Source organism: Ursus arctos, chromosome X (genome assembly GCF_023065955.2).
Source record: "Ursus arctos isolate Adak ecotype North America chromosome X, UrsArc2.0, whole genome shotgun sequence".
NCBI classification, from domain to species: Eukaryota; Metazoa; Chordata; class Mammalia; order Carnivora; family Ursidae; genus Ursus; species Ursus arctos.
The window spans coordinates 88,034,914-88,179,092 of record NC_079873.1 but is presented as its reverse complement, the minus strand read 5'-3'; the positions used below and the strand labels follow the sequence as shown (position 1 = coordinate 88,179,092).

General features: G+C 42.9%; 1 protein-coding gene across 7 annotated transcripts; it reads left to right on the top strand.

The window, feature by feature from the left end:
• The first annotated feature begins 45,669 nt into the window (after nucleotides 1–45,669).
• AMOT (angiomotin) lies at nucleotides 45,670–107,501 on the top strand. Of its 7 annotated transcripts, XM_026478851.4 has the most exons (14): nucleotides 45,670–46,101; nucleotides 54,010–54,087; nucleotides 60,456–60,604; nucleotides 62,584–63,517; nucleotides 69,810–70,290; nucleotides 74,048–74,192; nucleotides 75,058–75,150; nucleotides 77,657–77,802; nucleotides 92,073–92,222; nucleotides 93,170–93,360; nucleotides 100,564–100,686; nucleotides 101,433–101,665; nucleotides 102,716–103,429; nucleotides 103,788–107,501. In XM_026478851.4, exons 4-14 carry the CDS (start codon nucleotides 62,646–62,648, stop codon nucleotides 103,883–103,885), a joined length of 3,246 nt encoding a protein of 1,081 aa, XP_026334636.1. In that variant the 5' UTR covers nucleotides 45,670–46,101; nucleotides 54,010–54,087; nucleotides 60,456–60,604; nucleotides 62,584–62,645; the 3' UTR covers nucleotides 103,886–107,501. The 7 variants fall into 7 exon arrangements, with proteins under 7 accessions (XP_026334636.1, XP_044248027.1, XP_044248026.1 ...); XM_044392092.3 differs by lacking the exon at nucleotides 54,010–54,087; XM_044392091.3 differs by lacking the exon at nucleotides 60,456–60,604.
• The last annotated feature ends 36,678 nt before the right edge of the window (nucleotides 107,502–144,179 follow it).

Genomic DNA, 144,179 nt, shown 5'->3' with positions numbered 1-144,179 from the left:
TTTTTCATCTTGCAAAGCTAACACTCTACACCCACTGAGCAATAAGTCCCCTTCCCCTCCTCCCTTCTGTCCCTGGCAACTATCATCCTTTTTTCTATTTGTAAGGAATTGACTACTTTAGGGCTCCTGGCTGGCTCAGGCAGTAGAGCATGCAACTCTTGATCTCGGGGTTGTGAGTTTGAGCCCCACTCTGGGTGTGGATATTACTTAAAAACAAAATCTTTTTTAAAAAGGGAATTGACTACTTTAGATACCTCATGGAAGTAGAGTCATGCAGTCTTTGTCTTTTCATGACTGGCTCATTTCACTTAGCATAATGCCTTCAAGTTTCATCCATGTTGTAGCATATGACAAGATTCCCTTCTTTTTGAAATGCTGAATAATATTTTATTTTATGTATATACCACATTTTCATCCATTCATCCATTGGTGGACATTTAGATTGTTTCTGTATCTTGACTACTGTGAATCATCCTGCTATGAACATAGGAGTGCAGGTACCTCTTTGAGATCCTGATTTTGAATAAATATCCAATAGTGGGATTGCTGGATCATATGGAAGTTCCATTTTTTAACTTTTTGAGGAATCTCCATACTGTTTTCCATAGCATCTACACATTTTTACATTTCTTTCCCAAATTAATTTTAAACATGGCAATGTTTTCTCTTGGAAACTTCTCATATTTTCTCATAGAAAAGAATACCAAAGGTCATAGTTTGGGAGACACTGTTATAAGGCACCCTGGATTTTAACAAGAAAAAGAACAACTTCTAGGTTGAGTGCTACCTCAAAAAGTTTTCTTCCATCACGTTAGATATATTCTATGTTATGCTACCAGATGTCCTGCCCTTGCAAAGTTCACAATCATTTAAAGGAGACAGAATCCAATCACATTTAACATTTAGAACAATAAAAGTATATGCTCAAGGCTTCAATTTAAAAGATAAGTACATTCTTTCTGATAATGAAATAGTATAGAAAAGTTTTGCGTTAAATAATTTCATTTAAAAGTTCTGAATTTGGGGCACCTGGGTGGCTCAGTCGGTTAGGCATCTGCCTTTGGCTTGGGTCATGATCCTGGGGTCCTGGGATTGAACCCCACATCGGTCTCTCTTCTCAGTAGGGAGTCTGCTTCTCCCTCTGCCTCTCCCTCTGTGATCTCTCTCACTTTCACTCTCTCTCAAATAAAAAAATAATAATAAAAATAAAAGCTCTGAATTTGCTTTGGCTTGTAGGAAACACAAGGACAGGTGGTCTTCATTATCTGAGTATCCATTATCCAGGTCCCCAGAATTGATATGAGAAGGGGGCGCCTGGTTGGCTCAGTCAGTTAAGCACCTACCTTCGGCTCAGGTCATGATCTCAGGGTCCTGGGATCGTGGATCCTTGCACTGGGCTCTCTGCTCAGTGGGGAGTCTGCTTCTCCCTCTCACTCTCCCTTTGTGCTCTCCCTTGTGCTCTCACTCTCTCTGGTAAATAAAGTCTTTTAAAAAGAGAGGATATGAGGAGAAGCAAGAGTCATCATAATACAAATTATTCATGAATGAACTGACCACCTATAAAATTAGTCTCCACTCAAACACCTCTTCCTGCCTAGTATGAACCTATGTTGATCATTGTCTGGCAGATTTTCTGATATTGTCAGACGATACGAAGCAAACCAATTTCTAAAGTGAAATTGCAAATCCTCAAAAACATAGGATTTCACGCAGTTGATAAACATGATGCTGAAGAACTATTCTGATCATATGTAACACCACTGACAACTGAAGATCTGGTAGAGTAAGTCCAGTTAACAAAAGAAGAATGAAAAAGGGAAACTAATAAGGATGATACCAAGAAAGACACAAGGAATGATTTGAATATCAAAAGTTGAAGAGAAGTCCAGGGAAAATTAAAGTCCTTGACTATTTCAGCCTTTTAAGCATTTTGTTCCAAAAATTGTACAGAACCACAAGTTTTGCCCCAGTTTGGGTACATTTTGGTGAGAATAAACTTTATTTTCATTTTTTTGTTTCCATTTTATGAAAATTGGAATACTTTGTCACTATCAAGTTTTGACTCCTATAGCCGTCATCACTAGCCAAACAGAACAGTCCTTTATTCTGCTTGGAAGATTAGCCAAACACATTGCATCTTCTCAGCAATTTTGAACAAGAATGGTTGCGCTTGGAGGCTTCTTTATTTATTTCAGTTTGCAAATATTCTAGACATTTGCAGGTGCCAGATATCTGAGCTCTAAATAAAAAGGGTAGCATTCTACTTCATTTATCTCCCTTTCCAGATGCAGTACCTGGCAGAGTACTGACAATTTAGTCGGTGCTTTAAAAATGATTAAATTAATTTGAACCCCTTCCCTGAAGATTCACAATCAAGAAAGTTTAGCCACTTTGATTTCTGAAGCTTGAAAAATAAGTCCCAAAACACTTAACAACTGTATACTTGCTTAACAAAGTACAACTACGCTCTCTCTCAAGATGCAGTCATTATAAGATCTTTGTGGATGCAGGGTGCCTGGGTGGCTCAGTCAGTTAAGCGACTGCCTTTGGCTCTGGTCATGATCCCATGGTCCTGGGATCAAGCCCCACATTGGGCTCCCTGCTCAGCAAGGAGCCTGCATCTCCCTCTCCCTCTGCTGCTCCCCCTGTTTCTGCTCTCTCTGTCTCTTGCTCTCAAATAAAATCTTTTTAAAAAATAACTTTTTGGATGCTACAACCTGTAAGGATGGAATCAGTGACTCCTGGGCAATATGACAATTTGAGTATGTGGATGAGGATACTCTTTGTTTCCTCAGATAGTTTCATCAGGACCAAAGCATCTAATCTGTTAATTAAGATTAACATTATGTAGACATGATCTGAATTAGAAAGAACCAAAGCGTTATAATCCTTTTTTTAAACAAATATGTGGTATTTAGATGTACTATCACTAAAGTAAATTATTTAGTATCATTCATAAAGTACAACAAATGTATTAATGTGTTTTTATTTAAAAATGAAATATGTTTATTTGATGAGCAGTGAGAAATGTATAGAATTGTTGAATTCTTATGCAGTACACCTGAAACTGATATAACACTGTATGTTATCTGTACTTCAATTTTAAAAAGGAACAGCAAAAAAAAAAAAAAAAAGAAATATGGGGGCGCCTGGGTGGCTCAGTCATTACGCGTCTGCCTTCGGCTCAGATCATGATCCTAGGGTCCTGGAATCGAGCCCCATCTTGGGCTCCCTGCTCAGCGGGAAGCCTGCTTCTCCCTTGCCCACTCCCCCTGCTGGTGTTCCCTCTCTCACTGTGTCTCTCTCTGTCCAATAAATAAATAAAATCTTTTAAAAAAATGAAATATGTTTAAATTTATTTTACTATTTTTGGTGAAATGTCTGAAAGGACATTGTTATTGGCAAACTTGGCACAGAGATTCATGATTACCATATTTACTTAAAAATTTCCCCCTTTGGGGCACCTAGGTGGCTCAGTCAGTTGAGTGTCTGATACTTGGTTTTGGCTCAGGTCATAGTCTCAGGATCATGAAATTGAGCCTGAATCTGAGTCAGGGCTCTTCTGCTTGAGATTCTCTCTCTCTCTCTCTCTTTCCCTCTGCCCCTCCACCCACTCATGCACTCGCTCGCTCTCTCGCTCTCTCTCTCTCTCTCTCAAATAAATAAATAAAATCTTTTTTAAAAAGTCCCCCTTTGAGGAGGTATTTTACCCATGATGAAGGACACTATGAGGATGAATCCCGAAATCACTGCTATTCCTAAAAGTGTCATTTCCTCCATGGATAAGTTTTTAAAGGCATAAACAAGGCAACTAAAGAGGCCTAAACAGTTATTAGGTTATCTTCCTTTTACATTCAGCAGACTTGTTTACCTTCTTAACTGCACTGACCAAGCCTTCAGTGGGGTTACTCCTAGTAAACACAGTGTCTGCCCAGGAGGGAAATCAGACAAAATAATTCATTTATTTTTCCTCATCACTGGGGAAGCGAAATTATGAGGGAAGAGAATTTTATGAGAAAACGAAGTAAGGATCAAAATTGCTTCTGCCTTCAATCAACAATTGATGATTCCCTTCACTAAATGTATGGAGCCTTCAGGGATGTTGTTGGCTATGCCAGAAAGTTTTGTTAAAAGGAGCCATTCTCAAATTTCCTCATTCTTCAAGAAAAAATAAGCAAGACAAAGCAAAATGATTCTTCAAGCATAAACAATGTTGCACTGTCCCTACCCACGCCCACTTATTTCTGCATTCCTTTCGATCCATTTACATAACCACTCATGCAGCCAGCTTCATTTATTGAGCATCTTACTATTTACCTGCCATTTTAAACTTGGATTTTGAGATCGTTTAAAGATAAATCAGGGTCTAGACAACTTCAGGCTCTCTACGATATCCAAAACTCTTATGGAACCCAGAAAGTTCTTAGAGGTAGTTCTTCCACAGGAGTTTCCTAACGCCTGATATTTTAGCTCCTGTTTCACTTACTCAGAAGACATCCAAAGTAAATGCTAATTTGAAAAAAAGAAGCACTGGACTCCTACCTCTTTTTGGTTTTGCTATAAAAATATAATTCTGAGAGGAATATATGTGCTCAGTGTGCCACATGTTGAAGTAAAGGAACATTCATCAAGCTCATTTCCTGCAGAGCAAACCCTTCCACATCATTCAGTCCAGCCACAACATCTGGATAATTGGCCCCAGCCTGGTGGGAGACGCCCCCCCCCAACACACACACACAGGATTTCTGGATAATTCTTGATCATTAGGCATACAAGCTCTCCTCACTGCTCACCTTGAACGTCTTTTCTCCCTTCTGTCCTGTCTACAGTCTGTAGTTGCAGCTGCTCACCAACTATCAAAGCATCTGAAGAAATTAAAAATAATGCTGTTTGAAATAAGCTCTTCTTAATTTAAGAAAAATGTGAATCCAGAAGTGATATGAAAGTTTCTTTTCCTTGTGGTGATGCAGATGATATTCTCTCTCCTTCCTAGGCATTACTCTTAAGGGTTTAGTTAACTCAACTCTTCCTGTACATCTCTTTGGAGTCCCAGAATGGAGAAAAGACATTCTAAATCCTTCTCTTACTGATCTTATAAAAAGGAAACCCAGTGTTATCACTGTTGGATTATCCAAGTCATTAGGATCAGGGTTTCCCATCAGTCCAGAGTATCTACTTTTCTAGATTTCAGAGGAAATTTAACATAGTTTCCAACCATCATATGATTGTAGGAATAGCTTATTAAATTCCTTTAGCTCCTAGGTCTTATTACAACCAGTATTTTATACAGTGTGTGGCACATAATAGGTTTACAATAAACATTTAATTAATTGATTAAAGTCTGGCTTTATGCTTGTAAAATGCTTTAGGATTCATCTGGTGGAAATGATATGGCCATGAGTGATATTCAACTGGTATGCACAATTACAGCCTTAAAAATTTTCAGGACTGGTAGAGTCACCTTGACTGTTGGTATTCATTGTGTTCTGATTGTTAAACATTTTTAATACATCTCTTAGCAACATGATGCCATAGCACAAGACAAATATATATATTTTTATTTATTTTTTACTTTAAACATGTTTTCATAAAGTGTTTACCACCCAGGCCCTTCCCTCTGAATAACAGTGACTGGCTTTATCTGAGTTTAGAAGTGGTCAAGGATCAAGTAGAGAAGTGAAACTATCAGGAAAAAGGTCAGGCATTGGGGCAGGGGTGAAATCATTGTATCATGGCTGGTTTTAAACATGGAGACTAGGATGTCAAGTTATGGTTTTCCAGAGGTGAAAGTGTCAGGGACACAGGAAGTCAGAGTTAGATTGCTATTTATAGGTTAAGAACAAAGGAGGGCAGATCTCTCTTCAAAATCCTGTTTTCATTTCCCTTGGGTATATACCAAGAAGTGAAATTTCTGGATTGTATGGCATTTCTATTTTAAATTTTTTGAGGAAACTTCATATTGTTTTCTATAGTAGTTGACCAATTTACATTCCCACCAACAGTGTATAAGGTTTCCCTTTTCACCACATCCTCTCTAGCACCTGTTGTCTCTTGTCTTCTTGATGATTTTAACAGATGTGAGGTGATATCTCACTGTGATTTTGATTTGCATTTCCCTGATGATTAGTTCTGTTGATCATCTTTTCATGTACCTGTTGGCCAGTTTGATGTCCTTTTTGGAAAACTGTCTATTTAGCTCTTCTGACCATTTTTTATCAGATTGTTGCATGCCCACCAATGGATGAATGGATTAAAAAGATGTAAATATACACAATGGAATATTATTCAGCCATCAGAAAGGAGGATACTGTGCCATTTATAACAACATGGATGGACCTTATGCACATTATGCTAAGTGATATAAGTAAGACAAAGAAAGACAAGTATTGTATAATATCACTTATATGTGGAATCTAAAAAAAAAATCAAACCTGTAAAAAAAAAAACAGAAAGTAAAATGGTGGGTATCAGGGCAGAGGGAGCACAGGAAGATAATACTGATGCTGTTTACAGGTACAAACTTGCAATGAGTCTTAAATAAGCCATAGACACTAATGTACAGTGTAATAGTTATAGACAACAAAATCGTACTATAATTATGTAATGTGATAAATATCACTATAATGGCAACATATTACAGTATATAAATTTATCAAAGTAACCGGTTGTACATCTTCAATTTACACATTGTTATATGCAAAATTTATTCAATTTTAAGAAAGAACGGAGAAGTTCAGAAGCACAGGCAAAAACAAGATAGACCACAAGAGGCTCACCCTATCTCCAGCAGAAAGTTCCATTATGCTGACACCCAGCACCCACTCTTTATCAGCCTTGGTCAAGTTAACCACTTGTTGCCCCATCAGTCTACTCCCCTACTTGGGCATAAACAACATCTTAAATCTCAACTGCCAGCTAAATAGAAACTTTCAGCTTGTTCCCTTCAGGAGCTACTAAATTTTCCTCTTCCGGGAAGCAAGGCAATGTTTTTGTATAATGTGTGTGTGTTGTGGGGAAGGAATGGTATTCTGGTTCTAGATTAGTGTTGTGAAGTCAAATGTGCCAAGATATTCCATTTTACCTTGAAATAGACTTTTTAAATGCTAGGCAGGCTCATAAGGTGTTCTTGGCCATTTGTAGGTCACAAACATGTGCCATATTAATATCTCTCATCTTACTAACTTCATCGGAGACCAACCTACCGTGTATGATTGTCAGAGTACTAAAGAAGCACATTTCCACCCTTAGTTCAGAAATGTAAATATCAAAATCCTCATCAACAGCTCTCAGGGCTTACAACCCTGAGTAGCACCATCAGACTCAATATTGCTTGATGATTTCTTCAATAATATTCTACAGAATCACCTTGTATATGGAGAACATGGTAAAACTCTTGACTGGATTTAATTCGACATTTTTAATGGCCCAGACAAAGCTTCTAGATGGTGAAACAGTATTGCTAAATGTCTCCTAAATCAAAAGGGCAGTTATCAATATTAATCCTGCTCAAAATATGTAGAGTTCTGACCAACTGAGTCAACAGAGCACAGATGGCACCTGGCCCCCGGATCTACAGGTCATTTCATATATACCAACCTCTGTTCTGGCTCTGGAGGATTCGATTAAAGTTGTGCTTGCTGACTCAAGGTTATAGAATGCAGATTCCCAAAAAGGAAGGACCATTCTTGGACTTTGCCTTTCAAAATCCATTTTTAAAAGATTTTATTTATTTATTTGACAGAGAGAGAGACAGGTAGCGAGCACAAGCAGGGGTAGCGGCAGAGGGAGAAATAGGCTCCCTGCTGAGCAAGAAGCCTGATGCAGGGCTTGAGTCCAGGACCCTGGGATCATGACCTGAGCCGAAAGCAGACGCTTCACTGACTGAGCCACCCAGGCGCCCTCAAAATCCATTTTTCAAATGTCCTAGCAGTACCACATAATCTTAGATTACCTTACTTCAGGTAAGCATTTATGCTTTAAGGTAACAAAAGACAGAAGTTGGAGCATATTCAGAGACTTGACAGCAAGACATTTCTGAATATTGTAATACTTGCAGCACTACTTAAGCAGTGGCCATAAGTATAGATGGCATGGCCCTAACTTGTTAAGGCAGTTGCCACAACTCTGTTCCAAAGGCCCATTCTCCAAAGTTATTGACCCTCCAGGAATAAAATAAAAACGGTCGATGTGGCTGAAAGCTTTCCCAGATATGTAGTGTGGCTCCTTCACAAAGATGCTTGCACTTGTTACAGTAAGAGAATGAACAGGAATCTCTTAGGAAGTGGCCAGATAAACACTTATATCTTTAGAAGTGCTGGTTTAGGAGGTGATACCAAATTTCCTAAAGTGTCTTCCAGAAAACTGGGAGGTTTTAGGAAGTCCATGCTATAGACACCATTTATATGTATCTACTTATCACCCACCTCCTTCTGCCAAGGACTTGGAGTCATAAGCATATATAAAAGAAGAAAAAGCAAATAATTTAAAGAAACAGGGCAAACGGAAAATAGTGAAAATCGGGGGGAAGATCAGCCACCAGAAATGTACACCTGTGGTCCTATGAAGTTACTGATAGTGAGCTTCAGATTTGGTTTTAAGCTATCTATTGGCCCAAGAGAAGAAGGAAACTCGATCAGTTTTAAAACTTACTGTGGGCAGCAAAATAACTATCTGAACGCAGCCTTTGCATCTATATGCTTGAAAGTTAAAATTGTATCTTTACAATTTAATACAATGTGGTAGTATCTGAGCCTCAGGAACTCATACCCAAAGTGTTATAATAATAGTGTCCATCCCAAATATACTAAACACAAAGGACAGAGATGTTAAACGGTCATGAATTTTTAAAGGTTTATTTATTTATTTATTTGACAGAGAAAGAGCGCGCACAAGCAGGCAGAGTGGCAGGCAAAGGGAGAGGGAGAAGCAGGTCCCCACTGAGCAGAGAGCCCGATGTAGGGCTCGATCCCAGGACCCTGGGATCATGACCCAAGCCAAAGGCAGATGCTGAACAGACTGAGCCACCCAGGCGCCCCTAAACAGTAATTTAAAATCCATGAAAAGTAAGCCTGATAGTTGTTGAATGAGTTCTCAAAAATCAAAACATCTTGCGTTACAAAAACAAAAAGTGAAAAAGCTTGAAACTCTCAGCAACCGAAATTCAGATTTTAAACCACACACTGAAGTTTCTAAAGAGTTCTTTTGCTGCCAAAGAGCAGAATGAAAGGGAAAAATCATGAAGAACTGCAAGGGAAAAAAGCATCAGCTTTTGTTATAAACTGGCCAATATAAAAGCTGCAGGCTATCCCAGAATTGAAGGAAGCACCAAGTATTAAATTTGATCCAGATTTAAAATGGTGGAACTCACAAAAATTGCTCCACTGAAGCAAACAGAAAGAGATTTTGAGGATGAAATCGAGATGTTAAAAGCTGTGGAAGAAAAAACACATAGAAATTCTAAGCAACCTCTTGTAACAGAAACATCCCCATGAGGGACTCGCCCTCCTATACACACACTCTTGCTCTCTTGCTGATTATAAAATGGTGCTTTCAGGCTGGGATGAGTGTTGTGTATTTTAGAAGCCCAGTGTCATTTATTTGTATGCTAGAGGAGATGGGGACTACATGCTTGTGCAGTTTTTAGCTGTAGCCAATTTTTATTGCTCAGCTTCTTCCTGTTACAAGAATCCCAAAACTCTAAGGAAAATGGACCAAATCAACTTGAAACTTTTGGCTCAGATTCAGTCCAGTTGCTCCCATGCAGACATAGAGTGAATCCCTCTCTTCTGAAAAAAAAAGATGAGGCAAAAAAAAAATAATAAAGCACAAAAACAAACAAACAAAAACCTACTAAAAAACTGTTTAACAGAGGCTGATTAAATTCAAACCCTGGAATCCACAGGGCTACAAATGTGATGGTGACATTTGCAAGGTGTGTGCCTACAAACCAGTAATTTATACATGTGAATTATTGTCATGAAAACACTAAAGCATTTCTTCTCCTAGATTTAGAAATGTTATTGCCTTAGCGTTGAGAGAGTAAAGGAAATAGAATTAATTATGCTCTCCCAAAGTGACTGTTGATAATAACGAACATTCTTAGAACCCGACATGATTTTACACTGTTTTATAAAAGTGTTGCTTGGTTCTCATAAGATTTATCTATATTTCCCCCAGCTTTAGTATTAATGACTTAAGTTAATTACAAATATACAAAATATTCTTCAGAAATAATTTCAGAACCCAAGGAATATGTGAAACCCTTGGCCGAAGGCTAAGACCAATGGGCGCACTCCTCCACTCCATAAATACAGATAAAGCATTCTGTAGAGGTGTTCCCAATCTTTCTGGTTCAAATCCCTAGCGCCACCTATCTTCTCCAACACCAAGGAAACTTAAACCACCTGACACAAGATCTTCCATGATCCCTCCCTTCTATCCCCAAACCTCACCTTGGTCACACCTTCCTTTCCTAAATCACAGAGGATGAGGTGTTCCACTTGTACTCTCTTCTCCTCATCGTATTTCTTATTCCGTCATTCACCCCTTCTTCTGGGGCCTCCTCAATCTCTTCCACTCTACTGCTCTCTTCTTTCTACATTAAAAACACACCCAGGTCTCCCACCCCCTCCACAATGTTTTTAAAAAGGCCATTTATTTACCCTGTGACTTCTTTCAGTTATGATCCTAATTCTCCCACCTGTGATATAACCATTTCCTCAACTGGCACCTCCCATCTTCTCATCATCCAATTACCCTTTACCTTTTGCAGTCTGATTTCTTCTCTTTTTTTTTTGTATTATGTTATGTTAGTCACCATACGGTACATCCCTAGTTTTTGATGTAAAGTTCCATGATTCATTACTTGCGTATAACACCCAGTGCACCATGCAATACGTGCCCTCCTTAATACCCATCACCAGCCTATGCCATTCCCCCGCCCCGAAGCCCTCAGTTTGTTTCCCAGAGTCCATAGTCTCTCGTGGCTCATTCCCTCTTCTGTTTACCCCCCTTTCTTCTTCCCTTTCTTCTCCTACCGATCTTCCTACTTCTTATGTTCCATAAATGAGTGAAACCATATGATAATTTCTGTCATGAAAACTCCATGAAAATTCCCCCTTCCGATGTCCTTTGCATTCACTCATTTAACAAATACACATTGACCACCTACCATAAGCAAGGCACCATGCTGGGAAAATGAATGTAAATATTGAAAAAACTCAATCCTTGCCATCAAGAAGCAATAGAACAAAAATGAATAGACTTCTCAACCTAATCATCCTTGTTTCCTCTCCAGATATATTTGAAACTGTTGACTATCCCTTGTAAAATATACCTCCTCCTTTGTGCTTTGTGTAGATATTCTAGCTCTACTCAAATCCTCCTCTATTGGCTTTGCTAGCTCCTTCTCTAACTCTAGTTGGTGGATTTGCTCCCAGGTTCAAGCATGAGTTCCTTTTCTCTTTCTACACTCCCTATCTGCTAATAAAAATCTTTTAAAATAAAAATAATGAAAAAATAATAATAACAGAAAACACTTATAGAGCACTTTCTATGTGTATATGATATACATTTAGCATCACACAAACCTCATCACAACCTTACAGAACAGACATTGTCATTATCATAATTTCATGGAAAAGGAAACTGAGGCACCAAAAATTAAATAACTTGCACAAATAGTGAGGAAGGCAGGCAGGCAGGCAGGCAAGCAAACTTCAAACCCAAACACACTACACTAAACTACTAAGGATCAGTAAGCAAAAATCCAAGCAGTGGGAATTTGGATTTTTTAAAAAGTTAATGCTCTGTAATGATTCATTTTCACACAGTCCATTTCGCTGAATGTCAAGGACATCATGACCCAGAAGCTTAGGTTATATGAAGTTGACTGGAGAAAAGAAGGTTCCCATACTATTTTCTTTCTTTAATGAGTACCAGTGAGACATTTGAATATCTCTCTTACTGTACAATATAAATAACGCCTCTGAGTTCACAGATTCATTCATTCGTTTACTACACATTTGTTACGTAACTCCTATGAGACTAAAATGAACTAGAATCTGAGGTGATTTGTTAAGTAACTCCTATGAGCCTAAAATGAACTAGAATCTGAGGTCGATCTGCAAGGTGCCATGAAAACACAGAGCAACAAACAATTGAGGCGGTGGAAGACTCTTATGAACATGATGCTTCTGAATTTTCATGACCAATAACACTTCAGCATGGTAACTCAGTGACTCTGCTTGTACCCTTTGATCAGAAGGGCATTAAAGACTCCATTTTAATGTCAGTACAAGTAGTGACATATGAGCCTAACAAGAAATGTCTTCACATTAGTCCTTTTCAAATGGGGAGAAGAAATACATAGAGATTTATCCAATCTATGTATATCCCAAACCCATTCTGTACTCTCAAAGGCCCCAAAGAAATAGACTAGGGCAAACAAACGTATCTTGACTCAGCTAAGGTGCACAATGATGATAATAATTCCTATTTACATGGACACTCCAAACTTCAAAGTATGCTCACAAAGAGACATTATCTCATTTTATATAAAAGGAAACAAAAACTTTGCTTTCAACAAAATAATAAACCATTCATAAGTCTATCTTTTAGGCATTTGTCCAGGCCCCCCCAAAATTATACCCTCAAATCTACCCCCACACATTTCTGCCATGTTCTTCTCATTCTACATATCCCCTGGACTTTTTTTCTGTCCCTATTACCAGTCACCCAACTCAGAAGAATGAGTCTTTCAGAGAAAATATACTTCACTAATTCCTTCATTCAAGAAACACTTATTGAACTTCTACTATGTGCCAGGCACTGTGCTAGATTGGGAATAAAACTGCAGAAACATAACGTGTCTTCCTTAATTGGGCCTTGCTCCACCACCAACAGAAAACACTGTAGTCGCACAGGAGAGAAGTGTCCTGGCTCCACTTTATTGGTTCTTACATCGGATTTGTCCCTTCCAACTCTGGTTTTTGTTTGCTGTTACTCAGACTTAGAGATACAGTTTCTTTTTTCTTTTTTTTTTTTTTAAGATTTTATTTATTTGACAGAGAGAGACACAGTGAGGGAGGGAACACAAGCAGGGGGAGTGGGAGAGGGAAAAGCAGGCTTCCCGCTGAGCAAGGAACCCAGATGCGAGGCTTGATCCCAGGACCCTGGGATCATGACCTGAGCTGAAGGTGGACGCTTAATGAGTGAGCCACTCAGGTGCCCCAAAGATACAGTTTCTAAACTCAAGTATCAGGGTTTGGTTCAGCAGCAGCTCTACTTTTAGACTTTATCCAGTGTTTGGTAGCCTATATCCCATCTATAATATTCACACAATCTGCCAATCTGGCTTTGCTATTTCTACTTCAATGGTAAGAGCTGAAGTGATTTGTAAGCCCATGATGGACACTAAGATTCCTTCTCCTTTCTTTGAATTCCTGGTCTTAGATCTTTTTTTTTGTTCAATTATCCTCTCATTTATATTGGTCTTTTTTTTTTAAGATTTTATTTATTTATTTGACAGAGACAGCCAGCGAGAGAGGGAACACAAGCAGGGGGGAGTGGGAGAGGAAGAAGCAAGCTCCCAGCAGAGGAGCCTGATTTGGGGTTCGATCCCAGGACTCTGGGATCACGCTCTGAGCCCAAGGCAGACGCTTAACAACTGAGCCACCCAGGCGCCCCTCATCTATATTGGTCTTATTTTCCCCTTCCATCCCTCTTGCTTCACCCTTTTTATATTCTGGCCTGTGCCGTTTAAAACCCTGGTAATCTACACTGGTAATCTCCCAAATCGCTCTTTGATAAAGCCTGAAAACCCATCACACATTTCTTAATGGACTGTGCATATTTTCCAGACTTCCTGGATACCAAGCCTGACATAGCTGACATGGAATTCAGCTTGCCCAATCAAAGAAATCTACTTCAGTGAAGTCCTCAGAGTCTCTCAAAGCCAACTGATTTTTTCTGGAACGTGGGAAGTTCTTCAGTAGTCAGCCTTCTTTTTTTTTTTTTTTTAGTAGTCAGCCTTCTTAAAAACATCATCCTCTGGGTCATTTGCGCTTCATGGGCATCATCGTTGCTGGGCAAAGATCCAAGCTCTCAGCTTTGGTAGAGATAAGGCTTTGGATTCTGGTCCTCTCCAGAGGTTTTGAAAACCTCCCAAATTCTGTGGCATAAGAAGATGCCTATATTGCCTCAGTGGAAGGCTGGACCCTAGTCCTCAAACACTCCCTGGGAACAATGTAATGCAGTAGAATAGATTGGATATCAGAAAGCCTGGGTTGTCCTCCTCGCTATGCCACTGATCTACTTCGAGACTGTGGACAAGTCCTTTGGGGAGGGCTTCTGGTAACTCACATGCAGAATGTAGACACCAATCTAAATCATACTCTGTTGCCAGCTCACGATGTCCACAGAACTATTTCTGCAGCCTCTATAACCAATAAGATAGATTTCTGTAGCCATTTTATTCTATTCGGAGAGCCACATGTTTATGCTTCCTAGACCACGTGGCTGCAGTGGGAGGGGCTACATAAAAACAAACAAACAAAACAAAACAAAAGAGTCAAGATAAAGCGTGGGCTACAGGTGCTTCTCTTTTACATTCGGACATAGCCAAATTCCAGACTCGCAGATTTCACAGCGGTCAGTGCCCTGGAAACTGCCGCCTGGGAGCGTTACAGGAACCACCAGTAAACTGAAAGCACTAGAGCTGGTGAAGGAGATAGAAGTGGGGAGGCCGGAGTTTCTTCCTTTAATTGAACCACTCTGGTAGCAACAACCAAACGGCAACCCCCTTAGACATTTAAACGATGTTCATATTTTAGCACTTGAGCATCAGCTCTGTGAATACCTAAAATGGGGCTAAGTGAAAATTGGATAACATTTGCCTGACATTGTCACTGGCCTTTCTCTAATGTCAAAGATGGATTTGCATAATTATGCTGCTAGCTAGGGAAACTGCGCACAGCAGGAGGTTTCCTGGCTGGTTTTAGGTTTTAGTCATACTCCAGCTGTGACTCTCAAGATGAAGAAAATCTCCTTTCAGAAATGAACAGACAGAGCACACACTTTTGAGACAGTAGAGTAACAGCTTAACGACAATTTAACTCGCATACTGATTTCCAAGGTATAATTAAGATGGGCCTGATAAGCAACTGATTGACCAAACAACCTTTTGCTTGCTATCAAAAGGGCTTCAGAAAAGAGAGAGACCAAGTGATGCTACCTCATAAACCTCTTCTTGATTAAAATTCTTTTTAAGCTGGCCAGATGCCTGATGGAAGCCGACTTCTAAAGACTGCCACTGTAACAGGTGTGTGAAATTATGCAATCCTCTCTTTCCAAGGTCACTGCAGTCATAAAATGTCTCTTTCGACTGTGTCTACAAGGGAAAAATGCTTAAGTAGGTGAGGCCTCTTTGGCCTCTAACTTTTCCCCCTTCCATGGGGACACCGAATAAGCTCAGGCTCTCTGTCCTGGCATGCTTTTTCGTGACCCACCCCTGCTCTCACAAAAGGATTTGAGGACCCTTCTCTTAGTCCCCCAGGATGAACCTAGAGGTTTACTTCTCTTCATCTGTCACGAGGTCGTCTAAATTTTGTTTGACTTTCAGTTGTAAACAACAGATCCCATTTTCTAAAAATTTTAAAGAATACACAAGCGCTTGCAATACATTGAGAAGAAAAATTAGGAGAAGAGTAAAATTCTGAAGGTACTGGAATGAAGCTCCAACTAAAAGGGAACATTCGAATGCAGTCAACTAGTGGACAGACACATTTCTGAAGGCAGCAGGCTCGCAGGGAACCTGGGAAATCACAGCACTTGCATCAGCAGTGAGATGGGCTGTCCAAAGGGATATTTTCATGCAGACCTAACAATACACTGCACGTTGAGATTTCACGGCTTACAAAAAGCCTTTTCATCTTTTCATATAACATATTATATAGCTTTCATTCTCCCATTGATTAAAAGAATTTCTACACAAAGTCTGGATTTCACTATGGAAATGATAAGGATCTAGGATTATTTCGTGGGGAAAAGCAAAAATGGCAAATAACCCTTTTTCATTCACTCACACTACTTATTAGATTCAAAACGTGATTGTTCCTTTGGCTGTCCTGCTTCTAAGGCACGATCAAGAAGAGTCTGCGTGCGTTGTTCTGCTCTGACCATTTTATCCTGTCCTGTGTAGAAATAACTTTTACCAGACTTCGAATGCCACGGAGCATACCTTCCGACTTATTTCTGATTTGAACCAGAGTTGCAGCTTGTACAATTTGCTAACCGGCAATTCGCCCTGGAACAACCTCATAAACAGAGTAGGCAGAGAGATGGATTCAGAATTTCTGATTTTTTTTAAAGGGCAAGAGGGCAAATGACTAGCTTCTCTTAGGCAAAAAGGCAACAGCAGAAACCAAAGCCACATCCATTTCTTACCACATTATTACTATTATTATTGAAATACTGCACTTGTAGAGCACTTTACAATTTACAAAGCCCTTTTACAACCATTTTCTCCTTCAATATTCACACCAGCCCCGTGGGACAGGTGCTCAGCAGGACAGGCACTTGACAGATGAAGAAATTCAGGCACAAAAAAGGTTAAGTGACTTACCCAAGGTTGCACTGGGAGTTGGTATGCATAAGAATCAGTTGCCTTTTGTGCGAGATAAATGAGGAATGGAAGTACCTGAAGAACTCACAATTTTGTCCCCTAAGAGTCCTGATTGAGAGGAAAATTGCACGGCGGTGTGTGGCACGCTCGTCTTTATTTCCACTAGTGTTTTCAGTATGTTAAACGTGCAGAAGCAGCAGACATGCAGGCTGCTCAGTGAAACTGGCATGATGCAGATGTGATCGCTAATGTTCAATAATGAGCGAATGCTCAACATTATGTGCCAAATAATCAATGTGCACTGTAACCTAAGCCCCACAAAACACCCTGATTAAGGTGTGGATTCGGTGGATTTCATGCTTGTTTATTTCCTGATAAACTTGGTAAATGGAAATCTACCCCTCTAGGAAGTCAGGGAGTAATTTCCTTATGGCTTGATTTTTACTAACCATCAGCCGGCCCACCTGACAAATGTCAAACATTAGCCTGCTGTTGAACATTTATGGTGACAGACACATCTCAAGACAGATATTCCATGAGATCTATTGGGATTAATTTCCAAGACCTAAAATAGCCATGTTTCCCCAATCTCTCTGGAGTTAAACAACAAATACCAATTAACGAGAACACAGCAAAACCTTCTGCTCCCCTTCCTGCTGAATTTTTTTCCAAAAGGGGAAAAAAATTAAATGGAGGTTCTAGCATACTCTATGAAGGCAGGCTTTCAAAAATAAGAAATGGGAAGTTTGCAACATTTGTAGCAAACTTTTCTTTCCTTAGTGATGTTAAGGGAACTGGATATTCTGTATTCTAAAGGCCACTTCTTTGGAGAAAATGCAGTTTATTCACCGAATTTTATTGTTGAAAAATAGCTACTAAGCCTGCTAGCGGAAATGTGTTTATGTGGAAAGCTGCACTTTGAAGAAGGTAATTGCTACTTTTATATGTTTCCATTGCCACTGCTCAATTCTCATTTTCATAGTTGAAAAAGAAAAACAGGTTTAAATAATGCAATGCTTATTAGTGTACAAATATGGACCTAATTGCCCCCTTTTGACTCTCAGAAGTAATTGGCAATGTCTTCTGTGTAAGTAGGTTAAGAAATGTGCCACGGATGCAATTATAACTAAAAACTTTCATTTGGAAAATTGCAACCTTATCTTCATTGTATTTTAGATGTGGCACAATAGCTCCCTGTCACTCTGCACTTTCCTTAGAGGATCTGTTCTAAGGATATGTGTAGAACAGTAAAAACAAGTATACCCAGTGTATTGAATTATAGCAGAGTGCCCGGTGCCTCTGGAATACCGCACATACTCAGGTTGCATCAAACAAAGCCAAAAGGAGAGTTGAAAAATAAAAGCAAAATGGTTATTTGGCATGAAGTAGACCTTGAAATAACCCCCAGTTTTTGTGGGGGTTTTTTTGTGTGGTTTTTTTTTTTTTTTATTGGATTCAGTTTCCTTTTCAACTGGACAAACCGATTCAGGAAGTAGCATGGCCTGACTGTTCTCGAATTTTCTCAGAAATCTTTTCAGTGACCTTTTCTAAGACTCGAAAAATGTTTCCGCCTAACACTGCAAGTTTCTTTTTCCTACCAGCTTAGAAAATTCCTGTTGCATTTCAAAGCATGTGCTAGAGATTGATGAGATTTTAGTTAAGTTTGCTTGATGATTATAAACACTCATTTAAAAAACACTAGGCTCATTTCTATATATGATTGCTCAACCTGGGAAAGTAAAAAACTCAAAAAACCAGATTTCTTTTTCATTGTGTATTGCCAAATACTAGTTTAGCTGATTGTGTTTGTTTGTTTGGTTGGATTTTTATCCAGAATGACTAATCAAATTGCCATTTCATAGACCCTCGGATATATGAATTTCAAAATATCCTTGCTATGTATATTCCATGAAGCCAGTTTTCAGTACATTTGTTTTATGTTATACTGACATCTATGGACTCCATAAGAGAAATTCAGCTTTTTAGAAAGATTCTGTTGGCTGCTTATAAGCAACTTAAAATATAACTCAACGGTGTAGACAAAGAATCTCTCATCTACTGTGAGTAAGCCGCTCATCTTTCAACCTTATCACTTAGATCAAACTCATTACAAAGCTGTTCTACCTACCTTCAATCGAAACTTAAGGAACAGGCACTGAGTCTCCACTAGTAAAGCATTAGCATCTCCTCTTTAATGAAGAGTGGTCCTTATTAGTGAGACAATAAGGGGGATCCTGTCAGTGCATACACATTTGTTTACTGTATTCTTACAATAATATCCATTATTGTAATTACTGTGTGCTGAACACTGCACTAAACACTAGGGATATAATGACGCGTAAATAGACCCTGGCCCTGCCCTTAAGGAACTCACAGTCTAATGGAGGAGACGAGAAATAAGACAGACAGTTTACAATAGAGTATGATAAATACTACAATAGGATATGTTTGTCAGGATAGGCTACACGCTATAACAAACCTCAAGATACCAGTGGCTGATAAACCTCTGTAAAGGTTTTTTGTTTTGTTTTTTGTTTTTGTTTTGTTTTGTTTTGTGTTTTGTTTTTTGTTTGTTTTTTTGCTCATTCAAGTCAAAGTCCAATGTAATCAGAAGGAGGCGGAGGGACCTCTACTCTGGCCAGTCATTTAGGGACCCAGGCACCTTCAATCTTATAATAATACCACCACCTTCAACACACGGTTTCTAAGATCATTATGGAGAGGAAGGAAAGAGAGTGTGGGAGAAAACACATCCATTCTTACCTGTCTCTGCCCAGAAGAGACACATTACTTCTGCTCACGTTGCACAGGGGACAACCAGTCAGATGGCCCCACTTACACAAAGGAGAACGGGGAAAGGCAGTTCAGCTGTGTCCCTAAGAGAAAGAAACAGCCTTGGTGAACAACTATTGATAAGTAGATGTAACTAGTGGCAACTAGAGGAAGCCAAGAAAGTAAAAAAAAAAAATCCTCTCAAATCTAACCTTGTATTTCTTGTTAGAATAAGTAAGAACTATAGAAAACTGGAAAAAATGGAGGAGAAAGTTAACTAGTAACTAGCTAACTAAGAACTAGATAATAAATAACTTGAGTAAGCCAAGAGGCTTAGAATGATACTTTCAACTCTAAATTCTCATTTCTTGCTTGAGTAACTATTGATAACCAGATGTAACTAGTGTTGACTACACAACCACTTACGTGAAAATAACCAGAATAAGCAGAATAAACCAAGAAGCTAAAAAACTCATTCTTTCCAAAACTAACTTCTTATTTTTTGTTAGAATAGCAAGTGAGAACCACAGAAAACTAGAGAAAAAAGAGAAAAATAGTATAATTAGTTAACTAGTAACAAGATAACTAACAGCTACATACTACAGACAACTAGAATAACTGGAATAAAGCCAAGAGAATCAGAAACATACATTCCTCTCAATACTAATGTTCCATTTCTTATTTGAATAAGAGTGGGTTACTAGATATTTCTGGCAATAACTACGTAAATAGTTGACTTGAGAGAACTAGGATAACTAGAGGACACTAAAAACCAAAAATCACATTCTTCTCAACCTTAACTTCTTATTTCATGCTCTGAGTATTGTCTTGCTCTGGATTTCCGCATTATTGTAATATGTTCCCTATTAGGATGCCTCACTGTTTAATTGTAAACCCTCTCTGCCCTTACTTCATACCACCCTGATGTTGAAGACCAATTTCTTGATTGGATGGCTACTTGCAAAATGTCTGCTCCATTTCAAGTTAGAGTCTAATATTGCTGGATTATGCTCAGTGGTAGTGGGCCACAAAGAGCCAGATATCGAGTGAGGTCCTGTTTACACAAAAAGAGAAGGAGTTGCTGGAACACGGAATGTATCTGAAATATGAAGAGAGCCAGGCAACCAGATTGACAATGGCAGTTATGGCAAAGTACATTTGCAAATGACATAATCCCAAATTGAAGTCACTTGAAAAGAAAATTATTGGCTCATATAACTGGGAAATCTAAGGTATATCTGAAATATCTGGACCAGACACTCAAGCAATACCATCAGGAATATCTCTGTCAATCGTTTGCCTTTGCTTTCCTTTGTTTTTTGGCCTCATTCTCTTCTAATAAGTTAGGTTTTTCCTTATGGCAGGGATGATGACTTCTTCTAGACTTATGTCATAGAGAGCAAGGCCATGTTTCTCTAGCTCAAAATTGAAAACCTCAAGGAAGGACTCAAATTGGCTAAGCTTGGTCACATGCTCAACCCAGAACAATCAGTGTGGTTAGAGGAATGAAGTTTTATGTTTGGAGGGGCCTGGGTCAGAAGCCCACCTCTGTGACCAGTGAGATAGGGCACTATGATTAGCAGCTGCCTAACCAGAATCACTTGATTGGGCAGAAGAAGCATTTCCCCAAAGGAAGTGGGATGCTAGACAGAAAACCCAAGATATAACCAGCACAGGGTCCAAGCACCTATAATCTAATTTTCTGAGAAAAGTCCAGACGTGGACTTCTATTCAGATATTATCCAAGGGTTTGACACAGATTGGAACTAAATTTGTTCTGGGATGTTGCTAGCTGAAGAATATTTGTGTTGCTAGAATCTTTATTAGGCAGTACTGTCTAATTAAGATAGCAGTGGGCATGGTTGGAATTGAAAGATACAAAGGTGAAGCCACATTTGGTATAGAATGGAGAATTCTCAATAGATATGTAATCTGTAAGAGATGTAATCTTGTAAGAAGTCTAGTGAGGACTGTAAGACAGCCTGCATATTTTGCTATAATGGGTATAGAAATGGAGTCATTGCTCAAAAATCTGGAGATGATGTATGGAAGAGAAGTGTAATGTCATAATGAGTAAGGTGCCAAAGATGAACCCTACAGATCAGGAAATGAATCTGGGCCATAATTGGAGATGTAATGGTCAAGGAAAGATAGGGAGCAGGATGTTTGCCCAAAGATGCATATATTTGGGTTTATTTTTGAGAGAATCCAGTTTCAAAACAATGGATGGCATCATAACTCCAAAGTTGTGACACACCCATGATCACATTATGAAAGTCCATGCACAAAATAGTGTTAGATATACTAAATTATATAATGCATATAAAATTTTTAGCACAATGAGCATGTATTAGGTATTCAGCCAATGGTCTTATTACTACTCTTACTATGGGCATGGCATTATGCCCATACAATATATACAATACGTGATGGTAACCCTATGTAATAGGTATTGCTACCCTAATTTAAACAATTAGCAAAGATAACAGAAATGTTCATTTGCAGAGTTGGAATTTAAATCCAGTAGATCTGACTCTAGGGTGTGTGTTCTTACCATTATGCTATATCCCACAGAATGCTGGTGATATCCCATGAAACCTAGAACGACCAGATAATTTATGGTCTATTTTTGATGTTTACAACATGGTGTAGACTTTGGTAGTTAGCATCTTTATCCCTTATAGGATGAGAAATCTGATGTTTAGAAAGTTGGCTTGACATTTCTGCAGTTTTTCATAGAATTAATGATGCCACTAGATCTGTCCAGAATGAGGTGTTCTATTCACTCAAGCAAGGACGTTAGAGTACATCATATTATCGCCGTACTTCACATTATTGCTAAAGTAGACTGAAATCCCACGCTGTTCTAGTGCATAATGAAATATCATGTTCATAAATCTCTGGGAGACTTCAGGGTTGTTACACAGAGGAAAGCTATCTGGTATTCACATTGTCTATATTCAGTTGGAAAGTAGATTTCTCCTTCTCCTCCTTCCAAATTCATATCAAGTTGTATGTCTTCCAGAAACCTAGGCAAAAGAAAATGTAGCCTAAGAAGTCACGGATAAGAGGTTTCAGTCCTTACCCCTGGACAGTGAAGGCACTGAAGCCTCAATGATAGTTATAAAACTGGAGTGGGGAATGGGATGTGGTTAGGCTAGCTCTTTGTAAGCAGTTTTTAAAACCTTTGAACTTATGGATTTATAACTTAGTTAAACCTCTTGGCAGAAATCACCACCCCAGGCATTTTGGTGATAGTCTAATCACATTTGAAGCTGAAGATACCGCTTTGGCGTCTTGCTTATTAAGCCCAGTTCTGATTCCTACATATCTGGGATGCTTCCTCGGGGCGGCCTTTGTCAATTCCCGGATGGTTGCTACATACTCACTGTGCTTCTGGGCTCTATAGAACACTAGGGTCCTACCACATACATATTGATGTTTCTAGGGAGAAAAGTAAAAATAAAGTAAAAGAAAAGAAAAGTATAGAGTCAAAATATTTGGAAAATAGTGTTTACATTTTCAACAGGTTTATTATTCACTAAGGGACATTTTAGAGGTTTTAATAAGCACATATATGCTATGAATGTTTAGGAGAGGCATCTAGTATGAACAGTGTTCCAAATGTATTTGACCAGGGGTTTGCTTGTTTGTTTCTTTTTGATGACTACATACCACCATCTTATAGAAAACTAGTATGTTTCCATGAAATACAGTTTAAGGAATACTAGTCTAGGCTAGTGTTGCAATAATATGTATGACATATATCCACTGTATCTACACTAGAGGATCAAGGTGGTGGCAGAAGTTTCTGGCAGCCAATCTAAAAGTTCTCTAGCCAACCCAAAGAAAGCGCAATAGGAACACCATCCCCACCAAGCAGTATGTCTGACAAGTCTTTCAAACTCAGAAGTCAGTGTGTCTGAGGAGGGTCTTATGAGCTCCAGGCCCCTCTGGGCTATATACCCTCCCCCTGCCTTGCTCTGCTCTGTTGAAGAAGCATTGAAGCCCCCTGGGCTTTCTTGGTTCCAGGAGTATATTGCAGTTTTCTCACTGGCATGGAAGCGTTTTTCCACATCTCAGCCATTATGACATTAACCCTGTTTGCCTAGTTCTTGTCATCCCCCTCTCCCTGGTGACTATAGATGATTAAATGATTGACTATGATGAGTAAATAAAATCACATGTCTTAAGAGCTAAATTAAATTACATATGTAAAGCATTCAACACAGTGTCCTATGGCATTCACTCAGCGAATGTTAGTTCCCAAATGGGTCTTGAAAATCTTTTTGACAAAATCTGTACCATCCATTCAATGCTTTTACTTTTCATTTGTGCACATTTTGGTATTATTTGGAATTTTTTAAAGCACAAACATGAATCACCCTTACTTTAAAAATTAAAATAACTACAGAAGCTAGTCACCAGAAGACAAGTACTGTACGATTGCACTGATATGAGGTACCTAGAGTAGTCAAATTCAGAGAGAGAGAAAGAATGGTGGTGGCCAGGGACTGTGGGGGAGGGGGGAATGGGGAGTCACTAATGGTAGGGAGTTTCAGTTTGGGAAGATGAAAAATTTCTGGAGATCGATGGTCTTGACAGTTGTATAACAATGTGAATGTACTTAATGTCACTGAACTGTATACTTAAAAAACGGTTAAGATAGTAAATTTTGTGTTAGGTGCATTTTACACAATTTAATTGTTTAAATTAAAATTAAAAGTAAAACTAAGCAACATGTTTCTCCCTCTCCCTCTTCTCCTTCTTAAAAGATCTCTGCCTCCCTTTAGTCTCCCATTCAACCAATTTTCCATACTGCCACTAGAATGGTGAGTCTGACCACAATCCTCCCTATTAACCAATATGAAATAAAATGCAGTCTTCATGCTGACATGCAAGGCTCTTACCGTAAAGCCTCTACCTAGCCTCATCTCCTAACACTGCCCTATTTTGTATCTCTGGTCAAACCATACCAAATTGCTCTTATTTTTCCAAATGCGGTATTTCACGACTTCTTGTCTTTGCCTAAAATGCCTTTTCAGGGGCACCTGGGTGGCTCAGTCAGTTGAGTGTCTGCCTTCCACTCAGGTCATGATCTCAGGGTCCTGGGATCGAGCCCCGCGTTGGGCTCCCTGCTCACCAGGGAGTCTGCTTCTCTCTCTCCCCCACCCCACTCATGCTCTCCCTCTCTCTCGCTCTATCTCAAATAAATAAAATCTTTAAAATAAAATAAAATAAAATAAAATAAAATAAAATAAAATGCCTTTTCAGACTCCCTTATCTGCCTGACAAGCACCTCATCCTTCAAGGCAAGGTTTGGTGCCTGCTCCGTGGAGCCTTCTTTGACACCCCCACGCCTTTAGGGCAAGCAGAACACTACCTTTTTTGTGCCCCCGCTCTACCTAATACAGCGCTCTATCACTGCAGGTAGTGGGCTGCATCGCAATGGTTTGTTTATATGTCTGTGCCTGTCACTAGATTGGGAGGACCTCAAGGGTTCATTCATGTTTGTATCCCCAGAGTTTAGAGCTCAGCGCTTGCTACATAGGAATTGATTAATGCATTGTCAGGTGAGGGAATAAATATAGAGAAGTGGAAGCACAGATCTGTTCATTTTTACCCGGTTTCCACCACTACTATCAATAAAAATCCAAAAACACAATCCTTAAAGAGACTCTATGTCGTCAGGGCAGCAGGTAGACCAATACCCAGTGATGGAAAAGAAAAAGAGTGGCCAACCTCAAACGCCTAAAAGTCTCTGCCTTCTTTCTTCTTTTCTGCCCCTAAAGAAATTGCATCAGGCTTGGAACACAAAAGGTTTCCCTTTCACACTGCCTGACTAATAAAGGATTCAGAGTTGGGGTAGGGAGCAGCACTGGAGGGGACTCCCCGAAGGAAAGGGAAATTTATTCTGGTTTTCCCACGTTGGAGCTGAACTCTGCGTTTCAGAGAAATGCTGTTATATATGATGTACACACTACTTTACTTCAAGCATATGATGGGTTAAGTAGCTTTGGGTGAACTGGTTTGGGAGTATGCCCATAATTTATAACATTGTTTATATGGGAAAATTGTTTCTGAGTTCAAAAAAACAAACCTTTGGAACTTAACTTGGTGACTTCCGGAATTCTTTTAGAAAGTACTGTGAGTATATCAATGGAAATCTAGAGATACATGAAAATGGAGGGTTTTAATCAGGAGAAAGTGATGATGGCTATATTTAACGGTCACATTACAGGTATTATGACTAGATTATATACCAATTCTATTCTGTAGTTCTTGAATTATACATTATTGCAACTCGTATAGTATTGCATAACAAGGTAATCGGAATAAAGTTGACAAATGCAAGTTTCCATTTTAACCCCATCTCACAAAAGTCTACCATCCAATATACCTTCTGAGTATCATACAAGATGCCTGCAACTTTGCTTCAGGACACAAGCAGTCTGCAGAAGTGACGCACCCTCTTTCAAGCACTTTTACAGCAAAATGTCAGGTCATGAAAATGACTCACTGACTTACAGTTTGTCATCAGGGTAAAATATTCCCTGAAATAAAACAGTCTTCTGTAGGGACCCTCTGTGCGTAAACAGATGCATTTGCAAGCCCACATGACCTAAATGGTTATTTCTGGCCATTCTCCTTCCCACATCCAAATGTTTGTGATATATTACTATGCAGTTGAAGGCTGCAAGGCAATATGCATGATTTGAGAGGAAACAGTTCATTTACTGACACTACACAGAAAAGTTGAAGAAAGAGGCTTTCTTCTTTAAAAAAAAAAAGAAGCAGGAATCTAAAACTGCTTTTAAGAATCACCATTTTCCTGTTAGAAAAAACAATCATGGATATCTGTCAAATACTAATGACAGTCTGTCAATCACACCCCAACCCCACCCCTCCCTGTTTTCAAGAGCTTGTCTTCTTATTGTAAAACTAGCTTTTAACTATTTCCAAAGCAACAGAATTATATTGCTGCTATGTGTGACTGAAATGTGTGACAGGTTGTTTGGATTGCAATCCCAAGGCCCCAGTTATGACCCTACCAGGGAACACACTCTCCTCATTCAATAGAGCCTTGTGTCTACATAACGTCAAACAAATGGTAGGGCACAAAACAAATAATGAGCTGATTCAGTAACCTGTGGAGTGTCTCAGGTTGTGCCTACACCAGAGGTTGGCAACTTGAAAATCTTCTGAGAGGCACAGTCAAGCATGTCCTGTGAAGTTGAGGAATTGTCTGGGCTACCCTCCCACATCTCATCTTGACACACGGTTCTGAACACGTAGAACACATTCATTCATTAAACACTTCAGTGAATGAACCCTAAGGAAAAACTCTCAGATCTTTCTGAGATGTACTAAAATCACCTGATTTTGTCCTGTTTTAACCATCTGATTCATACTCACTTAAAGGAACCATCTACTAGACGTGCAGTCTTTTTTAAAATGTTCCGCCAGGGACATCTTAGGCTAAGGTAAATTAAGGGGATTGATCTGCTTGTCTGCTGATTTAGGGCAAGGCTGGGTTCAAAAGAAGCCATATATTAAGGGTAGGTCATATGGAGGGGAGGAGTAGGCAATGGGCTGAAGTGTTTAGGGAAGGTGACAGAGAAGATAGGGGCCTTGGGCCCTGCTTTTTCAGAGGGGTAAACTTGTCCTCTCTACCTCTGCTTTTGTCTATCTCTGAATTCATGTTTTCACCCCTCCAACTTCAACACAAGTTGTGTATCCAATCATTGTCCAAGCTCAACCTTCCTGCCTTTCATATGAACACTTTTAGTACTGAGTGTCACTTTTAGCATGGACAGCTCTACTGACTAATACAGCCAGTACCATGACTTGTCTACATAACTGGATTATTATCTATCTGAAGAGAGGGACCTTGACTTCTACTTCTTAGGTTGGTTATACAATGCTGGGCATCTCTTCTCTTTCTGCTTCTGGTAGATATTTTTTTAAAGATTTTATTTATTTATTTGAGAGACAGAGAGAGCATGAGATGGGGGAGGGTCAGAGGGAGAGGCAGGCTTGATCCTGGGACTCCAGGATCATGACCTGAGCAGAAGGCAGACGCTTAACCGACTGAGACACCCAGGAGTCCCTCCTGGTAGATATTTTACCTTGATCTTCTTCGCTTACCAACATGCACAGGACCCTCTGATTGGTTAAAAACAACAAAAACATAATAAGTCTGCCTTCCATAAGGTTTTCTCTTCAATCTGCTTCTTTTCTTACTATATTCTTTTCCCTAGGTGATATCAACCAGTGTCAGGATTTCAACTATCAGCCATGAAGATGATTTCTTGCTGGTGGTATCCAGCTCTGATTTTGCCTCAGGATTCCAATGCTACCTCTCAAAAGGGACTGATGACCTGGATAACTCGCTGTCATCTCATAACTTGGCCTGGGAACAAAATCCCCCTCTTCCTCACAAACTGACTTTTCCCCCGTGACATACAGATTCCTGCTAACGGAGCATGAGTCTCCAATAAGTTCAATAAGTTCAGCTTATTTCAACAACTATTAACTGGGTGCCTACCATGAACAAGACATTGAGCCCAGAAATCATGTGGACATCTTTAAATCTTCCCTCTCAGTCTCTGTCTTCAGCCTATCCAGAGGCTCAGTCAGTTCTTCCTGTGAAACATCACCCCTATCCAAATCTTCCTCTCTATTCCCTTTGCCAACCACTCCAGCAGTCCCAGGACTCATGGTTTTAAGCTTGCACCATAATTGCTTCCCAGCGGTTTCCATGCTAGTATCTCTCCTTCCTCCACCGCAGAGGTTCTCAAACTTTGCTGCACATTAGTAATACCTGGGGATCTTTTTAAAATCCTAAGGCCCAGGTTACATCTAACAGCATTAATTCAGAATCTCTAGGGTTAGGACCCTGGTATCTGTGTTTTTGTAAAGCCCCCAGTTGATGTTAATGTGCATCCAAGGCTGTGTGTGAATCAATGCTTATTTCATTCCACTCACTACTGCCAAGACTTTTACCAACACTGCTTTCATCATGTAGCTTTACTGGCTCAACATCTTTAATCAGCCTCCACTGACCAACATCAAGGCTCCTCCCAATCTGACTCAATTCAATCTCATGAAACCTATGCCTTCCCACCTCCATGACCATCTGCCGAACACCTCTTCTCTGCCTAACCAAATCTCACTCCTCCTCAAGGTCCAGTCCATCCAAGAAGAAGCTTTCCCTAAGGAATCCAGACCACAGTGATTATCTACCCCCCGGGCACCTCTAGCATGTTTGGCCCATATCACCTTGTACTGGTTAACATTCTCTGCTTTTATGTTTCATTTTCCTAATTAGTTTCTAAATCCTGGGGACATAGTTTATTTCTACCTTTCATCCCGCAGTACTCAGTCCAGTGCTATGTACATTATAGCCATTCAATAAATAAGCTGGCTGGTTTGTGTCCAACGTATCATAAAAAATGTTTCAATCAACATGTAACTAACTTTATGTGTTTGTGCCATGTTGTAATATTATAAAATTAAGCAGTATGCTTAATCTTTACTCTTGTCAGTAGACAGACTGACAAAAAACAGGACAACATCACTTTCAGATGGGACTGCTTATCTTGAATACCTCCTGGGTATAGCTAAGGCATGTAGATATACTGTATATAATAAACCCAAGGGAGGCTATTAACAATTCAACATTTCCTGTTCGTGTGGGAATGCTAATTCCATTTATCAAACAAGGACAGAAACATTGTTTCTTTAGGCTGGTCCTCCCTTTTTGGCTCCTCAGGGTCCAAGGCTATAATCCCTATGGAGCCAGAGAAGGGAGAAAACCCTCCCACTGACCTCCTGACCACTGGGTTAGAAAGTCAGGCTGAAAATAGTTAAAGATTTCTACGTTCAGAAATGTTGAAATGGGCCATTTGTAATTGGAGGTAGTTGTGGTGTAGTGTAAAAAGCACTAGACCTGGGGCCAGCTCTGTCACATAATTGTCCTGTGATTTTAAGTTAAACGCTGAACCTCTGTGTACCTCAGTTTCTTCACCCGTGAAAGAAGATTAGTAACAAATAGCATAGTGTTTGGGGGATTAAAAAAAAAGAATATATGTGTAATTATCCCTAGCACATAGTAGGCACTCAATAAATGTTAGCATATTTGAATAATAATAATAATAAGTTATTTGCTTATTTAGCTTAAATGCAAAAAATTTAACAAAGGGGAAACATCCAATTTCCCAATTAATGTTCCATACATTTTTTTTTTAGATTTTATTTATTTATTTGACAGAGAGAGACAGCCAGCGAGAGAGGGAACACAAGTAGGGGGAGTGGGAGAAGAAGAAGCAGGCTCCCACCGGAGGAGCCTGATGCAGGGCTCCATCCCAGAACACCGGGATCATGCCCTGAGCTGAAGGCAGACGCTTAACGACTGAGCCACCCAGGCGCCCCACAGCATACATTTTTTAATTGCTCTTTATTTGGTAATAATTTCTAATTGGGGCACCTGGGTCGATAAATAGGTTAAGCATCTGCCTTTGGCTCAGGTCATGATCCTGGGGTGGAGCAGGGCTTCAGGCTCCCTGCTCAGCAGGGAGTCTGTTTCTCCCTCTCCCTTTACCCCTCCCCCCAGCTCATGAGCTCGCTCTCTCACACACACTCTTTCTCTCTCAAATAAACAAATAAAATCTTTTTTAAAATTTCTAACTTAGAAAAGTTGCAGGAATAAAATGGCACAAAGGACACCCACATACCCTTTATGCAGATTCAACTATTATTAGCATTTTGCCCCATTTGCTTTTATCTATGTATCCAACCTATCTCTGTTCCTGAATCATTCAAGGGTAAGTTGCATGCATCATGACCTTTTGCCCCTAATGCTTTGGTGTACATTTCCTAGGTATAAGGTTATTGTCTGACATACCACAGTCCACTTAACAACTTCAGTGATATTAACATTGATACAATATTTTACCCAAGCTTTGTCAATTGGCACAATAAGATCCTCTATAGCACGGGGTAGGACTGAAACATTTTCCATTTGCTTCATCAGTATTTCAGTCCTTCCTGCTTCCTCAAGAGCCCTCCTTTCCCTACCTCCAATATTTGCAAACTAGAGAAAATAAACACATTGTCACACTGAAAGAATTTGAACAAAGAGCACTTTAAAAAAGAAAGTAAGCAAACCTAACACAAAGGGGATGAGCATACCATTTGTCCAAGTAAATTAAGATATTAAAAGCATGGCCATTCAAAAAAGATTATACATATATTTTTTCCCTGAAAAAGAACATTTGAGAGAGAGAGTGAGAGCTTGACCATGGTAGAAATCAAGCCTAGAGCTAGGTTTGGAGAAAGATTATGTTCTCCAAACTTAATAACCAGGAAATGCTATTAGGAACCTGGGCTCATTTGGCCTTGTTGTAGGTTGAACTATGACCCCAGAAAGACATGTTGAAGTCCCAGCCCACAGTACTTGTGAATGTGACCATTAGAAATAGGGTCTTTGCAGGGGTACCTGGCTGGCTCATATGTGACTCTTGATCTCAGGGTTGTGAATTCCAGCCCCAGACTTGGTGTAGAGATTATTTAAATAAATAAAAATCTTAAAAAAATAAGAAAAAAGAAAGAAAGAAAGAAAGAAAGAAAGAAAGAAAGAAAGAAAGAAAGAAAGAGGGTCTTTGCAGATGCAATCAAGTTAAGATAAGGTCGTTAGGGTGCACCCTAATCCAATATGACTGGTGTTCTTAAAGATTTTATTTATTTATTTATTTGAGAGAGAGAAAGCTAGTGAGGGGAGAAACAGAGGGAAAGGGACAAGCAGACTCTGCACTGAGCTCAGAGCCCCACTGGGGCTCCATCTCACAACACTGAGATCATGAACTGAGCTGAAATCCAGAGTCAGATGCTTGAGTGACCGAGCCACCCAGGCACCCCCAACTGGTGTTCTTATATGAGGAAAAGGGACAGACACATTGAGAGGAAAGCACTATGTGGAGATACAGAGACACATGGAAGAAAGATGGTCATGTGAAGACAGAGGCAGAGATTAGAGTTATTATGCTGCCAGAAGTCAAGTGACGCCTGGGGTTCTCCTCACACCTTCAGAGGGAGCGGGACCCTTTAACACCTTGATTTTGGACTTCTGGCCTCCAGAACTGTGAGAAAATAAAATTGTGTTCTTTGAAGCCATTCAATTTGTGGCACTTTGTTACAGCAGCCCTAGGAAACTAATACACACCTTTATTTGGGCATGGATGAGACATTTAGTGAATAAGAACCATGTGCCAGGCACTGTGCTAGGGTCCAGGGAAATACAAAGATAAGAGAGTTCCTACTCTTCCTTTAAAAGCAGACTTCAGGTTCCTGTGATGGTTTAGGCTATTTTCAGGGCCCCAGAGATGCCTTTCCCTTACCGGTAACCTGGCAAACACATGTTTTTTGTCTTATTTGCTCATGCATGTAGAGTACTTAATACTCTAAAGACCAGGTTTCTCCTGGCATTTCAGATTATTCCATTTATCCGGGGAGGCGGTTACTCACACAGCTCCCTCTCCCTGGGGTGGCCATGAGAGAAGAGTGGGGAAGGATTTAGGACACCTTTCATTTCGTTTCCTGCATGTATCTTTCTTGCTATATCCATCTTCCCGATGACATTTCTCGTGCTCTAAAATGAGGAGCTCTTCACACATTTTATGAAACACTATGCAGGGACCACAATGTGGCACTGTTTCATTCCTAAAATTTAATAAAATACACAGTTCATTTTATGTGACAATATGAGGCCTTCACCTCAGGGTTTATGGTGTGGGGAGGGGAGAGTGCATATCCAAGGCCAATTAAATGTCAATCTCAGTAATGGAGCCCAGGCCTTATCTCTTGAAACTTGGTGCCCCCATAGTAAGCCCTTGGCAAATTGATGAAGTAGGCAGTATTTGTCTTTATTTTACTCCAGTATTCATGCTTAGAAACCCCATTTTCCATAACATTCCAGCTTCTCCCCTCTGCCTACTCCTGACTTGTATCCTTGCCACATTCTTGCTTTTGCTGTGGTAATTTTGCCTGCTAAGGTAAAAACTGATAGCAAGGGGTCAGCTTAAGGTGTGACCCCTCACAGAAGTATTTTATTCTTAAAGGGCCTATCAAAACCAAAAGAAAAATAGCTCTAATGATGGACTGGCAAGCAGTGGATTAATCCTTTGGGGCAGGAATCCTGTACTCTGTCATATTTTTTAAAATTTTTGTATGTCTCCTGTGATTCTGGCCTGGGTAACTAGACAATGAGGTAGATAGTGGTGTCACTCATGGAGGCAGATGAGAATGACGGGTAGGACTGGAGGCAAAAGATGTTTGGTTTCATACATGCTCATTTTAAGATGCCTATGTAGCAGTAAGGGGATTTCAGGAGGCAAGTTTGATATGTGGATCGTATAAGAAATGTGGCAGGTGGTAGTGATTTCAGAATCATCAGTCAACGTTTCCTTGTTCTGTGAGGTCATAAGTCTTTGGTTTCTGAATCTTCAACAGCAGGTGGGTGAAACTTTTTTAAAGGGGTAGAAACTTCCAGGTATCCTTGAAACACTTTCATGGTCTTGGCCACCAGCTGGCCTTAGCTCTCCCAGCTCAATTTAGCTGCTCTTGACCTAGGATAGGCGTGTGGACTTTGGTTGTGAAGTGTGACATATGCAGTGGTTAAGGTATTCTTCGGAGAGTGATAAGAGACCCTAGAAAGTCCAACTTGGGGCCTGACAGTCTTGTTTCCCTCCCCTAGATAGCATTTATGCATCAAGGAGAACTGGACAGAATGAGGAAGAGGTTGTATACTCTTGGTTTTGGCTTTCTTTGGTCTTAATGCTTTGTAAAGTTTTCCTGGCCTCCAGTTGGTACACCCTTCAAACCATTCTGTATACCCCAGGTTACTCTTCACAAAACACCACTTTCATCAGTCCCTCAAACCTCCAAAAGAACAATTCCCAACTGTTCTAGTTAGCACTCAAGTTCCTCAAAATTCTGGTCCTACCTTACATAGCTGAACTAACCCTTTCCTAGCCTCTACACAAACTGTCTACTCACTTGTACTGAAAAAGCAGAGATTTTCAGATTGTAAACCCTTGCTAATGCTATTATTCCATGACCTTGGAATACCCTCTACTAGCTTCTCTACCTACATTGACTCTTCATTGAACACACACTGTGTACCTTCTTTGCCAATCGAAGTTCATTCCGCTCTCTCCCTTCTCTTCCCTATTACAATGAGCATGGTTACAGCAACTATATATTCAGGATCAAATGACAATTTGGCAAATACATGTGTGCTCTGGGACAATCAAGGAGAGACTATTTAAAATTGTGGCTATTCACTCATCTGAATCGTATCAGAGAACCCCTTGCATTGTTATTTTAGCGTTTTGTCTCTCCAGCTACACTGGAGGTTTTGGAGGCTGAATACCAAGTTTAGACTTCTTTGTACCCACATGGCACCAAACACATGGTAGGTAGGTAATAGTTTTTCAGTAAGTATTTGTGTTAGGAGTAGCTGCTGATGTTCTTTGTTTGAGTCTGGCAACATGCTTTAGGTGTGGCCCACCCTTTAACTATGAAGGTAGAGCACAAGGAAAACCAATGAGAGTAGATTAAATTCGGCAGAAAATACATTTTAACAGAGGAGATTAGCCCTTCTGCTGAGTAAGCTGAGCCCTAGTAAACTGATCCTGCCTTCTTCCAAAGAGCTAAGGAAATAAATCACCTTGTGGGTGAAACAGAGTTAGTCTTCATTTGCAGGGGGATTTTAAGTGTCTCCATGGTTTTAGTTCTCCACAAAAATCTCCCTATATTTAACATCTGCTCCGTCTTCAAATTACCTCGGCATTTTTCTAAGATTCTGTGAAAATGAGCAAGGAGCTCTCGCTTTCCAAAGTGTCCACCAAAGCCAAAGGGACATTAACTAGAGGCAGGAGGGGAGGGAGCAAGAAGCTGGTCTCACAGAAGGAAGTTAGTTTATTCGCTGGGAAAGAAACGAAAGGTGAGTTCAGGAGGTAGAACAGAACCCCTTTAAACTGTTCATGGCTAGACTAGAAACTGAATGGAAGAGATCGATGAGATGGTAAAATGTGGCAATAAATAAGTCAGAAATTTCCTGTAACCTTGGGAGAGAAGGTGATAAGGTCAAACTGCTTCACACTGTTTTTGGATATCAAGAGAAACTCTGGGAGTCAGCAAACGTTTTCTATAAAGGGCCAGATAGTAAATGTTTTAGGCTTTACAAGCTACAAACCTATAGTCTCAGTGGCACATTCTTCTTAGTTTCTTTTAACGACCCTTTAAAGATGTTTAAAAAAAAAATTGTAGCAGCAGTTTGTCCACCTTTGCTCTAAAAGATGGCACATGTGTAAATTTCAATTAGATTTCAATTTGAAAAATTATTTTCTTGTGGTAAGATTAACTGCAGAATCGGCAGTGGAAACCCTCTAGGGTAAACGTGAAGAGGATTTTGAATGAGGAAGAGACTAAAACCCTGATTAGAGAGACGTTCTAATCAGAGATCCTCGGCCAGCAAATACAGCAAGGTACTCTCAGCGCTGAGTGCTCGCTGGAGGTGGGGAGCAGGTTTGAGTGAACCTAAGGGTCTGTGCAAAAGCTATTCAAAGTGGGGGAAAAAAATCAGTGAGTGTGATTTGAGCAGGACACTGAGCATCTGGCCAAATTAAAGCTGGGGAACTCCCCCAGGAGCTTTCAGAACAGACCCAAACGCAGTCTGGAAGCTGGGGTCAAGGAGAGGCAAACGCTGAGGGTGTTTTTTGACCACAAAGGCAGGGAGAAGTCCTGGGCTTTGTAATTACCAAGCAGCTGAGACTGCACTTTGGGAATAAGTGAAATTTCTGCAAAATGTAACTTACCTGCCTGCGATAAGTCTAAAATACCTTACAGGGTACACCCTGATGGATGTAAAGAAATTATGCCTGAAAAATTGGAGTCTGGGGACACTGGGAGTTCTGGTGCAAGAGAGGAAGAGGTTAGAAATGTTCCCTTTCCCCTTCCCCCACAGGAACCACTTTTCACTAGGGAGCACAAAGCAGGCCAGAAGGTAGAAACTACAGAGTATCTAAAGTACACCTGACAAACATGCTTTTGAGAAACCAAGGGAGGGGCTCCCCCCAAATGCTGACTGAAAAGACCCGAGGGCAACAAGTCTTAAGCTGAGATCAACTTGTCAGGAAGATAGGAAGAACAATGCTTCCCCCACCCAGTTATAGCCCAGGGCTAGAGTGTTGAGGACTGAGTAAATGCTCAGTGCCTAATTGGGAGGAGAGAGGGTTCGTGTGGGTGGTAACCACATTTACCACAGGTGTCCTAAAAATAAGCATATATTTCATTTTCCAAGGTGTTTTCACAACCATTGTTTGATCGGAAGCTCACAAGCCAGTGTGAGCCTAAAATGGGACACAGATTATTTTCCCAAGTTTTACAAGATAATGAAACTGAGGCTCAGAAGGGTTGAGCTCCTTGCCCAATTTTGCACAGCTTTTGAGCAACAGCGCCGCACTCAAATCTCTCAAGATTCCAAAAGCAATGCTTACTTTTACACTACTGACCATGTTCTTAGTGAGAAAACACCAAAGTGGGAAACAGCTGGCCAAGAAGTACATCCCTGGGAGAGGTGACCCACTCGGGAGCTGGAGAGGGTAGGATGGAAATGAACAATTAGAAGGTGAGGATGATATAGTTGTGAAGAAATGTAAGGCTTTCCGAAGGCTGGGAATTGAAAAGGCCCTTAAAAATTTATTTATTTTAGAGAGTAAGAGAGAGGGCATGCGCAGGCGCGCAAAAGCTGGTGGGGGGGGGGGCAGGAGGAGAGGGAGAGGGAGAAGCTCAGGTAGACTCCCGCTGGCTCCGGGCTTGATCGCAGGACACTAAGATCATGACCTGAGCTGAAACCGAGTCTGACGCTCCACCCACTGAGCCCCCCAGGGGCCCCTATAAAGGCTTTTAAATGGCAACAGTTCTGAAGCCAGAGTCTGCATTCCAAGGAAACAGGGAGATGAGTTTTTTAAAATGTTGAGCCACAAAGATAGGCTTTCCCAAGGTTTTCACCTGGGGCAGCGGGATACCACTAGAGCAATGATTTTACCTGCTCGGTTGGTCACAGATGCTGAAAAAAATAGCTTTGATTTTGGATTTAAACACAAAGTAGGATGGGGGAATTGAAAAGGGTTATGAATGCTAGGTGTTGGGAATATAGCAGCGAAAAAGACACTGTTCGTGACCTCAAGGGAACCGAAAGTCTAGTTGGGAATCCAAGGAATAAATAGCTACAAAACAATGTTATAAGTAATCTAATAGAGAGAGGAACTACGATGAGACCTGAAGCTTAGGGAAGGGGGGAGGAAGTCCACAGTGCACCATGCTTCCCTAACAACCTGACCCAACGCCTGTCCCACTCCCGTGCGGGAGGGGAGCAGTAATGCTGGAAATGTAATAGTACGTGAAACATGACACCTCATGAAATGAACTACATAAATTGTGAAACTTAAGTCGTGGCTCTATTGTTCTATAACAAGGTAAAAACTGCAATTTTTTATCAAGCTAGAAACTATGAACCACGAAAACCTATGAGCAGTATTCCCTTCTTTTCCCCCTTCTGACACTATGCTTCTAGAAAGGAGGCTATGGGACTCAAAGGCTGGAACACCGAACTTTTTTGATTGGTGATATCACCGCAGGAGGAGCATGACTGGAGCGCTTGTAGGGTAATGTTATAATCCCAGATTTACGCTCTTTGATCGCCTGGAGGTAGTGAAAGAGGAAAGTTTATCCAAATGAAGGTTCAACCTACTGCTTAGGGCCACCCTGGGCTAAATTTTGCCACAAATGGAACTGCTGCTGAGGAAACCATAGTAGAAAAAATATTGCCACTTAGGACGGAAAAACTCATACAAGCCTCCTGCTATTACCATATTGCAAGAATCTCAAGTACTTTGTTCAAGCCATCTATTGTCTCTTACATAGAAATTACTTGGCTTCACCTGAGTTTTCTTCGTTTCTTTTTGACAATTCTTTGTATAGAAATTTACACTTGTGTAGAAATTACCTGGTTTCACAGATGGTGACTGCTTTGTTAAATAATAATAGCTACTATTTTTTGAGTACTCACCATGTTCCAGGACTGTGTGGACAGCATCATGAATCTTCACAGATTTAAAGGTCTACCCACCATTCCCACATCCCTTAAACATGTAATCTTCATAAGGGCAGGCATTTGCCTGTTTTGTTTACCAGTGCATCCCAAGTGCTTAGAACAGCGTTGAAAACATAGTGGATCCTCAATACATGGCCAATAGATTATAAAATTGAGACTTGAGAGGTCAAGTGATTTATCCAAGGTCACATAACCAACTGAATGTGGGGATCTTAACCCAGTTCTATCTGAATGAAAATCTCTTTGTTTCTTCCACTACACTAGGCTGCCTTTTGGTAAAATCTATTTCTGGTTTACGGTTGTGATGGGGGCATAGGAAGTGACACCATCCATAAAGTCATCTGGAACCATCTTCTTGCCATCAAAGGCACTGATGCCTTTCTTTTCTTTCTTTTTTTTTTTTAGATTTTATTTATTTATTTAACAGAGATAGAGACAGCCAGCGAGAGAGGGAACACAAGCAGGGGGAGTGGGAGAGGAAGAAGCAGGCTCATAGCGGAGGAGCCTGATGTGGGGCTCGATCCCAGAACACCGGGATCACGCCCTGAGCCGAAGGCAGACGCCCAACCGCTATGCCACCCAGGCGCCCCCACTGATGCCTTTCTAATTCATCTACTCTCCAGCACTCATGCCTGCACTGCCTTTCTTCTGATCGTGAAGCATTCATTTGCTGGGCACCAAATAAACATCCCACCTTCTGCTGAAACAGTTCACACCCACATTTCCACACCACTCTTCAAAACTCCCCATTATACACCAAGATCAAGGCCCTGGGAGGAAGGAGGATGTGGATGACACTTCTGATACAGCATTAAGAAAACTTGTCAGCACTCTGACAATGACAGCAGGAGAGAGTTGCAAGGAACCCCAAACACCATCTAGTTCAACATCCCCACCTAGAGCAGGGATAAGTCTAAAAAACAACTAACTCGGGCCAGCGCATGAACATCACTAAGGGGGTAGGCAAGAGAGCTCCAGGGTGTACACAAAACTACAGGATAAGCCCGAAGCTTCATCCTGGACCAATAATTTTCTAGATTGGGAGACAAAGTTAAATAATTCACCTATCGAATAATTTAAATATTATTTTTATGTTTAAACCACTTCTGATATAGTTTATCACAGAGAATACCTAATTCACACCAATGTTTAAAGATAAACAGGGGACTGGGGATAGAGGTGACGGCTCAGGGAATATTTCCCTGAAGAAGTGATATTTGAGTTGAGGGCTCATGAATAAGGTTCGGTTAGCAAGGGGAAGAGTGGGAAGAGAGTAGAGTGAAGGGAGGTGTGTTCAGTGTCATTGGCAGGTAGAATAACATGCAAAGAAGAGTTCTAGGGGAGCGAAAAAATGCAGGATTTAAAGAGCTGGAGGTCTGAGTGCCCCAGGCCCACGCTCCACAGTAAGAATGTTGTATTATCCCAGGATCTCTTGCAGCCCCTCCCAGGAGTCCCTTTGTGCTCACATCCTGCCAAAATGCTGAAAATCTTGGGGGAGGAGGGCCAACAGCCTGGAACTGAGATGTCCACAGCTGCTCCAGCATCACCCCCAAATTCCTTAGCCAAGGCCAGGAAGCCAGGAACACATAGCTATCATTGCTTAAGGATTTTCAACACACTTGCTAAAACCATCCACTGGTTTAGATTAGAAACTGGTTCGTATAAAAAGTAAACTAGTCAACACATTGTACAAACCATTGCAAATAACAATATCAGCTAATACTTATTTGATCTTCACCACCACCTTTTGAAATAGGTGCTATTATTACTCCTACTTTACGAATGAGGAAATAGGATCCCAATGCACCCAAAGTCACACAGCTAGTGAGCAACAGAACAAAGACTATGACACTAGGTCCCTTTGGTGCTAAAGCCCTTATACTTGGTACCACACTGCCCTTCTGAGCAGGGTTCCTAGAGAAGAGTGATTATGAGGGCCTTAAGCCCTGCAGGCCACTAAGCAAACCTGTTGTCTTACCCCCTGGGAATCCCTAAGATTGAATGGAGGGGCATGAGGATATAAACTGTGTTAACTTGCTACTAAATGCCAGGCATCATGATAGATAATCCTAAATGTGTTATTTCATTTAATCCTCACAGCAACTCCTTGTGGTGGAAAAATTATTATCCCCCATTTACACATGAAGGAACCATGGCCCAGAGTGGTTAAGCTATTTACCTCATTGCTAAGTACTAGAGCTGTGACCGGAATCCAGGCTCTAGTGACTCCAAAAAGTCTATACCCTTTCCATCAGAGCACACCAAAGATGGCTTAATATTTAACCCTTCCCTGGTTACATATTTGCACTTTAACAAGGGTCTTTCCTGTGTGAATCTCACAGGACCATGGCAGACTGGGAAGGAAGGCTGATCGGGGACGGCAGGGTGGGCCTGCCTTAAATCACACCGGAATGGCATTGACCTACCTTCTTCCTGTAGTTCCTGAAGTGGGGCACTGTGCCAGGGAAGATAAATCTCTACTCCTGTCCCAGGCTTCTTCTCCTCCAACTGGGATAACAGCTCTCAGACACTCCGGCAACTACAGAAACAGAAAGAGAGCCGAATCAATCAAGAGTTTATTTGCAAAGGGTACTGTCAGAGGACGGACTTCCTTTAAATCCTGCTAACTCTGTACAGTTAAAGAGCTTACGGGCTCAGGAATTTGATTTCCCTCTGACTTTCTTTCAGTGATTTGTTTTTTATCATTGACTAAATCATATTCTTTCTCTCATCCCACCACCTACCTTTTTGAGGGCAGACTTTGATGTGTGTTCCTAGGTCTTGCCACCTCCCTCTTGCTCCAGCTAACCTAGGGCTTTGTGAACAAACCCTACTGAGGAGTATGGATGGCCTGGGCCTTTCCAGAAACTCAAGCTGCTGAAGAAGATATGGTATTTAGTTAAGCTGAAGTGAAGCCCTGCATAAATCATAAAGAGGCGAACCCAGGTTACTCAAACAGGACCCTAGGAAGTGCTTGGGGAATAGTCTTGCAGGCAGCTTTATTTTTCTACAGCCGATTTACTTCCAAAATGCTGGGGCCCACAAGTACCCCAGGAGTAACCTGGCTCCCAGATGCTGGAGCAGGTCTTGGCCTTGGAGCACAGTCGTGGTGTTGTTTCCTGAATTCCCACATTGCTGTTTTCCACACATGGATCAGGCTTCAAACTTCCTGTGTCTGGACCGTTTGTGTGCATGCGCATGCGCGTGCGCGTGTGTGCGTGTGCGTGTGCGTGTGTGTGTGTGTTTATACGCTTGCAAAAGGTGAGGGGGGAGGGATCCAAAAGGAAGAGTTTATATTGCGTATGTGTCCCTTTGTTCCTTTCCTGTTCAGATAAAGCTGCCCTATTCTGATCAGCTGCCTTCTGCATGTGCAGGGCTAGTATCCTTGCGAATAAATAGGAGTGAGTTTAGGAGACGTCCTCAAGAAGGCTGCTTTTCAGTGTTTGGCTGATATATTTTGGAGGGTGCTTTTTTGGAGGGGGAGGGGAGAGTTATGCGGAGCCATAAATCCTTAGGATTTATTTTCCCTGGTGTACGTGCTTGCCTCTGCTTTTGTTTCTAAATGCATTTAAATGATTTAGTTGTTCACCAGGCAATTAGAGGAAGATGTGCTCATTTCACACTCCCAGTTGACTTGGTGGGTGGAGGAGAATGCCACTCAATACAAAGCACTATGGTTTTGTGGTCTTTCCCTCTAGAAGAACCTAGCCAGGGATTGAGGAATAGATTACAAGCCACGTTCTCCTTCCTACTTTTTCTGTACGCTGGGCAAAATATTGCATGCAAAGGGCAGATTTTCAAAAATTAGAACATTTCTTAATGGCCAAAGTTAAAAACCAGGAAATTTTAAAACATTTCACTTCTGGTTTCTCTTTCAGAAGTCCTGGGCCCATTGGGCCTACATTTCCCATGGTGTTAACCAAGCTGCCCCCTTTACATGCCCCCTTTGCTTCCAAGAAGAAGGTAGCCTCATCAGTCTTGTCTCCTGACACCTAGCCTGAGGGTTGCTACCTTTAAAAACATTTTTTATTGCAGTAAAATGCATGTAAAATAAAATTTACCGTTTTAACCATTTTTAAGCATACGATTCAGTGGCATTAAATACATTCCAAATGTTGTACAACCATCACCACGATCTATTTCCAGAACTTTTTCATCATCCCAAACAGAAACTGTGGGCATTAAACAGTAAGTCCCCATTCCACCCTCCCTTCAGGCCCTGATCACCACTATGCTACTTTCTGTCTCTATGAATTTGCCTATTCTAGGCACCTCACATAAGTGGAATAGTACATTTGTCCCTTTGTGTCTGGCTTCTTTCACTTAGCATAATGGTTTTTTTTAAGGGAGAAACTGATTTTTTAAGTTGCCTTTTTTTTCCTTAAGGAGCATAGACACTGATTTTTATTGCATGTTAAAGGAGTAGTTGCATTTTATTAGAGAAAAAAAGGCCAAACAGGACAGGTGGTTTGGTGCAGAGGCTCTTTACTTATAAGCTTAAAATGATCATTATATCCATTATTAATATACACAGGGTCTTAATGTACTTAGGCAACCCAGTGTCTTTACACAGGTGTTTTACAGTTAGTGGTTAATTCTCCTGGTAGCCCCCAGAGGCCTCTCCATATTTTATAGTCAGGATATGAAGACACAGGGATGCTCTGGGGATTAGTTAAATGTGTGTGGCATACTTTGCTGTATAAACTCACTCTCTGGAACTAGTTTTCGCTCCCTGCTCTCAACTTCCACAGCTTTTACTGTCAATCCCATTCATTTAGCACTTAGCATACGCTTGTTAGTTGTCTTTTTCTGTATACACCCTTGAAGGCAGGAGCCAAGTCTCATCCCTCTTTGTTTTTTCAGTCCTGTCCATAATAGCAGCTTGATCAATGTTTGTTGATGTTGGCCTCCCCCTCCCCCTTCCTTTTAAGTAGAGCTGGCAAAGCATAACTTTAAATTCAAGCCCAGTTTAAACAAACTGAAGGGTTTTCAGGGTAAAAACAAAAGGAAGTCTTGCGTGGCGGGAGAGAAGGAACACCTAAGACGCTTGAAGACCTGGGCCAAGCCTAGGTACCAAAAAACCTGTTGTTTGCCACAGGCCTAAGAAGTGACTCACGCACAGCCTGAATCCACCATTAAATTCAGAGCTCTTACTCACTCTACTCCATCAAAATTCACATTTGGAGAAGAAGAGCAATGCCCCAGGCAGGATCTGAGGAGGGGGTATTAAAGGATTTAAGTTTTTAGGGGTTTCCATTGCATGAAGGCCCCAGTAGTTGTAGGGAAGACAGGCTAGAAAAGTCTTTTGAGGGCAACTTCAAAGCTGGGGACAGACAGCCGACAAGAGCCACCATGCCTTTGCTACTATGATTTGCTTCCCAGCGTTTTCTGTAATGGCAAAAGATGGGAACTAGTCTCAGTGGCTTCTCAATAGGGGGATGCATAAAGGAATTTTGGCACATTTGTGCAATGGAACAGTGAGCTATCATGAAAAAGAATGAAGTAAAGGAAGTTATCCCGAGATGGAAGACCAGTAAGAGACATTGCTGAGTAAGGAAGTGCAGGGTGTGCTGTGATTGATGATCCCACTTATAAGGGGCAAAAATGGAACATCTATATGTAAATAATATATTTTGAGATTGTACACAAGCAGCGAGAGAAGGGGAAAAAGGGACTATGAGAACAGTGGCAGAGAGGAACTTTTTACTCCTTTCAGTACAGTTTTGATTTTACCATGTGCATATGTTAGTTTTTCCATTTTACCAGCATTGTTCATTTTAACGAGTATCTTGTTGCCATTGTGATCAGTAGTAATTGGCAGCATATACCCACCCAATCTAGCTCTGCTGTCCACCTCTCCAAAAGGGCTGGAATAATCTTCCCTTGCCTCACAAGCCAGGTGCCCATGTCTTGAACACTCAAAATCTTACCTTCCCCGTTAAAAATCACCCAAATAACTCCACCTTGCCCATAACCTGAATCACACCAAGAATCTACTTTGCTGTGTTCCTGTTTCTGAATCTTTGAGCAGTCCTAGCAGAGCACCCTGCACATCCAGGCTACCCCAGAGCATGCCACCAGCCTATTAGTCTTCCTGGACCCCATTATATTCTGGGACCCTGTTCACAGTGAGATCGTGTTTCCTTTGAGCACATTTCCTCTTGCGTGCCTTGATCCATGGGCTCTCAGAAGGGTCCTTTTCGGGGGTCTTGAATTGGATGTCACTTTTTTATTGGCATGAGTTCATTCTAATAGCTCTGCATTGTCAAGACCTTTACAATTAGACTTATTTCCACCTTGCAACGTTTTCTAGGAAATATGGATCTGTGGAGAATGGTGATTTCCATAGTAAGTGTTCCCTCATGTTTGTTTTCTCAAGTTCACTTCAGAGATACACAGCATGATTTCCTCTTTCAGTACCAGCACCACAATAGATGTAGGTCGTGGCGCCACTTCAGAACTGTTTAAAAGAGAAATCTCACCCACCCTGGTTAGAAAAGGGATAATTTATTATTCTAACCGCAGGGATCTGACTTCATATCCACCCTCAAAACTGTAGGAAAAGAGTTGACTTGAAAAAATAAAGCCACAAAACCTACACACCTTGGATGTAGATGCTTAAAACAGAGGAGCGGAATATTTGATTCCTGGTCACATGCAAGACTCTCCACCATGGGACATACGCAAGGAGGAAGACATACGTGTGTGCAGTGCTCTGTGGTTTACAGAGTTTTCACACACAATTCATTTTATTTTCATGTATCAGTGTAGTTAATAGGGAACGTCTTACAGCCTTTATTTACAGATAGAAAGATCAAGGCTCAGAGAAGTTAAGCGACTCAACAGAAATCGCACAACCAGCTGGTAAGTGCTACAGTCCAAAATGAGTTCTTCCGTTAGTTCCGAATTCCGTGTTATTCTGCTATCCCTACACTGTTTCCTTGTGCTTTTGTTTCCCAGATGTAAAATGGTAGATTTTCAGTGTCCCAGGATGCTGTTCTCAACCCTGTGTTTTCAGGCAGTATCTTTTTTTCGCAGCCGGGAAACATGAACACCACACTGACACCTCACGTACTTCTTCCCCCTCCTGGCCTAATGAACTGAGGGGGAAGAAAAGTTACCTATTCCCAGAGGGCCGGACAGTGCCACAAAGGTGTACGCGAGCCAGCCGACACAGTGTCGCACTCTCTCAGGAGACTGAGAAACCAAGCGTCTCTTCTTTCTCTTCTCAGCAGTAGCTGGGGGAGAACGGAGAGCTAGACAATAGTCTCTTGTTCAGTTTTATTAATTTTGAGAGCGGGTGGGACAAAAAGGTCGGATCGACGACGCAAGTGACCAATCGCGAGCGAATCCTGGGCCGGGATTCGCCAATCGGTAGCAGCAAAAGACTGCTGGGTGGGACATACTCTTCGCGGCCTGCTCCGCCCAGGCCAGCCCTCCCAGCCCGCCCAAGAGGCGGAGACTCCGCGGAGCTCCGCCCCCCCCCCGCGCGGCCCGCCAAAGGGAAGGGGGGCGGGGACGCGGGGGTGGGGCGGGGACGCGGGGGTGGGGTGGGAAGGGGGAGGCTAGGGGGAGCGGAGGAAGAAAGAAGGGTGTCGCGCAGAGCTGCGACCTGGGTGGGGGCTTGCTGGTAATAGGAAGCAAGAGGGGAAGGAAAACGAAGGAGCACTGCTCCTTCCTGCATTATTTTGAGCAGGCTTTGCGAGAAGCTGCTTTTCAGCATTTCTATTATTTGTGTTTCTTCCTCCCGCGGTGGGGCGGGGAGCTGCACGGGCTCTCCCACGCGCCTCCGCTCCGCTGGTGTCGTGGATTATTATTGTAGTCTTTGCAGAGTCCTTTCCTTCCTCCCAGCCAGTGCTTGCAGAGCCTCTCAGGACTGCAGTAAGCGCGTTAAGACCCGTTAGCGGGAGGACAAGAGCTAGGACCCCCCGCTTTTGCCAAAGTGGCTGGACCCCGCGGTTCAATTGTTTGAAACTTCCCCGCCCCCTGGCCCCGCCTCTCTTCCGCCCCCCTCCTCCCCCCAGGGTCCGGGCCGGCTCCCTCCCTCCATTCCCCGCCCTCTACTCCGCCCCACTCTCTAGTCCACCCCCCGCTCCGGGGCGGTCCTAGCCGCTCACCGCAAGAAGAAAAGCCACCCCTTCGTCCCCCTCCCCTACCTCCCATCCTCTGCCCAGGAGCTGCCTTCATTGCAGTCACGCCCCTTCCTTCCGAGGAGCTTTCTGGCTGCCCAAGCTGGTAGACCCCCTGATTTATTCCTCCATCTCCGCTCTCTTTCGCCTCATCTTCTCTGAATTCTCACCGCCCCCTCCACCCCCACCTCCAGCCTGTCTTGCCTCCGACCATCCGCTGCTCCACCCTCCGGCCCGGTATCCTGCCTGTCCACTGCCACCAAGAAGAGCCCGGACGGAGCGGCGAGGAGCGGAGCAGCCGGGAGTCGGGGCTTCCCCCTGCCCATCCCTGGCCTCCGGCCCGGGGCTGAAGCCACTTGAGCGAGCAGAGAGTCGTCACCTTGTCTTCGGTGCCTTCAGGGGTAGGAGACGCATGGTTACTTTTCGCGGGGAACTGGGGCAGGAATCCATGGTGGCATGAACTTGATCGTGCCCTCGGCGTGAGTGAGTCGATCTAGATGCGTGTGGGGATGCCCGTGTGTTCTACTTTCTTTGCAGCTGGCCGTGAGTTTTCCGGGATGAGCAGCAACTTAAATCGGTTAAAGAGTGTGCGCGCTCCTTTCCCGTCCTACGGAGATGCTAGTGGGTACCACTACTTGATGGTACTTTTACTTCCTTGCCTCCTGTGGTCCTTGTAGGTCTCTAGGTAATTAAACACAAAAGGAGTGAGGGAACTTCAGGTCTACGTTTACCTCAGAAGGAATGTCTGCGCTCATCTCAGATTGCTAGATGCGTTCGTCCTGCTTAGAGTTAGGGTGGGGGCTCACACTGCCCTCCCCCAGGGGCTGTGAATTCTTGAAGTCTTAAAGTCTGGGAGTAATCTACAATGCTACGTTCCTTTCGGTATATATGTGTGTGTGTATGTGTGTGGTGGTGAGGACGGGATTGCCCAGTATATGCTTTATAGATGTTAGTAACCAGTTTTGCGGGATCATGCAGGTGTCCTGAGGGTCCCAAGCCTGGGTCACTGTACACTGGTGCTTCAACAGCAAGATGGATGTATCCATACACGCAAACAAAGAAAAGGAAAAGTGAGAGGGAGAGTGACAGCCTTTGTAGTCTGGTAAATTGCCACTAATAGTAGTATAATAATAATTTGCAGCAAGGGACTAGATACAATTAAGTGAGAGAGGAAAGGGGACGTTTGTGAGAAACAGCATTTTCAATCTCTAGCATGTATTTAAGAAAGAATTGTAGAGTTATGTCTAATGTAGTTCTTCTACCTTCCCCCGTTCCCCACCCCCACGTTAAGACTAGAAGTTGGGAGGCGTTTAAAACTTTTTTTTAATATAACCCTCTTCTATTCACAGAGGAAGATAATTAGTCACCATAATCTTCAATAATGGAGGGCTAAGGTTATTTAAGTCTCCTTGAACTAGGTTTTGTGAAAAGCCCTTTCTCGGGCCAGCCTTTGTGAAGCCTTCTCGGTTAGACCTTTCAGCACCCTCATTTAGTAGCTAAGAATACTTTGCAATACCATTTTGGATGCAGGATAAATTTTCACCCATTTCCCACCTATCTCCAACTGGGTGAGCATGGCAAAGTGAGAAGAGTGGTGGTATTCGAAGACCTGTTGCCAAGATGTCACCAACCCGTTGCTTATTTGGGAACAAATTATTTACTTACATTTTAAATAGTTGTGTTGGTTGATTTTAACGGGGGAAAGGAAAGCAGGAAGGGAGAGAAGGAACGGTACAGGGTGACAATTTTAAAGGCTATCGTCTTTCAGATCAGCTGGGAGGGAAAAGTTGGCCTGACCAAACTACATTTTATAATTGGCCTGGGACATTTTAATAGCCAGGTGGTTGTAGAGTAGTTGCATCTATTTACAGATGATAACTCAGGTTCCAGTTATCCTGTATGGGTTTATCCGGTGTCATTTACAGACACTTTCTGGCAATACATCATACTTCATTTTAAGATACTTCTTTCTTTGGAAAACTCTGTGGCTCCATAAAATTGAAAGTGCTTTTTCTAACTTCATAGTTTAGATATGCAGTAAACCTCCCACCATGCTTGTATGTAGAGTAACTTTTATGTGAAAGTTGTGGATCTGCTTACCTATTTAAAAGATTTTAGAAGGAAATTTTAAAATTCATACTCAGGGGCGCCTGGGTGGCACAGCAGTTAAGCGTCTGCCTTCGGCTCAGGGCGTGATCCCGGCGTTGTGGGATCGAGCCCCACATCAGGCTCCTCTGCTGTGAGCCTGCTTCTTCCTCTCCCACTCCCCCTGCTTGTGTTCCCTCTCTCGCTGGCTGTCTCTATCTCTGTCGAATAAATAAATAAAATCTTAAAAAAAAAATTCATACTCAATACAAATTTGGATTTGGAAATTGAAACCTCATTTCTGGTTTGTGAAGTAGGAATTATTAGACAGATGCATACCCAAGGCATTTTGTAGAATTGCTTTTTCTGAAGTTTTGTAAAGAGCTAATGAAACTCTTTCTAGAATGCCCTTAAGAACAGTCTATTCAGAACACAGAGGGATGGATGCTATGACCTTGAGGTCCCATTGAGTGCCAGAATTCTAAGTGGGTACATCTGCTTCTGTGCCTCTCCTAAGAGCCCTCTCCCAGGGCCTGTGCCTTCTTTAAAAGGGTGTCTTTGTAATTAAGCAGTCTGTCTCCCCCATCCCCCTTTCTTCCTTTGATCCAGCTTTTTAAGGCCTTTTTTTCCATTTGGAGATGAGGAGTTTCTCACACTCTTCTACTCCCTTCTTAAGGTTTCTTTTCCTTTCCCCCCAAAAAGCTCCCCCAAAGTTCTCAGGATGGTTAGAAGTTGTTTTGTTTTGTTTTGTTTTGTTGGGGTGGAGGGGATGTTACCAGTGAGGAGAAGTAGAGGATATATTCCCTCTTGGGAAATGCTTGTGACCAGGTAGCCTCTTCCATGGAGACTGAGCATTTGGAATGCATGAGAACAGTCTATTCTTAGTGACTGTCTGGAAGAAATTGTCCTTTGCACCCATTAAGTGCAGCTAAAACCCACTGAAAGGGGTGGAGAGAGGTGTGTGTGGTCGTGGCTGAGCCTTTTAGGATAGTAAATGGGTAAATGTTCCCCAGTCTCCTATTACATCACCTCTTTCGCCCATGGATTCAGTGGGTTTGGAGATCTGCTTGACAAGTTAATTAGCTTGGGACTAAACCAATTTGTTCAGAATTGTGCTCCATTGATTTCCTGTCCCCAGGAATTTTTGTTGGTGGTTTTCTATGACGTGTTGTCTTTAGTCTTGCTTACTTCTTCATTCCTTGCTGCCTTTTGTGGACTTTGGTCCAAAATCTAGGGTCCCACCCCCAAGTCAAAGGTTAGATTTGGTCCCAGGAACTAAGGGGGCATTAAAACAGGCTGCCCATCCTGCACTGCTCTCCTCCACGGTGGGCTTCTGACCCCTTTTAACTCAGAGAAAGGAGGGAAGTTGCCCCTTCCACACACAACACACAAAATCTGAACTTTAAAAAAAAGGAAAAAGAAGGAAAATAAGAGGTCATTTGCTTTATAAAAGAATCCACTACAGGTTTCTTTGAAAGAACTAGCTTTCCTAGTTCGCGCCTTTGAGCTATGACTTGATACATAAAAATTCACTATAACTGGGCCTTCTCAGAAACACATTTATTGTATAAAGAAAGACATTAGAATTTTGTTGTAATGATTATAGCTTGAATTAAGTGAGGCCATTATTTGGCCTTTGAAATCTTTTTGTTATATGGGATGGAGTTAATGGTCTAAATCATTCTGGCTTGTAATAATGCTGGCCACGTTTAGCTTCAGCCTACTACCACTTGTAGAAGGGAGCTAGTATGACTTTTTGGAAAGAAATCAGACTTCACAGATTTTGATAAGTCAAAGGATGGGACTGTCTACCCCTCATAGGTAAGAAAATTTAATTCTAGTTCTTGTATTTGTATAATCCTAGGATCCAAAAAATTTGTTTCTGGTAAATACCAACAACTAATGCCATTTTTAATCTAAGAATCTACAATAAGCTTTCCTAGTGAGCCTATTGGTGAATGGGACCTGGGCTCTAGGCCCACCTCTAACTTAGTTTACCACCGTTGGCAGGCTCTCGTCTGTAAATTGTAAGAAGTTGGACAGGGTGATTTTGAGAACCAGTCCTCAAAAGTTTATGGTTCCCTTCCTAGACCTCTACTTGTGATGTGAATGTGAATGATTCCTACTAGAATGAGGTGCAACAGTTGTTAGAAATACAATCATGTAGTCATCTGGATGTGGAAAAAAAAGCCTAAAAGGGTATATCAATATAAATGCATTGTGTTTTGTGTTTTAACAACATATAAAATTTAAAAGCTAGGATCCTGCCCAGAACTTCATCAAGAATCCCGGTAGTCCTAACAGATCACCCGGTTTCATTTTTCCTAGTTCCTTTCAAGTCTTTGTTTCTGTACTGAGCATGCATTTTACATAGTTGGGAGGGGGTCACAGAAACTTACAAAGTTTCTTTTAAATAAATGCTCACCTAAGACTTAGCTTTGTAAACCAGTGGGGAAGAATGAAGTGAGAACCTGACTGAGTACACATGAAGAATCATGTATGTCTGTTCCTCGAATGCTGAGAGAGACTAATATTTAATTAGCCTTTAGATTTAATAAGTATTCCCTAATCCTTTCTGTGATTTAGGGGTGTTCCTGTATCTAGCAAGGCTGTTCATTCCACTCCCTTGACCTCCTGTTCCCCCTCCTCCATTCTATTTAAGCAAAAAGAAACCTAGGTTCCACTGTTTACTTTGTCTGAACCATTAGCAATGGATTCTTAAATCACTGTATCATGAAATCCCGTCAAGAAAGTACAAGTTTGGGTAGACTATAAAATTTCCCTAATGAGAAAGGAAAAGCGGAAAGGCACAAATGTTTTGTTTCATGGCTTTGAAAATAATATGTTGAAATTAGACTAAAAAATAATAAGGAAACTAAGGATTTGAGACAATTAAAGAGATGTAGGTGTGGCAAGATGACCCACACGGAATGGGTTCTTCATTTGAGGCCTTCACTGTACAGTGGAAGCTCAGTTACACTGTCCTTTAATTTTCCTTTGATAAAGAGAAAGTATAATATACGTATGATCTCCATTTTGGATGAATTCATTCCTGGAAATCAGTGGCTCATCATAAATTAGATTAAATTTCTTTAACCAGAATAAGAAAGTGAAGTATGGGTTTTTAGTCCTTAGAAAGCTCCAAGTTAAGTGCATGTTTTATGATATGTATTCATGGGGAAAATGCAAATGGATATATTTGCTAATACCTCCGAAGATAGTTTTTGAAAATCCACTTTTTTTTTTTTTAAAACTCTACAGGCTGCCCTTGACGTTTGTAAAGTTACTTTCATTATTGCCCCACCTCCATGAAATATTGTTAGACTGCATGACTTGAAGCCAGGATCTGGGTTTCTGTGCCCAGCCCTCTTTGACTTGCCATGTGACCGAGCGTAAATGAATTAGCTGCTCTGAGCTTCAGTTACCCTTCTGGGAAGCAGGGATATTAATACTTCACAGAGGTGTTTAGGCATGCTTCATATTGGACACATGCTTCGAGGTCATTGGATGAAAGGTGTTTGCACGATGGCAGAGCAGGTTTATTATAAGGTCCTGAGCAGGTGTTTGCTTTTAATGAGCTTTGCTCTCTTATAACCTATAGTACCCTTTGGTGCCCCATTGCCTTACTGACTATAACTGATCATCCCAACATTTGTATTATTGACCTTCTTGGCTCTTAAAAAACAATTAAACAGTTTCATTCTATGTGGTAAGCTGAAGTTCTAATAAGAGGACTCTAGCATCTTCCAGGGTGATGAAAAATCACTTCGAAAAGAGACATTAGTTGAATTGTGCCATAGAGATCAATGAGTTCTTCAAAGCTCTTCCAAAAGATTAAAAAGAGTACAACAAATTTCTGCGAGTGTCTGTGTGTGTGAATGTGTGTGTGTGTTTTAAGGGAGAAAGTTTTAAGTAATATTTGCTTGTGACATATACTGATGATAGCCAGTAACTGAAACCCAGCCATTGTAGTGTTTTATACACAGCTGGTTTTTATTAATGATGGAATATTTATGCTTGCTGTACAATTCGTGGCTCATTTCCATGTGTATGTCAGAACTCAAATACCCCCCAAAGCAACATTAAGATAACATTAAATATACATGTGGCCAAGCTAGAAAGGGTGGATTTTGGGGGGTCTCCCTTATTCTTATTGGTGTTGCTTCAGATCACCATAACTGCCCCCCAACTTTAAGCATTGGTGCCGATCTTTTTTTCCTTTATATATCCCATAGCAAACTTCACATTTTTATCCTTTTGATATGGACAAATGATCTCTCCCCCCATAATGCAGATGAAACTGATGTATGTGTTTTTTAAGAGCATATTTTCCCTGCACATGCTTCTCATTATCCGAGAGGCCTGGACTCAATCAGTAAAGGAGCAGAGAAACCACATAATTGAAAGGAGAATGACGGTGGTGCATACTTGGAATATTTGTGGGAAGGGGATTGCTGACATCAGAAAATGTAGTGGCCTGAGTGTTAACAGCATTGAAAAGAAATAAGCTTTCTGTGTTTCTGTGCATTGAGAATTATTTTTAAGGGGATAAAAATATGGGCCAGGTTTGACATCCTTTTATGAAGTTGCCCTGGAAACTTTGATGAAGGTTGTTATAGACTAGTTCAATTAAAACCTTCCCCATTAGGAAGCTAATTAGTACATCACTTACTCATTTTGGTTGTTTTCAAGGGGGAGGATTTGCATTGAATTAATGGCATTTCTTTCCATGTGACAGCAAACTCAGATAAAAATCACAGATGGGGAAAATTATTTAGATAGCCTATTTTGAAGAAGTCTAATTTCCTCTTTATTACATTTCGGTTTTCAGTTCAGATTTTTGTTTCACTCTGTTTATATACAGTGATCACATTTCAGTTTAGTAACCAGTTTTACTTTTGGGATCACCGGCTGTAAACCAAAGCTCATTAATTTGAGTTTTTCATATGAATTGGAGAAATATGATGAATGACAATAAGCCATTTTAATAAGGTAACATTTGGGGTTTTTTTTCCTGCAATCAGTTTCTCTTTGCTTGTGTGTGTGTGTGTGTGTGTGTGTGTGTGTGTATGTCTTTGGGGGGGGGGCAAATTGTTTTTTTTAAAAGCAAACAATTTTTGTAGCTAAGGAAATTTGGATGACCCCCCTCTATCCCCAAAGAGCATTCTGTCTGTCCCCGGCTCTTGGTTGGGCTTCCATGAGGGCAATGTGATGACTTTTTTGACCTGGTACTTTTTGTGACTAGTCTAAGTGGTTGTCTCTTGGCAGCCTGGAGGAGACTGGTCATGATGGGAACCAGAGTCCAGGATTCCTAGTGCATTCCTTCTACTGTACTTTGTGTTTTTTAGAGGAATGAATGCTTGCGCATGAAGTTTCAGGGCCATTTGCAATAGAATGAGTACTCTGTAGCTAAATACATAATATGGGCCTGCTGTGGTCCTCCTTTGCTCCATAGCTAGTAGGGAACAGTCATTCTGTACATGCCTGCAGCATATGCCTACACTAGTTTCAGAGAGTGGGAAAGTTGGCTGGGTTATAAGATTTGCACCTTAACTGATTTTACCCTAGGCCTTCCTGGGAACGCAGAGTCTAGATTTAGTTTTGCAACGGCAGCTCGGTCAAGACTGGTTCCCGGGGCTTGCAAGTCAGTGTGAGGAGGAGGGGCTGCCTTTGGGGAGTGACTCAGGCCCTTTGGTATGAAGATATGAAACTCTGGCTCCCGTCCATGCACCTGCTGGGTGCCACACCTGCAGTCAGCACCTGAGCCCCGCTCAAACACAAAAACCAGACTGAAGGTGAATGGGGCTCCCTTCAAAAGGGGTACACAGAACAGGGAACTCCCAATTATGTTAGTGCAGCATCACTGCAAATGACATCTCACCGTTCCAGTGTCCATACGGGAAAACATCTTAGGTTTTTTCTTACGGGTGCAGCACACTGGCTTGCTCAAGATACTGGTAGAATCCTGAGAGAATTTCACTTTCCTAATGAGTTTCTTTTATGCACTGTCCTCTTAAAAAAATGGAGAGTCGGGTCCATAGAGGTTTGTGCTAGTAACCCTGCAGAGGGCAGGAAGTCACCAGACCTGGGTGCTGATCCTGGCCTCACCAGCAAGCCACGGTGAAACCTTGGTCAAATGAGTTATGATTAGCTGTCTGTTCTGAGCGTAAAGGTTCTCCAGTTGTAAAACGGGATCAATCACGTCTGCCTTTATTTCCTCACAGAGTGGCTGAGAAGGACAAATAAGATAACAGAAGTGAAAGAGGTTTTGTCTCCTTAGAAGAAAAGCTGAAAAACTAAAGGTAACAGAATGATTGTTCTTGCTATTCTGTGTCTTTCATATCTTGTCTTCTCTTTCTGTTGCCTCCAGCAAAGTCTTTGGGAAGTTGTGATTTACTCAATATGCAATATGTAGTTCTTCTGGGTACTTCATGTACCAGTTAAGATTGTAGGTGTTGGGAAGGATACAGAGGGAAATCATGCACCCAGACCATGATCTCGAAGATCTTCCATTTGTGGCTCAACCTATTACAGTGATTTCTGCCTTGGTACTTAGAAGCTTAGAAGACCAAATCAACTTCTTTTCTCTCTCTCTCTCCCTCCCTTTCTCTCTCTCTGTCTCTCTCCCTCTCTGCATTGTAACTGCGGATTTCTGTCCCTGGAGCATGTATTCCAACATCTAGATTGAAGGTATGGGGGGCAGGGCGAAGCAATGGGGTAAATAAAGAAATTTCTCTCTCACTACCACATTTGCAAAGTACCTGACCCTTGAATGATGGTTTCTTTTGGGAGTCTGTGGTTAGTTTCATCCTTGGTTCTGTTCCGCTCCCGCCCTGCATGTTCTAGCCCACTCTTTGACCTTTCCTGTTATCCGTATGCTAATGACTCCTGAAAATCTATCTCATCCAATCTTCAGCTCCTCCCTTTCCAACTTCCCCAACATCAAGTTGGTTATCAGATGTCTCCTATTCAGCTCCTTGGTCTTTTCCTCTGGGAAGAGGAAAAGAGGTGGCCCAGAGTTTTTGGCGGGTCCTCTGTTTGCCAGAGCTTCCCGTTGGATTGTGCCCCCTCTGCATAAGTGGGAGTTTCTTGAGGACTGGGATCTGGTTTATTTCTCTTTTCTATCCACCCTAGGGCCTAGTCAGTGTCTGGCTACAGCAAACGCTGAATAAATGTGTGTAGAAACTACATCGTGTGTGTGACAGTCTTGCAATCGAGTTGTGTACAAAGTCCAGTGGCAACACCAAGGAGAGAGAATTAATTTTCCATATCGAGCAGAGTTGTGGGTGGAGGGAAGATGGAGGAGGATTAGAGAAAAACCTCCAAGGGGAAGGTGGAAAGTGAACCTGGCCTCTTCTTAGAGCTCTGACTAAGCAGCCCAGGAAAGAAATGCCTGTCGTGTCTGCTCTTGCTAAGCCAGGGCATCTCTGGCCTGTTGCCTTCTCTGCTTAGGACTGGATGACTTTTACGGTTGGGTCTGCAAATAAACCTCTGTCTATAACACATTGACCATTTCAGACAGGTGCCACTTAGTCATATAATATTAAACAGGGCTGACCTCAAATGTGCCACCTGAACCGTGGCCGAAAATAGAGGTACACACGCAGGCTCGTTGGTCATGTATGCTTAGCTCTATACAGAAAAGATACCCTTTAAGATCGAGTGAAGATTGGTGTCTGAAAACTAACAGATTTGATTCTCAGAATGTAGCAGGCTGGGTCACTAGAACTGAATGTCTTCAAGCTGACTGTCAGATCTTTCCAAGGGCAAAAATGAAACATGATATAAGCCATTACAGGCCATGAACCTGTTCTCACCCACCTGATGCTTTTACTAATTAGCTTCTTGGCCGGGCGGCAATTTGGGGCAAGTGCATGCAAGCTGGATTCACAGGGGAGCCCACATTCCACTCTGCCATTTCGCAAGTCGCTGGGATACTACACTGCTTCTCTTGGCTTCTTTCCCTCCCAGGAGTCCTGCTCTGCCCTGGTGGAAAAATGGAAGAGGCGAACTCTTCATTAAATGAAGGAGAGATTTCATGGGGCTTTGGTGTTTTGCTACTTTTATTTTTTTAGTGGGCTGTCCAAAAACATTCATGCACCTTGACCTATTAATTTCACTTGTGGGATTCTATCATTAGGAAACAATCCAAAATATTGAAAAAAGGCTAAGTCTTAAAGATGTTTTTGTAACGTTATTTAGACTAGCACAAAACTGAAAGGAATTTATACATCTTAATAATGGGAGAATCTTGATACACACCTGTCACGGACTGTTACACAGTCATTGCAATGTTGTTATTAAGTCTACACCATAGTCTATACCATGGAGAAAGTGCTTATGAGAAAGTGAAATGTAGGATCCAATTATACGTACATCAATATTTCATGGCTTTGTAAAAACACAAATACACATAGAAACAACTAAAGGAAATATTCTATATTGGTAACAATGTTTAGGTTGAGGTGCTGGGAGCTTGAGCGATTTTTTTCCTCTTTGTTATAAATATCTGCATGTTGTGTTTATATTACTTGTAAAAGTAGAAACAAAAATAAAAGTGAGTAGTATAGCATCGAAGATAGGAAATTGGTAAAGCAGGCAGCTTCTAAATATATTCCTAAACTTTTCTCAGTTGATACTCAGTCTGATTTCATGGACTGCTTATCCTTTTTCTGATGTCAGGAGAGATGGGATGTCATGATGTGCCCTCTTCCTCCCTTGGAATGGGTGTGTGTGGAGGGAGATGGTGTGGTGGTGGCAACAGGACTCTTCTTGTTACTCAATATGGCGCTGCTCATGTACACTTCGGGGTTAATCACCTTTGTTGCCTATTAACGTGTTCAAGTTCGTTGCTTTAGAGTACAGAAAAGTAACACTGGGATCCAGTTGGCCACATCTTTAAGTTAACCATCTCAGAAACAGATACCTGACACTGATTGTCAGTAAGATTTGAAAATGCCAAGGCCTTGCTGTGGTTCTTAAAATAATCTTCCAACATAATCTAGATAAAGGTAGAGCTAGAAGCAAAGAGTTGGGACCGACTCAAAGCCTTTTCCTAGCGTTGGACTTATGTAAGGGCAAGTTCCAAGTTGGTTTGATGTTGGCAGGACCAAGAATATGGGCCTGGAGACATTGATCAGTGGAGGGTACTGTCCGACCCACCTTCAAATCTTGGCCTAAAGAAGAAAGATTTTGCAAGGTCCTTCTGCCATGCTTCTAGCTACACACATCTCTCTCTACCTCTTTGAATTTTTCCACCTGCTGTTAACAGTTGACTTCTGATGAAATTGGAAAATTGGTGGTAGCATTGAGCCAGGTTTATGGTCTCTTAAAACCAGAGTCAATTCAATTCAATAAATGTTTATTAAGCATCTTCTATGTACAAGCTAATATGCTAGATAATATATTATAATGGAAGGACTGTTGCCCTGGAGTCATAAAAACTGCGTTCTGGCTCTGGCTCTGACCCTTGTTAAGCCCTGGTACCTTCATACACAGAAAGAGGGGGTGGGACCACTAGATGGTCTCCTTAGAATATTTCTAGTTCTGGCCTTCACTGATCTGAGAATCCCTGCACAAAGACTGAGTTGCAAATAAAGATATTAAAGAAAACCTTAATTCATAAAATTGCTGTAGTCTTCTAGAAAAAAGGCCTCTTTGAAATAATAATATTAATAGATTTTATTGAGCCTTTACTTTGTGCCAGGCTCTGTGCTTAGGACTTTACATGAATTACCTCCCTTAATCTCTATAACAGCACTGTGAGGTATGAGAACTGATGAAATGAGATTTAAGGAGGTCAAAAGAAATGTATGAGGCCAGCTAATAAGCCATGGATCCAGGCTTTGAACTCTAAGCAGTGTGAATCTAGGCCCAGGCTCTTAACCATGGCGTTTATAGTGTCTGCCCATCACACATTGAAAGGTTAGAGATAACCTGCAAAGGGATTATTATTTCTTACCTCCCAGAGGAAGTGAATTAGTATCCTGGGTCTCCAGACTGTTGGGCAAGGTGTTCTCTAGGACACTTCAGGCCAAAGCCTGAACCAACCTGAGAAGACACAAGAGAATCCAGAGGGCTATTTTGCCTCTCTCTTTGTGTGGGAGGTTTTGCGTGTGTGCGTGCGTGTGTGTGTGTGTGTGTGTTTTCTGCACAAATATATGCACGTAGATGTATAGACACAGGGGAAACTCTGAACTGGCTCCTTTCCATTTAGCTCAAAGTAAAATTGTATGGAACAAGTTGACTAAGATTTAGCAGAGAAACAGGTTTCCTAGACTTAGGTTCCAAGATGAAGAAGATCTTACAGGCATATTTCAAAATGTATTTGAAGGGTAGGAATTTGGTCTGCCATGGCACCTTGTAATGCTGATTTTTCTGGTACGTGGCTTGAGAAACATCTGGGCTCTCACTCATGTGTTTTGGTTCAACCAGAACTGGATTTTACTGAGGTATACTGGGAGAGGCCAATGACTGCAGATACAGTAAGAATTTAGCTTGGCCTTGCTGCCCTGTTGTTGTTACAGAAGAATTGAATATATAGATTCAAATTGTATTTTTAAAGAGAGAATCATGGGAAAACCTTTCTTCCCGTATCAAATATCCTCGGGGACAGTCTGTTTGTCCAGGAGAAACAAGGTTATTTTATTGATTGAAGATGACGTCAGAACCCTGGCAGTGGCGTGATTAAAGCTGCGGGCAGATTGAAGGTTGCAGAGATCATACTATTTTCGTTCTTGTGCATGAGACAAGGAATCTTTGCCCTTCCTTTCTCTAACAAATACATGGAGTAGTGTTTTCCTTCTTATGTGACTCTTAACGTGTAGACGAACATAAGTTCTTGAAGCAAAAAAAAGTCAGTACACTGGAGAGGAATCAGCTAAGCTTTTTTCTTAGGCTGATTTCTTTTCCTCTTTTAGACAGAAACAAAAAAGGCCAGGGGGCGGGGTGGTGGGGAGGGTCAATCTGTGTCCGGTTGACATAAAATGATTTGGGTTTTGAAAAGGATATGGATGAGAGGGGACAAAATGAAGGGAAGAGAGTAAGATTTTGGACAAGGAAAGTTTTCTTTGTGAGAAGCTAGGTATGAGGTGCAAGCCAGTCAAAATCGGCATGAAGAATCGAAATCGTCCTGGGAAATAATTGTATGGTGCTTTCTCGCCAGGGGCTCAAGTTTAAAGGCCTCAGGCTGTTTTCTGCATGTTTTGGTTGAAAAAAAAAGAAAAGACAACTGTTTTGTTCAGAATCACACAATAGAAGCATGGTGGTTATTTACCACACTCTGTTAATAGTCCTGCTTTGATTCCAACTAGAAGTTGTTTCTCTGCTTTGAAATTAGGGAAGGCACCCTAAAATAATTACCTTGCAGATTGGAGATGATTTTGCTTTTGATTGTGATTCTGTGTTGGGCCAAAACAAGATTGAAAGACAAATTTCCGTGTTTGCTCACTCTGTATCTCTTCACTTTATTTTTGGCAACACTGCAAGGAAATAATGTTAAATTAATCACTGTGTGGTTTTTGTGGATTTTTTTTTTAACTTGGATGTTTTGGACAGTCTCCCAAAATACAGAGACGCTTGTGCGCTTCCTTTGCATTGCCTTGCTCTTCAAATGGCATTTCTGATGTGGGTTAAAGCCTTTCTTTTAAGTGATATGAGTGAGTCATGGCTAGGCTGGGACAGAAAATAGGAATGTGGATCATGTGCATCTCACCTAAACACCAACTCCTCAGTTTCATAACCGTTTTGGTTGGCCCTGCAGGGCTTGTCAGAGGGCCAACGCAGTAAATAGAAATGAGGACTACCGCAGATCCATAGCTGGTGGGCATTTGTATCTAGCCTTTATAATGTGAGTCTAGGAGTTTACTTCTGGGGAGATGCAGGGGCCGTGGAAGTGCTGAGAAAGCAGGTGGAGGGAGGCATCTTGTCCTTGGAGAAGAGTTGCTGCTGTGTGTGGAGAAGAGCAATCACCTTCGCTACTCCAGGAAGAATGGATGGGCCAGCGATCAGATTGTAAGCTCTGTGAGGGCAGGAACCAGATGTGGTGTGTCTTTTGTATCCTTCCTCCTGTCTAGCATGAGGCTGGTGAAAGTCTGGAATAGCCAGCATGCAATAAGTACTTAATGACTTGGTGGAAAAGAAGTTTTGGTTTTCCTCTGCCCATCTGAGGCTGTGGCAGTTAAATGGGGAGCTTCACAGAGTATCCCCCCCCCTTATTTTTTAAATTAGAAACCTGCCTTCTGATGATTGCCTTCCCTCCTGGGATGTGGGGCAGTGAGCCTCACTCCTGTGCCCTGATACTGACAGCAGTTTAAAGGTTGCACCCTACAGGTGACGTTGGTTATGTCTTTTGTCATCATCCACCATTCCAGCTCAGAGTGGAAGCAGCAGCTTTTGGGGGCTGTGAGGCTAGAACAGAGCAATCTTTTCCAGACCCAGACCTGAACATTTTCATCCTCTGCAAATTGGCTGACCTCCTGAACACAGCTGCTGGTAGTGAGGTTTCTTTTTGTCCTAATGGAAATGGATTCTGCCACTCATATAAAAGGCAAACACACGGGAGGAGAAGTCATTCCCTTGGAAGGACTGGTTTGGTGAACTGTTGGCCATTGGTGGCAAAATAGAAACGACGTTTTTATTTCTCCCTCCCTCCCCCTCCTGAACATTTCAGAGTGACCAGTGGTTGGACTCTTGGCGGCGCTTACCCTGAACCTGAGTGTTAGGGGAGAGGGAATCTGCCGTTGCGGTTTCTGGAGCTCCTCATAAGCAAGAATTCCCTATCCTGATCAAGGCTTTAAGCCTAAAAGAAAGCAGAAATAGGTATGGACCATCTGTGTGTGTGTGTGTGTGTGTGTGTGTGTGTGTGTGTGCGCGCGCGCGCGCGCGCACGCCTGTGTGTGCATGTGAGCTGGTGTGCGTGCAGGGTGGGGCGGGTGTGGACTGGGAGGGGGTGGTGTACTCTCAGGGTCCGGGGCCGCTCAGTGTCTGGGTTTCCCTGCCTTGTAGGATGGGTTTGCAAGTGATTTTGTTTCAATCATACATGCTCCCGTTTCCATTTTTTTGAGAGAGGAAGGGTAGCTTGGTAGTTGTCTTCCCAGTTTAAAGGCACCAAAAGAGATTTCCATGTTATGCTTGTCAGCCTATCAGAAAATGCCAGTCTGACAGTTTACATACAGGAGTCCCAGATGGTCACTGGGAGGAAGGGAAAGGGCAGGCTGCTCGGCCTTTTGGTGCACCCTTCCCCCAGAGAATATGATGAATGGCATTTAAAAAGGGCCTTTGGAAGGTTACTATGGGGTCAAACTGCTCCTTAGAACTATTGGAAACCAGGTAGCAGTAATCATTCAAGAAGTACAAAAAATAAGAGAAGATGACCTTTTTCTATCTACCATACACATCTTCTGGTCATTCCCTGCATGACTAAAGGAAAGGGATCATGTTTCCAGAGAGATTGGAGGCTGTTTAATATCATAGAAATCAGAGCCTGGGAGCCAGGATTCCAGAGTTCTCATCTAAGAACCCAAGGTTGGTTAGGTTGACCTTTACTGTGACTTTTTCTGTGACATCATGCCCATGCTTCCACACTACTAAAGATCCTTAGAGTAAAACTTTCATTACTGAACATGAGTATTGAATTGCAGTACTTCACATGACAGATTCTGTCTAAAGATTTTATGAGCTTCTGATGAATTTGTGTGTACCATACCATGCAGAGAGAGAGAGAGACAGAGAGAGACAGAGGTCACCTACTACTAGTTTCTCAGGTGGGAAAATAGAAGATAAGAAAAGGGGAATCAGTTGTTTAGGTTACCCTGTAAATCCACGATCATGATTAAAATTTGAATCTTGAGGTGTCTTACTACCAATACCCGTTTCACTCAACCCGTATTTCTTCCTTAAGAAGAATTAGTGGTGGTGGTGGAGGGGGAGGGATACGGTAATCGTACCCTTTCTAGGAGACCTTTTTTATTTTTCAATTTCTAAATGCTGTCAGAGGCACACTTCAAATGAAAGAGGGTTTCCCATTTAAGCTTCTCCTAGCCAACAACAGCAGCAAAAAAAAAAAAAAAAAAAAAAAAAAAAAAAAAAAATCTCAATGACTATTCCTGGATGGCTGAAAGAGAAACTTTGTCAATAGCAGTTATCGCAAGCCCTTCTCTTATTAAGCCAAGGAGAATCCAAATGGACAATACAAAAACGATTTTTTTTTAAAAAGCTATGTTTCAGAGTTTTATGAGATCAGAGAAAATGATTTGCATCAAGCGGGGATCATTTCTACTCAGTGCAAGCCAAGCTCTCTTCACCTCTTATTTATTTTACTTATTATTTGGCATTTTGTAGCTCCCTTCACATGATGACCTGCTTTAGAGATCCTGCCTATGGGGTAAATTCTCCCTACTGGCCTGCCCCAAGTGCTACGGCTGTAAGAGTTGGATTTTTCATTTAAAAAGAATACGGAGAGATGAACCTTCTCAGTAAGGACCTAGGAAAATTGCCCTCTCTAGTCACCCTACCTGACTGCTCCAGGTCTCCCCAGTTCTCTTAGAAGTTTAGTCAAGATTGGATATTTAACCCATGCTAAAAGCAAAAGAGGAAACACTGAGCTCTTATGCCCCCAAGTTCCTCATCATATCAATGTTAGAGCCAGGAGTCACCAACAATTAACCTATTAATTCTAGATTCAATTCTCTCTTTATCTCTGGAGTGGAATCCTCACCCCCAAGTACCCATTTTCTTCCCCTTTAGAGGAATGATTTATCCATCAACTGGGTGTTAAGCTTCCTGTTTCCCCTTCCCAGGTCAAGGGCAGCCCAGGTGCCCAATTTCTCTCTCTCTTCACAAGGCACCACCAGCAATAGAGATGAGAAATTCTGAAGAACAGCCAAGTGGAGGAACCACAGTGTTGCAGCGTCTGCTACAAGAGCAGCTTCGCTATGGCAATCCTAATGAGAATCGCAACCTGCTTGCCATACACCAGCAAGCCACAGGGAATGGCCCTCCTTTCCCCAGTAGCAGTGGGAACCCAGGCCCTCAGAATGATGTGTTGAGTCCCCAGGACCACCACCAACAGCTTGTGGCTCATGCTGCTCGACAAGAACCCCAGGGGCAGGAAATCCAGGCAGAAAACATCATCATGGAGAAGCAGCTTTCCCCTAGAATACAGAATAACGAAGAACTCCCAACCTATGAAGAAGCCAAGGTCCAGTCCCAGTACTTTCGGGGCCAACAGCATGCCAGTGTTGGAGCTGCCTTCTATGTCACTGGAGTCACCAACCAGAAGATGAGGACCGAGGGACGCCCATCGGTTCAGCGGCTCAATCCTGGGAAGATGCACCAGGATGAGGGACTCAGAGACCTTAAGCAAGGACATGTCCGCTCCTTGAGTGAACGACTAATGCAGATGTCACTGGCCACCAGTGGAGTTAAGGCCCATCCACCTGTTACCAGCGCTCCCCTCTCCCCACCACAACCCAGTGACCTCTACAAGGCTCCCACAAGTTCCAGTGAATTCTACAAGGCCCAGGGGCCACCTCCCAGCCAGCATAGCCTGAAAGGCATGGAACACCGAGGCCCCCCACCAGAGTATCCCTTCAAGGGCATGCCACCCCAGTCTGTAGTGTGCAAGCCCCAAGAGCCAGGGCACTTCTATAGTGAGCATCGTCTGAACCAGCCAGGGAGAACAGAGGGGCAACTGATGAGGTATCAGCATCCCCCTGAGTATGGAGCAGCCAGGTAAGAGAGTTCCCTTTCTGTCATTTCCTGGCCTCATTCCCAACCAGCTTCTGCTGTGTGTTGGGAATCTGAAGGGAAGGAATGGGCAGGTGTTTGGTATAACAAACTCTGCAATGCATGGCTGGCCCCTAGCTTAGTAAATTTCCTGCCAACCTGAATTTCTAGCCTCTTCGGCCATAATTAGTGCTGTATTAACATTCCCTTGACTTTCTAGGTTGAGCATGGCCCCAACTGCCTAGTGGATGAACAGGACCGCAAGTCTTGATTTCTACAGCTACACGCTGTCCTGTCTCCTGGGATTGTGAAGGAAGGGTCAGTGTTCCTCTTCTTGTGAGTTATTAAACCCTTCCTTGAGGAGCAGAAGTAAATTATCCTGGACTTTAATCTGGAATAGCCTATCACTTTCAGTTACTCCCCTCCACAGAACTCTCATCACTTCTTTTTAGGAAAGAATCATTCTGCAGAATTCCTATGATTCTTTCGGACACTAAACAAACACCTAGATATTACTGCAGGGGGAACTGGATATGTGCAGGTTCAGAATGTCGCTTGCCTTGGACATCCTTACAGTTCATGAACTCTGGACTGCTTCGTCTTTCTTCCGTAGAGTGTTTGTTAGTTGCCTGTCACGTTTTTGAACATCTAAGTTAAACTCACGTCATGTCACATAGAACTTTTGATCAGATGCTAAAATGCAGAAAGAATAATATCCCCACGACTTCTTTACCACGTGTCATTAGTTCAGGAGGACTATTTCATATTGTCCAGTTATTCCTAAATGTACTTTTGTATTATTCAGAGGCCCGTTGTCCCATCGCTGTATCAACCGGACCTTATGATGCCATGGTTCTGTTTTTTGTTCCTATTGTTTCTGTTGGGGCCATGTCTCTCATCAGTAGGAATTCAGCATATGGAGCAGAGGGGAAGGTTTTGACCATGACCAACAACAATGGCAGTTTTATGGGGGACCGTGAAGTTTGAAGTCCCTGGACCTAGGGGGGCCTTTTCCCAGATGAGGCCTGTGATCTCTTTGATGTCTAACTCTTCGCCTCCTGTCTCCTCACTTATCTGGGCAAGAACCGCTTGGCATGAAGTTCATTGGGTGACTCAGGAAAGAAGGCAGTCAGGGGGTGGAGTAGGGTGAAGCTAAGAGAATGCACCTGGCATTTCCTGGTATTTCGTTGTTTTTTTTCCCCCCCTCCAGGTCCTGTTTTATAGCCAGCAGCAATTCACTTTGGGCTCCACCCATAACTTGGCCAGTTGAGGATTTTTTTCCCCTTAACCCAGGTTGATTTCCTAAACTTTTTCAACCTCTTCTGTGCAGCTCCCAAAGGGCAGGAGCCTAAGTTCTGATAAGTGGCTTAGAACAGGATATGGGGTAACGGACAGGGCCCTTCCGGTTTAAATAAGAGCAAGAACCCGATTCCCATCTGCCCAATGAAACGGAAGACCGAGGGAGGGGTTGGTCACTTGGACTGCTTAGCTTAGTGGAAACCCATCCAAGGCAGCAAAATGTCAATGAAGCTGGGGATTTTTGTTTTGCTCTTCCCATCAGCATGGAAGAGTCTGTGGGACTCTGTCCCTTCTGTGGATGGGCTGACGTCTGTTGCCTTGTGGGAGGGGAGTATGTTGGCTGGGGTGTGGAGCAGAATCCAAAGCCCCGCTTAGCACAAGGCCCGCCTTCCCAGGAAAGCTATTTTCAGAACTCATTCACCAGTATTGTTTGCGATCTGAAATGACTCCCACAGTGTTTGAAGCTAGATGGAAAAGCCCTTTGATCTGCCTAAATAAATAATAAGGAGCCCAAAGAGGGATTTTTTTTCTTCCCATACTGATTAAACCACCAGAGAAATTTAGCTGCATATATTTTACAGGAAGATACTTGTAGTTTCCCTTCTCTCCTATGTGATCTGTGGAGCTCTCTCCCTATCCCCAGAAGCAGTAGAGCCCATGCTGATTCCCCTCTCTTGAGAGGAATTTTAATACACAGGTTAGCTCTATAGTTCCCCCCCCCCCCCATGGGAGAGGAACAGGGTACTTGGTAGGCTCCGTGAATAATCAAACCTCAAACGGTCCTCATCGGGAGATGGTCTGTGTGAAGTCTGTGTCTGCATCAGACAAATTCTGGCAATAAGATTGCTTCAGGGCCTGGGGTGAGGGAGTGGCACCTATTGACAAATTACTGGCAAGGGGAGGTAGTTGAACCACTTTCCAGAAATGGGCTGCTTTTAGGTGACAATTTTTCCTCCTTTATTTCCTTGAACCGACTTGCTAGACACTGTGAGTACCTTTCCAAGTAACTGCTGTTAGCACCAATTAGACGGCGAAATTCTTAGTTCTTAATCCATAAATTACAGGTCAAGATGCACAGCAAGGTCTTTGAACAAATTGCTCTTCAGAAAACCTTTGTTTGCTTTTAGGGGTGCAGTGAAAGGCTAGAGATTGGCTATTAGAATTAACAAAATGTTATAAACAATTTTTTTATTACTTCATCTTCCCTATGCCCTCCTCCCCACTTGAAAAATAAATATCCCAAATGGCCAGAACTCCAGATGGGAAACAAGGCCAAGCCATCTGAAGAATTAAAAAATGTCTTCATCTTTGTCTTTCTAAGTGCTGAGCCTTTTCTGCATCTGGGGTTTACACATTTATCAACTGCTTTTAAAAATTAAAACCTTTCTGTTTGTAAAGCAGCCACCTCCTTTCAGTTGTTGAAATCATGCCCAGTTCTGAGGTTTCTTGAAATCCTTGTTTAGTGGAATCTAAGGGTGACCTAACTCTGTAGTTCAGAGCAGAGCTGGTTGTGCAAGAGAAACAATCAAGAATTTGCAGCCCTCTCCAGGATTCACAGATACACCGTCACAGAGCCGGGGAAAGGCAGTTTCTGTGGGGAGAATAAATTGGGTTCCAGGCTGTTGGTGGCACCTGCTCTGGTGAGAGTGTACATGTGTGGGTTTGCACACGTGTGGGCCAGGAGTGTGGTGTGTGGGTGTGTGGGGAAGGGATGGGGGTGTATGACTGAGGAGGGCTGGGGCTCCCAGTGAGGTGGCAGGATGGAAGGCACTGTGTCAGCTCGATGGACAGGCTTTTGCTTTCCCTTTGTGTCCTCACAAGCCATCTTGGGGAGGGAGTTCCCCTGGCTTTGGGGAAAGATGCTGATTTTGGTCATTGGTTTCTGCCCTGCATGTATGCCGTGTCCTCCCCTTGTCCAAGGAGCCCCAGGGGCCCAGGTTGTCTTGGGAAGGAGCTGGATGAAGGGAGGGAAGGGGCAGGGAGGCAGGTCAGGGCTTCACGGGATCATGTGATTCTATTGTCCGCTGGCAACTTGTTGTTCCTGGTTAATATGTCAGCGGGAAGCGATTCACACTGCTGTGCAGTGGAAGCACTTGGGGAGTGTGCCGCTCGCCCAGCTGCCACCTGTATTATTACTGGCCTTAATATTACTCTTATTATTTCATCTTGAATATACTTTTGCTTCCTCTGACATCCGCAAGCCACCCCCCCCCTGCGCCCCACCTTTTCCCCATCTCTGTCATGCCTCAGTCCCCTCCTCTCAGGGGGAACTTTACAGGAGTGTTAATACAGTCCTGCTTTTTTTGTGGTGGGTGGATGCTGGAGCCCAGATGGAGTTCGTTGGCTGGAGGGCTTTCTCTCCTTTTGTGACTGCCCAAGCCTTGCTTCATGTTTGCAAACCTGCCAGCGAGGGACTGCCTTGGTTTTCCCAACATCATGGTGTGCTGAAGTCTGCTTCCTTTTCCAGCCTGGGGAGTCCGAGAGGGGCAGCTACCTTGTCTCCATTATCTCTAAGTAGAGCCCAGAGTCATGGCCAGAGCCACTGCTGTCCTGGGCGTATCTGACTCGAGAGACCTCTTTCCAGAGACATTGTGGTCTCCTCCTTCCGGAGGCCCCTGGGAGGCCGTGTACTGTCTAGGGCATTGAAGGGCCTTTCAGCCTCCAGGCAGGAGGGAGGCCAGTGGCCGGTCTGTTTGAGAGAGAGGCCTGGACTGCTGATGGGGCCCAGAGGAGCTGGGGGGAGGAAGCCCATTTCAGAACTGGGCGTTCAGTCTTTAAAAAGAGAACACCTCCCAGGTCCGGGGTTTTCAAATCCTGGCAAGAAGGATGAAGATTAATTTGGTCGTTTTTCCCTTAAATTTTGAGAGCTGGATTGGAGAACATGAAATTTAAGCCTCTCTCTCCTGCCCAGGAGATCCAAAAGCCCTAACAAATCCCAGAACATAATATTTTAACTCTAGGGATATATAAAAATTATAATAGCTCTTACTCAAAGAGGAAGGAGAGCAGAGTCCATTTTACCCCTAAGGAAACTGAAGATCCACAGTACAGAAAATGCGGAAAGACTCTTCCCCAAACGAATTAGTAAATAGCTCCCAGGCTTTTGATTGGATGAGTGTTTTGAGCATTTCCTAAGAAAGGTAATATACGGTAGCAACTTTGCAGGTATAATAATGGGAACCATGTAAATTCTTCTGTCCACAAATAGGTCGCAATCCCTCTTCAGTATTCAGCAATTATTGATAGTGCCGTATGTATGGAATTGGAAGAACGCCAGTACTATGGAGGCATCGATGGGGCTGAGGTACAGAGCCCAGGGCTTGAGCAGATTTGAGGGCTCTGGCAAGCATCTGGGTTATTGGGTATCCATTAGCAAGTGTTTGGAATGACTTTGCAGCCATAAAAAAGCCCTGACAGTGAGGATCTCTTGTAGGAATAGATACGTGAACAGTAATGATGACGGAAATGTGGGAGGGATGTGCTTTAGCATCTGGAATGCCAGTTAAAAGTTAATTGCTCCTAGTGATTTGTCCCAGTTCCACCATGAATTTTATGCAATTTAGTGCAAAGATTAAATGGATATCCCATAAGTAAAATCCCTAACAAGGTCAAGCTATCTCACTGGGAGGTAGATAAGAGACTCTTTGTAATTCCTGTCGAGCTCAAAAATGAGAAGAGCCCAGTATTTTTGTAATTCATTTATGACCTCAGGAACAAAACAGGCTCATGCAGATTAAGTAACATGAGCAAGGTTACACAGCCAGTAGGCAGTAGAAAAGGTCTCCAAATTCTGTTGGGATCCAAATCCCATGCTCTTAGCCATCTGTCTTCCCTGGATTGAGAAATATCAACTGTAGGACAAGCATCCACAGGATGTGGGAGTATATGAGGTTAGTTGGGCATGGGCTGGGGGATGAACAGGCTTTTTGTCTTCAGTGTATACTTACAGATATTCTTGCTGGTAGTGAAGATGGTGGAAGTGATCTGTTTACATACTGTCCTTTTTTCCCTTAATGGCTAACAGTCTGGTAGTAGGTGCAAAAATGGGAGAGCAACATTGAACAATGTATCGAAGTTCTCTTTCTGGAACTTTCTATAAGAAATCGATCGGGGGTCTGAATATCATTGCGTGGAAGTCAATGTATTACGGTAGTGGAAGGAGCAGAAAAAGGGAATTTGGACATAGGGGTTCTAGCCTGGCACTACCAATAAGTCTCTCTAATATTTGACAGATTGCTTCTTCTCTCTTGGGCTTCAGTTTCCCTGTCTGTCCAGTGACAGAGTGGATTAAATTATTTCTTGAAGACTTTTCCAGTCCTTACATTTTGTGATTCAGTTCATCAAAAATAGTATGACAGTGTTGCCTGTAATCCCCTCCAAATCTTGGTATCATTGCTGCTTATAAGCCTCATTCAATTATTAACTGTAATTGACAATAATTATTTGGTGTGTCTAATGTAATAAGGATCTACACACCCTCAAGTAATTTTTTGTGAAAATATGAATTATGAAAGAGAGTTGCCAATAGGGAGAAGAGGACTGATTTTGACTGCAGTTTGCCATTTCCTTGTGGGCAAGTGGAACACATTTTCTGAATTTGACTCTTTACATGTGCTGACTACATATAGGATGTCAGCAAAGGTTTCGTTTAAAATAATGATGCAAAAATTACCTTCTGGAGGACTCATTTAAAATGCTTACATTTGAGCAACAAGAGCACAGGTGTACGTCACTTAGATTTTCACCAAATGACCCTGGAGGTCCCCTGGTTCCGCCCTCTATGGGATCACACCTCTGTCAGGCGCTCATAGGTCAGTCCTGGAAAGGGCCACAGAGCTCTTTGCAGAGATTCCCGAGTCTGACCCTACCTGCTGCTCGTTTTGCAAGTCTCTTCGAGGGTGGGGGGCACCAGAAGCCCCCTCATCTCACTTTCTCATGCCCTTCTCCCCTAGTGCCATGGGAGAAAGCTTAACCTGAGCGTGTAAACCATGTTTTCCAGGCCGGCGCAGGACATCTCATTGCCACTGTCGGCCCGGAGCTCACGACCTCACAGTCCTACTTCTTCCCTCACGTCTGGGGGTTCCTTGTCCTTGCTGCAGTCTCCGCCAGCCACAAGATTGTCTCCTGCTCAACACCCCTTGGTCCCAAACCAAGGAGACCACTCAGCTCACCTGCCTAGGCCTCAGCAGCATTTCCTCCCGACCCCGGCTCACCAGAGCGATCATTACCGGCTTCCTCAGCCCGGCCTGAGTCAGCCGCAGCAGCAGCACCACAACCACCACCACCAGCAGCAGCCGGGAGAAGCCTATTCAGCTATGCCTCGGGCTCAGCAGTCCTCCGCTTCCTATCAGCCAATGCCAGCGGACCCATTTGCCATTGTTTCCAGAGCCCAGCAGATGGTTGAGATCCTGTCAGATGAGAACCGGAACTTGCGGCAGGAATTGGAAGGATGCTACGAGAAGGTGGCGAGACTGCAGAAGGTGAGGCCTCTGTTTTGGGGTAGCAGAGTCTTCTTTCAGTCTTACATATTTCACAGCGATGTAAGTCTCCACTCAGTGCCTGCGTGACTTACGTGCGGGTCTTTTGGATTCTCGAATCTGAAGGTTAGGTGTGGATCAAACTTTGGAAAAAGCCTTCTGCCTGCCTTTCTAGGAGGAGTCACATTTTACATTTATGTGGGGAGAAAAGAACATATTTGTCCAGTTTTCCCAGCTACCATAGCCCTAATGAAAACTTAATTGATTGTTTTCAGATTCCAGAAGGCCGAGAAACTTCTTCCTAAGGTCAAGAACACTGACAATGCCTGTATAGGTGAAGGTTCTGCCAGCCTAAAGACCTTTTGTCTTGATGATATTGTCCTGAATAACTGAATTTGGATCTTAAATGTAAAACCACAATTCCCACAAAAAGCTCACCGCTGAAGTTAGATCCTGCCCTGCCTTGTTCTGAAAGGGCTTAGAACACTTTTCCAAGTGGGAGTTCTCATAGTAACTCTTTTTCAACACCTCTTCCTTTGCCTCCTTTTTGCTTTGTTTTTTCCCTGCAGCTCACATTCAACATCTGCTGTCTTTCTGGGGTGTGTGTGGGGGGCAGGAGGGGCTTAGCACCACAGCTGGGTGACAGGTGACAGCCCTAGGCTGAGGAAGTAGAAATAGGAGTGGATGTCCCACCGAGTTCACATTTTTCCCTGGGCCCCTCCTGTCTCCTCCAGCTGGGACTTTAGCTCTTGAGTGCCCTGAGTTAGGAACCTTAGCTCTTGGCTTCCAGTGGCTATGGGTGAATAGGGTTATACCTTTGGCAGCCTCTTTGCAGCTTTTGTCATTGTGGAGCTCATGTGGTTTGATCTCCCGACAATGTGAACTGTTCGGGGAGGTGAGGGTGAAGGTGTGGGAGATAGGGGACATTGCCCGGTTTTGTTCAGCAACTCTGTCCTTAGGAGACACGCGGGAGTGGAAATTTCAGGGGCCTGAATGAAACTGAGAATTTGTAAACACCAGATCTGGGTCCTAAAGTAGAGGAGGGCTTACTGTCAGCTGAGTCTTCTTATGTAACAAAAATACCCCCCTCACCGTGTTCCAAAATCTGGATGGGGTTTGTGAGAACTGTTTCTCACTGCCTTTGCCCCCAATTTTCTATTTTCTGTCTCCTCTTGTTTAACTATACACCCCCCCCCCCAATCACATCGATGCAACAAATTAATCCTACTCACGCACTAAAAGCAGACTGGCCCAGTTTGGCTGATTGGGTTTAACTGTTGACACCCCTCCCCAAACTCTCTATTCAGGGTGGCCTCAGCCCCATCTTTGATGCAGTAATTGGGAAGTTGGGTGACAGGGAAGAGGAGCAGAATAGTATTCGTGGCGTAATTAAGTGCCAATGCTGCGGTGGAGTAGAGGCCTAAGTGGGGGAGAAGAGGAAAAGGGAAGTGGGAAGAGTATGGTAGATAGCAGCTGGTGCTAGAAAAAACACGAAGGCCCGAGACTCATGAGGGGAATAACAAGACAGAAACCCACCACCACCTCCCTCTTCCTTGCCCCCATCATCCCCCAACCAAACCAGTAAGTCTGCCCTTCTGTGACTTCTTTTCCTGGAAGGTCCTGTTGTACAACTTGCCCATTTGGGGGGTACATTATCTACACGGGGGGGGGGGGAGAGAAAAATGGGTACCGGATCTCGAAATAGTACTCTGAACAACATGAGTAAAGGGCCTGCCTTCCAGGTGTGGCATTCTGTGGGGAACTGGAAAGCCTTGCCCTCTAAAGGCTGCCCAGTGCAGACTAAATACCAAGGCTACTCTTTCAAATGGAAATGTTTATTTTCTGTGCCCCGCACTTGAATTTCATGCAAAAGCTTTATCAGGCCTAGGCCTTGCAGATCTTGTCTCTAAATGCCATTCACCACCAGTTTTCACCTTCTGTGCTGCTATCTTGGTGCCATCTGCAAGGAGAAAAACACTCTGGAGTCTGCTCTTTTCTGTGGTGTAAGCCTCATTTGTTTGTAGGCAGTCCTGCCTCGGGCATAATTTTGGAGCTGGGGCAGGTGGCATCTGAGTTGTTTGATAACCCCAGTCTCCCACTGGGGGCCTGATATTTCTCCCCATGAAGTACCCTGAGCTTTGTTAAGGAGGATAGTGGGAAACTGAGAAGGAATGCAGAATGGTTGCAGGAGTCAGATTTAATTTGCAAATTGCTTAATAGGCCGCAGGGTTTATTTATCTTATACAAATTATATGTAAATATCTCTGTGGTTATTTCATGTGCAATGAAGCTGTACTGGTTACAGAAATACTCTGGAGTCTGATTTCTTAGTTTCTTCCAGATTCGGGCTGATTTGGGGCAAGACCCTTTCTCTTTGAGATTTTGTGTATATGGTTTTTTTTCCCCCCGTTTTACAAGATTTGTAGTGGTGTCATAAAACATAACTCTGATCGTGAATTTCTGTTCGAAAATCTGTACTGGTTTCCCACTGACTAGGGATAAAGTCCAAATACCTGGCATTAAAGCCCTTTTATGATCTGATTCCAGTCTGTCTTTACAGCCAGATCTCACCAGCTTCCCTCTGTGTACCCCACAGTGTCCAGCCAAATGAGACTACTGGTCATTCTGGGAATGCATTTGCTCACTCAGAATAGAATACCCTTCCCCTCACCTCTGCTCATTGAAATCTGACCTAGCTTTTAGGATCTAACCCAAAATGCCACCTCCTGCCTGAAATTGGTCTCCTCTCCCCTCACCTGAACCAGGAATAAACTTTTCCTCCCCTGCACTTTTGTAGCACTTACTTCTACTGTTCTGAATAAGGCATCCTTCTCTTGATTCTTTTATTTGATTAGATTGAAAGCTCCTTGAAGGGAAACAATAATGTCCTCATTCATACTTACATACCCCACGGATATTTTAAAGAGCTCCGCAAATATTTGGTCCAGTTAACTGAACTACTGCGTAAGGCTGAGACTTAGAGTTTTTAGGGTTCGCCTCTGCCGCTAACTTGATCTCGGAAAGGTCCATTTCACTTGTCTCTCTGCTAAGATGGGGAGAGGTGTCCTTGTGAAGGTGGATAGCAGGGCAAATAGAAATCGACATGTGAAAGCCCTTTGGACACCGTGAAATAATGTTCTCTACATACTATACACATTATTTAATAGTATTTTCAAAATTAAGAAAATTCTTACCCAGAAATGACATTTATAACTGTACTTATGAAAATTTATTTTCTCCTACCACCTTCTCTGAAGGCAGAAACTGTTTTTTTTTTTTTTTTTAATCTGAGGGAATCTCATGACCCTGTGACTTAGTTGCTGAGCTGAAGGTTGACTTTAGAAATCCTTCTGGCGGACGCCTGGGTGGCTTAGTCGATTAAGCGTCCGACTCTTGGTTTCGGCTCAGGTCGTGATCTCAGGGTTCTGGGATTGAGCCCCATGTAGGGCTCCATGCTCAGTGCAGAGTCTCCTTGAGATTTACTCTCCCTCTCCCTCTGCCCCTCCCCTGACCCTGAGAATGCACCCTAGATTTCTCTCTCAAATAAATAAATAAATAAATAAATAAGTCTTTTTTTTTTTTTTTCCAAGAAATCCTTCTGGGAAACTTTTTTTATCTGACTGTGTTATGCTGGCCTCCTAGCCACCTGTAAAGCCCTGGGAGAAGCTGTCATTAAGGATTTGCATATATGCTTCCAGACCATCTATCCCATTAAGCTCCTACCATCCCCACTATCTTTCCTTTTTTTCTTTTTAATCAGGTGGAGACAGAAATCCAGCGTGTCTCAGAGGCGTATGAGAACCTTGTAAAATCATCTTCCAAAAGAGAGGCCCTGGAGAAAGCCATGAGAAACAAGCTTGAGGGTGAAATTCGAAGGATGCATGACTTCAACAGGGATCTGAGAGGTGAGGGACTCACTTCTGAAGCATTGGCCAAGATGGCGAAGGGAAGGGCTGAGGAGTATACATTGAGGCTCTCAAGGCTTGTCCAGCCCACTAGTATGACCAATAAATTGCAGGACGTAGACCAGGCTAAGTTTTGGGGACTGCAACAGAACTTGGTCCCAAGCTTGCTTCATCAAAGTGGGATGAGCTGATGTGTTAATTAGACAGTATCCTCCCGGGACTCCTGGACCCACCTGGCCTGCCCCCAGTCCATGCTGCCTCTCTCCTTTTTAGATTTTGCAGAGGTCTGTCTTTTGGCTGTACAAGCTTGAAATAGTGATGCCCTCCATTGTTTCTGGGACTGCCTCCTTTTATTTTTACCTTAGTACGATAATACTGGAAGATGGTGAGAAATGACCACCTTCAACACCTTCAAAACTGATGACCTTGGGGATGTTACTTTCTGTCTTTGGATTTAGGTTGTCTTACTGATAAAATGAGACAACTGAACTAGACACTACCCAGGGTCCCCTTCTAGCTTTGATGTTACATGATTTTAAAGACTTCATAGTAACTTTGATGCTCTTTTTCCTGGCAAATGAAAGATGTCATATATCCCGGGATGGATTCCTTCATCGGAATTGAGAATTCTGCACTTAGGTTTTGTCAGGGAGGGGTGAAAGTGTTAAGTGCTCACCTCCTCCTTCCCAGTCATGGTTTAGTTTTGTTTGGGGCTCCACATTCATAAATCTGCATCTATGTCACCTATTCCTGAGTAACAAGAAGAAGCAGGGTTGTTTTGCCCAAGATCAGTATTTAGAGGGTGAACACCATGTGCTTGGAAGTTTGTGTATCAGGCCCTGTTGATTGTCTCTGAATTCCACAGAGCGTCTAGAGACTGCCAACAAGCAGCTTGCGGAGAAGGAATATGAGGGATCAGAGGATACTAGAAAAACCATCTCTCAGCTCTTTGCAAAAAGTAAGTCTGAAAGCTCCGGCAGCAAGTATTGTGTGGTTGGGAGCCAGAGGTATAAAAAGGTTACACAGTTCTGCTTATCCTTCTAGAACAGCCAGGACAGAGCGAATGCCATCTAGGGATTCTTTTTCCTGTTCAAGCATGAAGTTGGGATTCTTCTTCTTTTTTCCTTCTAGGCCAAGAAGGCTGCTTGCCACATTTAGTCACATCAACATGGCTCCTTCTGCCTTAAACCAGAGAAGCCCCTCGAAATCCCTGCTTTTGTCACGGCTAGCTGAAAAGGACCTTAGTGAACATGGGTTCTCTTAATGTTGGAGGGATTTATTGTTGAAGGCTCCATGGGCTGGCTGTGGTAGAGATGGGATTAATATGCGGGATCAATGATTAGCGTTTGGAATAGCTAATCTGCACCTGCGGCTCCCTTAGTTAAACACCCTGTGTTATATGATGTCATTCCACGCTGGCCGAGGGCAAGGGGAGCTAGAGGAGGACCACTGCTCTGGCCCAAGCTACTGACTCTGGTCAGGGAGTTGGAGGATGTGGGGGAGGGCAGAACTATGTCTTCCTCATAATAGTGTTTCCTTTGTCTGGAAATACTCCGAGGACCGTGACAATGGACTAATCCTCTTCTTTATCGGTCCCTAATAGACTCCACCCAGCTAGACAATGCCTCATTCTTTCCAATTGCCACAATAAAACCGGCAATAAAAACTCTGCAGTGGATTGAGCCCATGGGGGGAAACAGATGAACTACCCTCACTTCTACAGATGCCCCTAATTGGTGTCGCCTACCCCCAGCCTCCCTCCCTGCGGCTCCCAGCTGGAGTAGCACACGGTGGAGACTTGTAAGGTCCCATCTTTGCTGAGCCTCCACATGACCCTTTCACGTCATTCCATGCAGCTTCCAGTTCCTTTGATCTTCACTTACAATATCCCCCTCCCTCCCTGGGTTGTTCTGTTGTGCGCTGGCCTCAGAAGTGGGGCTTTTTTTTCTTCCTCATTTCCCTGAGCCTCCTGTTCCTTTGTCAGTATGTCTCAGAGGAAGAATGCAGTTTTTCCGGTGTCATCAGTACCTGGGGTAAATTGTTGTGGAGTTGCTTTTGTGGGGTCACGGTGACCCTGGATGCTGGTTCCCTGGTGGAGAAGGTGGTGGCGTCCCAGGACAAAACAAAACAAAACAAAAGAGAAAATGTATGGATTCTTGCCCCAGATATTCTGGTTCAGACTCCTCCTCCCTGTGTGGCGATGGTGTTTCAGGGGTCCTCGGAGCTCTGCTACTGGTTTATAAAATGTGGGAACTTAGTAGATAAAAACTGTATTAACAGCGGGGGGGAAAGGCTGTCACATGGTTCTAGGAGGGAAAAATGGACTCCACTTAGCAAGCAGAGAAGAGAGCATGACTTGTGGCCTCTTAGTTCTTTTTGCCTCTGGACATCGACAGGGTACTGCATGGTTGGAACTGTGGCAAGAGGCAAGAAAGCCCTCTTGAAAAGCCTCCCTGGGGAATGTGCTCCACTTACCCTCGAGAGGCCAAACCAACGCAACCCTGGGAGAAGGCAGTCTGGTTAGAAGGAGTTTAGAACAGCCTGGCCTTAAGTATGGGCTCCACTATGTACTCATTCACTAATTGTGAGACCTTGTACAAGTTACTCAAGCCCTCTGGGTTTCTGTCTTTTCATATACAAAATGGAGAAGAGAGTAACACTTTTCCTTGCAGGGGAGTCCTTCTGAGGACTAAGTCAGTACAATACTTGGTAGGCAATAAGTATTCAACAGATGCTCATTTCTTTCCAAGGTACAGCTGAATAGATATGTAACATCAGAGTGGGAAGGAAGGCGAGGCTGCCCTATTAAAGTTCTTCTTACAAACTTAGGAATCATGGTCTCCAGAGGAAGGGCACTCTACCTCCAAATGAGAATCAAAACTGCTCCTTTGAGTTGCTGGTATGAGGTCTGTCCTAGTTAAAAGGGGAGGGATGTAGAAAGGTGGAGGGGATGACTACACATGTCTTGGTCTTCTGCACCTACAATGCAATCCTGGACTTATTTCAGTTGGAAAATGTTAGTAAAGAGTGGGATTTGGAGTTTTATACATTCTGTGAAATACCATTTTTAGATTGATTTAATATGCTGTCATGAGATAATAGGGAAAACTCTGGGGGGCTCAGTGGCTCTTTTGCTAATACAAGACCACTTGAGGAAATAAAATTGAAGAGACAAGCCTACCTGTTCTTCTGATGTGTGTGTATTCTTTGCATCGTGCTTTTCATCACATTCTTTACATCTCTTTTCACCTGGCTTCTGCACAACAACCATTGTTAAGTGACTTTTCTGAATTTACATAGGAAGTTGGTGGTAGAGCCCGTGGGAGAGTCCAGATCTTGCGTATGCTGGTTTTTCTAGCTGTGTGTTAGACAATGTTTAGGAATGGGTATGACTGTCAGCTTTGCTCAGGTAAGGTTTTGAGTCAGCTCCAGAATGGCAGTAATGATAATTCATGTCTTGATAGATAAGGAAAGCCAGAGGGAGAAGGAGAAGCTGGAGGCCGAGCTGGCCACTGCCCGTTCTACCAATGAGGACCAACGACGACACATTGAAATCCGAGACCAGGCCCTGAGTAACGCCCAGGCCAAGGTGGTCAAGCTGGAAGAAGAGGTATGTGTAGGTTCCTTAAGTAGCGTATGAGCCTGAGGTGGGGAAGAGCAGGGAAATCAAGGGATCAGGGGCACTGGGGACTCAATCCCCCAATAAGAAGGTACCATCTGCTACTTCTTTTTTTTTCCTAAGGATTTATTTATTTATTTGAGACCACATGTGAGAGAGAACACAAGCAGAGGGAGGGGCAGAGGGAGAGAGAGAATCCCAAGCAGGCTCCCCGCGAAGCATGCAGCCTGACTCTGGGATCCATCTCACAGCCCGAGCCAAAATCATGACTCGAACACTTAACTGACTGAGCCACCCAGGCGCCCCACCATCTGCTACTTCTAGTTATAGCTGTGCTGATGTGAGTGGACTTTGATTTCTTTTCTCTTCTCTGCAAGTTCCTTCCTTTGGCTCCAAAATAGAAAATCTCCAAGGTCAAGGAGCAATTTCCATTTGCTCATTCATATAATAAACTAACCACCCCCCTTCACGTTCTCACTATGGACCTAGCCCTGCCTTAAACCTGTGATAGATCTATACTTTTTAATTCCTGCCCTTATAGGGCTTTAAGGCTTTTTTTTTTAAGAAGGGCTAAAAGATGATTCCCGATATTTTAAAGTACTCCAAGGATCTTAACATCAAAATGGTTCTTGTCTCCACATACTCAATGGGAAGTTGGTCCCCTTAGGTAAAAAACAAAAATAACATTAAGATAAATGAATTTTGGTGGCTATGCCCCTTGTCCTAGGATTTATTTTGCAGATTGGTTTTGAAATAGAAGCAGTCTTGAACAGGATGGGACCCAGGGACAGTTTACAGTTTGTGGCAGGCCAGGAGCTGTGCCCTGGCTCTTCCTGGCTAGGTTGTGGAATGTAGGTACGTGGTGGGGTGAAATTTTCAGTTGCTTTGTGTGCAAGGATGGAGTTTTTCTTTGACAAATACAGGGGCCCCCAAACTACTAAGCATATGATAAATATGTATCTGATTAGGCTTGATGTAGATGTTACTTGATTGCAACACTGAGCTGTGTTCATGTGAAATAGAGGGAATATTGCTGCTGGCCTGTCATTAATTAATCTTGCATGTCAGTTGTCATTGTATTGAAGTACTACTAACTCGTCGATGTTTTGTACTTCAGGGAATGGGTGTGTTCCAGCAAAAACTGAAGCCAAAGTGTAACTTGGTGAAGAAAATTTCACATCTCACTAACTGTTCCAAAATTTGAATTGTTTTAAGAGAAAAAATAGCCTCCACTGCAACAAATTAGAAGCTTTATAAACTTGGGACCAAAAAAAAAACAAAAACAAAAACTAAGTGTTTAGTGACCAAGCCCTCAGCATTGTGGCTCTTTTACGTATGAGCTGTCTTTCCTACCTTCATTCATTGCCTGCTTCTTCTTCCTCAGTAAGAATGATTCTAGTTCCTAGAGATCTCCTGACTTACAGATACGCTTTGCTTTTTGGGGTGGGGATTAAAATGCTTGTTGGAGGGGCACCTGGGTGGCTCAGTCGGTTAAGTGTCTGACTCCTGATTTCGGCTCAGGTCATGATCTCAGGGGTTGTGAGATGGAGCTCTGTGTGGGCTCAGTGCTCAGCAGGGAGTCTGCTTGAGATTCACTCCATCTCCCTCTCCCTCTGCCCCTCCCCCTGCTTGCTCTCTCTCAAACAAATAAATCTTTAAAAAAAATGCTTGTGGGTTGTGGGTTCATACATTTCCAGAAGGTAATGTCACCTAACCTATGATGTCCTTGACCTGATTTGCTTAATCATTAAACTTCAGGTTGCATAAAATCCGGCTAATGTCCTGCTTCATCAGCTGTCTACATCAAAAATACTGCTAAGTTGCTTTATTGAACATCAGGAATACTTGTATAATTCTGGTATTCAGACCTAAGGAGCATACCCTTTAACCTTTTGCTACACCTCATCTATGCTTTTACTTCCCCTTTTTGTGAGGAGATCACAGGATAAATTACAGGACAAGGATAAGACTGTATTCTTTTAGAGAAGGGAAAACTGGGAGACTGGCTGAGAAGTAGCTTGCTGGTGGTCACATGGCAAGTCTTGGGTAAAGCCAGGAATAAAACTGGAATCTCGTGACTCTTCATTCCCTAGACCTTGCTGCTCGTCTCCCTGTCTGAATCATCCTTTGGTTCCATTCCCAAAGAGAAAATGTGGGCGCTTGTTCTGATTTAGTAACCCCTGCATCTTTTCATTTACCAAAAAATGCTTCACCCGTTGAGCCCCTCTTTTTCAACAAGACTATGAGAAGCTTGTCCAGAGTGATTTGAGATTGGGGTGTATACACAGCCCTGTGGCCCCTCCAGGAAGTGTGCCCATCCAGTAGGAGATAAGTGGGAACAAAGACCCACAACCATCTTGGTTTGCTGTGTCCTAGGGCTCAGTGGTAACTGGTTGTTAATCATGAAAATAATATACAATATACATCTAAGGAGAGGATGTTAATTTGTAGTTCCCACTGGGCAGCCCTCACTGCAACAGTTGCCTGAAATATATTTCTGGCTTCTGAGGCTTTTCTGGGCATTCGTTCCAGAGATTTTTTGTCATTTTCCAGGGCCCTGCCCTTGAAACACATAGATTTACAATTTAAAAAAGAACTTCTGAAAATTGGGCTAGGATTCAATCATGGCATCTCGTGGCCAGATATCTTAAATGAGCTCATCGATTATTGTTAATTTTTTAGTCCTTGTCCAACTTGTACTTTTGCTCAAAGTCTAGTTGTTGGGAAATTTGAGTTGTCGTTGCTAAAGAAGGTGGAACATTTGATGGAGAGAGCGGGCTGGGAGACTTCTATCCAATGGAATCGCAAAGGCAGAGTTCAGGGAATGTCTTCCGGACTCTCAAGCCTGGTCACCTCTAGCACATGTAGGGGCTTAAAACCATGTCTCAGGAAAAATCCACTGATTTTTATTTTCTTTTCTGCCTTAAGCAGCCTGTCAGACCTGGGATTGCTCCTGGGTGGTATTTGCCTTATCTCCTTTATAATATTCAAAGGAAAACATTCCTTTTCCTTAGTCTCAAATACAGGAATTGGTTACTGAAGTTTTGCTCATCTGCTGCGACTCAACCCCCATTAGGCTTCTTCTATCTGGGGTAAAATTTTTAGGTATGGAACATTACGGAAGGTAGCTCTGAAACTAATCTAGTAAGGAGTCTTCAATGTTCGCAAAATTAGTGAACATCTCTAAATCAAGAAGGGTATTCATGAATCGAAAATGTAGTCCTCTATCTGTTGGAGATAGCTCACATAAAATCATTTTTGAAGACAGAGGGCTATGTCAGACATTTGCTATGCCTGGTATAAACAGAGAATTTAGTTATGCTTACAAATGGTACCATGAGTTTTGCTTAGAAGTTCTATCAAGGGAAACCTCTGTAGTCTACTTAGCAAATGAGATTTAGGGAAACTTCCCCAAATTAAGTCGTTGGTCTAGGGAGTATTTTCTTAGCCTACTAAGTGCAATGTCGGGTCAATACATATATGGAGCTATTATGTTGTATACCTGAAACTGATATAATGTTATATGTCAAATATATCTCAATTAAAAAGAAGATGACCAGGGAAAGATTATGACTAGTTTAATGGTCCGAGGACCCTTGCATGTATTTATGTCTTTCTCTGTACAAAGTCCTCATTTAGATGCTCTTCCTAAAATTCATTTCATTTTTCTAATCCCATTAAGTCTCTTCCCCATGATACTCTTCACTGTGCTCTAAGCTCTATACAGAAATGTGCCTCAGGCTTACAGAGAACCTTCTCCTTCAATCACAACTTCCTCTTCCAAGCTTAGCAGAGATTCTCTGATGGACCCTGCTCTGTTGACATCTGGGGAGGTATCTTGCTGGAAGGGGCTAGTAATTTTACTAAAGGAGACACCTGGTTTTTTGATGATACATTACCATCCAGATCTTGCCACCAATCTGCAGCCTATGCAGCAAGTAGCAGCCAAGGTAAATGGTGCCTTTCCATCCTTGCCCTTATCTTTTGGGACACGTAGGTTGTATTGAAGTGGAGGCTCATTAAACTCCAAGTCAAAAGAACTCTGTGTCCCACAGCAACCGTGGAATTCTCCCATGCAAAGGGACCTCCCCCAACACCTCCCCCCAACTACCACTAATTTGACCTCAGTGGAGAGTTTCGACAGATGCCTGGCATATCCACTGACAAGGCTCAAGGCAGCCCAGGCGTCTGGCTGGCTACTGTCTTATGATGATCCAGAGCTGAGCCGCTGCTTGGGTAATTGTTTCAGGAATGGTGGGAAAAAGGCCCTGGCAAGATCAAAGAGGGAAGATGCTGCAGGTGGGCTGCTTACTGAGCAGAGTGCCCTGGAAGGGAAAGCGCAGAATGTGGGAGGGCTGGCAAAAAAAGCCAGTGAGCCTCGTTCTTTGGCTTTAGGCTAAAATGACGGCCACAGAGATTCAGGGAAAAGGGGCCCAAGTGCTAACCTTTTCTGAACTGCAGTGGCTGGTGATGATTTAGACATCACAGTGATAACTCTTGGTCGCAGTGCATTTTCCCAGTGTCCTTTCGCCACTCCGCTCAATTCTTCAAAACAAAATTCATATGGTTTCCTTCCATTTCCACCATTATTCTTTTGTGGCTGATATTTTTTTCTTATTTGTAATTTCCTTGCCACTACTTGATTTGTCATTTTGGTTTTGGAGATGGACAGTTTTCTGCTGTCATGCTTATCCACATACTACCATAACTAGTCTCCTTTCCCAGTATTAGAGGAAGATGTGCTAGGCATAGATATTTTTGTCTCATCCAAAATTGTCTCCAAACAATAGCATATTGTGTGAGTAGGTAAAACTCACACAGTCCTTATGATGGATTATAAATGTGGATGGGAGATCTGAGGGCACTAATTACGTGTGCATTTCAAATGTTGATAAGAATTCAGATAAAGTATGTTATCTACCCAGGAATCTTCCAGGGTGTTCTGCTGATGGATTATTGGCTTATTTGAAGGGCATTTCATCTAAGGATGACATTTCCCATATTTATGGCAGCATTTTTTTTAGAGAGAGAGAGATCTGAGGGGGAGTAGAGAGAGAGAAAGAATCTTAAGCAGGCTTCACGCCCAGCACGGAGCCCGATGGAGGGCTCAGTCTCATGACCCTGAGATCATGACCTGACCTGAAATCAAGAGTCGGATGCTTAACCCACTGAGCCACTGAGGCGCCCTGGCAGCATTTTTTTTTTTTTTTGAAGTAGGTGTTCCTCCACCCAATATGTTAAATTATGTCCCCACCCCAAGTAGAGATGGAGTGACCTCCCAGAGCTTGATTTTCTCAGTTTTTCCTATGATTTTCACTTTTTAAATTCCCAAATTGGAGGCCTTGTATAATTTCTTTAGCCTCCTTAGAATGAATTCCGTTCTCTTGGTAGCAAGTTTCTAGAGGTGGCTTCTACTCTTCAGTTCTTTTAATATCCACCAGTGGACCACAGCCTCTTGGCAATGGACAGAGGCAGCTTGCTAATACCAGGGTAGTGTTACCAAATTGCTTCAGAGAGAACTCTTACTTGGAGCCAGGGGCTCCTGAGTAAGGCTAACTCAGATCACACAGAAATCACCAAATGGTCATGGAGCAGCATATGAACTAGTTGTACAAAGGAGTGGAGCAAAGAAAGTACACTTAAACTGTGACATCTGTGACACAGTCAGTGGAATTGGGGCAATGGAATGGAAGATGAAAATCAAACATGATGAAGGATGTCCTCGATGGCACTGAACTTAGTTCTGTATAACTAGTTTTAGTGTCTTGTAGCCAGTGAAGTGTATGCATATGATGGTGTTCATCCAGCCAATAATAATAGCCTACTGCTCTACCTATCCATCTCTATATTTTTTTCTTATTTGTTAAGACTTCACTTTTTCAGAGCAGTTTTAGGTTCCCAGGAAAATAGAAGGGAAAGTACAGAGATTTTCCATCTACCCCCTGCTTCCGCACCTGCACAGCCTCCGCCATTATCAACACCCCCCCACCAGAGAGGTCAAATTTGTTACAACTGATGAACTGATGAACCTATGTTCACACATCAGTGATCCGAAGTCCATAGTTTATATTAGGGTTCAGTCTTAGTGTTTTACCCTCTGTGGGCTTGGATAAATGTATAATGACATGTATCTACCATTATGGTATCATATAGAGTATTTTCACTCCCTAAAAATTATGTGTTCTGCCTATTCATCCCTACCCCCTACGTGTTTTTTTTTAAGTTTTCAAAAACATTTCCAAATCTATTATTGTATCTCCCACCATGAACCTTGCAAGTTTTGTCTTCTTTTAAGAGATTAGGAAATTAGAGTGCAAACAGATGATACAGTTAGTGATAAATCCAGGACAAAACCCAGGTCTTTTAACTCCAAAATATCCTACCCTATGCTTTGTCCACCAGTGCATGCATGAAAAAGGCCAATGATTAAATGACTTCCTTGCAAATGGCTGTGATAAATGGGTAGCTTTAGGGGCCCGAGAAGTAATTTTGCATATAGCCATCTTTAAAAAAAAATAAATGTGAAAGACGTCCACAGTTGTTGGAGGGAGGGAAGGGATGCCATCACGTGGTATTCATTTGCAGGGATCAGATTTTCCTGAGTCAGAAGGGGGTTAAGAGATCTGCCAAATGCTTGGGAATGGGTTCAAATTATTGCAGAAGTGCAATGGAAAAATATGATTGATTGAGCTCGAGAGTATTTGCCCTATTCTTCATTGGATTGCCTTTCTGCTGCTCTTCCTACTTTATGATTTCCCTTTAAAAATTTATCTCTGAATCAGAATGACTGGAAACCCTTGACTTGCCAGACAAAGTAAATACATTGATGAATGAGTGTGTTTATTGTTGGTATATTTGTAGTGTTATAGCTAAGCTATGCTATGCTCATTTGTATTCTGCTATTTGACAGCTGATTAATATTAACTGGGCACCAAGAGGGTAGTGAACAATGAACTAGAACTAGAACCTCAGAGAGATGCAAAGGAGTAGAAGGTCCCTGCCCTTACGGGGCTTATGGAATACTGCTGTCCAATGGGGCAAGGACTTTGTCTTGCTTCCCATTACATCACTACTGCTCTCAGATGTAGAATAGGGCCTGACATATGATAAGCATTCAGTAAATATCTGTTGAATGAATGAATGAATGAATCCACACATGAACAAAATCTTTTACAATGACACATAACAGAGTACACATTATGAGAGGCTTTTGAGAAAAGCAGCAATCAGGATCAGGTAAGATTAATAAAGGAAAAACTAGGCAGTTTAGTGATATGGTGAGGAGAGATGAAAAACATGGAAAGAAAGAAAGAAAGAAAGAAAGAAAGAAAGAAAGAAAGAAAGAAAGAAAGAAAGAAAGAGAAAGAAAGAAAGAAAAAAGAAAAAGAAAGAAAAAAGGAAAAGAAAGAAAGGGGAATGATCAGACTAATACAAAGGTTGATTATTTGCAAGGTAAGCCTGGTTGAATTTTAAGGCAGTAGGAGGCAGGAACATTTTGATAAAACCATTTTTAAGAGCCATGTCTAGACTGGACAGGGGACAGTGTGATAGCAGGCTGGAGATGAAATGAAAAGCGTCAAGTATCTTGAGATATGGATGAGATATCTCCGGCCTAAAGAAGTGAGAGAGGAGGTATAAAGGTGCCTTGGATATAGTAGGTACCTAATCAATACTACTGGAATGGATATGCTAGCAGTAGACTGCTTTGTTTTTAAATAAAGCAGTGCCATAATGTACTACTTGAAGAAGTCTGTTATAGCCACTGTATACGGGATGAACTGACTGTGCGTGCGTGTGTCTGTGTGTGCATGTGTTTATGTGTAGATGGGGGAGGGCAACTCCCTCTGTAAGGAGATCTGTTAGGTTATTATTGTAATAACTTAGTTGTGAAATTAGGACTTAAAACTGAGTAGGCCAAAGGGGCGCCTGAGTGGCACAGTTGGTTGATTGTCTGACTCTTGGTTTCGGCTTGGGTGATAGTCTCAGGGTCATAGGATCAAGCCCAACATTGGGCTCCACCCTCAGCACAGAGTCTGCTTGAGATTCTCTCTCCCTCTGCCCCTCCCACTAGTGCTCTCTGTCTCGCTCTAAAGTAAATAAATAAATCTTAAAAAAAAAACTATGTAGGCCATGAAAATATAAGGAAACAAAAGAATATGAGATATGTTAGAATTAACACATAGAAATAAACAGTGAGAGATTGGGTATGGTGGACAGAGGAAAGAGGGGAGAACAATAATTTCAAGATTTTGAGACTGGAAAAATAGAGTAAGTGATGATAATGACTGAACTATAAAAGGATAGCCTTTGGGGGAAAGATGAAAGCAGTCTGGGACACATTAAGTGTCAGAGTTGAGAAATCTTGCACTCAGCTAGAGGTCTGTGACTAAAGAGAGTATGATAACATTAAAATGTGAATATAAGCACTTGTTGAAAGTGTGGCCTGAATGAGATCTCCAGTAGTGCTGAAGTGTAGAACAAGGATTCTCGACCTCAATATTACTGGCATTTGAGGCCAGATAATTCTTCACTGGTAGTAATAGAGGCTGTCTTGGGCACTGTGGGATGTTTAGCAGTATACCTGGTTTCTACCTACTAGAAGCCAGTAGCAAACTACCCCTAGCTGTAACAACCAAAAATGTCTCCACACGTTGCTGCATGATCCCTGGGGGAGAAATAGCCCCCAGTTAAGAACCATTGGCATAGAGGCAAAAGAAAACACTATCATAGATAAGAGCTTTGTGGTATAGTGAGAGGTAGGGATGGGGTTGGAAGGGAAGGTGGGTCTAAGATATCAAGACAGAAAGTAAGAGTGATTTAAGGACCCACCTTAGGAGAACATAGAATTAAAGAAAGCAAGGGAAGGGGAACTTTGACAAGTTTTTGAAAATTGGCCTTTGGTAAGAAAATTTGAATGGATGGAATGATTTCCCCAATTCACTGAATATCCAGAGAGAATTTGGTTTAAATGATGGATTTACTTGGCTTCTCCTAGAGGTGCATGGGTACTTGTCTCTAGACCTGAGCCACTACCTTGGCTTTAGAAACTTTTCAAATGAACATTCACTTCCATAAATACTGAAGACATAGAAAAACAAATCATCTAGGATCCTGTGGCGAGTACACACATTATATGTTCTGTCTTTTGTATGTACATACACACAAACTAAGGCACAACTTCCATTTTGTTTTTACCTCCAAGAATGTGCCCATACAGAATTCTAGGATTTTGTTTTGCCTCTTTTCTTAGTTATTGGTCAGTGTTGAAGGTGAAAAGGGAAAGAGCAGATCCATAAAATACCTGTGAAAATTTGAAAGACTATCAGAGACCATCTGAGAGCATCTATCTAGCTTTTTTTTTTTTTTTTTTTGCTTCTTGAAACCTACTGGTCAGTGGTCTCTCCTAAGAGAGAGAATGCCATACCCAAAGGCAATGAGATGTGAAATGCCATGGGGTCCTAGGTACCTTAAATTATTTAACCATGCTGAAGAGTTAAATATGAAAGATGACGGAGTGAGGTAATATGGTATATATGTAGTAATCTTTTTTTGGAAATGAAGTTTTACGTAGAACCCTAACATATAAAACACATGAAAGAGAAATAGTCTGATACAACTTACCTACCATAGTGGCCTCTGAAGGACTCCACAGAACAGTTTGAAAATCACTCCAGGGTCTGGCATTTTATCTACAAAGGCCCAGATAGTAAATAGTTTCAGCTTTGTAGACCATAGGCCTGCTCAGCTCTGCCATTCTAGCCAAAAGGCATCTATAGCCAGTATGTACATGGATGGGGATGGATGGACTCGGCCTGCCACTGACCAGTTTGCTTGGCTGACTCCTAAAACCCTCCTCATTTTTTACAAATGGGGACTCGGAGGCCGAAAACAGGGAAGCATATTACCATTAATAGCAGAGCTAAGACTAGAATCCAAGTCTCCTGATTGCCACTTTGTTCCTTTCCTTTTATTTTGCTGTCAAATAGAAATATCTGATTGTGTGTGTACGTGCGTGGTGTGGTGGGAAATGAGCTCGCCTATGGCGTCTTAAACAGTACCTTTGACCATAAGTAAAATATTTATTTCTCATAAAGTAGAGGTGACCCTAAAATCAGGTCATTTGGAGAAAATATGGCATCCTTGCAGCCACTTAGTGCTTGCTTCTAATTGTACCGCCAGTGATTGGCCTTGTCCTGTAAAGATATCTGAAGCTCTGTCATATGAAGTTTTTGAGACTTAGTTGTTTTTTTTGGGGGGGGGCAGAGGGAGAGAGAGAGTCTTAATCATGCTCTGCGCCCAGTGTGGAGCCCAACGTGGGGCTCGATCTCACGACCCTGAGATTATGACCCCAGCTGAAATCAACAGTTGGATGCTAACTGACTGAGCCACCCAAGTGTCCCGAGGCTTAGCTTTATATGTTTTCCTAGGAGGAAATGGCTGTGTTTTTAATGTCTTTAAGGTTTTTTTTAATCTTTAAGTATAGTTGACATATAATATTAGCTGGAGGTGTACAACACAGTGATTCAACAATTATTTACATGATAAAATGCTCACCATGATAAGTGTATTACAATATTATTGGCTACATTCTTTATGCTGTGCTTTTCATCCCCATGACTTACATATTTTATAACTGGAAGTTTGTACCTCTTAATCCCCTTCATCCCTTTTTCCCATTCTCTCACTCCTCTCCCCTTTGGCAACCACCAGTTTATTCTCTGTGTTTATCAATCTGTTTCTCTCTTTGTTGTTATTTGTCTGTTATTTGGTTTGTCTTAGACACTGATGTGATAATGAGAGTTACTGAAATAATGAAAACCATATCAAGGCTATCTGGCATGAATGTTCAAAGTTGAAAGGATTAGAGCCTGTGTGATTTGGCATTAACTTTTTCTTTAAAAAAGAACAACTCTAAGTACTTTTTGTACTGGTCGGTCTACTAAGCACTTCATGTGTTACCTCATTTGATCCTTATAGAGGTATATAGCATCATCATCTCCATGTTGTTGATGAATGAATAAATGGAAGCTCAGAGAGATTAAGTGTCTTACCTAAGGTTGCATACCTAGTGAGTGGGAGAATTAGGATTTGAACTCAGACAGTCTGAGGCCAAAGCTCATAACCATAACCATTTCATCATGTGGCCTCTCTCTTTACCTAAGAAGGAACCACTGACATTGACACTGGAAGGTGAAGTTGGGGCCCCAGAAAGTCCTAATTACTGATCTAACATTTGATGAGCTTAGTACAGCAGATAAGTGTACAGAGGAGAGGCAGAAAAGAAAAAGGGATTTATCATGAGGAAGGTAAAAGTTAAGCATATAATGATAGTAGAGGAATTAATAAACCATACAGACCTTTGTTCTTTTCTAAATATAGATGAGATCTAGGGGCGCCTGGGTGGCTCAGTCAGTTGAGCGTCTGACTGTTGATTTTGGCTCAGGTCATGGTCTCAGGGTTGTGAGATAGAGCCCTGTGTTGGGCTTCTCGCTAGGCATAGATCCTATTTAACGTTCTCTCTTTCCCTCCCCTTTTGCCCCCCCTTAAATAAATAAATAAATAAATAAATAAATAAATAAATAAATAAGAGATCTAGAAAACATAGAGTACATAACATAGAATATAGCTGACTTGTTGATTTCATCTGTAGGGTCTCGCATTGGTAGCATCCTAGAGTTGTCCTTTTTTATCATAAGTTATCTAGAGATTAAGCATTTGCTAGGTGACCCTGGTATTTATGGGTGAGCTGTCCCCATTCTTCTTGTAAAAGACGGAGGAGGAGAATTATGCCAGCAGCAGTGGTCCTGGTACCTTATGTATAATCATCCCAGTGACAAAGCGTAATTGGATTTTTCTTGGCCTTCTTTGTAGATATTGTCTCACCTGCATGCCTCTCTTCATCCAACTCAGCAAAGTCCCTGGGCCTTTGTTGCTTTTCCCTTCCACAGGGTTGGCTCAGTGACTCCTACCACTGGAGATGCTTTTGCTAAGATATTAAGGTTTCCTTTCTCAAGAAAAGGAGGACGTGGAGATATCCACCTGGCCCTCGACTGCTTCTTTTTCAGTTCTCTGAGCTTACACCAGAGTACTTTACCATCAAGACAAGAACTGCATGCTCACTTTAATTGCCTTTAAGTATAACTGCTGTAAGCCTGAGTAATTATAGTTAAAATCCTCTGCATTAACATTGCACTACTCCCTTAGGATTTTCAGAGTGATTCACAAATAAATGCATTCAACTTTAAATAGCTCATGAGGATTATAGAACCCAAAAGGTGAAGATAGAGAATATTCCCTGCTCTCCAATTATTCAAAGCTTAGCAAATAGGAAGGCAGAGACATCCATGGCCTAACAGTCTTCATTGTCCTAGTCAGTGCAGTTACAAATAGTCACCCATCCCAGGAAAGAAAAGTGTTAAGCTTACTGAGAGAAAGAGAAAGAATGGTGATTATTGTTTGTTTTATTTCCTAGGGAAAGGTCTAGTGGATAAAAATGTGTAGACTTCCAACTCACCTCAACTGGTTTACAAGGCTTAATTGAACTAGGTCTTGGAATGAAATGAAATGTCAAGAAAGTATAGGAAAAAAATTTTTCAAGTTTTCTTTCCTCAGTCACTTAGGCAAAGCATACCACACGTCTGGTAGGAAAATATAAGCTAGGTTTTTTGCAACCTAGATAAAGTTTAGCAATTCTGATTTGGGGAGAAGGCAGATGTAAGACAAGGACAGTTCAGCACATGATTTTGCTGTCTGACTGGACATTCTAGACAGCAGTGATTTGGACTCATTACCATTATGAAGTTACCTGGTTTCTACAATGGGGGAGTTGGGTTGGTCCTGCTGGCTTGGCCCCAGCTAAATGGGGGTGGGCAAGGCTGGAAGGGTAGGTAACTTCTAACGTTGCAACGATCTGCCTAGGTAGCTCAAGGGCTTGGAAGTTTGTTGAAAAGTTAGAGTTGAGCTGAATTCTTCAATTTCCTTTTGACAAGGCTATCAATAATATTTTGATTTGGATCTTAATAGTCAAAGTATCCTTATCCTCAGCTTCCATGAAAATGATAATGACAGATGTGACTAGCTTGGAGGAATTTCTGCTTGAGAAAGAGTCCATGGGTTGATTTTATTAGCAAGAGAGGCACCCCGCCAATATGATGAAAAGCAGAACCTCCTCATTGACTAACAAGCTGGGAAGGCTGCACTTACGCTGTCTTCTTAAGTGTTGACGAGGTATATGCCTTCTGTAAAGAGCCCTGAGATCCTCCTCATCCCTCCATTCCAATGGAGCCAGGATTTAGCTTATGAATTACAAGGGTACAAAGAACGCAATTTCTTAGTCCTAACCTGCTTCCCCCTTTGCTTTTAGTTATAGTTCATAGGCTTGGAAAGAGGAAGAATCATGTTTGACTCATTTAGTCTTAGGTTCGATTCATTAGTTGAAGTCTTTAGATATCTTTAAGGGTCCCAGAATAAAATTGAGACATTATGGCCCACTGTTATCAACTCAGGCTCATGACTGAGGCAGAAATTGCAATTAACCTGTGTTCTTTTAATAAATATCTAGTAGGGCAGTGCTAGTCAATGAGGAGATTAAAAACTCTTAAACCATTGTATGGTAGCTTCACTTTTGAGAAGGAGAAACTGTCCAAGAGAGCAGCGGTGACCATATTGGATAATTACAAGGACCACAGACTTCAAAAAGACAATTCTGGCTTCCTTGTACCTTCAGCACCCGTTCTCTGTCACTTGGAGAGGAGACACCTATAAGAGGGGGGTGGGGTGGATGGGTTTCCTTTCCATACCAAATTAAGGTTTTCTCCCTGGAGAGCCCCCCATTTTATTTTTTTTAGAATTTCTCTACTGTAATGACCAAAGTAAGACATTGCTGCCCCCAGAGTATTCCAGTGTAGAGAGAAGAGGAGCAGAGGTGAGAACCTTCCCATCAGGATTATTATTTTAATAATTTTAAAAGCTTGCCATCTAAGACAGGCTCTATTGATGGAACTAGGTCTGTGGAAGACAGAGAGATGGGGAAAGAAGCAAAAATAAAAGGGAGCTGCTAATTCCTCTTCCTCATCACATTCTCTGTATGCTAAATACAAGGCAGCATACCACTCATCACGAAGGACCTTGTTGCCATTCATTCTTTTTTTGGACCTGGACAGAAAGAGATCTAAACACAAGGCTGGATTTGGGAGCGCCATCACTGACCCCATTGTTCTCTTTTGTTCCCGCATTGCACCTTTCCCACCCTGGAATTTCAGCTGAAAAAGAAGCAGGTGTATGTAGATAAGGTGGAGAAGATGCAGCAAGCCCTCGTACAGCTCCAGGCGGCATGTGAAAAACGCGAGCAGTTGGAGCATCGTCTGCGGACACGGCTGGAGAGGGAACTGGAGTCCCTCAGGATTCAGCAGGTATAGAGAACTTAAAGAAAATGAGATCATGCCTGGTTGGTTGTGTTTCATTTGGTGTCTGACGTGAAGAGAAAAACCACACTTTTGCTCCTCGTTCAGTTTTTTGTCCCACCCGACCTTACTTCCAGACTGCCTCCTAATGGTAAAGACGAAGTTGGCGTCCTTTGCTTCCTGTCCCAGCAAAATCCTTAATGCCGATTATCTTGCGCCTTTTATCTTCAGATAACAGTAGACCCTGTAAGAAGTGAAGATGCTGTGCAAATAGACTCCTAGACATTTTAGAATTGGATGTGGTCTTTAGAATCTTCTGGCCATGCTCCTCCTCATTTTTATTTATTTATTTAATTTTCTTAAAGGTCTATTTGATAGAGAGAGCATGCACAATCAGGGGGAGTGGCAGGCAGAGGAAGAAGGAGAAGTAGGCTCCCCGCTGAGCAGAGAGCTGGATGCGGGGCTAGATCCCAGGACCCTGAGATCATGACCTGAGCCGAAGGCAGACACTTAACTGCCTGAGCCACCCACGTGCCCCTTACCCCTCCTCATTTTTAGATGGGAGAAAATCAAGACTCGGAAAAGGTTGCATGACTCACTTAAGGCCATACAACAAGCCAGGGGCAAGGTAGGGCCCAAATCTTAGATTTTTAATGTCCATTTCTGTTGTGGCAGGCAGGGATAGTGATTATTTCAACCACCGATCCACTTCCTGAGCAGCATGACAGTTGGATATGGCAAGCTTCTCTCCTGATCAAAGGAGTCTCCTATTCGAGCCCAAGGTAGAGAGTCCCGTTGCCTTAGGAGGAAATCTGAATTTCCCTTGCTTCTGGATCAGAATCCAAACTGAAGTGGCTGGGACAGTAATCCTCTCCAAGAATGCGGGCTCTTCCAGTGGGACTCGGCCACCACGGTTCTGTCACTAACTTGAGGGGTCTCCACATCTCCCCAACCAGCGCCAGGGCAACTCTCAGCCCACCAATGTTTCCGAATACAATGCCACGGCGTTAATGGAGCTCCTTCGTGAGAAGGAGGAGAGGATCCTGGCCCTGGAAGCCGATATGACTAAGTGGGAGCAGAAGTATTTGGAGGAGAACGTGATGAGACATTTTGCTCTAGATGCTGCCGCGACCGTAGCTGCTCAGAGGTAAGGAGCCGGCTGCCAGAGTCACACTGCTTGAACGGCTGGGGCCGGGGGGGGGGGGGGGGTTGGAAGAGAAAGGTGACTGATGAAAAGATTTTTCAGTGTTTTTCTTGTTTTTCCTGTAACACCCCCCCCCCCCAATCTCTGCTTAAGTGTGTTTTCCTTCATCTGGTGAAGCAGGGACTGTGAGGGCAGAGGGTCAGGAATTTGAAAATTAACATTAACTTATGAACTTACCAGAAATCCTAGCTCGGCTTTCCTTGGGAACCAGAAAAATTGCAGGTGGGATCAAGCGAACATTAGTGCGCCTCTTTCGCCAGAGCCACGGTTTCTCACAGCCACATGTGTAGCTTTCTTTCTTTGTTTAGCTCCTGGGACTGGAGTGGAGGCCTCGCCAGAGAAATGCCACTCAGAAATTAAATGTCACTCAGGAGTGGCGGCCGCCATTTGATAGCTCTGGCTCACCCCAGGTATGCCAAAGGCCGTGCTCAACATGGATCCATCCCTGCCCTTTGAGCAGGTCTATATTTGAAGGCCACATTCTCTGCGTCCATGAATGCATCACATGGAAATGGTCACATTCCATTTGGTCAGGGAGAGAAAGCAGCAGGAGGATTTATTTTATTTTATTTGCCTCTGACATTTCCCCCTTTCACATGGAAACATTAAATATTGGTCTTTGGAGGAAACAGTGCTCTTACCTTGTCTGGCTATCTTGCCGCTGTTCAGAATTGTGAGTTGGAAAAGAAAGAAAGAAACAACAACAAAAACTAAATTTGAATCAGGAGATGGCCTTGGTTGTCGGAGAGACGGACAGAGCCTGGGTCTGCAGTTGGGTATCTGAGGGAGGCCAGAGCACATTGCACCCATAGAGTCTCTACCCAGAAAGTTATTAAAAACCACGGTGCTGTTTTTAATGTTCTCCTAAATGTGGTGAGCTGGAGGAATCTGGAAATGCTTGCCAGAGTTTAGGCTGGGATGTGTGTGCTGTGTGGAGGGGGTGGTGGATACATTTATCTGTGATTCCTTCTCATGCCAAATCAGAGGGAGGGCAGTGCTGAAGAGCTGAGCTGGTGGCTTGCAAACCTACTCCCAATTCTCCAGGAAGACATCTTACATTTCTCTAACACACTCTGCCCTTCTTCCAGTATCCTCTATAAACTATACTTTAATGGATTGGAATCGCCTCTGCCCCGATTTTGAGGTCCTCATGGGCTTAAGCTTACCTGTCTTTTGTTTTCTGCAAATGGTGTGCTCCATACATGCCAGGGCAGTAACCGAGCGCAAGGAAGCCCCAGCTGCGCTCGAAGAGGCTCGGGAAGTTTGTAGGCAAATTAGAAGCACAGTTAAGTGTCATTTTAGCTGCTACCTCCCAAGAAAACACCTGTGACCTGTGCTTATTTAACAAAGGTTATTCAGGCAACCCTAATACTGCAAAGGAGATGCAGGATGATTCCTGTCATCTTTGTGCAGAAACTGAGACAGATACTGCTCATGAGTGTGTGCAGTGTGAGAAAATGGACAGTCAGGGTTCTCAGTGCTGAGAGCTTTGCTGCCAAAACCGACCCCAGAATAGACTTCAGGTCAGGAAAGGCAGGAAAGCTAGGAGATTGTCCCCGGTGGTCCTTGTATAAAGAAACAACCCCCCCCTTCCTTCCTCCCTGGAAAGTTTTGAGTATCGGGGGAACCCCTTTTCAGACAGATTTCTTTCCAGAATCTGTTGTCTTCTGTAAGGTAGATTCAATTTACGTCAAATTCGCTTCAATCACCAGGTAGAAAGTTTCCATGCAATCACTGTTTTCAGTAAAGTGTGCATTCTTATCATTTCGTATGATAAAAAGCAGCCAGTTTCCACCTAGTAGAAATGCCTTACGTTAGTTCCTCAGGCAGACTTCCTGTTTCTGGACTGTATACTTTTTGCATGCCTATTAATCCAACCCACAGGAGAAATTGAGAGATTGTGTCCAAATTCCTGCAAAATGAGAGAATTGGACTAGGTTATTCCTCCAGACCTTTTATTTCTAGGATTATACTATTTTTTTCAAAGATAATGCCTCTTATGCTTGGCCATGGAGACTGGTTTCCTTTTCCTCCTTTCTCAATGAGATTTCAGATTTGGAAGGTAGCATTCAGAAAACTTTATTTCAGAACCTGTGAGCTCTTCCACCTTCCCTTCCAACATCTCTTGCCATTCCTTTTCTGTCCAGTGGTTTCATTCTGCCTCCTCTAAACCCAAAAATTTGACCAAGATTCTGCTCCTTCCCCTTTCTGTGGTAAAAGCTTTACATTTCATTTTCTTTCTAAATAATTTTTAAGAGCCTAGAGTATTGGCTGCAGATGGAATGTGCTGAAAATGCTTTTGAGTAAGAAAGGAGAGAAAAGTAAAAAGGAAGGAAGGAGAAAAGAAGAAATGAAAGAGAGGGAAGTGATTTCTAACTCTATAACTTAAATCCCTAAATGTAGTGCCACATTTTAGTGACCCACTTGGTTCTTGTGTATTCCTGCTAATATCTCGAACTTAATATATTCCCAGTGTAATAGCTTATAGGGAGAAAACAGTTTGCACATTTAGGAGATGTTGCTTGGGTGGTATCAATGGTAGTTGTAGAATTTTTTCAATTAAGGAATTATTTACATAATAAGAAAACACCTATTTCAAGTGTATGGTTTGATGAACATCGGCAGGTGTGTATACTAATGGAGCCGTCGCCACAATCAAGATGGAGGACACATTCTAAAGTGCTCTTGTGCCCCCTCAACTTGATCCCTTCCTCCCCCACCTGACCCCAGACAACAATTAATCTGGTTTTCTTGTCATTATAATTTTGCCTTTCCTAGAATGTTGTAAAAAAGAATTCATATAGTATATACTCTTTGTGTTTGATTTCTTTCATCTGGCCTCATTATTTTGAGAGTCATACAAGCTGGTACATGTATCAGTAGTTTCTTCCTTTTCATTGCTGAGTAGTGTTCCATAATTTGGGTCATCCCACAGTTGCTCATCCCTTCACTTGATGATGGATATTTGGATTGTTTCCCTTTTTGGCCATTGTGAATAATAAAATACAGATTTGAATATAATAGACAACCGTCTTTTCTCAGGTGAGAAAAACTATTAGGTGTTCAATTTATATCCCTGTTAGCACTTCGATTCTATGAAGCACCCCTTGTTAAAGGGAAAGTGGTCAATGCAAGAAATCACATGCAGTGTTTTCTATGTAAGGTACTCTCCTAAGTACTTTACAATTATTGCTTATCCTCACAATAATTCTTTGAGATAAGTAGTATTATCTATTGTACAGATGAGGAAAGTGAAGCACAGGCAGGTTAAGTAATTTGTCCAAGATCACACACAGTTACTAAGAAGAAGAACTGGGAGTGAAAATGACATTATGACACCTTTGCCACTATCCTGTGCTGCTTCCCAGATCTGATGATTTCAAGATGGTGAAATAGGGATTATGAACTGTTCAAGGGTTACTATTTCACACTTATTATTTAGTCACTTAAAAATACTATAAATAATCACAATAATATGGCCCATATTATAACTCTGTATTGTTGTGCTCCTAGAGATTCTCTAGTTGCTTAATATAGATGAGGGAAATTATTACTGAGTAGTCCATCGCAGAGGAACAGATTTGGAAATGCAGATTGAAGCTCACAAATGGTGAATTTATTTCTGAAGAGCAGCAAAAGGATAAAGATAACAAACCTGATCAGCCATATAATTTACAAGTGTGCATTTCCTGAATTAGGTTGTTAACCATCTCCAAATATGCAGTGTTTTGTTTTTATTTTGGGTGACATAAATCTGGGAAAGAAGGAAGGAAGGGGAAACCAGGAGGTAGAAGCCGCTCACAACACATTATACATGCCTACCTATTCCTTCCTTGTAGGCTTTCCTCACTTTCCGTCCTTGGCTTTCTCCTCATTCTGCCTTCTTTCTTAGTTATCCTCTTCTCTGTTACAACCTCAGATAGTAAGTCTGACATCCCTTAGAGTCAAGTTAGAATTGTCAACAACTTGTTGGCTATTGTCATATGGCAATTCATAAGACATGTTAACTCCGATGTAACTAAAATCAAGCCCATTATAATGCTTTCCCAAAGATCTTTCCTTACTTTCCTATTACAGAAAATGAGCGGTATGCCATCTTTTCTAGTCATTTGAATTAGAAAAAACAAAGTTCTCATTCATTCTTCCCTCTAAGAGCCACATTTAAACAGTCTCCAAGTTGTAGCAGTTCTGCCTCCTATGGCCTGTTCCATTCCCCCTGCTGTTGCATTGGTTCATGATTTCAGTATCTCTGGCTGGGATCATTACAATAACCTTTCTGACTGGTTTGCCCATGTCCAGTGTATTCCCCCCTAACCCCCCATCACATTTCAGCCAGAGATAATGTGATCTTTCTAAAGCACAGCTTGGATCATTTCACTCCCCACAAAAAGCTCTAATGATTTTCAGTGCCTATTGGAGTAAAGTTCAAACTCCCTTCTGTAATAATTAATTATTTGCCTTTTTTTTTTTCCTCGCCTTGCAAGTCTCTTACAGTCAGGGACTAGTCTTATGCATGTCTAGCCACTTTTTAGCATCACAGTAACTTCAAACACAGTGCTCCACTCGTGGTCGAGTTCACATATGAAATAAACAAAAGGATGCGACCGATAGGAAAAGATGGATTGGAAGTTTAAAAGTTTAAAACACTAGATGTTTTAATGAGGAAATCATGGGTGACATTCAAGAAAGCAAAGTAAGCAATGTGATGGGGATAATTTCATCAGAAAAAGGAAGGAGAGAGATGACCGGAGGGGGACAGTCACCAGAAACTCCTTTACTTAAGAATTTAGATGTAGGATGTCAAATTCAGGGATCTGCCTTTTGGAGTATACAGGTGGTGTTTTCAAGCCGGCAGCTCACTCCAGATGTACCTAAGGATCGTCTCAGAGTATCGCAAGTTAGGTCAGGTTGCTCCTTCTAACACTGTGCTTGCTTGCTTTTTGCCTGACCCATTGGCTTAGTAGCCCCAGTCTTCCAGAAGGAAGATTGATGTTGAAGGCCATCCTGGCAGCTCTGTAGGAATTCACTAAGTGCCCCACATTTTCAGGCTCCATTCCTGAGGAGCTCACAGTGTCCATATCAATTAGCTGGCAGGGCTTTGAGTCCCCGAAATGGTCTTTTATGCAACGAAAGTGGCAGGAAGCCAGCACTGGCTCCCCCAGTGACAAACCATATGCTCATGTCCCCAGTGTCCATAGACACCACGAACTCTTTAGAGAGGCCTGCCTCTGAAGCAGCCATCACATTGGAACTGTGCACTGCAGGAATTGCTTCCACGGTATAATCCCGGAGCTGCAATTCTTTAAAGTCATCCCCTCTTGTATGTTACTCTCCTTCTATCTACATACTTTTCTCTCTTGGATAATAAGTAACTTTTTGAATGTTTTTTTACTATGCCTGGCACTGTATCTTTAATGTGCATAGTTTGACTTCGCCCCCCACAAATGCCACAAGACAGAGGTATAATTATGATTTCTATCTAGCATATGAGGAGACTGAGCTTTGGAAAAGTTAACTGACTTCCTGAGTTCGTAGAATTTGTTAGTGGCAGAGTACTTGGGAAAGTGGGATTTGACCCTGGTGTGGCCTGTAGGCAGAGCCTGTGCTCTCCGCATTACACAGTGTCATTTCCCCCTTGGATACTTTGCAACACAAGAGCCATTCCTAGTAGGACTGTAAGCAGGTGAACTCACCAGAGCAAGTGTGGAATTCTGAGATGCTAAAATATTTCGAATTTAGCAATTGATGCGAACCACTGTAGTCCTTGTCCTTCTTGCTCTCCCAATTATTTCACCACTCAAATACATTGTTTCAGCCTTGCATATAAAGTGCAAGCATTTGGGGAAACAGTAGTTTTGTAGAAACTCACCCAGATTCCCTGACTTTAATACCAACTTTCTGCCTCTTCACTCTCCTGCCCCTTCCTTCCCATCTGCACTGGTCACAGTCTCTAAGCTAAGAGAACACAGCTAGCCGCCAGCACAAAATTCTCCCACAGATCCTCGTTCTCATAGGAAGTATAATGAAGCTGTGCCAGTTCATTGTTTTCTGGGTCTATTGTCGGCTTTCCTTGAAGACCCATATAATTACATCAATATTCTTCCTAATCCCTTTTTTTCCCCCCAAGTAATTCAAAGAAGATCCAGTTTGCTTCATTCCCTTCCCTCTTTTTTCTACCACTAGTTCTAAATGAACTAAAGAAAGATGCATGACCTCATTTATCAGGACGATATAGGATTCCCATGTATCTTTGACTTGTGCTATTTAGACGTCAGCCTCGACCATGGGCTAAACCCTCTCACCAGCAGCATCTCCTCCTCTTCTTCCTCCTTTCCTTCTTTTCCTTCTTCTCTCTCTTTCTCTCTCTCTCACACACACACACTTTCCTCCTTATTAATTAGTCTTTGAGTTAAAGGTCTGAGACACTTTCAAATGAAACAGGATGGTGCCTCGTGCAATTGGGACTCTGGCAAGACAACAGTCTTATAGTTGGGGGAGAGACTCCTTGATTTGGCACTAGAATGTTTCTGATATAGGTCAGATAGGAATTAAGTAGCACTGACTCAAAGGCCCTACTTCTCACTCGGCTCACATGCTCTATGTGACCTTTGCTGTTGATGTGTCTATAGTTTGTTTCTAGCATTCGGTGTGGTTGTTGTTATACATCTGTAGCAATAGCTGTCTAGTACATTCTCTGTCTTTCGGCAAAGTCTAGCCTTTTCCCATTTATAACTGTCATGAGAATAAAGTGGAAATCGGTACTATCTTATGTGTAATATAAATAATAATGCAAAGTGGAAATATAAATATCTTCCTGTTACCTGGCCAAGATCGAAAACCTTGAAGGGACTCTGCCAAAAGGCTTTGGGAGGCTGTCTGTCTAGTTCTCAAGGCAAGCCTGTGAACCTCTCATAGAATCCCTCACTGACTTTTGCGGCTGTACTCATGCCGAAAACCTCTTCTAGCTCTGAAAGCTGAACCTTCCCATCTTGGAGGTTCTTTTCAGTTAGTCATCCAGAAACCAACCATTCCTAATGAGTTTGTAGCTTACTGCTTTCCAGCAATACCTTTGACTTGGGACGGAGATGATAGGATTTGCCGGTTTTGCTGCCTTGTCATCATCATCACTGCCATCTTCCTTCCCAGGGACACAACAGTCATCAGCCACTCTCCCAACACCAGCTATGACACGGCCCTGGAAGCTCGCATCCAGAAAGAGGAGGAAGAAATCTTGATGGCCAACAAGCGCTGCCTTGACATGGAGGGCAGGTAAAATATCGATCTGGACCGTGGTAGATCTGAGAAGAAGGTATCGAGACCAGATAGGTCAGAAGGAAAGGGCAGGCATCTTCATTCACAACCGGGAAACCTGATAATGCAGCCTCCCCTAACCCCTGCACCCCTGCCAACCTGTTACTTGGGATTTGAAATGCAATGACCTTTACCTTGCTTTCCCCATTGGCCTTGGTAATTGCTTTCCGTCTTCCCTCTGCCAGAACAGTATTGCTGGTATTTGCACCCTGGGGTATTCTTTCTAGCATTGGACTTCAACCCTGTGATACAGCAGAGTGCACAGTAAAAGAATATCCATTCCAACTTGAGGTACTTGAGATACTTTTTATAAACGCATGATCATTTACTTATTAGCTGAAATTGTGGCCCATTCATAGTTCTTATCTTCTCACTAAATACATCGTTCCATTGGCTCAGATACCTCACTACGGCACCCATTACATCAGTGTACTCTCTCATATACAGCCTTCTTTTCCACCATGACCTGACTTTGGCCTCCTGAGGTTTAAGCAATAACTCCCAGATGCTCTGCTATACTCATTTGGGTGTGAAGAAAGGTCTTTTAGGAAACGGAGCACACCGTCCCTTGCTTTACACCCCAGAAATAACTAAACCACTCCTAAGTCGAAAAGATACTGGAAGCTCAAGTCCATGCAGGCAGTGAGACCAGAACATGGAGGTGGAAACAGCGTTTTTATATGTTCTCTGTCTTTGGCTCCTAGGATTAAGACCCTCCATGCCCAGATTATTGAGAAGGATGCCATGATCAAAGTACTCCAGCAGCGTTCCCGGAAGGAGCCAAGTAAGACAGAGCAGCTGTCATCCATGCGACCCGCAAAGTCTCTGATGTCCATTTCCAACGCAGGGTCGGGCTTGCTCTCACACTCTTCTACCCTGACTGGCACCCCCATCATGGAGGAGAAGCGGGATGACAAGAGCTGGAAGGGGAGCCTAGGTAATGACAGTAAACAAAGAAGATTAAAGTGACTCATTTAAAGAGAGCCCCGACTTAGATATGTGCCCATTCAGCAAGAAAGGGAGTGATGGTCCAGAATCTCGAGAGAACAATATACCAGGTTGGGTTTCTGTCCTCCTGAGATGAGCTCCTCCACACTCTGATGTCTCACTGAGAGAACACTGGTTGAAGCCGAGGCCTTAGAAGATAAGAATTCTGAGTTCTGTTTGGGTGGGAAGGAAGACAACTTCAGTTTCCTTTAAAAAATTCTCAGATCTTGCCTTGCCATGTGAGACCGTTGTCTTTGTCCAAAGCCCATATAACCTTCACATCAGTCAAAATTTGAAACTTCCAGATTTTCTCTGTTCTTTCCTCCCATAGAATAGGAGGACTCAGAGTTCTAGTTGAGCTAAATGGAGCCCGGTGGCAGCTTTTTGTTACCAGACTGTTCTGAGATGAGAACTGAATGTACTTTTTCATTCCATTCCTGTCCATTCCTTCCCCTCTAATCAAAACCCCCGAAATATCGTAGATTCCACTAGGCACATTTTTAGAGCCTGAGAAAGCCTGCTTTGTATTTTAATTTTAGGTCTTTTTGTTGCTTCTAATACCTTTCTTGGTCCTCTGACACTTGCAGCGTCCTTTGGGTAGAGGAGGCGTTCTGGGGACCACGGTCATGATTAGAACCTGAGATCACACAGTTATTATCACAGTCATCCGTGACCACAGACTTCTTCCCCCAATCCTTTCCAGCCGTCTGGTAGTGGATGATGTTGGTGATCAGTGGAACTGAGTAGAAGCATTCTGAAAGCTTGTTGGAAATCAGGCGCCATTGGAAAGATAAATCAAAACAGATTCGCAGGACACTTCAAGGTTTCATACCTTGTGCTGGGGTGGAGGACAAGGACCAGGAGCGATGTGCCCGCCAAACTGATTCGTGGGTTCTCTGGAGGCCCTTCTCCTGAACCTCCTTCAGGGAAGAAGAGGCAACCAGACGTGTGCATTTGAAGAGCCTGTACTTCTCTGACCTCTTTCCCTCGTTCCCTCTAGGTATTCTCCTGGGTGGGGACTACCGTGCTGAGTCTGTCCCTTCCACACCGTCGCCGGTGCCGCCCTCCACTCCCCTGCTCTCGGCTCACTCCAAGACAGGCAGCCGAGACTGCAGCACCCAAACGGAACGCGGAACCGAACCGAACAAAACCGCAGCTGTCGCTCCAATCTCTGTTCCCGCGCCAGCCGCTGCTGCCGCCACTGCTGCCGCCATCACTGCCAACGCTGCCACCAACACTGCCGCCGCTGCCACCAACACCACCACCATGGTAGCCGCTGCTCCAGTTGCCGTGGCTGCCGCCACCGCTCCAGCTGCCGCTGCCGCCGCCACCGCCCCGTCTCCGGCAACTGCTGCTGCTGCTCTCGCTGCTGCTATTTCTCCAGCTACTGCTGCTCAGATTCCAGCCGCTGCCTCTGCTGTTGCCGCTGCTGCTGTTGTTGCTCCCACTGCTGCTGTTCAGGTTGCTCCAGCTGCTCCGGCTCCGGTTCCAGCTCCGGCTCCGGTTCCGGTTCCGGTTCCGGCTCCGACAGCGTCTCAGGCTTCTGCTCCGGCTCAGACTCAAGCACCAACTCCAGCTCCGGCTGCGGCTGCTCCTCCAGCTCCAGCTCCAGCTCCAGCTCTGGCTCCGGTTGAGGCTTCTGCAAGTGCAGCTACCGGTGCTGGGTCACGTCGTTTGTCTATACCAAGTTTGACCTGCAATCCAGATAAGACAGGTAATGATTCTCCCTACCAGGACAGCTTTGGGTTCTGCCCTCAATTACAGGTTGTTTGTTGGCACCTTGCTGTATAGACACTGTTGGTCATTTGGCCAGAGTTGTTCATGTGCTAAAGGGCGTCCGTCAGAAGACAGAAGTGCAGAGTCTGTAAATGACTCCTTGGGACACCAGGATGGGAACCGGGATGAGCCAAGGCCATTCTTCCAGTAGAAGTAAAGGCTCAAGGCGAACAAGGGAAGGGGGTGGTGGGCAAGTCTCACTTCACCATTGGCTTTATGGCTCCCAAGCTGTCTGTTTCTAATAATATGCATCTTTACGTTATCCTTACATGCTTTTTAACCCCGTTTCCATTTAGATGGCCCTGTCTTCCACTCCAGTACTCTGGAAAGAAAAGCTCCCATTCAGATCCTGGGACAAGAGCCTGACGCGGAGATGGTGGAATATCTCATCTAAACAGCGTATTCGAGAGCTGCGGTTTATCAGCGAAAGTGCTTTTAATCATTTTTCCCTTTTGTTTGTTCTTATTTTGAGGGTGAGGACAAGGGTTGGGGGGGATGTTTTTTTAAAGGGACTTTTTATTGAAATGATGTAGTACTTATGTAATACCATTCAAACTCCAGTCTATTCTGGTACACACTTAGAGAGTACCTCTAAAGACCGATTAATCAGAATGTGCTCTAAAGTTGATTGTTTGGATTTATACAAATACTTGGACTGTTAATAGCTGGATATACATGAATGTTTTCAACGTGCATAATTTTATTTAGCATTTCCATATTCCAGATCATTTTTATCGAAGAGCACAGTACGTTTGGAAGACAGTGTGTAACATGTAGTCAGAAGTGGGAAGCCGGAGAGAATTTGCACGCGTGCTGTTTTGTATACTTGCCATCTAGACAGCGTCCAGAGAGAGAGCTCTCGTCTTGGGCTCATGAAAGGGAATAGTTTTGGGAGCTGTGTAAGCTGGAGAAAAGACAGGGGTTATTGGGGGGTGGAAGGGTGCTGGAGCTAATTTTCCCTCCCAATTTCCCAGCTGCCCTGTGCTAGGAGATTGTGTTTATCTTCATTTCAGTGGTGCTTTGGAAGTGGATTCTTTTGGTTCCCTCGTGGAGGTTCATACATTCATATATATACTCTGGAGTAATTTATGCATTTGGATAATTAATATATTGCTTTCAGATGCTAGGAGAGTAAATTAGCTGTGTGATGTACAACTTCCTCTCTCTTAGGGAGTTAGACCATCAGAGGCCTTGATGGAGAGTTGCATGAGGTGCTGTGTGTGGCCATGAACACAGCTCGCTTGACTTTCCTGAGACCAATCTACTTAGTGTTTATTCCTTCTCCAGCACAAACTCACTGGCTGTGTCACCAGTCTCAGATTTCTAATCGTTGGCAAAACAAGGAAGCATTTTCGGTGATGGGCCGAATGCTTTGAATTTCTGGTGACTACTTTGAAAGAACTCCTTTTGTTTACCCCAATTCTTAGCATACGTCTTAAAAGGCCTCTCGTTGACTATCACCTCCAAGGGAATAGCATCAGAAGCCCAAAGTACTATGCTGCAGCCGGGGAAGGGGCAGGCTGCAGATGTATCACCTTAGCCATCCCTTCTCACTGCCAGTGACTCCATCTCGGAATGCCTTTGGAGAGCAGCAGGAAATGCGCATGTGGACAGGGACCAAGGAGGCCATGGCTCCAAGCTTTGCCAGGGGGCTGCCCCCAGGGACACAAAAGTGCTGCTTTTTGCCACGGGTCCCTGCTCTGTGTCACCTCTCTGCCCTTCATTAAGGTGACAAATCTGCAGACAGTGTCATTAAGATCAGTTTTCAGGGGTATGGGAGGGTGAGGGGAGTGGGGGGTGTTAGGTAAGGGTGGGGGTAGAAGTTTGGGGATGTGTTAGTTAGAAGCCAGATTAATAGAAGAGTAGGCCTGATGTATTATGTCGTGAGGCATAGTGGCTGGAAGGAACTGTAGCAGTAGAGCCCCACCCCCTCAGTTTAGTGATGAGGCATCTGAGACCTGGAGAGGTTACCTGACTTTTTCAAGATCACACAACACAGCTTTTCCATTTTGCCGAATTACCATGCTTCTTTCGGGAAACCCTTGTCTACAGCACGCCTCATTTTAAGGAAAGGCATCTTCATGGACCAGGGCATACGTGTTTTGTAAAACGTCCCTGGCTTGAATAGTTTGTCCAGGCTTTTGAATTCCTACCTTGCCTCCCCTGCAGTGCCTTTTGCAAGGTCTTCCCTGTCCTGGTCCTCATTTCAACACTGAGTCACATGAAACTCCCCCCCACCCCCGCCCCGAAGAAATCGACCTCACTTCTTCTCTTGCTATGGGATTGGCTGCCTAAGATCATCTAACAGGGTTCCTCTGTGACCACAGGAATGGCGGCATATTTAACGGTATTTTTGCGCCATTCCTAATTCTCTTCCAGAGGAATCATTTTGTGGGGCAGAGGGAGAGACAAGAAGGAGAGCGATGTGGTTTTTCAGCCAGTCTTGACATTTCAGTAATGAAGTGATCATCCTACGCATTAGTCCTCGATCGTCAAGTGAACCCCAAATAGAAATTAAAAGCGTAGTTGTGTTAATCCTCGTTCATACTACCCTTTAGTCATGAGGGGGAAAGTCCTCAACTAGTAGAAGCCACAGGTAGCAAACTTTGGGACTGCTACTTTCTAGCCAAATATATAAATCCAAATAAATTTAAACCTTTCATCTACTCCTTTTGTGGTTATAACACATTGCCAGAATTTTTGCTAGGTCTGGGAGCCATGAGTTATCACATTCTGTAAGGTGACAAATGTCATACATTCCACACTGTGTGGCAGCCATCTCTTTAGACTATTTTTGAGAAAGGAGGAAGTTCTTGGCTGAGTGCTACCTTGAACTCTCCACCGCATCTCTGCCCCCTCACACCGGAGTCAGTCCTTTTTGGCTCAGTTTTTACTCCCAGGTAATTTGCTAAAGTAATATCGTACATCTAAGAGATGGAAGAAGTCCATGTCAGTGTATTATGTTTACGAAGAAGGTAGATTCAGCCTTTTCAGAAAATCTCTAATAGGTGTCCTTTTAAAATTTCAGGTTTATGGGAGAAGCGTCAAGTTAGTCACCTTTCCACAATTATGTGGATATGTAACATTTGGGGGATCTTTCTGGACTCCCACTTATCTATGCATTTTACCGGCACCTCAGGACAGAAGGGTGACCTTGTTGTCTTAACGTGTACCGCCTGGTGGTCTCTGGGGACCTTTTAAGTCAGTTGTACCCCAACGTCCCATGTACAGAGGAACTTCATTAGAACAAACTTTACTTGATATAAAACTCCTATTAACGATTTTTTTATTACATAAAAGTAGCTTGAATGTTCTTTTAAAATCATGTATCTGGATTGTTGTTTCAATGAAGGATTTATTTTCCATGCTGCTTTCGAGCTTCAGGATAACAGGATAGCAGAAACCTGAAACATCTGTCATCATCTGCCGTAGGAAACACCAGGTGTTCTCTTGTTACGCAGTTGGGTGGGTACAACAATTGGAAAATGAACAAACTGACTGTGCAAACTACTTTTTGTGAACAGCCTAGACACTTACAATGCGGCAGCTTAAAGTATATACATATGGACTAACTTTTATAAATGATATTCTCATGTCTGCTAGCCATACAATCTCCTGTTATCTCAATTGCTCGCTTCACATATGGAATGTGTTACTTCAAATGAACATATTTTCAAAGGAAGGCATCAGCTATGGGCTAATTGCCATCAATTTCAGCCCGCCATGATCCTTGGAAAGAGATCTCCCAAGTGTCATTCATCATCAGTAGGACAAGTGTCGGGAGTTTGTTTATTTTTTTCCAGTAGCAACGATGGGTTACATGGAGTCATCAGACCTCCTTCTGGCCTCCCTTGTGATTAATGGCATGTGTTTATAAAATGGATAGCTGGGGTTGGCAGATGGCTAGAGAAGCACCTTCGGTTTAAAATGTATGTGGCACCGTAATGATTGAGACCCCATTCTGTAATCGACTCAGCTATTTCCAATAAAGTTATGCAGGTTTGAATCCACTTTGTGCCTATCTTTTCACTGACAATAAAGTTAGCTATTTTAAAATGCAGTGCGGCGTGGAAAATGCTTTGGTGTTTACCCAACAGAGGCTTTATTTACGCTGTATCAGTGATTACTTCGAATTTAGTATGCAGTGAAATTGCCTTTCAAGGGCAGCGTGCAACAGAATTTACATTTGCTTAAAGTATGGAATGTGATTATAAAGTTTTAAGACAACACCACAGGCCACATGCTCTAATCGGTTCCTTTCTATATTCAGGCAGCCTGTATTAAAAGCTTTGCATCTTTTTATCTCCTGTTTCCGAGGGATAAAATGATGGCCACCCAAAGCCGAGAATTCATCCTTTAGTTAGCAATTTGGAAGGCCCCCTTGATGTTTCTTTTGTACCCTTGTTCTTATGCCAATTCATCAGTTGTGGTTGAGGGAGCTTGTTATTAAAAGCAAATCAAAACCGCAAACAAGTTAGCTTTTTTCACCGAAAATGTTAAAGCTACCTTTACACTACCCTCCCCGCACCTCCTGTTGACCACTGGGTCCCACCCTGACTGGGAAGTGTAAGAGCCCCCACGGACTTTGAAATGACCCTTTTTACAGCGAAATTGGCTGCATGGGTGTTGCAAAATTGAAGGGAAGAGGCTAGAGAATTCATTAAACTCTAAATTCGATTTGTTACAATGAAGTCGGACTACATTCCCTCCATATTTATCATGAGTGCTTTGGCAACTGTAGGGGCGAAAGCCCACTCCTCTTTTTTGGGATGAAAATGGTGTTAAGTCAACCACACCTTTTTTTAAGATTTTTTTTTTATTTGTTAGAGAGAGGGAGAAGCAGGCTCCCCACTGAGCAGGGAGCCAGCTGTGGGGCCGATCCCAGAATCCTGGGATCATGACCCCAGCTGAAGGCACATGCTTAACCGGCTGAGCCACCCAGGTGCCCTCAACCACACCTGACAAAGCTCTGTGAAGCATTTCTCTCAGAAGTATGTTGTGCCCAGTTCTTAATGAGCAGTCATTTGCGGGAAGAAAAACAGTGTTCCTTCAAAAGTGACTGAGATTGCTCTGTAGGAGCTGTGTAGACATTAGCTGGTATTATAACCGATCTGATCATCTGTGTGGGTACTTCATCTCCCCTTGCTGTGGGCCTCCCCTGCGGTGAAGCTATTCACAGTCTCTATGAGTTACACAGTTGCAGAAAAAAAAAAACACCAAAAACACCTGCTGCTTCCCACCTTCTTCACCTCCTTCTCCTGCAGGGAGGTTTTTATGGGAGGATAAAAGTGTGTGATTTAGTTTTAGAATACTTTCTACATTGCTTGGCAATCACCCTGATACTTGAATGAAAACCCCTGGGGGACAGGACTTAGTTTCCAAGAAGAAAACGACACCAAAATTTCATACCACTTCACAAATACTCCTCAGATGCACGAGCTAGCCAAATCCAGGGTATATATTTAGGCTCCCATGGTTTTTTTTTTGTTTGCTGAATGCCTCTACCAATGGTTTCAGGCATGTGTGAGTTGTTGAATAACTACGTGTTAGACGTTGCCATTATGTAAAAGGCCCCAAAGTTAAAAAAACAATAGTCCATGGCTCTAATTTACTAGAGAAAAGGACCCATATGTACGCCCATACATATGTATACAATTTGCTGTGGCATATGAAATGAAAAACGTTTGAACAAGATTCAGAACTAGCGCAAAGGACAGAATGATTGCGGGGGATGGCACTGTGTGTATGGGGGGCGGGAAGGACTAAGTTGAGCTTTGAAGGCTGTATTGGCATTAACCTGGTGAACTAGGGGATGGGGACGAACATTCCATGCAGACGGACTAGCAGGTGCAAAGGCAATGTCACTTTGTTGAACCTGCAATCAAATGAAGACCACTGTTTCCAAGATCAAACACCTGAGAGAATGACTCCGAATTTTAACACCTTTTAATGGTAACTTACAAGCTCCCTTGATTAGGGTCCAGTGGTCGAAATAACATGGGAGTTCTAGTCCTAAGTCTACAGCTAAACAGATATTTACCTTTGGGTGAGTCCCTTAACAGAATCAGAGAGGTATATCAGTAAAATGGGGATAAGTATCTGTCCTTGTGGATCTCCTAGAGAGGGAATAAGAGAGCTTCATAAAATGAGAACATAAAACTGCCAGTCAGGGGGCACCTGGGTGGCTCAGTCAGTTAAGCATCTGCTTCCGGCTCAGGTCATGATCCCAGGGTCCTGGGATGGAGCCCCGCTTCAGACTCCCTGCTCAGCAGGGAGCCTGCTTCTTCCTCTCCCTCTGCTCCTCTCTGCCCTGCTCGTGCTCTCTCTCTCAAATAAATAAAATCTTTTAAAAAAAAGTGCCAGTCAAAAACAATGGGCCAAATCTATAAGGATGAGGTTTCTGTAACTTTTTATTAAAGAAAAATTCAAACATACACAAAACGGAATAGGACAAGGTGCCTCCATGTGTCCATTACTGGGCCTCAGCATTATCAATGCATGGTAAATCTTGCTTCATTTATCACCCTTGCCCATCAGCCCTGTATTATTTTGAAGCACATCCCAGACATCATAACATTGCATCCATAAGTATTTCAGTATGCTTAAAAGTGAAATTTTTAATAATGAAAAGTGTAAAGTGCTACTCCTGGAACCAAAATACATAACCAAATAAGACAATAGCACGTTTGTGCTTTGCCACTAATGAAGCATCTCTGTTTGCTCTCACAACTCCTGCCTTAAACCAAAACCTACTTTGTCAAAAATGGAGGGGTTCATTCTCCCACAATTGGAATATTGAAGAGGAATATATTTTCTTTAAAGGCTCCCCAGTGCAAGTTCTACACTATTATTTCTCCTCCAGTCATATAAAAAACTCCAGCTTCTTTAAAGTCCCTGTCATCCACCTGCTCCTTATTTATCATCATCTACTGATTTGGTCACCATCCCAAGCTCACTGATGATTTTGGCCCTTAAGACACAGTTGTCCTCTCCAGGCCCAAACTACCCAATCAGCATCCTGGCCTATGAGCTCACTGTCCTTTCCAACTCTGCTGACCTCCATATCCACTCCCCTTCAGCCTGCTGTGCTCATGGCTAACCCAGACCTGGTCATCAAGTAGAATGGATCCACCATGGAAATCACATACACCAGTGCCCCACTCTCTGTCCACAGGCTCCCATCCTCCCAGTTCTCCTACTCGGAGTCTCTCTGCCCTTTGACTTGTAAGAGACCTGAAATCCTTTGATGTGCCCATTTCTTCCTAAGCTTTTAGCCCCAACCTACTTAATCTGGACTTCATGCTCAATCACCTGAACCCTCAAATTGTACATAGCCCTTAAAATCTCAACCATTCATTGCAAACCAGAACCTCATGGGTCATCCTTGACACCTCCCTCTTCCTCATAGCTGATGTCAAAACCATCATTAATCCTAGCAAAATGAAGAAAATCCATCCACTATCCAATTACAGTCAACAGCCTATTTTAAGCTACTGTTATCTTTCACCTGGTCTATGTCTTTTCCTTTTTTTAAAAGATTGATTCATTTATTTAAGAGAGAGAGAATGAGCTGGGGAGGAGCAGAGGGAGAAGCAGGGAGCTCAATGTGGGGCTCGATCCCAGGACTCTTGGATCATTACCCGAGCTGAAGGCAGACACTTAATAGACTGAGCTACCCAGGCACCCCTTGCCTAGCCTATTTCGCTAGCGTACTAACTTATTTGCCACATCCTTTTTTGTTCTACTACTTTACTATATTTATTCAGCAACAAATATTTATATTTATACTTGTATTTATATTTATTCAGCAGCAAATATAATTCATATGTCATTCCCCTGCTTAAAATCTTTTAAAAGCTTCCCATTGAAAAGTGAATAAAATGGGACCACAAGAAGTAAATCAACTAACCCAAAGTATTACTGTTGGTGAATTTGAAACTAAAACCCAAATATCCTGGACTCTTATTCCAGCAAGATGATCATCATGTTTTGTTCTGAGTATCTTCTGTTCTCATGCTTACAGGACACTACTGCTATGATGTCATTATTTTCTCTGATGTTAACCTAAAACAGTACTTCTTAAAGTCATCTCCAAACCGTCTGTATTGGAATCTGTATTTATTCACTGCACACCCCATGGTCTTCCCCCCAGAGCAGTTTGCCCTGTCGTTCCAGGGTAAGTCCCTGGAATTTCATTGTAACGAGCTTCCTAGGAGATTTTAACATAGCTTGTCCTGAGAATACACACTTGGACAAACACTGGCTGAGAATTTCTTGGCATTTATCTTAGTTCCCTTCCCTTCTTCAGTCCCCCTGCTATGTAATTGACACCCAACTGCACATAGTTAAATGAATAAATCCAGTTTGGACATTAGCTATCACACATACCCTTACTTTAATAAGCAGCCATTTTATTTTCTTCATTCACCCTTAGTACTGATGGCAAAATGGCTGTCTTTTCTCCCCAGATGTGACTCTTAAGTGGGTGGATTTACTGCTCTGATCAAACAAGACATGTTGTTGGTTACTTTTGTTATTGGTTTACATGGTTTATAGTCTTTGAAACAACCACAACCATATTTATCATCTTGGCCAGCTCATTTAGCCCCAGTGACAGTTCTGTAATATGAGGTCACAGGATTATGATCTCTAATGTCCCTTCTGGCTCTTACATTCCTTGATTCCATGAGACTAAATACTACCTCTGAGGTCATAAATTCTTTCACATGCATCCAAAATTGGCTATGCGGCACAGATAAAAGACATTTAAAATCTGAAGATACTGAAAATATTCTACAGGCCTAAGATCTATTCATCAAGCTTCAATTTTTGTCCCCACTTGTTGTGACCATGCTTCACATTTCATTCGGTCTTGGCTATACCTACTCCGTTCTCCTACTAGGCCTGTCATTTTCCAAAGAAGACATGTCCACAAGAATAAATTTCCCAGGAAAATCTGAGATCAAAACAGGAGGAAAGCAGGATAGTTTATATTTCTTTCAAGCCACGAGTCAATGCTAATTTGCATTTTTCAGGTATAGGGGACTGGGTGGTGCAAACAAGGGAGGGTAGAAGGGAAATAATCAAGGCACGTGTCACGTTGCAGTAGATGGTCAAGAAAACGATGACTGTCGCTGAGCTGCCATTACACCCATGGGATTGGGTGGAACTAGGGAAAGGGGAAAGGGAAATAACTTTTTTTGTAACCCATTAGGTGTTGGAAACTAGTTGTGCAACAAACACACAAAATATGTATTCTTCTGGGGTGCCTGGGTGGCTCAGTCAGTTAAGGGACTGCCTTCAGTTCAGGTCATGATCTCGGGGTCCTGGGATCAAGCCCTGCATCAGGCTTCCTGCCAAGCAGGGAGTCTGCTTCTCCCTCTGCCCCTCCCCCTTGCTTGTGCTCTCTCTCACTATCTCTCTCTCTCAAATGAATAAATAAAAAATCTAAAAAAAATATGTATTCTTCCCAACAACCAAAGTTAAAAGATCCGAAAATTAAAAGCATGTATTTTTTTTAGACTCTTTTCTTTCTCTCATGCCCAGAGGGAGATCCACATCTTGTGATTCTTGAAGTTTAGACAATTTGGAAGCCCCTCTTAATAAAAAAGGACCTTAAAAAGTTATGCATACACTAGATACTAAAGTATTAATTTAGAATGAGAAATCACAGCTAATTTTAATTTTTAAAAGCTGACAAATATCACAAACATGATAATAAATAAGAAAAATAACACATTTTTTGAAAGTGTTTATTTAAATTCCAGTTAGTTAACAGAGTGTAGTATTAGTTTCAAGTGTAGAATTCCGTGATTCAACACTTCCATACAACACCCAGTGATCATCACAACAAGTGCCGTCCTTGATCCCCATCACCTATATCACCCATCCCCCCACCCACCTCCCCTCTGGTAACCATCAGTTTGTTCCCTAGAGTTAAGAGTTTGTTTTTTGGTTTGTCTCTCTTTCCCCCATGATTGTTTGTTTTGTTTCTTAAATTCCACATTTAAGTGAAATCACATGGTATTTGTCTTTCTCTGACTGAATTATTTTGCTTAGCATAATACTCTCTAGCTCCATGCATGTCATTGCAGATGGCAAGATTTCATCCCTTTTTATGGCTGAGTATTATTCCATTATATATACTACATCTTTATCCATTCATCAGTCATTGGACCCTTGGGCTGTTTCCATAGTTTGGCTGCTGTAGATAATGCTGCTATGAACATTGGGCTGCATGTATCCCTTTGAATTGGTATTTTTGTATCCTTTGATTAAATACTTAGTAGTGCAACTGCCAGATCATAGGGTAGTTCTAGTTTTAACTTTTTGAGGACACTCCATACTGTTTTCCAGAGTGGCTGTGCCAGTTTGCACTCTCACCAACAGTGCAAGAGGATTCTTCTTTCTCCACATCCTCGCCAATACCTGTTGTTTCTTGTGTTGTGGATATTCACCAATCTGACAGGCGTGAGGTGATATCAACACTATTTTTTATTAACTGCCCAACACACCTCCATAGTACTATTTTCCCGTACTTTTGGCCTCATATTTTTTGTTTGCTTCTTCATGTGATAATGGTTTTATATTATCATTTCCTTTTTTTTTAAAAGATTTTATTCATTCATTTGACAGAGTGAGAGAGACAGCCAGCGAGAGAGGGAACACAAGCAGGGGGAGTGGGAGAGGAAGAAGCAGGCTCCCAGCAGAGCAGGGAGCCAGATGCAGAGCTCGATCCCAGGACCCTGGGATCAGGCCCTGAGCCAAGGGCAGACGCTTAATGACTGAGCCACCCAGGCGCCCCTATATTATCATTTTTTATCAAGAGAATAGGAAGATAATTTAGTCTTTGCACTAGCATGGTTGATGAAAATGTATTGCTATTATCGATACTTGGAAAGCTAATGCATGCAACTTTACACAATTGAAGTAGAACTGATGCTTGTAGAACTGACCCAGATTTGTACTCTACAAACATAAGAATTCTGATAAATCATATTGTATGCAATTCCCGTCACAGAATGAATAAAAGTACTGTGCATAGCTGTAGACACTACATTGTTGAGAATATTTCTAATAGAAGAAAACTTCCTCTGTCTTTATACATTAGTGAGAACTGAATACTTTGAAACCCGTTTTGCAAATCAGATGATAGATGGCATTTTCCATGGATTGTATTCTGGATCCATACATTTCAAACCTTACCTCAGTACCCACATATTTTCAGTGTCAAGGACCATAAGACACATTCATATTACCATGCTGGATAAGTCAGCAGAATGAGCAGGTGGGGTATTTCTAGAAGCTACTCTTTTACCAGAATGGTTTAGCAATGATATATCTATACACAGGACTGACTGCAAACCACATAAATACATGTCACTGAACACAAACTAAATTTATCTCCAACTTAACTTTCCCTTTGTTAGATCTCAAAGATGAGAGAGAATGTAATGGATGGAAATCAGAGTGGAAAGAGACAGCAGTTATATTGGGGTTCTCCAGAGAAATGACAACAGTATACATATATGTATATGGAGATGGAGAGAGAAAGAGAGAGAGAGAGAGACTGGCAAGTCTGAAATATTGAGGCAGAATTGCTTTTACTCTGGGAAACCTCAGTCTTTGCTGTTAAGACATTCAACTAATTGGATGGGACCCACCCATATCAGGAAGGTTAATCTCCTTTGTACAGTCTACTGATTTAAATGGTAACTGCATCTAAAAAATATCTTCATAGCAACACCTCCAGTGGTATTTACCAAACAACTGAGCACCATAGCCTAGTGAGGTTGGCACACAGAGTTAACAATCACAGCAGAGACCCTCCCACGGAATTGGAATGGCCCATACAATTCACATCCCATATCCAATCCATCAGCGAATCTCATCAGTTCCACCTTCAAAATATACCCAGAATATGATCATCCCACTGAGTTCTGCTAATTTAACCTTCTGTTGTATTACCATCTCTTCCAATTTCTTCATATCTGCTTTGTATTGTCAGCGAGCTGGCTACCTCACTATTTATTTAACTTTATGGAGGAACATTTGCATACAATTTTCGTCTACTCAGTGGTATAATTTTTTATGGTGTTTTGTTTTTGCTGTGCTTTTCCACTTTCTAAAACACAGTATCGTTTTGTCAATACTGTGTCAGTTCCTTTTTTATTACCCATCCTTGAATGATTTGACTTATCAGGTCTCGGCTGTTTGCAGAAGATTCCAGCTATGGAAAATGGGCCAGAGTAGCCTTCCATGCTTCACTATGCAAAAGCTCTATCCCCTGCAGGCAGAGAGGTAGATATTTTAACTGCAAATGTGGCTCCTATGTGTGGTTCTTTGGCTTGGCCCACGTCATCAGTCTCTCTGAGTCAAACCTAGTTCAAGAAGACATTTAGGCCTGCTCTACTCATCCCAGTGCCTGAACCTGTTGCTGCAAACTAGGGACATAGCTTTTACAACTCAGGATGTACCAGTCACTTACAGGAAGTATATTTTTGTTGAAGCTTCCTAAGATCTGCTATACCCTTGCTACACTCAGTTCTTTACCTCCCAACCCTTCTTCCCATTCCTCTCTTATCTCGGATACTTTTGGAAGCTGCAATTTTAGTTTTGAGCCTGCATATATCTGTCTTAGTCAGTAGATGAAGCTTGTAAGGTTTCTTTTGTTCTCCTTGTTACTTTTGCATGATTTCCCAGGGAGTGAATGGGAAAATGCTTACATGCACTATTTTGATATTGTAAATGACCCTATTTTTGCTCATTATTATATCCTTAGAGCCTAGAATAGTGCCTGATTAAAAAGTAGGTGCTCACTGGGGTGCCTCGGTGGCTCAGTTGGTTGGGCATTTGACTCCCGATCTCAAGGTCGTAAGTCTGAACCTATCTTGCCCTCCGTCCGGTGTTGAGTGTGAAGCTTACTTAAAAAAAAAAAAAAGTAACCGCTCACTAACTTTTTTTTCAATCCAGCAAACTACATTCTCCACTCCTGTATCTAAGCTATTATGGTGTCTGGAGAGAGATGAATAAATTGGTGCCACTACACATTCAGAGGCTCCAATTTCAGCTGGGAACTTCTGTATTTGCCCTTGGCCAGTTTCTTGTTCCCTTCAGAAGTATTCTACATATTTTAACAATGTTTGTTCTTCTAATCCATGAGTATGGAATGTTTTCCCATTTCTTTGTGTAGCTCTCAATTTCTTTCCTAAGTATTCTATAGTTTTCAGAGTACAGATCCTTTTCCTCTTTGGTTAGGTTTATTCCTAGGTATCTTCTGGTTTCTGGTACAATTGTAAATGGGATCAATTCCTTAATTTCTCTTTCTTCTGTCTCATTGTCAGTGTATAGAAATGCAACTGATTTCTGTGCATCGATTTCATATCCTGCCGCTTTGCTCAATTCTTACATGAGTTCTAGCAATTTCAAGGTGGAGTCTTTTGGGTTTCCAAGATAGAGTAAGTATGTTATCCAGAGCAGTCCACACATTCAATGGAATCCTTATCAAAATACTATCAACATTTGTCACAGAGCTGAAACAAATAATCCTAAAATTTGTATGGAGCTAGAAAAGAACCCAAATAACCAAAGGAATGTTGAAAAATAAAATCAAAGCTGGTGGCATCACGATTCCGGACTTCAAGCTCTATTACTACAAAGTTGTGATCACCAAGACAGCGTGGTACTGGCACAAAACCAGACACATAGATCGATAGAACAGAATAGAGAACCCAGAAACGGACCCTCAACTCTGTGATCAACTAATCTTTAACAAAGCAGGAAAGATATCCAATGGAAAAAAGACAGTCTCTTCAACAAATGGTGTTGGGAAAATTGGACAGCCACATGCAGAAGAATGAAACTGGACGGTTTTCTTACACCATACAGAAAAATAGACTCAAAATAGGTGAAAGAACTAAATGTGAGACAGGAATCCATCAAAATCCTAGAGGAGAACACAGGCAGCAATCTCTTTGACCTTGACCACAGCAACTTTTTGCTAGACATGTCTTCATAGGCAAAGGAACTAAGAGAACAAGGAGAGTGCCCTAATGCGGGAGGAGGGGGTGGGCAGTGATTGAAATTTGGAACGGAGGAGGCTGAGAGTAGCCACTTGAGCACCTCCTACCTTAAGCTTCATTTGCTCTGGAAATGGGCTGGGCTCAGTTCTTGGGGTAGATCAGTAGGCCGAGCTGTGGGAAGATGGGACAGGCAGAGGCCGAGTCAGGGAAGCTGAAGAGGGGGTGGCTGATGAGCATAGTTGCCTTTGAATACTTGAAGGGTTGTCAAGTGAAAAGGAAGATTTACATTCTGTGCCCCAAGGGCTAGGTCTAGGAGGGAGGAGTGGCAGCAGAAGTGAGGAAGATTTATGCAAGGTGAGGAAAAGCTTTCTATCAATACTATCTGAAAATGGAATGAGCTGCTTAGAAGATGATTAGATCCTCATCATTCGAACAGTACAGTCCAGGGGCCAAATGATCACTTAACAAGCATTCATCAAACTGCGTAATTATTCACAAGACTCCTTCAGGGCAAAGACACATAGGATTTATGTTTGTATTCTCAGCATTTGGCATGATGCCTGGCTCGATGCCTGCTATGTAGTAGGTGTTCAATCAATGTTAGTTATTAATGATAAAAATAATGGCATGTTCTCAATTAATGTTTCATAAAATGAGTGCACTGTAACAGAATGAAAATAAGCATCACGAGGATGAGGAGACAACATGACCTTTCCTAAAATGCTATTCTGGTCGTTGCCATAAAAATGGAATAAAATAACATATGTGAAAGCACTTTGCATGCTGTGAAGTACTATACCAACATTAAAGTATTTTTAGTGAGTTCATCCTGTTGACCCAGCCCTGTGCTAGACCTTATGGGCAATTCAGTGACATAAAAACCTAAGTCCCTGATTTTGAGAAGCCCGCAATCTAAGGAGACTGGATAAATGTATGTGAAATAATAGGAGAGGACTTCAGTACTAAATGTGTGGTGCTGTCTACGTAACAGCCCCTCTGGTGCTCAGGGAGCCAGTGTGTCCCTATTACTTTATTGATGACCACTGACATTCCTTAAGACTTCCATATTGACTCCACCAGTAGCCTGGTTTGTGATCTTGGGCACTGTCAATAGCTCATTTGTATCTCTATCCTCATCTGTCAAACGGGAACAGTAACTCCTGGTTTACTTTGAGGACCAAATGGGGTAATGGACTAAAATGCCCTTAGTCAAAGCAAGCCCTGCTCTACAGATGCAACTATAATCACCACTGTACAAGCATTCCATGTCTTTGCTCTTGGGCTACATAGCTAGTATTCATTATTATTACTTATCCTGCTGATTATTCAACTTCCCTTACTCCTTGTCCTTGGAGGGAGGAAAATTGAGCTGTAGGGAGCATAAATCTACTGTCCGAGGTACCTGTTGAAATGTGGGTTAAAGCAGGCGCTCCTTGGCGGAGCATACACATCCAACCATTGGAGATGGAAACAGGGTGGGTGTGGGGGTGGAGGATGGGAGTTACGCGGTGCTGACCAACTGGCCCTTTGGGAGCTGTTTCCTTTGTCTGTGCCGTGCTTCTTTTTCCTGGGTTGGTCTTTCCAGAAGCTGTTTGCAAGCTGGGCTGTCTTGTTTTCTGTCTTCCTACGTTGCCTTCTTGTTATTGACTGAATTGTGGCCCCCCAGAATTCATATGGTGAAGCCCTCACTTCCATTGTGACTGTACTTGGAGATGGGGCTAAAAGGAAGTAATTGTGGTAGGATGAAGTCATAAGGGTGGAGTCCTAACCTGATGGGATTTGTGGTTTTATAAGAAGAAGGAGAGAGATGTCTCTTTCACTCTAGGAGCAAGCCACGAGGAACGGCCACGTGAACACACAGAGAGAAGGTGGCTGTCTGCAAGCCAGGATGAGAGCTCTCACCAGAAGCCAAACCCTGCCAGACCTTGATCTTGGACTTTCCAGCCTCCAGAACGTGAGAAAATAAATATCTGTCCTTTAAGCCAGCCAGTTCACAGCATTTGTCATGGCAGCCCGAGCTGACTAAGACACTTCGCCTCACACTTCGGGCACATGCAGACTTGTACACAGAAGCAGTGGAGGAAAAGACTACAAATCAAGAGGAACAGAAACTCCACTCTGATTTGAGGTCCCTAAACATGGGGAGCAGTGGTATGTGGTGTGTGAATGAGTGGTGCCTATATTCCCAGACAAGGATCACTGAAAGTCAGTGGTAGATTTGTGGAATCAACAACTGTTCTCCAGCAGGGGGTCATTTGTGTCTTAAACTAAAGCCGCATTTCTGAGCAAATTGCTGAAACCTTCTGTAGTAAGGCTGGCTCGACTGAACCATGAGAAGCCGAGTTGCAGAAGCAAGAAACAGTCTGTTTCTTTTTTTAGTGGTCAAGTTCTGTAGAGGCATTCTGTGGCAGATGGGATTATTTCTGTACCTTCTTCTGCTAGGGTTTTTTTCCTGTTTCTGTAAAACTGTAAGTAAATTCAAAATTGAAGTCCATGTAGAAATTAAACTATTTTTCTTTTTCTTTTTCCTTTGTTTTGTTTTGTTTTTTTAAGTATTGCTATTACTGCTTCTGATGCTGTGCTCCATTTAATAGATCTATTTATTTCCAGGCATCCAGAGCCAACAGTTCTCTCTCAGACTCTATCACCTTAGCAGTCAATGCATCAAGATGGAACAAAAAACCCCCACAGGCTGAGGACTGCTTCCTGTACAGGCTGCCCCAAGTTTACTTCACCAAGATGCCCAGGGAAACATTTGGTTTCCAGATGCTCTGTATGAGAGGGCCCTGGTTCTCTCTCATGGTCTGCGTGACCTGAGCTATGGATGACTCTGAGATATATATGGTCAGAGCTACTTGCTAGAGACAGTTTTCTCAGTAAGCGTGTAAAGTTTAGGACAACAGGACAGGTGGGTGATGTAGGCTAGGAAGGATTCAGTGACATCTACTGGCCAATCTTGACTATCTGTAAGGCACTGCTTTAGAGTCATAGGGGCAGATTTCTCAAAACCCAGGGTCCTGGCATCTGCTCCCAGAGGACATGGTTTGGTAGATTGGTTATGAGACCTGGGTATCCACCTGTTTAATAAATTCCCAAACTATTCTGATGCACAGTCAGGATTGAAAACCCTTGCCTTTAGAGGGTCTCCAAAATTAAGAGGGAGACATAACTGGAGAAAAGCCAACCTCAGCTTTCCTCAGCTAGATCAGTTCCAGACCCTCAGGCCACCATAGTTTGAAAAAAGGTAGTTCTTTCATGCAGATGCTTGATATTCAAGGCAAATGAATGATCTGCCACGCTTCTTTTCAAATGAAGAACTCTGAAGTGGCACATTGAGCTAAATGGAATGGGAATATGTCATATGCATATTGCTATTTCAGTGCCATTTAGTAAATATTTAATAAATCCCCAGAGTGGGCAGGAAGAATTTTCTGTTCTACTGTTTGGTCAGAAAAATTGGACCTACCTGCTGATGTTATAACAGCTCCAGAACTTCAACCAAATTTTTCGTTCTTTTGTGTATTTGTTTGTGTTTTGATTGACACCCATTCATTCATTTATTCATTCATTCATTGAACCATGTCGCAGATACTCTGCTGGCTTTGGAGACATAGTGAAGAAGTTAAGTATCTGCCTTTAAGGACGTTAATAATTAAATAAAAAGAAGCAGTAGCTGTCTGGCACAAATGTTACCAAAATAAAATTGCATATAGAATGGACCATACACATGGGTGGAAGAGGCAAGAGCCTCAAAGAAATATATTCATTGTCATGACCCAACAGTTATATAGTACTTGTTAAGTACCAGGCACCATTCTAAATGTTTTACATCTATTAATTCATTTCACCATCAAAATAATCCTAAGAGGGGCACCTGGGTGGCTCAGTCAGTGAAGCATCTACCTTTGGCTCGGGTCATGGTCCCAGGGTCCTGGGATCGAGCCCTGAGTCGGGCTCCCTGCTCAGTGGGGAGCCTGCTTCTCTCTCTCCTGTTCCCCCTGCTTGTGCTCGTTCTCTCTCTCTGCCAGATAAATAATCTTTAAAAAAAAAGAAATAATCCTAAGAAATAAGTACTATTATTATCCTATTTTATAGATGAAGAAACTGAGACACAGGGAGATTAAGTAACTTGCCTAAGTTGTCAAGTCATTTTTTAGCCACTGTCTTATATTCCCTTCCCTTTGATACCTGAAATCTCCACCACCAGAGAATCATTGTTTTTATTTACTGGAACAGTCAACAATGGTAACATTTATTAAAATCTTACTATGTATGAGGTACTGTACTAAGCATTTAACATATATGACTTTATCACTTAACCTTTACAACAACTATCTTCATTTCAGAAAGAGGAAGCTGAGAATCAAAGAGGTTAGTTCGTTGCTCAAGTTTGCACGGTGAGCAAGTGGAAAAGCCTTGATTTGAAATAAGTTCTGTCTGAAGACCCCACATTCTTTTTTTTAAAAGACTTTATTTATTTATTTGACAGAGAGAGGGAGAGAGAGAGGGAAAGAACAAGCATACGCAGGGGGGGCAGCAGGCAGAGGGAGAGGGAGAAGCAGATTCCCCATTGAGCAGAGAGCCTGACACAGGGCTCCATCCCAGGACCCCAGGACCATGACCGAGCTGAAGGCAGGAGCTTAACCTACTGAGCCACCCAGGCGCCCCTGGAGCCCACATTCTTAACTGCTATACTATACTGCCTTCCACAAAGTGGTGACACAATTAAAGCAACATAACAAAAAGAGACCTGGAGTTAAGAGCATACACCCTGGAGCTGGAATGCCTGGGTTTAAATTTGCTCTACAATTTTCAAGCTGTTGTGACCCTGAATCATTGCTTTCATTTATAAAATGAGGATGCTAGTGGTAGCTATCTCATAGAGCTGTGATCAGGATTAAATGGATTAATAATAAGAAGATACTTAGAAGAACGTCTGTCACGTGATAAGCACTATGTAAGTATTGGCTGTAACTAGCATTATTTTGACAAGAAATAGCCACCAGCCATTTCAGTATGAGTGTCTATGAGATGTTAGCTAGCTTGTCAGCCAGCAAAGCTCTGATAAGCTGTGAGATCAGATTTGAAAGGGGTAGAGGTGGCATGGAGAAGGGTATTCCAGGCAAAGGTGTGAAGGTCAGAAATAGCATGGTGTGTTTGAAATTGAGGACTGCCATGTTCTCAAAACAACTGGGGCAGCGCGTATATGAAGAGTGTCCAAACAGAAGTCACATCGTATACAGTCTCTCATGCCATGCACAAGGATTTAGACTTGACCCTTTGCAGAGGTATAAAAGGTTTTAAGCAGGAAAGGGACGTGACCAGCTTTGCATTTGGAAGAACATCACTCTGGCAGCACACTAGTGGACGGATTGAAAGGGGACAGACTTGAGGCACCTTCTTCCCATAGTTTTTTTTTTCTTCCTTTTTCAATAGGTAATAATTAATGCCTGAACTAGGGCAACCAGAAGCAATGAGAATGGAGAGGAGGGATGGATGTCAGAGATAATTAAGAGGTGGCATTTATAGGACGTAGTGTGTGATTGAATGTGGTAGGGGAGGATAGAGAGAGGAATTTAAGATGACTCCCAGGTTTCTGGCCTGGGTGTCTTGGGGAATAGTGGGTCAATGCATTAAGGGTACACAGGAAGAGAAGAAGGTTGAGGGGAAGGAGTAGAGACAGTTGATTTAGTTTGGGACATGTTGAGTTTGAGGTGCCTTTGGGACATCCAAAATGAGATGACCAGTAGACAGATGAATATATGGGTCTGAAGCTCAGGGGAGAGATGTAGATTGAAGATAAAGATTTTAGAATCATCAGTCTGTATGTTGTATTTAAGGATCAGTTGAGATTGTGTAGGATAGGTATACAGAGTGCAAAAAGAAAGGGGGCAGGGAAAGAACGCTGGCTCACAGCAGCATTTAAGCGGTGGGCACAAGAAGAGTGGTTAGTAATGGAGCCTGGAATGGAGCAGAGAGGAAAGAAGGGAACAAAGAGAGAAGATTTCTGTTGGGATCTGGGGTGAAATTTTATGAGTAGTTAGGTAGCATTTGTCCACAGTACTTGGGCAAGTTCAAATCCTTCACTGCCAGTCAGGTTTTTGCCCTCATGAGGTTCCCTAGGGAAATATTTGTAAGGAACAGTAGCCAAATAAGGGACAGAGTATCACTTAATAGAAAAGCTTAAAACTCAGTGCATGGTTCTCTAGGAAAGTTGGGTTGGTGTACATAGCTTACGTCACAGGCCTAAGTAGGGCTTCCATCTCCTTCTAGAGCCTATCACTTTCTGGGTGGATCTGGAGGAAGTTGCAAGAACAACAGAGCCAAGGGCAAATTCTGTGACCCTGTGTCTACCCAGGTGCCTGAAAGAGTGGCAATAGGAGAGAGAGAACCCCAGTTTTATCAAAGAGAGAAAACAGATGAGAGCAGAAGAGAAGCCAGAGAAACAAAGAGTAAAACAAGCTAGGGAGGGGAGAGAAAAATCCCCGAATGTGGAGAGTTTCAAGAGAGTGGTCTCTAGTGTGAAAGGTCACCAGAGAAGTCACATCGATAAGGCAGCAGAAGAAATTGACGGGCTTCTCTCCTCATTGGTACTTCTAGTCCATACCCCCAAGCACTGTGGCACCCGCAGTAGAGCAGACAATCAGAATGAGCTTAACTGTCCTTTGCTTGCACCCTTGGTTTGCAAAGACGGTGCAGTGCGGGGCTCTGATGTACAACCTGGGCTGGCTCCTCGCATGTTAGAAGCTGCAGAGGAGGAGTTGTAAGCCGGTAGTTGGCAGACATGATTTATTTGACCTGAGCAGTGTTTGCCAACATAAAAACTCAGGAAAGTTCACATAAAAATCTGGATTTCTGTCCTCTCTTGAAAAATAAGAAAATATGGCGAAGCTAAGCCTGCACCATGAATGGGCACAAGTCATGGCTGTCATCTTTAGATAGACGTGTGCTCTTTAGTTGGCCACATCCTTCCCTATTGCTTTATATCCGGGCTGCTCACTCATTTATGTCAATAGCCTGGCACTTTCCAAGTCCAGGACTCTGGGAGAACACTAGCAATTGATAGATGAGCATGCGCTAGAGCAGGGGTTGGCAGACTTGTTCTGTAAAGGCACGGATAGTAAATACTATAGGCTTTGTGGGGCATGCAGTCTGTGTATCAACTACTCAACTCTGGCACTGTAGTGCGAAAGCAGACATGGACATATTTGTAAACTAATGGGTTTGGCATAAAACTTTATATACGGACTCCAAAATTGGAATTTCATATCATTTTCATGGTCACGAAATATTATTCTTTTCATTTCTTAAACATGTAAAAACTAAAAACATTCTTAGCTCATAGACCACCCATAATAGGCTGCTTGAGCAGATTTGACTGATAGGCTGTAGTTGGCCAATTCTTGGCCTAGAGAGTCCATCTGTTTAACATGGTAGGTAGCATGTAGGTCAGAGGCTCCCTTTCCCCAGTTAGGACATATGATCATGCATATAAGTTGGGAAAAATATGGTTATGGTTAAGATAAAGACAAGACTGGCTTGAGGACACAACTTTGGTTGGATACAGGTAGGATACTACTCAGATCTGGCTTTAAAAACAGCCTCCACCCTCTACGCAAGTTCCAAAGACAAGGCAAGAATAACGAACTCAGAAAAAAATACCCATCTGAGACCAGTCAGGTGGAAGAGAGCTGGTGCCAAATAGTGACCCATATTAGGCAGACTCTCTCGTTAACCTCTTTGGATTTTGTCCTTCTGATATATGGTATGACTATTCCCCAGGTCTCAAGGGACTTCAGACAGGCAAGCATCTTAAAGATATACAAGCCAACTCTTATGGGGACAGTACCGAGAATGAAAAAGCTGTTAAAATGATCAAGTAGCCAATCTGACTGATCTGAAGTAGAATGGGTCCAAACGGTAGCTGTGTCTGGAGCCGAGGATGAGGATAAAAAGCCTTTCTGAGGAAAGTGTAGTTCAATCTGGACTGGAATTTATAAAATGGGTACATGACAGAACACACCTGATGACCAGCAATGCATCCTGGGGAACTTGTCAGAATCCACGAGGATACCAGGTGGGGGAAAGTAGAGCAAGTACCAAAAGATGTCTCCTTACCTCTCTGTGGAGACGGAAATAAGAATCTTTTCTCCTATGGACTGAATGTTTGTATCACCCCCTGCCCCGCCATGTCAAATTCACATGTTGAAATCCTAACCCCCAAGATGATGGCATTAGGAGGTGAAGCCTTTGTGAGGTGATTAGGTCATGACGGTGGAGCCTTCATGTATAGGACTCATGACTTATAAAAGAGGCCCCGGAGAGATCCCTCATCCTCTCCATTATGTGAGGACACAGAGAGAAGGCGCCGTCTATGAACTGGGAAGTAGGCCCTCACCATACACTGACATCTACTGGTGCCTTAATCTTGGACTTTCCATCCTCCAGAACTGTGAGAAATAGATTTCTGTTGTTTATAAGCCACCCAAACTATGGTATTTTGTGAGAGCAGCTCAGATAGACTATGACACTTTCCTTCTAGCTAACTTAAAAAAAAATCTTGGTCCCGATTATCAAAACAACAAAGCTAGCGTGGACATGTGCTAAGCGTAGTACACAGGAGCGTGTAAAATGGCAGATGAAAGCATTCCTTATTACTCGCCACCTAGATGCAGCCACTCTTCCTGCTTTGGTTCACTTTTCTTCCAGCGCCTTTAAAACACCTCTATGTAGGTGAGAATTATATATATTATTTTTAGCTCGCTTCCCCCCACCGCTTGATCTTAAAGTTTTCTCCATATCATAAAAAAGTCTTGCAAGCATGCACACTACACCCCAGCAGCGTTGAGCATTTCGGCATTCTCAAAGGGCTTGCTATTCGGAACACTGTTCCAACTGATATTTTTATTTGTAAATCTCTACATTTAAAATTATTTGTTCAGGAAAAATACAGCTAGAAGTGGAACTACAGGGTCAAATGCTATGATATTTTTAAGCTCTTGCTACATCTTTTTGTCTACAGAACAGACAAAATTTGTGCTACCTATTTTACGACTTACATGAAGATCTTCATGAGGGTTTTCATTACCTTCATATTTTTCATAATCCTCATTATTTTTAGTCATTTCACATTTACTACCACTTACTGTATGTCAAAACTCAGGTGCGTACAAAGAATTTAAAGATACAAACTGTGTTCCTTGGAGCTTGCTGTCTATCCAAAAAGCAAGACCCAAACACATAAAACGTTACCAAATTCTATTCGTAAGAATTTCCCCTACAGGTAGACTTGCTGAACTTCACCAGGAAGTATGAAGAAATATTCAGTGCAACTTTTGTAATAGTAAAACAAGCCAAACCACACACACAAACTAACGAAAACCGCAGTGAAAACCTGGAAATTACCCAAATGTTCACCAGTAGGGGACTCGAGAAATAAATAAGTAAATAGGTAAATATTGGTGTAGCCATACATTGGAATGTTGGGGGATAACCTTGAAAAGAATAAGTTAGAACTGTATGGGCTGATACAAAAAGATCTCTAATATACGTTTTTCAGGGGAAAAGGAAGCAAGGGTAGAACCGTGTGTATAGTACGGGTATAGTACTGTATCCTCTTTGTGTGTGCACACATGTGTGTATGTGTGTGTGTGTGTGTGTGTGTGTGTGTGTGTGTGTGTGAGAGAGAGAGAGAGAGAGAGAGAGAGAGAGAGAAAGGGAACATCAATATAAAGACAATCCCTTATCTACTTTTCTTTAATCCCAAAAGCTCTGAAAACAGAACACCCCCCCCCCCAGTTTGGTCTATATTCATTTGGGGAAAAACCTGGTATTAACTGAAGTATTTTTTGTATTCTTTTTTGTAATCTTCATTTATCCCAAGTAGTGTGAATTTTCACTTTGCTCCACAAATGTTAATGTGTTTGATTAATACTGAACATGTCTAATTTATGTCTTTGCTGTCCCGAACCCTGCTGAAGGCACTACATCACCATGTTAAAATCTTCAAAACGTTGAATTCCAACATATTTTCTGCCCTGAAGGGTTTAGGATAAGTAATTATGCCCTGGATACGGATACACATATGTATGTCAGTATATGTTATTTTCTTTTCTTTTCTGGATGATACCACATGAAATATTTTATAGTGATCTTTGAGAAAGGGACTTGGGATGGCAGGGAAAGGCTTTTGCTTTTCATATGGTACCTTTCCATAGTTTGAATTTTATCACCTTTACATGTATTATGACTTTAATATGTAAAAAACCCCAACAGAGTTGGGAGGGGGAAGATTATGGCTCATTTTTGTTTCCTTCTTTGTATCTCTCCATATTGAAGATTAACATGAAAGTAAGTAAATTTTGAAAAGAAATGCATTTACAATTATAAAAATAGCCAAAATGGGAGAGTCATCTGTGATGTGAATTACAAGGTGCACATCCCAAGAGCCACACACCTTCAGAAGCATGAGTGATCCCTGTAGCCTAAGAGAGCTACGGAGAGCTAGCGTGAGGGTGCAGGGGCTCACACTGGACTCTGCACACACATTGGATTTGGTTGGTAGAACTGATAGGGAGTTCGGATGGGGAAAGCGGTCCACATAGAGGCCAGAAAGTGAGCATGAGCTCCTGTAATCTGGGAACTTGGGAGACTGAGTGAAGTGAGGGCTACCAACCTCCCCAGAAGATGCAAACGACAGAAGAGTGAAGGGTGGCTCCATTTCCCACTTATATTTGACCCTGAGGGTTTTCCCACCAAACTGGAGGGTATGAAGTTACAGCTTGTCTCTTGCTCCCAGCCACCCCTTACCCCCATTTATTCCCCTTTCCTGGCTCCCATCACGGACTTTTCATTAAATAGCCTCTTTTGAAAATTCTCAGGATCCCAGTTGATGCTCTAGAAACAGTTACCACTGACATTTCTGTGCACATTGAAGATATGCCCAGAATCATGTGTGGGAGAGAGGAGCCCTTGGAAATCAGAAAGTCCACCCCTGTTATATACTAGAAAGTGAATGTGAGATCAGGAGAGGTGAAGCATCTTGCTAACTTGCACAACTCCGCAAGTAAAACCATTTTCCACCTCACAGACCAGTTTTAGCCTCCTCTTCTTCCTTTTGTGTTTACTGGTGGTACGATTGTTTCCCAGACTAGTCTGTGATCTGCTAAGACTCCAGCATGTTATTGATGTCCAGAAAAGAGGAAACAAACATAAAAGCTATGGAACTGGGTGGTCACTAGAGAAGCATCATGCTTGTGTGGATTGGAGCCTGATTACCAGTGAGTTACCATGGCAACAGCTGGGCATGCATTTCAGGCTCCAGGGAGAAGATAGAATTCTCACATACTGCCTGGCCTCTCATTCCTGTCAAGATGGGATTCATCACTCAAAGAGCCTGGACCTCCAACTGTCAAGTTGGGGGGGGGGTAGGAAGAGGGTGATGGGAAGGTGGACACTCTTTTCTTCCTGTTTGCAATGTCCTCATTTTTGAAGGTGAAGAGAGGGTGGAAGGAAGGAAGGAAGGGAGAGAGGGAGGGAGGTTTAGGGAGAGGAAGAGAGGGAGGGAGAGAAGAAAGGAGGGAGGGAGGAAGGGGAAAGGCTTTTTTTTTTCCCATTGGTATTTTGCTTGCAATATAAAACACTGTGCTGCCATTAACCCTTTCTAGCCTGGAAAAAATTGTTTTAGCTCTACGTCCTTCTTTGGAAATTCAGCTCTCCTAAACTCTTCTCTCCTGATTTCATACGCTGCAATAGGATTCCACCAACGGTCTGACATGGCTGAGAGATTCCCAAGCTTTTGTAACAAAAATAAATGTTATTTTTCTTAAAGGGCTCTCCCTACTTGGAGCAAAACCCAAGGGTCAGGGTCAGCAGTGAAACAAGAAATTTAAATGAGGACAGGTCTACGGGTGTGGCAAGGTTCTGTCTTGGGTTTAAATTGCTTTGGGATCCTAAGGCAGGGAATGGATCAACTTAAGCTCAGACCTCAGGAGCCTCACTCCTGACCCAGCCCATGCACCTTGCCAAATCTCTGTGGGGTGCTAACAAGGAGGGATTTGTGGCCTTGGAAACTGAGGGTGTACCACGTGGCCATTTTGGGGGGAGCCCAGAGGGATGATCTAGAAAGCACGATGATCTAAAGTGGATAGAGTAGGGCAGGAGAGCAAAAGTTGCTGCGGGATTGGAGTGCGGAGTGGTGCTATTCTACTAACAAGGTTCAGTTTTTCCATCCGTGGGGCAAAGTTCGCATCAGTGCCTTTCTCCATCGCTGACCTCTGGAACAGTCAGGACAGTGTACGCCCTTTACTCCACGCACACTAGGCTCACTTTTCACCTCCCATTTCCATGGTTTCCTCTGCTTGCATTTCCCCCTCCTCTTCCCTTCTGCTTAGCCAAATGCTGGTATGGAATTCAAAATCAAAGTTCTATCTCCTCCCTAGAGCATTTCTTTCTTGCCCCAGCCCCTGATAATTACTCCTTAGGCAAAGCTTACTTTGATTTTTCATGACATAGTTATTTAATCTCTCCGTGCCTTGATGGGGTAGGTGAAGACAACAACAGCAACCACCTCTTAGGTTTCCAGTGAGTATAAAATAAAAAATGCACTTTAGAAGCATTTAACAGGGCATGGGGCGCCTGGGTGGCTCAGTCGTTAAGCGTCTGCCTTCGGCTCAGGGCGTGATTCCGGCGTTATGGGATTGAGCCCCACATCAGGCTCCTCCGCTATGAGCCTGCTTCTTCCTCTCCTACTCCCCCTGCTTGTGTTCCCTCTCTCGCTGGCTGTCTCTCTCTCTGTCAAGTAAATAAATAAAATCTTAAAAAAAAAAAAAGAAGCATTTAACAGGGCAGATTCCGAAACATAGTGAGTGCTCAAGATGTCCTATCTGTTATTATTATCATAGTGGGGCCCTGCATGGTCCCCAGCTAAAAACCATCACACATCACTCTAGGTGGTACATAATAATGTCATTGAACGCAGCAGGTAAGCTACCCACTTGTGCTATGGATACATGAGAGAATCCCTTGCCTTCCAGAATAGGTAAAAAGAAAAAAATGTCCACTGAGTGCTAACTATGAGCCCAGCCAAGTTCAGGGCTGTCATTCCTATCTACAGTCTCCAGAGGAGGAAAGAGGCCCAGAGAGGTTGGGTCCCTGGCTGCAGGCTACACAATCCAGCTAGCAAGCAGTAGCGGAGCTGGATAGGAACCTAGACAGTGTGACTCCAGAGCCTGGACTCTTCACCACTCTGTGATGCCCTTGCAAATTTGAAGCAGAAACCCCGGGGTGGGAGGGGTTGTGGGGCGGGGCGGGGGGGGGGGAGCCTCTGAGGAGCAGGGAGGAGGCCATTTAGCACAGTGAAGGGGATGGAGCTGGAAAGCATCCAGACTCTTAAGAGAACGCAGGTTTGGGGGTGGCCCCTATCTGTGGAGAATGAGCAAGGCTGGCCTGTGAACTGGTTGTACTCAAGCTCCCCTTGCTGTCTGTCCGGGAGGAGTTTCAATTGCACTCAGGGAGCCCAGCCTGGGAGTCTGTGGCTGTCATAATGAGTCACTGTGAGGAAGGGCATGGGAGAAATGGGGGAAGGGAGAGGAGCATTCCAAGGCTGTGGGCACCAGCAGAGCCTCAGCAGAGCCGGGGCAGCGGCCACGTGGAAGAGGCAGGTCTGCCAGCTGCTGTGTGGCCACTGAGGGATCCGAGCAGCTTTCAGAAACTCAACTTCATAAATCAAGCCTCGAGGTCTTATCTCTCACTTCTTTCTTGGCTCCTTCTTGGCCACAGTCCTATTGTTTATCTGGAAGGAATTTCAAGTGTTACACAAAGCTGAGAGGGAACATAAATACTTGGTTTCGATGAAACAGTGCTCAGAGGGGGATTGGAAAGCTCCTCAGAGCTAGGGCTGGGTGGAAGCTTTTGAAGAAAGGGAAACTGTTACAGCTCCCAGACCCTGAACCACAGGAGCTGGGTGGTTAGGAATCCTGACCTACCTCAAAGTTCACAACTCTGCGGGAAGCTTTTGTTACTCCATTTGCTTTAGACTTTTCTTAAATTTCTGGTGACTTCACAAATACTTGGAATATTAGGTTCCACCAGAGAAACTGCCACGGTCCCATGGGTCTTACCAATAGGGCACTTAAGGTGGTTTTTCAGTCGTAGAGAATATTAGAGAGAGCCTCGTCCCTAAAATACTGGCTGCCATCATACCTGTCATCTTACTATCGGCATTTAAATTTTTTGAGGCTTGAAGTTTTTTCTCCCCATCTTCAGGAACACTCGTCTAAAAACTAGAAGGGCATTTGAGATGCCGCTGCTCCAACCCAGCTAATCTCTATTAAAGCGTGAGCACTCTTTGATGCAGGTAATATATAAATTAACCTGAGGCTTATGGGGTCTCTGAATCCCCTGCAATGTATGCAAAGTTTCATGCCCCCGTGCATGTGTGCATTTTTAAAAATTTACCCATTGTGAAGTTCTAATCGGGCCGGAGTGTAGTCCTTAATGTTAATACTCGGGACTCAGTGTGGCACAATGGAAGGAATAGGCTTTGGAGCCAGAAAGACCTGACTTAGAATTCTGGCTACACCACTGAAGAGCCGTGTGATCTTGAACCGTGTATGTCACCACTCTGAGCATCCTCTATCTTTAAAATAGGGAAAATAATAGTGCCTACCTCGAGTTGGTATTGTGAGGTTGCAATGAAATAAGGTAGATCCAGTGCAGAACATAGTGCCTGGCACAAAGTAGGTGCTTACTAAATAGTCACTTATTCAGGGGCGCCTGGGTGGCTAAGTTAGTTAAGCGGCTGCCTTTGGCTCAGGTCATGATACCGGGGTCCTGGGATCAAGCCCCACGTCTGGCTTCCTGCTAAGCGGGGAGTCTGCTTCTCCCTCTGCTGCTCCCCCAGCTCGTGTGCTCTCTCTCTCTAATAAATAAATAAATCTTTAAAAAATATTCATTTATTCATTCAACAAATATTTATTGAATGCTCACTCTGTGCCATTCATTCTTCTGTGTTCCAGGAACTACAGCAATGAACAGAAGTCCTTGTTCTTGTGGGGCTTATGTTTAAAAAAAAGTCAAATACATAAAACAGCTAAAACGATGACAAGCGCCTCAGAGGAAGCAAACATTGGAGACTCTGGGAAAGACTCCACTTCCGAGTTCTTCTCCTTTTTGTGTTTTCCACATGGCCCCCTCCATCTTCAAGCCAGCAAGGGTCACTCGAGTCCTTCTCACACTTCCAATCTCTCTGACTTCCTTTTTTGTGCATCTCTTTGCTTGTAAGGGCTCGTGAGATCACACTTAAGGTAGGCCCAGTGATAAACCAAGCAGAGGAAACCGCATGAACAAGTACAATGAGATGGACTCCAGCTCGCCATATTTAAGGAACTGAAAAAGCCAGAAGAGCCGGGATATTGCGAACGAGGAGGACAGTGGGGCAAGACGAAGTTGGAGAGGTGGGCAGGAGTCAGCCCACGTAGGGCTTGCGGGCCACGGTCAGGAGTCTGTGTTTTAGTCTTAGGCAGAAGAGAAGCCAAGAAAGAGGTTAAAGCCAGGAAATAACATGATCTGGTGGATATGTGAGAAAGATCATTCTTGACACTGCATGGAGAATGAACTGGAACAGAGCACAAACGAAAGGGAGAAAATCGTCATGCGGGATAAAGATTATGACCCAGTCCTTGATTCTGGCGTTTTCAAACCTGTTACAGTGACACAGCACTGGAAATCACAGCACTCCTTGTGCAATATCATGAAATATTCATATTTGAACCATAAAATTTCTGTGTAATTCCATGACAGTTCAGACGCTAACTTTTATGTTCTAGTATGGGCCTGTGGAAGCAGGATGTCCACAGAATTTATGGGAACACTCTATCCATCAACGTTTTGCTTTTCCTTGAAGAATTTGGGGAGAAAGGCCACCATTTCAAGTTCAGTTTGTTTCATTTTTAGTGACAGAATACTCTGTTTTGTTTGCTTGTCTGGTTTTCATAGGACAGAGCATTCTCTCAGAGGACAGTCTGAAAAACACTTAAGAGAAGAACAGTTTACCGGGGCTTGGATACCGATGTGAGCTAGATGCAAGAGCAGGCCCTCCCTGTGTCCTCTCGACCTCTTCTGGTGTTCTTGGCCAGGAGTTTTGGGTAGCTATTTGAAATGCATTACTGCAGTGGGAAGAAATGCAAGGTGCAAAAAATAGAGAGCTAAGAGAAGTCCAGAGTCACAGTCTAGCTTAACTCATCTGCAGGAAGCAAGGTCCTTTTGGCCTCGTTTCTAGGTGGATCATTGGGTCCCAGGTGGAAACAGCTCTCAATCTACCTGGCAGCGTGATCACACAGGCTCCCATGGCCTCGTGTCCTGGAGCTCTTTGAGCACAAAGCCCCCAGCTGCAGACAGTTTCCCACCCAGGCTCCTCCTCTCCTGCTCCCTGGCTTTCAAGAATTCTCTGATCTGTGCTCCTTGCAGACACTCAGACTTCTTTCTCCTACTTTCTCATGCTGTCCGCCCATTTACACACCTCTCATTGAGTCCTTCAAATGTCCCATTTTTCTAAATAACCCCTGTGTTTCCTTTCATCATCTCTTGGTCCTCTCTTCCCAGCATCGCACATCTGGGGCTCTGATGGCACTTGTCCATTCCTGCCTCTCACATCGACTTTGTTCAGCTCACCCATGCTCAGAACATACATTTGCATGTCTAAAGTCCCATTAACATTATGATTATGCCTTCCCCATTCATCCTGCAGTTTTCTCAACATCACATACATTGAGAAGAGGGAAAGCGTTTCTATAGGAGCCAGGACGCAGGTGTCAGAATTGTGAGTGAGGCCTTAAAGGTGGCACTGTTGGGACTCCTGAGAGCCTGGGCTGAAGTAGCTAGGAGTGGATTGAAGAGGCGCTGGAATGTCCACTTAAGGATTTGTGGGAGATTCTAGTATCTGAGAAACAAAAGCAATATTGTCATCCCTTTTGGACGAGTCTACCAAGCTTCAAATGAAGCGAGGCCTGTGTACCGCCGCATCTTTATATCTGTTTGGAGCATTGGGGGCTTCTTTGGTGATGGCGGGGGAGGAGGGGTGTGGGGAAAGAGGCTGAGAGCACAAGAGAGCGTGAGAGAGCTGGGGAGGGCACTAAGGCGGGAGAGAGACTGATAAAAGAAAAACCTTTTCAGGATTTTGAGAAAGCCTTTGAAAGAGCAGGGCGGGTATGGGCTAGTCTGGTTCTAGTAATCACGCTGAATGAGACAAGACATGTCTGCAAAATTCGGTTCAGGTGGCACCCGTTGTGGTACCAAATTATTCGAATAATGTCAAACACTTGTTGAGTGCCTATAAATGCGTTTCGGGCCCTGGGCCAGGCCTTTCACTTGTCCTAACTCATTTAATCCTCACGGTTACACGAAAGACAGAGTGTGTATTCTATTTACACGACCTGTAAGAAAACAGAGGTGCAGAGGATGGAAGCAACTAGTTTAAGGACACACATCTGCTGAGTGGCAGAATCAGGATGCAAGCCCGGCTCTGGCTAACTTTGGGGCCCACGCCCCTAGTGACTATACTATACTGGCATCCTTGGCCACTCGGGGAACCATCGTAGAGGCCAGGAAGCCCGTCCTCATCCTGCTCACCTCGGTTCTGAATCCTTCTCTCCTCCTCTGCTCCCATCTCCATGCTTCCAGTACTTTCTGAGAGGCCGAAAGCTCAGGGAATGGGGAAGACTTGGAGGAAGAGTATAGTCCATTCACAGCAGAAACACCCTTTAGTGTCTGTGCTCAGGCAAGCATCGGTGACTCAAGAAATCACAAGCTATCTTCATGTGAGCCAAAGGCTTCTTTTGTATTTTTTTTTCACAGAGGAAATTAAAATCCATACACCCTTCCATGTCTGCTCCAGGGTCAAGCATCTGCTGGATGTGTTAAAACCCAAGACTCCCATCTGGATTGCTTCAGTTCTCTGTCCTTCACCCTGCCTTCCTCCCCTCTGCCTCCCAGCTCTGTCTCCTGCCTCTCTGTTCCTTTATCGGATTTTGTCTCCCACTTCTCAGACTCCCTTTTCATCTTTACTTGCTAAGCCATAGCCAGAAAAGAGAGTTGTATTTTCTCCTCTCCAGGGTGATTTCCTGGCTGGTCACATTCTCCTTCACTGACCGCCTCTGATCAGCATATCCTCTCCTAGCGACCCGTGTATATGTTTAAGATTTAGGAAGTGAAGGGGGTCCTGTTCCCGTTCGGTGTGGACAAAGATGAAATCTCATCTCTTCCCTGAAAAAATGGTGTGACGTGCCAATAAAAAATAATAGTGCCACTTGGTGAAAAGGCCGCTTTCACTTTCTCAGAATGCTTTTCCAATCTTTGATATTACAAGGCATAGTCATTACATGGCCTGTGGAACCAACAATAGAACTCTATATTTGTACGACTCACTCTCTTTTAGGCTACAGCTCTGGGAGGCAGACTGGACAAAGTGTGATTAACTCCCATATACCGCCAGGCAAGTGACTTGCCCGTGGTTATACTGTGAGAGAGAAGCAAAGCTAGAGGTAGGACCTAGGTATCTTGTCCTTAGCTCCAGAGATCTTTCCACAGTTCCATACCTAGTGGATATGCTCCTTCCCCCATGCAATCTGGAGGGTGCTGTTGGAAGTAGCTCCTGGATGGTACACTTGAGTGACAGGAGATATACAATAATAGCCCTAACATTTTCTAGAAGCTTTCCTGTGCTTTACATGCATTTTTTTTCACTTAATTCTCACAAAATCTCATGTGATAAGTACTATTATTGCCCCATTTTATAGATGAGAAAACAATTACAGAGAGGTCAGGGACTTCAGTACTTGAAGAAAGTATTCCTTGACCAGCTCAGACATTACTGAGTCTAGAATGCCTGATGGGGTGGGGGGTGTCACTTGCTCCAGTTACAACTTGAGAATTTGGGTCGTGGCATCAAATGCCCTTCTCTCAGTTCCCACTCTCCAGACAGAAGTATCCCAGTCCTCATTTCTCAGAGTTGGTTAAGAACGTCCTATTCCAATTGTACATTTCCTCCAGAAAAAATATAGAAATGCTAAAGTAGACAATTTAGTGACAATACCCCAAATCCTATCTTATATAATCCAGTATTTAAAAGCTCTAGAAGTCAGTCAGAGTGGGATTCAAATACCTCTAATTAATGGCTGTTTGACCTTAACAAGTCGATCCCAGTATAATCCAGTTTTCTCACCTATAAAGGGGGACAATAAGAATAATAATTACGTTGAGTTTTGTGGGAATTAAAAGAGAAAATGCAGGTCAAGCACAAGGAAGCTTCTAGAAAATGTTAGTGTTATTGTTATTGTGCTTTTCACCATGTTTTCTTCTGTTACTTCTTTTGGAAGTCTCACTACCCATTCTGTGAGGTAGAAGATGGAACCGAGAGCCAAATGACTTCCTCAGGACCACTGAGTCCTGAATCCCCACCTGGCAGGGGTGCTGTTGGCTCTGGCAGCAACACAAGCTCCACCTCAGGGGCTCCAGCTCCCAGCTGCCTGTGTATGGTTTAAAAGGGACTCCATTGAAAACACATGTGCTATGGTCACCAACCCCCACCCGTTTTCTCTTTTTCTTTTCTTTTTTTTCCTTCAGGAAAGAGAAATGAAACCAGATGCTCTAAGACCAGGGGGAAAAATCCCAGGAAAGTCTTGTTTTCAGTTAATTTTGAGTATTTTATTGGCATAGTTTCTCTCCCTCCCCTCTGCACCTCTATCGCCTTCACCCGTACTTGAAATGGTCCAGGCAAACAGAACAGAGCGGTTTGAAGGCAGTGGGGGAGGGAGGTCTCCTCTGGGTCTCCAGGTCTGGACAGGGATAAATTTCGTGTCCTTGGAGAGCAGCTTCCTTTTCTGCAGGCCTTGGAAATACCTCAGTCTCTTGGGCTTCACACAGTCTCAGGTTCTTTCCTTCAGATTCTCTGGGCCTCTGTTGGGAGCAAGGAACAGGCTGTCTTGGCCCACCACCCCCCTCCCGGCTCTGGTCCCCTCTCCCCCTCCTCCAACACCCTCTTCCTTTAAGGCAGCTGCAGCTGCTGGGTCAGCCTGGGGGCCCCAATCCCCTCCCCCACGCCCCTTTACCCCAGGTAAAAATAAATAAAATGTCAGTGAGCTGATTGCTTTTTGGATTGCACCTCACCTCTTTCTTCCTGTTTTGAGCTTTCTCAGTTTCTTAGTGGGAACTACAAACCTTGCCTTGACTCTGGTGTGGGTGTGATTTCCTTCTTCCTGGCTCCTGTCCCACTTTTCCCCTACTCCCTCCTTTCCTGGCTTGACTCTCTTATCTCTCTAATTGGGATTTCTCACCAGCAAAGGGTTTCCATCTTCTCCCAAATTAGTAAGTGTCTGGAAAGGATAGTGGAACTAAGTTTTTAGGAACCCGGCAATTGGAGCAGAGAAGTGGAAACTTCTGTCTTTTACCCAAGACTCACTAGGTGACCACGAGCCATTCTCAGTGACAGTGTCATTTGGCTTGGGGAAGAGGATATTAGTCACCCTCGAGTTATTCCAAATAAGCTTGCAAAAAGTGTGCTTGCTTGCTCTACAAATGCACCTTCAAGGCAAACCCCTTACTCTTCCCCAGCCTCACCAACCCCCTTCTCACATAAACAGAGAATGTGAACATAAGCAGTAGAAAACATATGGGGGCAGATGCCCATATAGAAATTCTGGAGCTACTGCTGGCCATTCACTTTATAGGCTGTTCCCTTTTCCGAGACTGCTAAGCAATACCAACTTTTAACATCTTTGAAATGGATGGCAATGTTTGTCGAATTTAGCTGGTGTATATAGATCCCAGATTGTGGCCTGGACGTATCCATCGAATAGCATCAGAATAGCAGCCTGTGTGGTGCATTTGCAGTTCTGTTTGTAATCAGTATAAAACTATACTCAATAAAACAGTTAATGAACGTTGATTGAAATCCTTATGCAGTGTAGAACCCTATTCTATTCACCTGAAGTGCACTCGGGCTCCTCAGGTAGATCTGGAATGTATTAAAGGCATTGAGGCAGTGTGAAGGAGCAAACCAGCAGCTGGAGACTGGCCTAGAGATGCAAAACACATAGAAATGTTTTAGGGCAATGGGGCTGAAGTGTAGGGGGTGAGGGAGCAGAGGCAAAGTTCTGGGTGTCTAAGCAGAGTTGAGGGCTGGCCAACAGCATCTGTATTTCCTCTTGCGAAAACACCACAAAGAGTTAGAGATTGTGGGTCTAACTTTTGGATGGAGGCGAAAGTAGTTCCTCTCCTAGAAGGGTTCCTCTCCTCTGAGAAATCAGAATGAGAAAAGTGTACTCAGATATATAATGGTTAAGAGCATGGCCCCGGTGCCAGGCCACATGAATTCAACTAGATTTCCCGCTAACCCGCCAGCCATGTGACCTTGGGCAAGTCATTTCCCCCTCTTAGTCACTGTATCCTCATTTGGAATGTGGAGGCGGTAATTATACGTAACTCATGAGGACGATGAAATGAGTTCATATAGGTATAATACCAGGCACAGGTGAGAGCTCAACCGATGTCAGCTACGACATATTCAGTGCTTACGATGTGCCAGCATCTCTGCTATGTGCTTTACACGCACTGTCTCCTTTACTTATTACAGCTACTCTCTGAAGTAAAAGTTATAATAATCTTCCATTTTCCAGATGAGGAAACTGAGGCTGAGAGAAGTTGAAATGATGATTCTAATTGAGCATAGAAGGTACTATAACAGGTTCAATAGGAGTACAAAGATGGACATGTCCGATCCTGCCTAGGGATATCTGGGGAATGCTTCACAGAGGGTGACACATCTAGGGTGGTCCATCAAGAGGGGTGAAAGTTTGCAAAGGCAAATGCATGGTAGTTGAGCATAGTTGGACTACAGATGCAAGCAGGGTACGTATTGCCAGGAAATAGACCTGGAGGTTGGCCGAGACCTGTTTGTGTAGACCACAGTAAGGATTTTGGACTTTACCTTCTAGAGAATCGTCAAGGGCATGGAAAGACTGCATACAGGGAGAGAGTTCAAGCCAGCAACAGTGAGGGTTTGCACTAACATAGCAGCCATGCCAATGGCGAGATAAGTCCAACTGCAATGCAGCCTCTATTCTCACCCCAAGGAGCTGAAAATACAGTGCAGAAGACAGACCCCAAATCAAAGGCAAACCAACAATTACAATAGAATGTGGTACATTCAGTGAGACACACACACATAGGGTGTTGGAGAAGCACAGAGAAAGAACATTGCTCTGGGGGTAGGGGGTTCCAGAAAGGCTTCTCACAAGAAGGGCCTCTGGAATGAAGTCTTGAGGGGTGAAGAGAGTTATCCAAGCAAAGAAAGGGTCAGAATAGGGTTGTCACTCTAGTTGCAGGAATAACACAAGCAAAGATGCAGAGATATGCAACAGCATGGAATGTGGGAGGAATCACAAATACTTCAGTATTGATGTAGCAGAAAGTGCATCATCGAGGGTAAGGGGCAAGAGAGTGGTAGGAGATGGGTCTAGGGATAAAGGCAAAGGCAAAGGTTAGGGGACTTTCTATGCCATGCCACAGAGTATGGCTTCATTTAGTAGGTGAAGGAGAGTCACTGAAATCACTTAACCAGGGGTTTACCAGATGTACTGATGTACCTATTAGACTGACAGTGGAGGGTGGGTTAGGAGGCAGTGAGATTAGAAGAGGCAAGAACAGAAGCAGAAAATTTAGTGGGAAACTACTGTAACAGTTCACACATGAGATGATGAGGGTCTTGACTAAGGCCAGGCAGCAGTGACAGAGAGGAGGGGAGTGACGAGGGGGGGAATAAAGGTGGCAGGACTTGGTGACTGGTTTGATATGCTGGTTGAAGGGAAAAGAGTTGAGGAGGATTCCCAGATTTATGGTCTAAATGATGAGTGAACTTGTGTTTCACCAACCAAGATAAAGAATAGAGAATAGAATCTGGAAGAAAATGATGAGTTTAGTTTTGGTCATCTTGAGTTTCAGATGGTTTGGAGGCATCCAAGTGGAGATGTTCACTGGACATTTTTCAGTATATGAGTCTAGAGCTCCAGGGAGACGTCAGGATGGAAGATTTAGATTTGGAAAGCATCGGCAGATGGATGATGGTAAAAATCACCAGAGAGGATGAGATCACCTAGAGAGAAGATGTACAGTGAGAACAGAGGAGGGCCAAAGGTAAAAACTTGGAAGACTATCACTATTTGAGGGGAAGACAGAGGAGAGGGTCCAGGAAAGTTTGGTGCTTGTCTGGACTGTATATTTTAGGGATTGTGAGATTGAGTAAGAAACCCCAATATAGTAACCTCAAACTCTCCTTCTTGGAACTTTGTAAAAGTTTTGTAGCCTATATAATTGAGGATATTAACAAACTTTAGGACTGCATATTTTCAACTTCGAATACAGTACCTTTTCCTGGATATTGTTGCAAAGCAACAATGTTCACAATAAGGTTTTCTGAGCTCCTTACCTGAAAGCCTCTCTAAGCAGAAAATTGGATGTATTTTCTTTGTTTCATTGACCTAAAATGCTCTGAAGTGTCACATCCCTTTTGACCCAGTTAAGAGTTTCCTCCTCTTAGTTTTAGCCTATGTGAAGGACTCAGCACCAAATACAGTGCTTAGGAACATAGTAGGTGGCCAACACAATTCAAATGGCATTACCTGAATTCACTGTTTACCTAAATTTGTGCACTCTATCCTGCAGCTGCAGACAAACATGCAAGTAATTTAGGTCTTTCTGAAATAGTGATGGCTCAATTTAAATCTTGCCTTGCAGGGGCACCTGGGTGGCTCAGTCAGTTAAGCATCCGACTCTTGGTTTCAGTTCAGGTCATGATCTCAGGGTCCTGAGATCAAGCCCTGTGTTGGGCTCTGTGCTCAGCATGGAGTCTGCTTGAGATTCTCTCTCTCCCTTTCCCTCCGACTGCTCTCCATCTCTGTATCTCTCTCCAAAATAAATAAATAAAATCCTTTTAAAAAATCTTGCCTTTCAGGTTTTAGTTTTAATTTTTTTTGGCACTGAAGGGCAAATTAGTAAAAGAACAAAAAAATGTTACGTAGATTCCAAGGACTGTTTCCCTTTAGATTATTACAGCATGTTAAAAATTGATCACAGTTGATATACAGCAGCTTGCCTGAGTCTATGCAACATGCCTCAAATGCAAAAATCCTTGGTGATGGACGACTGTGGGTAAAAACATACATGTATCAGATTTCTTCTCTGATAGCTTCCAGACCCCATTTTAGTGGGTTTGGCTCTCAAGGCAAACTCCGTTCGACAGCACAGGAGTAGCACTCAGTCATTTCCACCACACTTGGCCTCCATTCAGCAGGCGGGCCTGACTAGCTGCTTACATCCTCTCCCTCCTAAGGGAGAAGGGAAGTTAGAGAACTCCCTGGTGAGTACTGAGTTGCCATCTGTGTGTAGGGTTTTATAGGAGAGAACCAAACTAGTCTGCTTTCTTTCAACATAATTGTAATAAATCTCCGAAGATACTCCCTGATCTGATTATGTTACAGAGAGAGAGAGAGAGAGAAAGAGAGAGAAAGGGAGAGAAAGGGGGCAGGGAGAAGAAGAAGAAGGAAGTGAAGGAAAGGAAAGGGGAGGGGGAGGAGAAGAGGGAGAGAGAAAAGGGGGAGGGATGAAGGGGGAGAGACAGAGAGGGAGACAAAGAGAGGAGAGAAACAGAAAGAAGAAAAAGAAAAAGGAAAGAGGAGGAGGAGGGAAGGGGAGACAGAGCAGAGAGGAGAGAACATGCATTGCCCCTGACATGCACTACTTTTCTGTGTGTGATTTGTACTTGTAACGGTTAATACCCAGATGTGTCCCAAATCCCACAAAGCTATTTCCTTCCCAATGACTAGTAGTAACAATCCAATCCAAATGTAACCCTTGATTTTTTCCTGAGAAGAAGTTAGAATCCTTTGTTTCCTACATACTTCTTTTTTTTTTAGTACGGTTTTGAGTTTTAGAAAAAAACCAGCTCTCGTCAATGTTCCAATAGCCTACTCCTTCCAGCCTCCCCTACAAAACTGCTGTTCTTTGCTGCTCCACGATCAGCTACGCTCTCATCCAAGGCAAGACTTGCATTGATCAGTCGAAGTGAGCTTGTTAATCCCTTGCCAGGCTAAAGCTACCACACCCAACACATCAGTCTACACCATCACCAAGTCCTTGTCGCTGCTGCCACTCTATTGACCTCTGTCTCCAGGAGATGAGAGGAAGGGAGGTGTTTTTGCAGCCTTTGGTACAAAAAGAAAAGGCAAGGCAAGGTAAAGAAAGGAAAGAACAAGAGAGGAGAATGGAGTGAAAAGAAAGGAAAGGAAAAAGAGCAAAGCCCTTAAACAACTATCCTCAGGCTTCGCACCTAGCTCATGTGGCTGTCCCCGCTTCTCTGCTCAGGACCTCATTAAATGAAGACTATTTCTTTGAGCTACAGCTTCTCCAGTCCCTATTGTGGGGTCAAGCAAAGTATATGATATGATGGAGGGAGGAGAGGCACTGGAATCAGATAGCCCTGGGTTCTCATTCCAGGACCTAGCACAGTGTCTGACTCATAGCAACTCCCTTTCTTAAGAAGTTTCTATTGGAGGGCCTCCTGGGTGGCTCAGTCATTAGGCGTCTGCCTTCGGCTCAGGGAGTGATCCTAGAGTCGTGGGATAGAGCCCCGCATCAGGCTTCCTGCTCCACTGGGAGCCTGCTTCTCCCTCTCCCACTCCCCCTGCTTGTGCTCCCTCTCTCGCTATGTCTCTCTCTGTCGAATAAATAAATAAAATCTTAAAAAAAGAAAGAAGTTTCTATTGGAGCACCCCCTGCAGCAGTGCAACACTCCTGGGCTGTATAGTTTTTTCTGTCCTTGTGGGGTGCCAGTAATCTTTCACCGGGAATCCACTATTCTCACCTGTGTTTGGCTATGAGGAACCCAGATTCCAATTAACAGACAAAGCAGGGTGTGGCTTGATGCACACACGAGAACACACACTTGTACCCACACAGTGTGTACATGGTAAACAATCCAAGCCTAACAAAAGGTATACAGCAAAAGCTCTAGTCCTTGCACAGCAGCCCTCAGTTCATCTTACAAATGTAACCACTGCCAAACTACTGCTAACTCGTCCAATAGGTAAACTATACTGTGGAGAGGAAGTTGGTCCAAGGTGCTCCTGGTTTGCACAGGTGTTGAAATAGAGGGTCCTCGGGCCTTGGACTCTCATGGGGGTAACAGCCCTGAAAACAGGTGAGAGAGGAAGATGGGAAACATCACCTGCTTTATAATCTGGCCTCCCTCAAGGTGTGACTCTTAGATCATGGAATGGAAAGGTCCCATCAGAGAAGAATCTGAAGTCCAGTCCAGGAAAGGAAAGGCCAGTTCAAAGTCACACACACACACACACACACACACACACACACACACACACAGAGCCATTTAGAGGCAGAGTCATGATGTTAGTCCCTGAGACTCCAGCTTTCTAGGACAGTGCTTTTTCCTCAATTCCCTAGCACATCCACCAGTGGAACAAACCAGGCTAGGACCTCTGCTTCTGGCACCTTCCCCTGCTACTCTATTCCCTGTGTCTGGATTCTTGAGTCTTACAGATCTCCTGGGTCCCTAAAAGGGAGGTTTCCCCTCCTTTTCTCCTTTTATTGGAGACATGA

What these genes read in the sequence shown, in the direction of transcription:
- AMOT (XM_044392092.3), top strand. Translation starts at nt 62,646, where the DNA reads ATGAGAAATTCTGAAGAACAGCCAAGTGGAGGAACCACAGTGTTGCAG. An exon ending in CCTGAGTATGGAGCAGCCAG is followed by an intron (nt 63,518 to 69,809) that starts GTAAGAGAGTTC and finishes CATGTTTTCCAG; the next exon opens with GCCGGCGCAGGACATCTCAT. An exon ending in TGGTCAAGCTGGAAGAAGAG is followed by an intron (nt 77,803 to 92,072) that starts GTATGTGTAGGT and finishes CTGGAATTTCAG; the next exon opens with CTGAAAAAGAAGCAGGTGTA.